The 123075-nt window shown below is 40.8% G+C and overlaps 10 protein-coding genes and 1 long non-coding RNA gene across 17 annotated transcripts; 7 read left to right on the top strand and 4 right to left on the bottom strand.

Annotated features, from left to right (window-relative positions):
* Positions 1-20457: 20457 nt before the first annotated feature.
* Positions 20458-31654, bottom strand: LOC147322291 (neutral cholesterol ester hydrolase 1-like). Its single transcript, XM_086306777.1, has 5 exons — positions 31455-31654; positions 28814-29036; positions 26491-26560; positions 25262-25433; positions 20458-24482 (listed from the first exon to the last, which is right to left on the bottom strand). The coding sequence occupies exons 1-5, from the start codon at positions 31587-31589 to the stop codon at positions 23862-23864; spliced, it is 1221 nt and encodes a 406-aa protein (XP_086162903.1). The 5' UTR covers positions 31590-31654; the 3' UTR covers positions 20458-23861.
* A 1043-nt stretch (positions 31655-32697) lies between these two features.
* Positions 32698-34278, top strand: LOC147322290 (uncharacterized). Its single transcript, XM_086305190.1, has 3 exons — positions 32698-32833; positions 32918-32964; positions 33036-34278. Exons 1-3 carry the CDS (start codon positions 32817-32819, stop codon positions 33932-33934), a joined length of 963 nt encoding a protein of 320 aa, XP_086161316.1. The 5' UTR covers positions 32698-32816; the 3' UTR covers positions 33935-34278.
* A 1075-nt stretch (positions 34279-35353) lies between these two features.
* Positions 35354-36701, top strand: LOC147322289 (uncharacterized). Its single transcript, XM_086305189.1, has 5 exons — positions 35354-35451; positions 35523-35572; positions 35662-35744; positions 35830-36328; positions 36454-36701. The coding sequence occupies exons 1-5, from the start codon at positions 35435-35437 to the stop codon at positions 36564-36566; spliced, it is 762 nt and encodes a 253-aa protein (XP_086161315.1). The 5' UTR covers positions 35354-35434; the 3' UTR covers positions 36567-36701.
* Positions 36702-38774: 2073 nt separating this feature from the next.
* Positions 38775-40807, top strand: LOC147322288 (uncharacterized). Of its 2 annotated transcripts, XR_015130912.1 has the most exons (4): positions 38796-38915; positions 39611-39744; positions 39852-39898; positions 39982-40807. It is a non-coding gene; the product is annotated as an uncharacterized LOC147322288 (long non-coding RNA). The 2 variants fall into 2 exon arrangements; XR_015130911.1 differs by lacking the exon at positions 39611-39744 and having other exon boundaries at positions 38775-38915.
* A 162-nt stretch (positions 40808-40969) lies between these two features.
* LOC147322287 (uncharacterized) lies at positions 40970-43474 on the top strand. The gene is made up of 3 exons (XM_086305188.1): positions 40970-41465; positions 41634-42514; positions 42659-43474. The coding sequence occupies exons 1-3, from the start codon at positions 41430-41432 to the stop codon at positions 42693-42695; spliced, it is 954 nt and encodes a 317-aa protein (XP_086161314.1). The 5' UTR covers positions 40970-41429; the 3' UTR covers positions 42696-43474.
* A 2594-nt stretch (positions 43475-46068) lies between these two features.
* On the top strand, positions 46069-49829 carry emc9 (ER membrane protein complex subunit 9). Its single transcript, XM_086306776.1, has 6 exons — positions 46069-46246; positions 46488-46690; positions 46918-46994; positions 47433-47502; positions 47669-47763; positions 47915-49829. The coding sequence occupies exons 2-6, from the start codon at positions 46496-46498 to the stop codon at positions 48093-48095; spliced, it is 618 nt and encodes a 205-aa protein (XP_086162902.1). The 5' UTR covers positions 46069-46246; positions 46488-46495; the 3' UTR covers positions 48096-49829.
* irf9 (interferon regulatory factor 9) lies at positions 48160-64128 on the bottom strand. Of its 2 annotated transcripts, none has more exons than XM_086306774.1 (10): positions 64007-64128; positions 63481-63556; positions 62626-62748; positions 62356-62536; positions 54987-55117; positions 54614-54680; positions 53411-53470; positions 52886-53275; positions 51535-51650; positions 48160-50831 (listed from the first exon to the last, which is right to left on the bottom strand). In XM_086306774.1, the coding sequence occupies exons 2-10, from the start codon at positions 63535-63537 to the stop codon at positions 50688-50690; spliced, it is 1269 nt and encodes a 422-aa protein (XP_086162900.1). In that variant the 5' UTR covers positions 63538-63556; positions 64007-64128; the 3' UTR covers positions 48160-50687. The 2 variants fall into 2 exon arrangements, with proteins under 2 accessions (XP_086162900.1, XP_086162901.1); XM_086306775.1 differs by having other exon boundaries at positions 50816-50928.
* A 3319-nt stretch (positions 64129-67447) lies between these two features.
* Positions 67448-87054, bottom strand: LOC147322284 (E3 ubiquitin-protein ligase RNF31-like). 3 transcript variants are annotated; one of them, XM_086306771.1, is made up of 24 exons: positions 86856-87054; positions 84881-85086; positions 83934-84080; positions 83671-83826; positions 83527-83583; positions 83233-83368; positions 82415-82576; positions 82170-82320; positions 81718-81869; positions 80709-80845; positions 79373-79600; positions 78936-79277; positions 78245-78430; positions 77951-78157; positions 77682-77855; positions 76481-76579; positions 75958-76047; positions 75676-75790; positions 75387-75499; positions 74918-75028; positions 72941-72989; positions 71513-71609; positions 69331-69496; positions 67448-68175 (listed from the first exon to the last, which is right to left on the bottom strand). In XM_086306771.1, the coding sequence occupies exons 2-24, from the start codon at positions 85082-85084 to the stop codon at positions 68128-68130; spliced, it is 3327 nt and encodes a 1108-aa protein (XP_086162897.1). In that variant the 5' UTR covers positions 85085-85086; positions 86856-87054; the 3' UTR covers positions 67448-68127. The 3 variants fall into 3 exon arrangements, with proteins under 3 accessions (XP_086162897.1, XP_086162898.1, XP_086162899.1); XM_086306772.1 differs by having other exon boundaries at positions 79373-79597; XM_086306773.1 differs by lacking the exons at positions 67448-68175; positions 69331-69496; positions 71513-71609; positions 72941-72989 and adding an exon at positions 73000-74849.
* A 1723-nt stretch (positions 87055-88777) lies between these two features.
* On the top strand, positions 88778-93611 carry psme2 (proteasome activator subunit 2). Its single transcript, XM_086306767.1, has 11 exons — positions 88778-88960; positions 89247-89279; positions 89396-89458; positions 89558-89644; positions 90990-91038; positions 91140-91237; positions 91342-91410; positions 91544-91611; positions 91709-91763; positions 93008-93094; positions 93281-93611. Exons 1-11 carry the CDS (start codon positions 88913-88915, stop codon positions 93359-93361), a joined length of 738 nt encoding a protein of 245 aa, XP_086162893.1. The 5' UTR covers positions 88778-88912; the 3' UTR covers positions 93362-93611.
* A 1-nt stretch (position 93612) lies between these two features.
* On the bottom strand, positions 93613-95806 carry lsm5 (LSM5 homolog, U6 small nuclear RNA and mRNA degradation associated). 2 transcript variants are annotated; one of them, XM_086306768.1, is made up of 6 exons: positions 95727-95806; positions 95468-95605; positions 94860-94955; positions 94098-94125; positions 93940-94012; positions 93613-93844 (listed from the first exon to the last, which is right to left on the bottom strand). In XM_086306768.1, exons 2-6 carry the CDS (start codon positions 95502-95504, stop codon positions 93812-93814), a joined length of 267 nt encoding a protein of 88 aa, XP_086162894.1. In that variant the 5' UTR covers positions 95505-95605; positions 95727-95806; the 3' UTR covers positions 93613-93811. The 2 variants fall into 2 exon arrangements, with proteins under 2 accessions (XP_086162894.1, XP_086162895.1); XM_086306769.1 differs by lacking the exon at positions 95727-95806 and having other exon boundaries at positions 95468-95646.
* avl9 (AVL9 homolog (S. cerevisiase)) lies at positions 95792-122061 on the top strand. 2 transcript variants are annotated; one of them, XM_086306766.1, is made up of 17 exons: positions 95792-95908; positions 96776-96952; positions 101051-101171; positions 105296-105381; positions 106259-106330; positions 106987-107076; positions 107170-107236; positions 107332-107372; positions 107458-107496; positions 108477-108546; positions 108884-109359; positions 109675-109809; positions 109898-110117; positions 110509-110626; positions 110718-110771; positions 118153-118241; positions 119259-122061. In XM_086306766.1, the coding sequence occupies exons 2-17, from the start codon at positions 96869-96871 to the stop codon at positions 119384-119386; spliced, it is 1890 nt and encodes a 629-aa protein (XP_086162892.1). In that variant the 5' UTR covers positions 95792-95908; positions 96776-96868; the 3' UTR covers positions 119387-122061. The 2 variants fall into 2 exon arrangements, with proteins under 2 accessions (XP_086162892.1, XP_086162891.1); XM_086306765.1 differs by lacking the exon at positions 95792-95908 and having other exon boundaries at positions 96694-96952.
* The last annotated feature ends 1014 nt before the right edge of the window (positions 122062-123075 follow it).

The following is a 123075-nucleotide window of genomic DNA, read 5'->3' as shown; positions in this document are numbered from 1 at the left end:
ATGTTCATGCGTTGAACATGCCTCTGCGTTGAAGGATAAAGTCGGATGGAAGGAATTTGAGGTTAAATGATGAAGTCGGTATGAAAGAAAGACAGTTGCTGCCCAACTTTACAGAAAAAAAATAGCTGCACTGACATTTAACCTTTAAACAATGGTGGCTAAAAGCCAAGTTTTGGGCGTCTCAGTGATAGAGTTCATTTTTCTCTTCCTGGCTTGAGTTTAAATTGTAAATGCTGCGATGCAGAGACGAATTAAAGGAAAAGGTTTAATGTTCACCCTTGAAAATGCAGAGAGGGGATCTGGTGTTTTTGTAATGGTCATTTTGCTCACTCGGTCTAGTTGTCCCCTCAGAGGAAAGGTTTTTCTGCAATTACAAACTCGATCGGGATGATCATTTTTATCCTATGATGACACATTTCGATCCCGCTGGGAGTGGTCTCTTCCAGCATGACAGTGTTCGTTTTTATAGGGCACACGGGGTCAGTGGATGATTTGATTATTATGAAAAATGATGTGAATCATCTGCTACGGCTTTCACAGTTAATAGATCTCAACCAAATTTAACACTTATGGGAGATCTTGGATCAACACCAACATCAAAACACCAAGTGAGGGAATATCTTTTGGAGGAATGGCGTTCCAAACCCTTCAACGGAGTTTCAGAGTCTTGGAAAATCAATGTGAAGGTTGATTTTTAATGTGTTTCTCATCTGTGGGCAATACACCACACTTATAGCATGTGTTGGCTATGAATAAAAGACATTAAAACTTGTATAACCCAGTACATTATAATGTGTTGCGTATATAAGGCCGTTCACACGTATGTATCGAACCAAATCTGGAATAAATTTCCCCCTTCATAACTTCCTAACTACAGGAGATATCCACATGAATTTTTCAAGACTGCAAAAAACACTGAGGTCTGTTAAAAACTGAAACCAAATCGGTTGTACATCAACTCCAAGTGTCACAATCTAAGCCAAAATCTGTTTTTTGTCAGGGGATCTTTTTCCTATCACCAGCTTCAAGCACCAGAATCACAGCAGATATACTAGTTTCTATAGAAAGCAAGAAAAATGGTACAAAAGAAAGAAGCATTGGGACAAAATGTTGTTGACAAACTTCAACAACATTTTGGGTCCACTGTTAAGGGGAATATCACTACGCAGGATCAAAAGACGTTATGGCATATGAGAGGTTTTATTTTCAATGTTGATTCCACCTTCTATTCAATTTCTTCTGGGTCAAAATCACTTCCACACACAACAAAATAAACTTATAACTCATCAGCTTATCTTTGAGGTTATTACTTATAAAACTGAACTTTACCTCCATCTTATTGTTTTAGTGATTACATTTTATGTCACTTCTAAGTTTTTCAATAAGGTTTTGCAATCACATTGAACTTGACTCTGATTGTGACGTTACACTTCACGTCTACTCAGCCTAGTTTAATTGATTCAGAATTTTCTTTATAATTTCCTCTGAGTTTGTTCTTTTATTAATTATTTCTATGAAGCGCTTTGTGACACTGGTTTTTAAAAGTGTACACAAGCATACAAATAAACTTTATTATTATAATGCATATGATATTTTTGAATTAGTTTGATTCATGTTCATGAGTTGTCGGTTGTTTAATTTTCTGGTTGTGTAAGGAAATCATACTTTGATATCGCAGCATAACATGAAACAGTGTCTGACCCTTTGCCAGAGGTAAGTGAGAATCTAATATCAGTAAACGTCTTGGCGTTCTTGAATTGACAACAGTTTTAATGTAATAATGTGAAAACCTATTTTTAAGTTTTTTCTAAAATCACAAAACTTTGTTTTTAAAGAATGACTGTTATACTGTAGTGTGATGATTTGTGTCATCACGCGACAGCATAACAGTAACCCAGCAGCTCATAACCTTCACATCACTCCAGGCATCGCGAGGGTTTTACCCCACATCTGTGCATAGATGTCACATCGCTGTCAATTCTAATATGTCAAATGAAAAATAATCAGAATAGTAAAACAGTATAATAAAAGATTTTATCACCTATGAAGCCTTATTCCATTTTTTAAAATTTTGACATTTTCAGAAACCCCCTAGTTAGACCCCCGAGCATGACAGCTGCAGCAGAAATGCATCTCACACATTTGACCCATACAGGCCTTTGCCCAACATCAGTAGTCATGTTTCTCTCAAATGTGACACAAGTGGTAAAAATATTTTCTGAAAATATGACAAACTAAAACACTAATGTGGTTTCTTTTCATCAAATATTAGCCGTTGGTTCTTTGGGATAATGACTTTGGCTCTTAAATCACTGCAGAGGAAGAAGTTGAACAAGTTGAAACAAGGACTCAAAACTGAAACAATGCCAGTTAAACCTCAAACAATGGGAACCATTTGGAAAACATTATGTAAATATAACATTTATCCTCGCCCCAAGCTTCAGTTTGAGGAAGGTTACAGACTCCTTGTGGATATGTGGAAGAATGAGTTGGTCAAATGCTTTAAGTACATTATGATTAGATGTGTACAAAGCACTGTTTCCACTTTATCTGCTTCTATTAAAAAAAATCAACTCTTCCCTTTCTGCCAGCTTTAAAGGTGATATATTGACTACGGTTTTTAATGTTTTGCACTCAGTTTTTTATGGAAACATTTCATCATCTCTGCAACTAACTTAAAAAACAAACAAACAAGCAAAAAACACTTTTACACTAAATATTTGAAACCATCAGAGTTACAACTTCTAAAGTAGACCAAAAATATCTTCACCATTCAATAGACTTTAAACTTTAGGGAATAAAAATCCCCCAAAACTTACATCTCCAAGTATTTCCAGTATTTGGACATTTCAACATTTTCTGGAGCTATAAATGTTCACAATTTTTTGTTGCTTGTCCCTTGTGACTGAAAAAATGTCAACGTATTTTTAGACTGACCGTCCTGGCATTTTCGAGCTCAAGGAGAGGATTTGCTAAAGTATTTATAAAGATAGAGAATGAAAATACCTGCGTTAGAAAGCTTATACAGTGGAATCACTGGGGTTGTTCTCGCTCTAATGTCGCAGTCAGAGAGCAGCTCTGGTGATGTAATTGTCAATACATTGCTGTGCAATAAGGCGGGCTGAGCCTATAAATGGATCCTGGTCCTGCTGCCTCGTTTCTGCATCTGCAACATCTGGCCTCAATCTGACTTCACGCTCCACCGCCCCCTTGGGAGACGTGCTCCCCGGTTAGGTTTCACTCAGCTCCGTGGCTAAGTCTGCAGGGTCTGCTGGGGGTAACGGCGTCTGTAAGCCGTGTGGCGTGATAGAGAGTGCAGAGAAAAGGTCCATCAAGGCTGTAGGCGAGACAAAGACATGCATGTTGACACAGAGACACAACTTAGTCATTAAAGAGGAGGTTAGATTGACTCATATTCAGCCTCTAAAGATTTCATCAGAGGGACGGCATGTCTGACCCTGACCTTATTGCGAACCTTAAGCAAAAAAATACGTCTCAACCCTAAAATAAATCTTTACCTTTAAAGAACAACCTTCAAGGCCCCATAGCGTGATATAGAGGATTTAATCCCCACTTTATGATTAATACAGACCCAAGCTCACGGTCTGAGTGTAGTTCTGAATGGCAGCCAAGTTTTGATAGGGATACGAAGGGGAGAGCTGACCGACTCCCCCACAAAGTTACTCCCTCCTGCCTCAGTCGCCTTCCAAACTTCGTCTTTCACTCCCTTCTGGCCTCGTTTTCCTCACTCTCTTTGTCTCTTTGCCTCTGTTTCTTTCTCCCATTGTCCCTCAGTCCAAAGTTCTGATTTAGTTTAAAAATATATTCTTATTGTTATTACTATTACAGGAAGAGACTGTCCTCCTGTAAAAAAAATGGCCCATTGAAGCTTATTATAAACTACTGCTATATAGTTATTCTGTTGCTTTATTGTCTGAGATTTTAGAAATTACTTTGTTGGACATCCTGGACTTACCAATAAAACCAGCAGCCAGAACTGCAAACCTTTCACTTTAATCACTTGGCTGTACAAGGTTTACAATTTACATGTAATAAATCTGAATGTAAGGGCTAAACAAAAGGGGCTTTGCGTACAACTGGATATTTGGCACACCAAAACCAAAGGAAGAACAGAAAATGCCAACCAAGAGTGAGACACCTTGTAAAAAAGAAAAGAAAATAATGTTTTCTGTATTACTGCCAGCATGAAGTGGTTTCTAAAGTGGCTCTATTCAGCTCATTTACTGCTCCTTATTTCTATCCATGGACTTGAGTAGACTAGAGTAGCTTTGCATGATTCACAGTTTAAAATGATCCTTATCTATCTGTTGCTGGGCCTCAGTGCAGCCCTTCGGTTCATCTTCTCAAACAACATGTTTTAGCTCCCCTACTCTTAACTTTCTTCTGATTGGTTGCTCCTGCCCCCGCGCCTTCAACAGTTAGATCCAGAAGCAGTGAGAGATGAGAAAACTAAACCGCATTAGTCTGATGCATAACCAGCTAAATAATGACAATGGGCCTCACACAGCTCATGAGGCTTCTCTGTATTAGTCTAATTTTCTCCATGTTAGAGTAAGTACTTCTGATACTGCCCTGAAGCTCTTAAAAGAAGACCAGTCCAGTTTAAACTGGTTACTGTCTAGTAACTAGTGAGTTCTGAAATTGGGTTTGAGGTTTAAATAGGCCAGAACAAAATTATGTTTTTGATAATATTGGAGTTTGATCTGTTTTGCTCATTTACAGCTCTGAATGTATTTTTTATACTTGGACTCTACTGGAGAGCCTGTTTTATTATATATTATACAGTGTATTTCTTGTAGTTTTCCATTCATATTGTATTATGGTCTTGTGTGATTGAATGTTGTAAATTTTATTTGTGTATAGTGAATGTAAAAACCCCACAAGGGACAAGGGTTGGACATGAGCAACAGCTATAAACTCTATGTGCAGCACATCAGTGTCATTCTCAGCTCCGTATTGGAACTATGTTAAACGGCAAGTGAGATTTCAATATAACCACAGCAGTCTGTGAAGCTGGTTGAGCAACAGTCCTGCAGACATCCCAGATCTCCTCAGGCTGGTTGTGCTGAGAAATCCAACCAAACTGGCAAAGATTAAAAGCAAAGATGTTTTGTTTCCTTTTTCTAGTTCACTTAGTTCTGTAAGCACACATAGTTTTAGTTTTTAGTTTACTATAATGACCTTGGTTGTTGTGGCCCCTCAGTTCATTGTGTGTCAGAGATGATTGTTTTTATCTCCTCTGACTTTGAGCCAACTTTCTCCTGATTGATGACGATTCAGATTCTGATTGATTCTGATTGAATACCCCTCATAAATAGAAGATCTTCAGAGCCTGAAAAGGCTGTATTAAAGTTTTGTAGTCATGTAATTGCTAATCACATGATGTTAACTTGCCATGCCAGTATGAACACATGACACTGTAGTGTCAAAACGATAAGGCCCCAGTCACAATGGCCTAAAGACTGGTTGGCAATCATCTGACAGCCACTGGTCCAAATGGGAAAATGAGTATTCCCTGACCGATTAGTAAGCGGTTATTGGAGGGTGATGGCAGTCACTGTGAAACTGATTATAAAGCCCCAGTCAAACAGGCCTACAGGCAAGTAAGTAACCCACTGGAAACAGAGAAGTTTGCCTTCAAAATAAAAGCTGCACCTTGCACAACCTTTACTTTGAAGGTGAACATTCTCCCTTTCCACTTTGTTTTGCACTTTGTACTTTAATTTTACTCCAGCACAGATATTGGTCAGCAAGTTTTTGCAGACAAGTTAGCATCTTCACTGCAAACTACAGGTGACCGCTGCAGTGCAAGAGGGAACAAATCAGTCAAAAGGAGGTTTTGGTGCAGCGCCCTTTTTGCAGCCAATTTCACCTCCAGGAATCATCTGCAAACCAGTCAAAGAATACCAACTTCTCCCTCGCATTTCCTTCACATGCACTGACCTCATTGTTTCAAAATGGCCTTGTTTAAATGTCCAGGTGTGACTGTCTGCATGAAATAAACAAGACTATAAGCACAAAGCAAGAGCTTGTCTGGAACACAGTGTAAAGATAAAACCATCCAATCTTGGAGGCACAGAACAAGAAAACGGTGTTGTGTGGGCAGCTCACAGCGTGCATCAGGATGGACTTTGATTGTTTTGAACTGACTAAGTTTCCATGCCAGATGCTGGTGCTCTCTGCTGTTTGTAACTGTAATGTTTAATGACGTGCTGGCAGTATTTTCTCAATTCAGAATTCTTCCCGTGATTCAGATCAGCTGTGCTTACCCCAGGCAGTCAGTTCAGATCGATATATTTTCAAGAGTAGAAATCCAGTCAGATAATCACATTAGGGGAGCAAAGAGCTGTTCACACAACAACCATTTGCATTGACAAGTTTATGTCTGTGGGAAATTAGTGTAATTAGAGCAAGCGAGTGTGAACCTAATTCTAAAGCTTTTGGAAGCCTATTAAAGCCTAAAGCCTGTTATTATAAACATACACGTTATTAGAAAAGGAAAACAATCACTCCCTCTCTCCCCTTTTCTCTCTTTCTTGTATTGAGTTCTTGCCAAAGAAAACACCCTCCTACCACAAACACTCACACACTGTATTCGTTTTATCCATGGACCCATAGCTGAACAATATCACTGATATCTGCCACATGCACATGCACCCCTCGGAAAAAGAGAGGTGTGACAATCGAGGCTGCCAATAGGCACACCGGAAAGCTGAGATCTGACCAATGAGCAAACAGGAAACTTTTGGGGACTTTCCAAAGTTTCTGTCTCCACTTGTATTTGTCAGATATTTTTATGTTGCTGTGTGGACTGTTCTGCATGTAACAGGCCCTAACTCCTACTCCCTTACTTGTATGTACGTGTTTGTACGCGTGTGCGCATGTGTGTGTGTGTAGGCTCCACTTCGCCATGTGTGTAAAGGCTCTAACGTCACTGCTGCTGGCTCCGTGCTTCGTTTCATTTCAGGAATCAGGAGTTCAGAACGGGCAATCGAGGAGTCCACTACTCCCCAGAGAAAGAGAGAGAGACCCCACTCCTTACACACACACACACACACACACACACACACACACACACACACACACACAATTAACAACAATGTGTGTACTTACTGATGCTGTGGGGACATTTATAGTGCAATGTAAATGTTTACATTTTAGTTTGCAGTCTCAGTTCAAGGTAAGGTTTAGGGAAGTCATAGTTATAGTTAAAGCGAGTCTCTGAATGAATTTCAGTCAGTGTCCTGATGGAAACATGCCTGCGCCTGTAAGTAGTTTTTAAACCTGTGCCGTTTTTCTCGAGGTTTGAGTGTGTTTGTGTGCACTTGTACAACTATCAGTGTGAGGATCAGTCTGACTTCTTCACAATCAGATTTAGGACATTTTGGAAAAGTGGGCACATTATGGTACAATCGCAGAGTCACTGAGAATTAAGACTCTAAGTTCTAAGATTAAGGTTAGAATTAGATGCAGGTTAGAGTTGAGTTAAACGTGCGTGTGATGAAACTCATTGTGGAGACCTAAAGGTTGTTATTTGTAGCCTAGTTGAGTGGCCAACACTGTTATACAGTAATGCAAGCACAGGGCGGCTGTGGCTCGGGACGTACTGAGCCACACCATTCAGCACGCGCATCTGCAAATGTTAGACAAGGTGCTTAGGTATAGAAAAAAGTACTGGGGAAACGCTAGTTGATGGTGGAGTTGATCTCTCTTTCTATGTTATTCTCCTCCAGAGAAATAAAGAAGAAGAAGTAGGACGAATCAACAATACCAAATGGGGCAGTCACCATCCTTACTAGATGCTCTGGTGTGACATGCGGTTACTACACAGGTTACAGAGCATGGTTTCATGCGTGTCATAAGACACATTATAGTAATATGATTTCATGGCAGGTGCAAAAAGCAGGTTCCATAAATGCTAATTATTAGATTTTAAATATTTTAACAGTAAAGCAAATTGTGCATTTAGACACAGGGCTAAGCAGGAGCAGGTTATGGTTAAGGTTACTGTAAAGACATCCTTGTCTCTCTCAGTGTATGTGTGTTTTGGCTTTATCAGTTGTAGATGTCAGTATGTTGTCCTTCCATAATGTCTGCATACTTTTGGCACAGAGTGTGGATAGCAAGTACTGTGATTATAGTCGGATAGAGGGAATAACCTGGTTCCCAGTAGTCCAACTCCTTGAAATTATTATTCTGCCTATCAATCCCATAACGACTCTGACACTGATCACAACAAAGAGGGGAAATACCTCAACAAACATGCACGAACATTTAATCCACAGCATGCAACTAATTTGCATGAATGGAATTTCTTTATTGCTCCTTAGCTGTGGTGACTCTCAAAACGGAGCCAATGAGAACCCAATGACAATCCAGAAGTTAGTTGCATTTTGCTCTGTTGCTTGTGAAGCTTGCACACAAGAATTTCACTCGCATGTGCTGCACCAGTGTACCAGCACATGTGATGTGACAATAAAAGTGATTTATTTTATTTTAAGAGGATCAATAAGGAATTGAATTAATAAGTGATATCAGTAATGGAATCGGAATTGCTAAATTCTTATCCGTTCACATCACTAGTCCCGCATGGAAAGCACATGATTACCACTTCTCGGATGAACTCCTTACCAGACAGTTCAGGATTTCCAGCATGTCTTGACTGCACAGCTGTGTTATGTTCATGCCACTGCATCTCACTGTGCTTAATGTCAGGATTTCAGGGTGACTTTTACAAAACGTGAATATTCGTCTCCTCCTGTGTTAGCGTTCTTTTTGCTTTGCATTATTGTTTGTTTGATTAGCTAAACCTGTCGGGTTTCAAGTTTCAGGTCATGCAGAGCCACCCTGCAACATTTCTTTAAAGGAACTTTGAATAGATTGTTACTTCAGTGGTTGCAAACCCTTCTGTCACTGGGATAGCGTAGCAGCCAGTCATGATACCGCCACCATGCTTTACAGCAGAAATGAGGTATTTCTTTTAAACACGTCTTTAATTAAGGAGTAAAACTCTTCAGATTTTAAATCTCTTTTGCAAGATTTTTCCTTGGCCTTGATAAACAGAATTATTTGCATGTTTTTGAAGAGGGAAACAATAGTTACAAAAGAAAACCCACACAAACATCAGAGAAAATTCCAACTCCACAGAAAAGGATCCTGTCAGTGTCAAACCACAGTGCTGACAGTGCTAAGCCATCCAGGATTTGATGCTGGTTTGCAGTATTATTCTTTCCACTAAATGTAGCATTGTGTGTTTTACCAGAAAGGCAGATCTTTTTTGTCTCGTGTGTACACACAACATTGCTCTAGAACACAGGTGTCGAACTCCAGGCCTCAAGGGCCGGTGTCCCTGCAGGTTTTAGATGTTTCCTTGATCCAACACAGCTGATTTAAATGGCTAAATTACCTCCTCAACATGTCCTGAAGTTCTCCAGAGGCCTAGTAATGAACTGATCACTTGATTCAGGTGTGTTGACCCAGGGTGACATCTAAAACCTGCAGGACACCGGCCCTCGAGGCCTGGAGTTCGACACCCCTGCTCTAGAAGTACTGTGGAAAAGCCATGTGCTTCCATATAAACTGTTCTTATCCATTAAACTGTATTTACAATCACCAAGGGAGCTCATCTGTTTGTAAGTAGGATTATCGAAAAAGTTAAGGGGGATTCGCATTTTATGTGGGTCAACTTAGAAATCATTCCATTTATGACATCCAGAGCTGGATCCAGAATTTGTTTCTTTACCAGTTTTGAGAACGTTTAAAACTGGATATTTCAGATTAAAATGGGAGACATTGTCTTGATCATACCCTGGGCCTCGATGCATGCATGGTGCAGAGGAAATGTTCAGGCTAACTGGAGGTCTGCTGTCTCTGTTTGCTCGTGTTTTTATAGCGGACAGATGGAAACAGATTACAGCACATTGTAGACATGTTTGGGTCTGCAGGTGTTTTGTTGTTCCCCCTTTTGTTTGTTCTTTACCTCTTTCAGGAATGGTTGGTACTAAATTTCCTCCATTTGAAAATAGTTTGCCCCGTTGTGGATTAATGGACTCCCAAGACATTTGATAAGCTTTTATGGCCTTTCCAGGGTTTGGTGATGTTTTATGCTTCTTATAAATGTCATGACATTAAACCAGCCAATCTTTCTTCAGATAGCCTTCATACGTCTTTATTTGCAGGGATGGGCACCTATGCAACCCAAGTTTTGAATCTCACCCCTTGTAATTAAATACTTGACTCTGTGTAGTTTTTGGAAAAGTCATGAGCACAGAGGTCCACTTAGTTTTTCCAGTCTTAACTGTAAGTTATTACTCAGCTTGTTTTCAGGCATGAAAACTGCATTTATTTGTGTGTGTGTGTGATTAGTTTGGTCAAATTGTTTTTGTCTGTAACTAAGATTTATGTATTCATGAGTAATCAGTGCAGAAATAATTCCGCAAACCTTTTCTCCAGCTCAGGCTCAAGGTTGAGATTTTATGGTGTCCGCATACTTTTGGCTAGATTTGTATGCGTGTTTGCATGTCTAACGTGTCCTTGTGCAGTCTGAGGCCCACATTGTGGTTTTCTGTTCCTCCCTACCAATCTTTCTCTGTCCTCCCTCTGCCTTTCTCTCCCTCTGTTTCTGCAGTTTCACCCTCCCTCCACCTCTTTTCAAATTGCCTTACACTCCCTTTTCTCTCTTTGCCGGTCAGGAAGAAGTGAACAATATGACCTTTAGTCGCAGCGATAACATTCTCCCTCATGAATTCCCAACTGCTCCGGCTTTCATTTCACATTCTCACCAGTTTGTTTTCGCTCCTGGCAGCTCTGTTTTCCCAAGAAATGATCATCCAGGCACCCGGTGATTAACGAGCAGCACGAGGGGGCAGGGAGCAAGTCGGGCCTCTGCAGGGTCACACATAGGCAAACCGCACAGGCGCTAACTATACTTCCATGCTATAGAATGTCTCATCTGTATTCTTATCTTCTCTCATATGTCCCACTCATAAATGCAGTGGGAGGTTTTCAAAGTGGTGTGAACGGTGAGAGCTGCATGTTTTTAAATCTCCATGTGGGGCGAATGGAAATGTTTGCAAATGAGACCCAGAGGCAGGGATGACTTAAGCCAAACTGCGTCCCTGGAGCACAATTTGAGCTGCTGGGAACCCCCCATTAAAACCCCAGTTCAACCTATCCTGTCACTTTTAAGTAAAAGCTAACTACAGTAGATACAGCTGACTACACACGGCTACATTATTATGTTTTGTCTGGAGCGTCTCTTACGTCAGTCAGGACACCTGTACGGAGTAATGTTTATGATTTCGACTTGGAGCTTCTTTGGAAAATGTGGTAATAACACAGGACGTTCCTAAAGATATAACCCTGCTTAAGATAAACAAGTTTATTTTGAACATTTACAAGAATTAAGTAATTGACACATATGGACATTCAAAGAAATAACATCACAACATATTAATTGTACAAATAATTCAAAATGTATGTTTGAAAGGAATTAAGAAGTGTAAACTTATATGATTCTACACCTTCTTCCTGTAAATGATCACAATATTCTTAATTTTTAAAGTCTTAAGGTTAAAGTGAAAAATCAATCAGGATTGGATTCTTTCTAATGAACAGCGAGGGCGGCTCTAAAAGAAAACATTTAAAAATCTTGGGGAGACACTGCTGCCTTTATCTGTGACCTCTGTAAACACTCATTTGATGAGTTTATGTTATTAAACGATAGTTTCAAGTCTGGTTTAATGTAACGCAATGTCCATTTTGTATGTTCTGAGTAACTTTAGCGTAAAAAGACATTAAATAGAATTACATTTGCCCTGTATTCAAATTATTAACTGAAAATTTACACTTACCACTTCATCAGGTACACCTTGCAGGTACTGGACCCCTTTTCTTTCTAGAGCTGCCTTAATTCTTCATAGAATAGCTTCAACAAGATGCTGGAAACTTGGAGACTTGGTCCACATTGCCACATTGCATCGATGATGCAGTCCTCCTGCACTGAGATAGTGACATGATCCTCAGACGATGGATACACTGTGGTCATAAAGGGACGGACAAAGGCTGTGGTGTTTAAACGATGCTCAGCTGGCACTACACTGAATCGTCAGTGCAGGATGGATCTGTGTTTTCATGCTGTTTGCTCCAGTTTCCGACCAACTGAATGTTGCAGCAGAAATCATGAATCATCAGACTAAAGTCCTGTTGTTAAATTTGTTGAGCCCATGGAATCTGCAGCCTTATGTCTGTCGAGTCAGCATTCTGCAACAGCTGCAACCATAAGCTAGATGAGAAAATAGATGAATGGTGTGTTTCTTAAAATTAAGGCAGATATATTGATTTTTCACTCCCTAATTTTTATAACCCAGTACGTGACAATAACAAAACTATCAGAATATCTGTAGAAATATAATAATTTTACTCTGAATCTCATCTTATCTTAGTTTACTGTGTCGCTTGTGCATAATTATACAAGAAGAACAACTGCACAGTTATTTTGGGATTACCACTTGGGTATTATAAACATAATATAGATATGTAATTTTTAAATAGCAAGGGTTGTGGCAATATAAATAGATCACAACACCACATAAAGTTAGGAGGCCAGTTTACAAAAGCCAAAGAATTCACATATCTGATAGTGCACAGCTAAAGGTTAAAGGTTAATGTACTTGTCATCATCGCTGATTACTTAGACTTCACAGGGTTACATTTGGGGATTAGTCTATAGATTTTTTCTACATTTCCCAGAGTCTTTGACATGTGGCAGTTCTCGTGAGCCTGTGATTTATTCCCTGTTGAATTGCAGACTTTGAAGGATCCAGCCTCTGATCTGCAGACAGAATGCATGCTGGGATAAGCTCTTGGCTCTGCAGTGGCTCTAAATGGGATTAAGTGGTTGTGGAAAAACAATAGCTGAGAGAATATTCATGCAGTACTTGCACTCACTCGTGTGGCTTGTTTAGCGTCAGGCTGCAGCTGTGTCACTGACCCACCACCCACTCGCTCAGAAAAAGAGTGTGTGGTAATGAAGTCCTTATGGGCAATTACACGCTAATCAAGTGTGCAATCAAACACTGAGCATGCCCCGTGGCCAAGAGAATAGGTTTCCTTTGAACATGTGGGGGAGTGTGCATTAAGAAGTAATCCCCTGGGAAATATTCAGGATCAGACTCTTCAGTTTGTGCATTCTGGTGATTTTTTTTTTTTTACTCTATCTTTACTTCTGCATCAACACAGCATGTGTCTTTATTTTATGTGAAGGAAAACATAAGAAAAACCAGGTGCTGCTAATTGCAAATATTATTCTCATATTTTCCCATTTAACATTTACTCTTCTGAGTCAGCACAGATGTAGGCGTAAGTTACTCTTCTCTTGCACGCCTGTGTTTTTGACGAGGAAGATTTTTAGTAATCACAGGTATGCTGAGACTGACTCAATGCAAAGAGGATAGGCAAGATCATCTGAGCACTCAAGTAACCATGCTATTTCATGCTACACTACAGGAAATAGTGGTTGGGGACCACAGCACAAGCAAAATTACTACAACTGAACTTGCCGTCTCATTGCCTTTGAAAACAGGCTGTGTAACACTGTAATGAAATGCCTGTTTTTACACAAGTTTACATAAATGGCAAATGGTGAAATTCAATGTGTGATAAAAAAAAAAATGCTGGAAAAAACACACTCAGAAAAATATAATATGGGAAAGCGTCATTTTGTTGGCCTTTTTTGTTTTGCTTATAGTATATGAAGTCAGTTTGGGGTACTACAGCAATTAACAGTGATACATCAGCAAATACTGCAATGCTGTTGCTGTCTACATACACAGGAATTCACATTAATGACCACATTCAGAGTCCAGCCTGAGGCACAGCGAGTGATGCTGCAGGACAGCAGTTTAAACTGTGTATAAGTGACATAGTTTCTCCATGACATTGCTTTTATATACAAACATGGCCAAAATACTGTGAACAACTGTGAGTTGTCTGCCTACAATAATGAATAATAGCTTGCAAATCTTCTGGAAGCTAAGTGACTGCAGTCAGTCCAAGTCAGACTGACTGTTTGGGGACAGGTCGCCCTCACTAGATGATCTGTGCAACAGGGGCGGATCTACTGTGGTGGCATCGGGTGGCGTGTGCCACCCTAAAAATCGTTCAGCCAATAGCATCGAAACAGCTTTATTTCTTGTTGCCAGTAGCAACCAAAGCCTATGATTTCACCAGAGCACATTTTGAATCAACACCATGGGCATTTCGAATTTCAACAAAGGTGTTTGATTCCTAAACTTTGGAAATGGAAAGACGGTGAGAGTTATTAAACCAATAAATCATGAACAAAAATTCTCCAGATTTTTTAAATGTTTTGTAAATTTAAGCACAGTTTGATTATTACTAATAAAAAGAGTGTGAAACAAAATTAGAGTTGTATTTCTAACTGATCCACCTCATGTTCTGTAGCCTTCTGGGTTTTATATTTTTGGGCTACATGCTGGTTTATTATATAGGCTATACAGTACATAAAATCAAAAATGTAACTAGTTATTTGGGCTAAAGCCAATAAGAAAGTTACAGACTATGTTTATATGAAAGGTGTATACTTACTGCATTTGATGTATTTTAACCATATATAATACATATGACAGAATGTAAAACCTGTACAAATGTAAAGAAATGGCTTTGATTTTGCCACCCTGTTTGATTCCAGTGCCACCCTAAAAAGATTTCTCTAGCTCCACCCCTGCTGTGCAGTCACCTTTAAGTTGAAAGTGCTCACCCAGAGGTTGAGGCTGTTATGTGCTAAACCTCTGAACACGTAGTTGGTCACTGCTACTATTTCCAGTGAATCACTAAAGGTGAAAAAAACAAACAAGCAGGTTGCAAAAACCAATTTTTCTTAGTCTTAAAGAGGCTTCAGTCCTGTTTTTATTCTAGCGTGAGTGAACCAAATCAAGTTTGAGTTGGGTGCCTGTTACAATTACTGTTTTCTTAGATCTTTTATTTTAACAGCTTTATTTCCTGTGACATCTTTGAATATTTGATTCATGTTGGTCATTGATGAGTTTCAGTGTCGCATCAATAGTTTTTGGTTTGTGTCGTGGAAGTTTAAGTTCATTCCTCCTTCTCCACTTTTCCCTCTTCTTCGTCTTCAGGTTTAGTTTGAGTCCTCGTGTCTCCATGTTCAGTATGTTTCCTATTAAAATGTAGTTATTAGAAGTGAAAGATTGCAATCAAAGCATATAATCTTAACCTTGTGAGAGCTAAGTCATCATATGATGACATTAACTCTACACTATCAGAACATGTATTACTGTTTTTACATTTTTTGGCAACTCGGAGACAAAAAGAAATAACTACCCTGACATGTATCAAATATATTTACATTTTTCCAAGGCATGTGGTTAGAGTTGAGGTTCTCATCAAGTTATTATTCTCACACCAATGTGCCAATTCCTGTGAACCCTGAAACGCAGTAGAGGCAAATTAATGATGGGAAATGTATTTATTATTGAAATAAAATACCCATCCTAGTCAGATGGCAAAATGTGAAATGAAACGTAATTTATCCATTTGTATTCATGAGCACAAACTGTCATGAACTGTTGTGTGACAATCAGCAAGATTTTGAATCTCACGTATTTTCAAAAGGAAGTATATTTCATGTCTGCAGCACATATGTGGTCCAGACAAAGCGGGGACGCGCCACCAAGAAAACCGAAGTTTAGAAGAAGCGGCAAGCATTGCATTTTAACACAAGCAAAGATCTTTTTTAAGCCTAATCGAGGCACTTTTGATATCCAAACCAAACCAAGTAATGGATTCATTAAAATAATAAAAAATGATGTGTGGCTCAATCTCGGGTCCCTGGTGTGAGCAATGAAATTATTTCTTTTATGTTAATGTCTAATGTCAGTTGGCAGAACAAAAATCATATTCAGTGACAGGCAAAACTGTAAAATTCAAATCTATAAATTAAAGGTCGTAACTACCTGCTGTGAGACTGTGTGGGAATATCACAATGATACATATAAAAATATAGCTGGTATCATAAATTACACCACTGGGTCACTTGAAGGAAACCCACCACATCTAAACTTAAGAAAGAGCAGCTTTTTAAACTTTTCTCCTTTCTAGCTCTCCGTAGTTGTGAACATACACGTGTTCATTGTTTTACACAAGATCCTGTGCAGCAGGAGGGTCTGTACTTTACAATGTAAAGCACCTTTGGGATGATAGTTGTTCTGATTTGGCGCTAGATAAATAAAACTGAATTGAATTGAATAGCAGCTAACTGAAATTAAAACATGTGTTTAGAAAAGACAACAGGAAAGAGTCATAATTCACATTTTGGCAGTGAAATATGATAAATCTTCAAAGAAAAAAGACCCACCCGTGTTAGAGACATTGCTGCCTTGCAGTGTAATGTTATACAATCTTTTCCCCTCTGATTCCTTCATGCTTTTCATCAGCAGGGATCTCCTGAATACCTCCTCAGCTGTGCTCATTGCAGGCTTGATGATGCAGGTTTGGTTGTTCATAGCATGCAACGACAGAAAGACCTGTTTGTCAGGGAGAAGCATATTTTTGCCATTTCTTGATCACATGACCAGGCAGGCATGTTGTTTACTGTCACACAAGCACCTGATGAATTTCCGGTTCCTTGCAAGCTTTGACTTGAAGAAGAAAAAACAAACGAACAAGGAAACCTTGGGATGGGAAGCCAACCTATTTCTTTGATATCCAGTGTGAGATCGGCTCAGACTGAAGCCAGTTTTTCACCCGGATGACAGATGGAGAAAGTCTGGCACAAGTTTCTCGCTCTGCACATGTTTTTACTCTCCAAAATGTCAAATAAGAGACACTGATTAAAATCGGTCTTAAAAACTCGAGGAATTAAAAAATATTGAAGTGCAAATCTATCACATTCACTACAGAACAATTTGGTTTTACATCGTTTATAGAAATATGGTAGTGATAAATAACATCAACCCATATGCGTAACGGTGGATTTACTGGCTGAAGGTTTGCGTGCATTGGAGGATTTGGCGCCATCTCCTGTGGTAGACTTTTATTGTGAAATTCAATACCAGTTCATTAAATGCTGCTAAAAAATAAGTGCTAGCACGTGCGTGCTGTATATTTGAAAGACTTAGAATACGTGTAGTAGACATACATGCTTACTTACTTAGAAATGACAGCAGTGGGATGAAGAATAAAATAAGTACATTATAGGCAATTATAATAAATGCTAATTTAGTGACTATAATTTATGAATGTGTGATCCATAGCGAATTAACTGAATAAATAATTATGTAAAGTCTAATTTAATCACTCCGGAATATTTGTTTTGTTATTTCAAATATTCCAATCATAATAAATAAACCCCTATTTCATTTTTAATATCACTAATGAGTGTAATCTACGCTCCTAATAACAATAATTAAATGTGAATATCAGACTTACTGTTGGCTCATGATGGACATTTAAGGGTAAAAGCAACACACATACAGATGTGAAAAATGAAGTACACCCTCACTGTTTGCATAAAAAGTAGTAAGGTAAGTAGAAGCTGGGTCCTGCTAATTAATTCCACCTGATTATCTGATCACCAGCAAATGTGAAAACATCTATAAAAGCAGCAGTTTGGGCAGTTTTGCTGGTGAGGACCATTCAGGTATGACACAGAGAAAATACATCAGCAATGATCTTAGAAAAGCTGCCCATCAAACTGGGAAGGGCTATGAGGTCATTTCCACACTGTCTGAAGTCTACCCCATCAATGCAACTTGAACCTTGTCTTTAGAATCACATAACAGAGCTTATTTAATGAGGATAACATATGCAATGAGGGGCAGTTCTCTGTTGATGCCAGAGGTTGGAGGAGAATACCCAGACAGCTTTGAGCTGACGGGAACACAACAGCAACTCAAGTAACCCTTTGTTACATGAAGTTACGCAAAAGAGCATCTCTAAACAGACAACGCATTGAACTGTGAGGCAGATGAGCATTAGCACAGACCTTCCCAAAGTGTGGGGCCCGCCCCCTAGGGGGGGCGCAGAGCCATTACAGCCATTACAAGCAACTTCATTCTAAGCCAAAGAGTAGAAAATATGGTGAAGCATATCTTCCCTTTGGTTTCACCTGCACAAGTGCCGAGGTAGGTCTCCCCTGCAGAATTGGGTTTCCCTGTGTCGGGAGCACACATTTAAAAATATATTTTTTGTTGTTGTTTATTAAAAAACAGTTGGGTAGTTGTTTTTTTAATCATAATTCATCATCATTTCACACCTTGGGAGCAGTTCGTTGCCCACCCCCCTCTCTTACTGCATGCGTTTGTGTTGTGTCTGTGTATCTGTACCCCATAGTTAAAGCTGCAGGTCCAAAGCCTTCCTCAGTGTCATTCCCAACACTGGTGACTACTCAGTAACAGGCTCCCTTCATGAAGCGGTGTGGGCTCTGTTTTTGTTTTTGGTGTATGTGGGCGCTGTGCTGGCCCCTCCGATCAGGTCTAGAGGTGACTCAGAGCTGTGCAACTGTGAGATGAGTAACAGCAAAGTAATAGTGACTTTAAAACTGAGGAAATCTGACCTTTGACTGGACTATTTGTTCTTTTTTCCTTATTATTATTATCCCTCTAAACTGTAGTTTACGATTATATATATTATATACTATAACCGCATATATTATGACTTCGTTATATAATTACCTGTGTGTATAATAATAAAGACAATGTGATGATGACTTGCTGTTGAAATGATGATGATGAGAATTAGAATAGGATAATGATGATGGTCTCAAATTGTTTTAGTTTTCCATTTTTCTGCTTGTCTTGTCTTATTTTGTCTGACTCAGTTGTAAGTGTAGTAATGAAAATAAAGCAGTTTGAAAAAGAAAATTAACATCACTTCATTCTTCTGTTTTCTTAGCGTAGTCGAAGAGTCTGTCAATCTTCACTTGGAGACGAGTATATTGTTATTGAAATTACTGCCAGATCATCTGTGCCGTTAAAATCTTCTATTTGTGCAAACATCCTCCGTTGGACGCATCGTGGACGGTCACATGTTGTTTGACACCTCAACCAGTCGATGGTAATGAAAAGCAGGAGCGGCGAAAGGTAGGAGCGGCACCAGCACCGAGGAATTGAAGTGTTGCGTTTGTGTTTTTGCCAACACCGTCTACAGAACTTTTAACTGTAACTGTGACCACCAGGTGGCAGTATTTAACCAGCAGGTGCGTGACATGTTTTCTGAAGTGTAAAGGTCTTGATGTTTCTTCTTTTCCTGCCATGGTAAATAAGAACATGTTTTTAATTACTTGGTTAAAAAAAGGTTACACTGCCTCACTGCTCCATCTTGTGGTAAAAACTGGTATTACACAAAAGTAAACTGGAGCCCAAGTTCAGCGTGACTTGACATTTCTCCAGATCGATAGATTTTTTGACAAAGTCACAGCAGTTATCGTTTCACATTCTGATAATAGTTTAGGTGAATGTTGCAGGAGATTTAAAACAAAAGAATTCTATGACTGAAGTGCTGTGCAAATGTGTCAAGCTACCCCTTGTTTCTTTATATTTCCTTCCAAGGTGTCAGACATTCTTGAAATTTTTAAAGTGGTCTTGGGTTGTAGTTCTCCACACTTTCTGGTAGTCTTTCAAATTTTTTCTCTGGACACTGACTGTTTTTTCCCACACCTTCAGTCCAGTGCCTGTACTTGTTTGTTCCGCTCCTTATCACTTAAGCAAAACAAAGATACCCAACTCAAGGGATGAATCAGTGGTGTCTGCACACAGCAGATAACTTGGCAAAGAATCAATTTTGAACTGTATCTTTAGGGTCACAAATTTCCAAATTTTTCAGCTGAGTCTACAAAAATGTCACAGATAAAACAGTTTGGCAGGCAAAAGAAATGCAATTTTACATTAACATGGTGATGCAGAGATCCCAAAGAGCTATTAGCTGAAAACTTAGTGACAGAACAAAAGAAGCACTTGCAGGCTTAATAAATTATCTACAGCAGATGAACAGTGTGTGGAAGTCGTGTCCTTAAGGAGAAGGAAAAACCACTCCTGCAGAGACCTGACACAGGACCTGAGATCGGCATCTGGCCCTTCAATCACACAAGCTTCATCAGAAATGGTCTCAGTGGAAGGGTGGCTGTCAAGAAGCCATTCTTAAGGAGGGGAAACAGGAGAAAAGGCTGTGGTAAGTCAAATTACACAAGAACTGGACTGAAAATCAGGGCAACAGGTCAAATGGAAGGAATCCAAATTTTACATTTTGATTGAAATCATCGTCAGCGTGTGCGGAGGCGGTCAGGCTGCTCAGAAAGTTCAGGCTGTGTTGAAGAATAAAGGTGGTCACACCAAGATATCGAATTGTATAAACTCGGTTTTTGCCTGATATACTGTAACGTCACATTTTTCAATAAATCACTGCACATTTTTCCACTTTTTACAAAGAAATGGCTTGAGACTTTTGCCCAGTACAGTACCTTTAATGGTCAAAAACATATGGGTTGTGACTTGAAGAGGGATATGCCAGAAAAAACAGTTTAAAAAGCACTCTGACAGTAGTACTTCACTGTGTCTGATATCATTTCTATGCTGCTTTTACATGCTCAGCAGGACGGTTAATTAAAGCACAGTGTTACCAAAACCTGAACCTCATTTCAGCTACAGTCATATCAACATCAGTAAAGTTATAAATGATTTATGGGTTTGGATCTTGGCTTTTTTGAATAACAGCAGATGTAGATAACAAACCATTATGTTGCTCTTCTACCCGGTGCTGCTGAGCACCGCCTGCAGTTCCTTTGTCCTTTTAATCACAGCTTAAAAACTTATCCAGGAGTGTCACGGGTCTCCCGCACTGACACGTGCACGGACAGAAAATTAAAACCCAGATTACAACAAACATACAGCGCAGAGTGGAAATAAAAACATAGATAACATAAAAGGAAACCTCTTCATCCTCCCTGCACAGTTGTGACAGGAGCCAATAAAACAGCTCCTTTACGAGATTTACCAGCACTGCAGGAGCACATCTGGGCCCGGTTTTCCATATCGGCTCGCCTGAAACAACCTGTTGCATAACCCGACTCGCATTAAAACCTTATTTATACAATGTGAACCCATTAAACGCATAATTTCACATACAGAATTAAAATGACAGCACTCAGACTTACTTTACCGCAAGCCCGCGTGTCTAATTTATAGATGAGTTTGTACGTGAATAAAAGCCACATGTTAGAAATAAGACGTCTGGAATCATTTCCTTTAAAGGAGAGAAAGAAAATTACATTTTTGTGGAATAATTCGAGGGGTGTAATGACCACCCTCAGCTCGGCGTTCCTGCTCCAGTCGGGCTGAACGCCAACAGCGAGTCATTCACCGCCGTCAGTTCATTATATTTGTTTTGAGCCAGCAGCACCGGGCGAGCGGGAAACGTGATATTCCGCTTGGGACCGATTCTCTCGTGGCGATAGAGCAATTTTACTCTTGTTTAAAAAGTAATAATTCACAGCGTTCATCATTGCATTGGCCCCGTGGTCCAGTGGTCATCTGAGAGTGAAGTTACAGAGATTGAGAGACAGTTTGAGACATACATTATTGCACAACCCAGTGAGTATACACAGCTGTGAACTCTGACATACTTTTACAACACACACACACACTAAGCCCGACTGTCTGGCTTTGTGTGTGTGTGTCTTCAGTGTCTCGTTACATCATAAAACATCATATCTGAGGAATTTTGAGCCGTACTACAGGCCAGCTGGGCCTGTTGTCGTTTCTCTTCATAATTATGCTGAAAATGAAATCGAATGTTTTCAGTCATTTCAGTCCTGAATGTCACCCAAAAGTCAAACTTCCTGCTGCAAAAAACCCCCAATTTGCAGCAAATGACGTCACGTTGTTATCAAACTTGCGAGGTTTAAGTTATCAGCCATCAGAATGTGTGATTTTCTGCTTTTAAAAAAGCCTAACTCACAGCAATCAAGTAAAAAAAACGCACTAAACGGTCTAACGTTAAAGAAGAACTGTTTCATTTCTTGTCATAGAAGTCTGTTTGTTTATCCTGTAAATTACAGGCTTTAGATTGGGAGCAGGGCAGCTGGAATATTTAGGCCTCTGAGGGTTAAAACGACCCAGAGAAAATGCAACTGATGGCAGGAAATGTTGGAAATAAGCCACAGATTATCCTTCAGCACGGTTAAGCTGTGGCTGTGTCGTTTCTTCTTGCACTTCTTCTTAAACTAAATAAAACGTTTTTTCACCACCTCGGCTGTGTTTAAAAAAACAAAATAATAATAATTCAATATTTAGTATCCAGTGTTTTCTCAAGTCTGAGTGTTAATATGTATATTTTATATCGTTTTCAGAGGAACTTTGCTAATAAAAATCAAAAAGCATACCTGACTATGATAAATATCAAACCTTTGATTCACATTTAACTGATTTGTACTTCTTAGCATCACTGAGATCAGATATTAAGATGAGAACTAGCAGGGATGCAGTGACCAGACATGAGAAAATGTCAGTGAAATTCACAAGTTTGCACATTAGCAGGTCCAGATTTAAATGTATCTTTAGTTTGAGTGACTAAAGTGGCTACTAATGATACAGCTGACTGCGGCTGACATTAGAGGGATAAATTAAGCCTGAAATATCCCCTAATCACTGACCATCAGCTACAAAGTGGCGTACGACAAGGTTTTAAGTTACGACTCAGAAATTAAACGGTTTTAGTGGAAGTTGAAACCACACACAGGAGCAAGCTTGTCATTTTTTACGACACTCACGGGGTTATACACCATGAATCTCTCCCCCGTGGCAGACTGTAATCATGCAAACTCTACGATAATCTCCTGAGGGTTACAACTGTGCTGACTCAAAGCATTTAAAAGCGTTTTTTTTAGTAGCCACATGGTTTGGTGGTTTTTAATCATCAGCCACTCTACTCACCACCATTCAAGTTCTAAGGTCCCCATTTTCACACAGTGGAGTAGATCCAGAGAGCATTGCAGAAAAGTCCAAATGGTCAGAATTGGACTCCTGGGGAGCAATCTAACTGATCGCTGCCTGAGGAGGCAACCTTGAAGGGTTAGATCGGCCCAATTTAAACCAGGTTTGACTTTTGACTTTTATGGGCGGAGCTGTGGAGCAAAAATACCGCCGTGTAGCTGTGCATCTGGCAGTGATGATGCCGAATTATGATAATTTGCTTTACTGCTGAGTAAAACAAGAGCCGCTCTTAGTTTTCCTGTTGCTGCACTGACCCACTAACTGACAGCAGTAATTATACTGTGGGCCAAAACTGCTGCAGCGTTAGCCGTTTGTTTTAATGAATCACCTGCCAGCGAATCACAGTTGTATGCTGCTATGGCACAATGTTTTAAGCTTTAGGGGTTTTCGGCGAGTATTATTGTATAAAGAAGTTTCTTATATGTTTATATTTGTAGTTTTCTACTCGTTTCCATTTTAAAACTAATAAATAAAAGGTAATAAGTATAAAACCTGTCTTTATAAGTTTGCCATTAATTATATAGATGTTTCTATATAAAAACTTTCTTTGGTCACAGTTGCTTGAAGACGTTTTGGTGTCAGGACACACTGAGGATGTGCGGTGGCGTGTTTGATTGTAGATTTATAGGTCCAGTGGTTTTAAACTTTAATGTGCTAAACAGACGCCTCCGCATCGACACAGTGGATCCAACCTTTGACCTTCTTGGCTCAAGCTGGGATGTTTTAACAGCTATGATCATGTTTTTTTCCGAGTCATCCCAGATTTCTGCCCCAGTTCATCTTTCATACCACAAAGTGGAAACTACGATTTTTTTCCTACAGATTTTGGTCCAGCCAGCGGATGTAGTTGTTCATGCTCCTCCGTCCCACGCTCGACATCATCGGCAGATACGCAAACACCATGCAGCCGTGAAAGCCGTCCTCATAGTGGTCACTGGTCACCGTGACGCCAGCGTCCTGCAAACGTCTGGCGTACATTAAGCCGTCATCCCTGAGCACGTCAAACTCACAAGTCATCACGTACGCCTTAGGCGTCCTACCCAGAACGCCCTGCTCCGCCAGCAGCGGCGACGCCCTCACGTCCGTGAGCCCCGGCACCTCGCCCACCACGCCAGGTGACCCGGTTTCTTTAAGCACCGGCCGGAAGTGCTTCCTGCGCTCAGTCGGCAGCAAAGCGGTCCAGTTCAGCTTCGAGCGAGTCTCGGCGCTGATGCTCGACTCGTCCAGAGAGCTGTGGTTGTTGGCGAGCAGGAGAGGCTCCAGGGAGGTGTTGCCGCCCAGGTACTGCAGCCAGAAGCGAGCCATGACGGGCCTGTAGAGGATGGGCACGGCCTGGTTCTGCTGGTAGGATGGGGTGTGGAAGTCGAGCGCCTGCAGCACGGGGTAGATCAGCGCCTGGACCTTGAACTTCACCTTCAGGGTGTCATCTGAGCTGAGCTGTGGACACACGCAAGCTTTAGATTTTAGTTCAGAGGAAAAACACTCAGAAACACCAGATTTCAGTCCTTACATAAAATATTCGGTGGCAGCTTTTTGCCTGATATTTAAAGCCCGACCAATTTTCTTTTTTTTGACTGACACCAATATCAATATAGGCCAATGTTTTTTCTCCTTTCAGAAATAGGAAACATTAACATTGATTTCTATGGATTCTAAGATAATGTGATAACGCATGTTTAAAATGAAGTTGTTCTACAGTCACAGTCGCAGCTTACTCGCTTGCGCTCTTCCCGACCCTGCACACTGTAAATGCTCTTCTTTTAGCAGGGGAAGGGCACTTTAGGACAAACCTGATTCACACTGTCCACATGCTGCCTTGTGTCACCTGTGTAATAACTCAAGCTGATGAGGTTAGTTTCTGAACACAGCTGGTGTCTTCTGACAGTTTCCACCGTCTCAGCTGTGATAGGCTGGTTAAACCAGGCTATAATGATGTCAAGGAGTGAAGGAGGACATGCAGAGGGTTGGTGGGACAGAACTGGATGTGATAGAGGCGGACGACCCACTGTGGCACCCACTCAAGGGAGCAGCCAAAAATAGAAGAACACTAAGATGTGCCCATTGCTGCCCTTTACATACAGGGTCGCTTACACCAGGTAATCATTTCAAGAGATAAACAAACAGAAACGTGTGTATTCTGCGTAAACAGAAAGTAGAAACAGTAGCAAACTACCCCAAAACTGCTTCTCCTTCTATGTATGCATTTGTTTTTCTACCTTTTGCGCCACAGCGGCAGCCAGGTTTCCTCCAGCGCTGTCTCCCGACACACACACCCTCTCGGGATCGATGCTGTAGTGCTCTAAAACCTCAGTGGACAGGAAGGCCCGCGACGCCGCTATTGCATCATGGTACTGATCTGGGAACACGGCCTCTGGAGCAAGACGGTAGCTACAGCAAACGGACAATTTAACATGACAGCAATATTATACTCAGGTGTTATAATGACGAGAATTAAAAAATAGACAGAAAAAGCTAAAACTGGAGGTAAAAATGAACATCTGTTATATTAAATGTTGACTTTCTTTGTATTTCACAGAATATTAAAGTTTTAAATCCTTCATCTGTGATGATACTCCTGAGCTAGCAGCTGGGGTGAACAGTGATTTCAGTAGGTGCTTACTGCAGAGTCAAACAGGCTGAGCTGGGCCTGGTTAAAGGCTGTGGCAGGGATGTAGATGGGTTTAAAGGCAGAGCTGGGCTAGACCAGGGGCTCTGCAGTAAGCAGCCTTTCTGGCAGTGCTGAAGAGGAGAGCATATGAAGATGGATTTGGATAAAGAAGAAAAACAAAAGGAAGAATCCAAGTCCAGAAACTCTCCATTAAGAGGAGAGAGTCACCAGCGGGGGCAAACTGATTTGAAAGAGTAATCTTTTCCTGTGTAATCTTTCTCATGTCAAGACAGGACAGAAACTTCAGGCGGATTTTTACCAAAAGGGTAAACTAAAATAACAGAAAAGTAAATTTACACACACCCCTTAAATATCTGTGAGTAAATGGGTCTTTCAAATACTGACATCAGCCTAGAATGGCACAATCTTTGACCATAATCTCATCACAAGTTTCACTGATGTTTTGAGCACATTCAGCCACATCACATGGCCTTCAGCTAAACCACATCCATGATAAATGAACAGACCCGAGTCTGTGCTGCAGACTGTTTCCAAGGTCACAAACGGGCCTTGATGCTAAACATGGAAAAAAAAAAAAAACTCTTGAAAACTTTCACCCAGTTTTCCTCCTTTGGGAAGAGTTTGAAACATGCTGTCTGAAATAATTGACTTTCAGATCAAAATGAAACAATCAGCTGTCATTGCTACGATTGGCTAAACAACAAGAGAAAAGCATAACTTGTTGTCTTCAAACCTTTTACATAAAAATCCACCACCTGCAGCTTCAATGTGAGGTTTGTTCCTTCTAGATTCACGTGATCGACGCCCAAAACTTACTCAACTGACATAATGACGGCATCCAGGTCCTCTGCCATCTTCCGGCAAAGATGGTCATAGGAGCGCATTCCTGTGAAGCACATAAACAGTGACCGATGCTGAAGTTACAGTAAGGCTACAGTAATATATTGCAAATTCATTTTAGGTTTAGTTGATAATACATTATACTCGATACCACGAGATTTAGAAGTCTCAGCATTCCTGGGCAGCAGAGGATGACTCATATGGCTGCTCATATAACTTCCTGTAGTAGTAAAGTCTTTGGGAATATGACTTTCAGATCATTTGACCTGTGACTTTATGACTTTATTGATTCAGTCGTTTGTTTTGACTCATAACGAATAAAAAGTTAAGTTATTTCTGTAAAATACTGGAGGTAGAAGCTACAATATGCTCACAAGCTAAATACAGCAAGTCTTTAGGCAATGAAAGCACCACACACCGAATAAATGAGGTTCAGTGATGATGACACGGGTATGAAGATGATAGCATCTTCATACAAAAATGAACTTTAGCCCAAAAAGAAAAGCAGTGTTTGCTCCTAATGTGAGAAAAAAGTTCACCCTTCATATACAGTGGGGCAAAAAAGTATTTAGTCAGCCACCGATTGTGCAAGTTCCCCCACCTAAAATGATGACACAGGTCAGTAATTTGCACCAGAGGTACACTTCAACTGTGAGAGACAGAATGTGAAAAAAAAAAAATCCATGAATTCACATGGTAGGATTTGTAAAGAATTTATTCGTAAATCAGGGTGGAAAATAAGTATTTGGTCAATAACAAAAATACAACTCAATACTTTGTAACATAACCTTTGTTGGCAATAACAGAGGTCAAACGTTTACTATAGGTCTTTACCAGGTTTGCACACACAGTAGCTGGTATTTTGGCCCATTCCTCCATGCAGATCTTCTCGAGAGCAGTGATGTTTTGGGGCTGTCGCCGAGCAACACGGACTTTCAACTCCCGCCACAGATTTTCTATGGGGTTGAGGTCTGGAGACTGGCTAGGCCACTCCAGGACTTTCAAATGCTTCTTACGGAGCCACTCCTTTGTTGCCCGGGTGGTGTGTTTTGGATCATTGTCATGTTGGAAGACCCAGCCTCGTTTCATCTTCAAAGTTCTCACTGATGGAAGGAGGTTTTGGCTCAAAATCTCACGATACATGGCCCCATTCATTCTGTCCTTAACACGGATCAGTCGTCCTGTCCCCTTGGCAGAAAAACAGCCCCATAGCATGATGTTTCCACCCCCATGCTTCACAGTAGGTATGGTGTTCTTGGGATGCAACTCAGTATTCTTCGTCCTCCAAACACGACGAGTTGAGTTTATACCGAAAAGTTCTACTTTGGTTTCATCTGACCACATGACATTCTCCCAATCCTCTGCTGTATCATCCATGTGCTCTCTGGCAAACTTCAGACGGGCCTGGACATGCACTGGCTTCAGCAGCAGAACACGTCTGGCACTGCGGGATTTGATTCCCTGCCGTTGTAGTGTGTTACTGATGGTGACCTTTGTTACTTTGGTCCCAGCTCTCTGCAGGTCATTCACCAGGTCCCCCCGTGTGGTTCTGGGATCTTTGCTCACCGTTCTCATGATCATTTGATGAGCTCTTGCGTGGAGCCCCAGATCGAGGGAGATTATCAGTGGTCTTGTATGTCTTCCATTTTCTGATGATTGCTCCCACAGTTGATTTTTTCACACCAAGCTGCTTGCCTATTGTAGATTCACTCTTCCCAGTCTGGTGCAGGTCTACAATACTTTTCCTGGTGTCCTTCGAAAGCTCTTTGGTCTTGGCCATGGCGGAGTTTGGAGTCTGACTGTTTGAGGCTGTGGACAGGTGTCTTTTATACAGATGATGAGTTCAAACAGGTGCCATTCATACAGGTAACGAGTGGGGGACAGAAAAGCTTCTTACAGAAGACGTTACAGGTCTGTGAGAGCCAGAGATTTTCCTTGTTTGAGGTGACCAAATACTTATTTTCCACCCTGATTTACGAATAAATTCTTTACAAATCCTACCATGTGAATTCATGGATTTTTTTTTCACATTCTGTCTCTCACAGTTGAAGTGTACCTCTGGTGCAAATTACTGACCTCTGTCATCATTTTAGGTGGGGGAACTTGCACAATCGGTGGCTGACTAAATACTTTTTTGCCCCACTGTAAGACTGTGTTTAACAAGCTCACATTGTCACAGTGAGATCTAAACACTGAAACCAGCAGAAAAATAGGCTTAAAAACAGACTTAAGTTGATTGGATTTGTTTAACCGTCAGCAGCTTTACGGTTGTCTAAAGCCTCTTATGCACCGCACTCACGTCCGCTGCCGAGGGCCCAGCCGCCACCGTGGAAATAAATAACTCCTCTTTTCAGCTTCTCCCCTCCGATGGGATGAAACACCCGGGTGGGCACGCCTCCCAGCGCGGAGTCCGTGACGTTCACGGCGGGGCTGGAGCGAGCCTCAATCACCTCCACCCAGGACACCACCCGGTTCAACACGTGGACGCGGTGGCACACGCCCATCGCATGAGCTACATCACTCTGGAAATTTTAAAAAAGAAATAACTTTTATATTTTGTGCTCAAGGAAATTTTTTCAAGTACTTTTTGCAGTTCTCTTCTGTGGATTCTGTTGGTCTCCATCACAAACATTGAAATATTGCAGGTTTGCAGTTGAAACTATGATAAATCCCATAATACTGATGCTCAAAGCTGGTTACAGAACCACGATTTTGGCTTTAGATCGTCACACTTGGACTGAGCATGCAGAGAGTTAGCACAGGGTTTGCCTACACGACCTCATCTGACACTTTCACCAGTCTTAAAAGATTTTTTAGGTTTAGCTAGAGCTCTGCTCTGAAGCAGAGCAGATCATTAGTTAAGCTTGTGTGGCACCATTCGCCTATTCCCTGAAATCAGTTTACAGTGTAACCCGATAATCATTCCCACCATCAGGCACAGCGATTGTCCTCAAATTACACATCCAGAAAATTTTAATCTGGACTTTTTGTGCGGTTGCAAAGAGATTTAATAACGCATTTTTGTAATAATATTCACAGTTTTCTAAGGGAACTGATTTAGTTTGAACTGGAACGCCACAGGTTTGGGGTTGCAGTCTCCAAAACACAAAGAGAACCATTTGTCTCTTTGTGCTCAAAGTGACGGGACCTGAAGGTAAGAAACCAGCAGGGCGTGAAAACCTGTTCAATGTGGGGAACACGCATGGAAACTCGTCACTCAAGCTGTGGGCGTGTAAACTGTGTGGTGTTTAATTAATTGTGAAGCATTGCAGGTGAGCTACAGCTCTGTGGCATGTGGCCTGCCTAGTTAAAGGTCCTTTTTATGTTATTCCCTGAATACAGATTGAAGGACTGTGGCTGATTTGTACTTTTCCATTGATGGAAAGCCAAAACCTGTTTGGTCAGTGCCAATATTTTCTGTATGGAGGAAAAACTCTAATATATATAATATAGTTTATAATTAATTTCCCTGGAAAAACTGTCAGGATCAGGTTAAAATCTGCCAAATCGAATATGCAGATTTATCAACAACCCTTTGTGAAAGAAGCTTCATGCAGTAGTTCTGATTCTCCTGTGAAAGTTCTGGTTTACTCAAGTGTAGGACAAAGTTTCCCAGATAAGGTGAGGTGAAAGTCTTCAGATTTAGTCTTTGCCAATGTGTTGAAATGGTGACGACAACCAGCCTGAGGAGGTGTTATTGCTCCGTGTCAGTGAGTCACCAGCCCTGAAAAAATGCTGTGGTTAGTTGGAATCTCAAATTCCAAAAACTTCCCCTTACAAACAACTTATAATTAAATAATAATAATAATAATAATAATAATAATAATAATAATAATAATAATAACAACAACAACAAATATGAATTTTCAAAATTTGCACACCGATTAATCAAAAATTAAACCAACAAACTCCTTGTTCTGTGTAAAGAACAAAAAAAAAAAAAAAAAAAAAAAAAAACCGAAGTTGTTGCTGTGCATTATTGCACTAATGCTCATTATAATCATTCTGGCCAATATAGTAAACAAATAGTAAACAAAATTAGTAATGCCTAAACAAATACATAAGGAGTGTATTTAAATATGAGTGAAAGGGATGCGCTGAAAGGCAAAACGAGGATAGTTTGAAAAAAAATGCAGCACAAAAATCAATGTTTTGTTTTAATAATGGCTGCAGTCAAGTCCAGCCACCTGGTGGGATTTTCTGGGAACATAAATTGCAAAATTTGCATTAAGAGTTTTTCTCTCTGGATCCCGTTCAGATTTAAAACTGCAATCAGGACAGAGAGAGCAAATCTATTTTAAGTGTCATATACAAGGATTCTGTAGGAGCCAGTAATGAAAGAACAATGAATGAATGCATAAACAAGAAGACAGAAAGGCCATCTTAGTGATGAAAGCAAGCTTTAAAATAACCCCAAGACTTCCTAAAACTTCTGGGTTTATCCTCTCAATTAACCTGTTGAACCTATGAACAGACTTAAGTTAGTTGTATATTTTCTAGTTACCTTTTATTTCTCGTCCTATTTCTGTATTTGTTTTGTTTCTTGTGGTTGTTGTGATTTTGTCTTGACGTTATCAATTTCAGTGTAGAGTTAGATCTTTTTAATCATTAGATTATAGTAGACATTCGTCAAAGGCGAGATTTTAGAAGGTGAGAATAGATACTGGCTGAGACTAAAACCATATTTTTATTCTTGTTTAGATTTGGCTTTTACAGACATTTTTATTTTGGCTCATTCGCCATACCAGGCTTTCATTTTAACCAGTAACTTCCTTCTCTCTGCACGACCTCGGATCTGCTATAAAATAAACCCTGATTCTCATATCACCCGTTCACCTGCACGGTTTCGTGCTTCAGGTGTTGTGATCCTAACAGCCCTGTCTTTCCTCACATCAACCTGCCCTTTTCTGCCCTCCTGTCAGTCATCAGTCAGCTCTCACCGCCTTCATGAAGCTCCGGAAAAGCGCGTCCAGCAACATCAGTTTCCACGGCTCGCTAACTCCGCTCGGTAGCGGCAGGTAGACGTAGTAGGCGGCCGCTGACAGCAGCACGGCTCCGGCCAAACGGAGCCTCATCGCGTCCACGGTTGAAACGAGATTAACCCTCCCACACGGTCCTGAGCGGTCGCTGCCTCCGCCAGAGATCGACGAGAATGGGAGGAATGACCCCGGCTTCAAAATTAAAGCTCTATGCAGAGAGCAGGGATCTTTTCACAAAGATAGGACGTTACGCTGGAAACATACATCTTATTTTGAAATGTTTCCTAAGGAAGTAGCTTAAGAATTTCGTAACATTGTTGCATTTGGGAAATGTAGTCCGTTTGAGCTCCGATGGTAAACCGAAATAAAATGCTGAAATAAAACTGCGACATTTTGACAAATTTTTTGAAGTTTTGATCAGATTTATAGCTATATTTGCAAACATTTTAATCTAAACGTTAAATAGAAATGTCAATTTATTAAGTATGAATATAAATTAAAATGGTAAATCCAAATATGACATTATAAATATTTATTTAAAATATGTAGGAAATTTAAAAAAGAAATAACAAAAATTGTGACGTGTAAATAAAAGTGATATACACTTAATATAAATAAACAATTTGAATTCTTAAATATAAAGTATACATTTTAAATCACAATTTGAAAGTATTCTATGCATTTTACAAATATAATTTTTTTATAGTTAAATGTAAATATTAAATGCATATTTTAAATTTAACATGTTTGTATTAAAAATAATGCAAATATAAAAATATTACTGTAAACATTAAAAGTTTGTTTTAATAATTAAGTGATGAATCTAAATACTGAAATTTAAATGTTGTTGATGATGTGTTTTTATTTGTTCACAATGGTAAATAAAATATTTAAAATATCAAATAAAAATTAAAAATAAATATGCATTAAAATTAAATTTTAATTTATTAAAATACTGATTTTAAAAACAAACAGATTTTAGATATAAAAATATATTAAATATAAATATTAAGAAATCTGAACACTACGCAGGTCTGCTTCATTTCAAACAACCCTGATAAAACATTTGAAGAAAGCTGAACTGAAGGTTGGCAGAGTGTTGCTTAAATCTGCCTGCAGTGCCTCATTGTGCTTCGCTGGTTTCTTAATTAGCTTCACCTGGCTTCAAGTAGTCACACAGCTGGCCAATTAAGCCAGAAGGTAAGAAAATAAAGTTCTGCAAAGAGTTTCGCTGCCTTACTGTCTGTTCATTAGTTTCTAGGTCCATAGTTTGGTAGCAGCTGACAGAAGTGTCTGTCTTTGCTGCTTCCTGTAGCTGAAGCTATGATGTTTATATTAAGGCAAGCCTTAAAGAAGTTTTTTTAAAAGTTAAATCAAACATATTTTTAATGTCACTATTAAAGCTTATAGTCTCTTTTGTCTAGATGGTTGCTGTTGTTCTTGCTAGCTGTCAAAAGTCATCAAGAAAATGGTAAGCAAATAAAATTTGATAATTTTATGCACCAACATTTTTGTCTAACATATTCCAATGTTCTCTCACAGATCAAGAATTAGCCCATACGGATGATCAACTGGATTTAAGCATTTACTTTAAAAATGAGACATTGGGGACCAGTGGGATACTTGATAACTATAATTCAACCTTGAATGAGAGTAACTACAGCACAACAGTAACAGTGGATTATCAGCCTGAAGCCGAAACACTGGCACAAAATGGGTCTTTGCCAGATCTCCAGTATTCATTAAGTAATACTGAACCTCCACTAAAAGAAGTGGAGTCTGGTTTTCAGGTACAGGTGCTCCAACAGCAGCGTACCTTCTCATCCAGGCAGTCACAGGAGCCCCAGGTGCCGCCACCTACCTCCCCACCCAGTGAGACTACATGCCCATCACAGGTGCTCTTGCAGGTGCCAATGCCGCGTAGTCCTCCACTTTGGCAGCTGGAGGTACCACAGCAGCCCCGTTCTCCACTCAACCGGCTGGGGGTGCCTAAGGTGTCCCAGGTATCCCCAGAGTTCTACTCTCCATCTCAGCAGCTGTGGGTGCCAGAGGAGCCTGGTTCATCACACCAGCGGCTGGATTTAATCCAAATGCATCAATCCCCTCTCCAACAGCTACAATTTGCAGAGGTGCACCAGCAGCCTAGAGCTGAACTCAAATGGGCACAGGTGGCTCAGGCACCCCAGCAGCCTGGTTCGGCCCTAAAGTGGCAGCAGGTACCCCGGCCAAGTATCCGGCTCCAGCAGCCGCAAATGGCCCAGTGGCCACAACGGCCACCCTACCAGCTCCTGATCCCTCGCTACCAGGCCAAGTACTCACATTACCGGCCCATGATATCCCGTTACCGGGAAAGGCTGCTAGGACACCGACCCAAGACTCCGCTCTTTCGAATCAAGCATCTTCGACACCCCCAGCAGATCAGATATGCACGTTGGAAATAAGTTTTTCAAGCAGACTCATTAAAATTATGATCCAAATCTTTTTCTTTTTTTTTCTCCCCTCAAATTTTGTAATCAAACTGTCTCCGCTAGGACGTTATAAAAGTAGGCAGGGCAACATCGGGGGACTTTTGTGTTTAACATGAATTTCTTTCCGGCGCAGCAGCTAATAAGCATGAGGCAGCAACACTAAGAGAAACAATGGGGAAGGTTATCTAATGAAACCTCTCAGATCATCCAAGAGTTCAGATGTTACTTTCCTGAACTCACGATTTCTGTTTTAGGCACTGCAACATTGAAACACTGTTCTGACCTTTCAAAGTAAAATACAGCTACTGCTATAATTATTTTTGCTATACGTGTCTATTTATTTGTTGAAAAGCTCAATATCTAGTTTAGCGTTAAGCTAAACTAAATCCCTATATTATCCCCTATATTGTTACACCATCTTTGACAAAGGCTGCCAGCATAATGTGTGCCCCAAAAGGGTTTTTGCAACATTTCCATTGAACGTATCCATATCCATTCCACAGCACATCTACTCCATTACACTCAAAGGCTAAGAACTGCTTCTAACTTGTTTTCTTTAAAACATTGGATCAAAGTAGATACTGTTCACCTGGCAGACCTTTATTGTGTTTCAATGTGTTTTCTAGGAGTGTGCAAAGTTCACAGGGTTTTTTTTTTTTTTCTTAGACGTTGGTGCTTTCTGCTTCAGTAAACTTTATTGTAACTCTAATAATGCAGCTTTTACAATCCCCTCCACTAGAGCACGACTCCGCATCTGTAACCTTCCGGTTACAGATGCGCTTCCCAACCCCCTGAGCCACGGTCGCCCCACGATCAGCTGTGGTAACCTGTAAAGTGAGCAGGCTGTCTTTTCTAAGCTATATGATATTCTTAAACTTTTGCAATAAATGAAATAAAGGAGATTTTTAGACTAGTACACTTATTTAATGTGTTGTTTATGTTTGTTAAGCCAAACCTACTTTTTAATGTTTGTAGCAAAGGAATTTCCAAACTTTGCAATGATTTTATTGATAGAAATCATGTTGATATAGACATAAAGCCAATGGCGGAATACTTCTGTCAGCTGCACATGTATTATTTTAGCAGAATTAACCTTCATAATTTAAAATCATACTATTTGGAAATCCAGTGAAAATATTTAGGCTTCTTTAAGAACAAACATCTAAACCAATCAGCAGCTCCAACAAATTCAGCTGCAGGTTTTTCACATTTAAGTCATCTGAACAGCATCTGCACAATGGAAGCTGCTGAAAATGATTTGCAAAGAGTTGCAAAATACCTCAAGGTCCTTTCCTGGTGTCATAGTGAGCTTAATCTGCTCTGAAGTAGAAACACCTGTGGTCACCTAATCAACAAGATAAAGGGAAAACCTTTTAAAGATTTTCGAGAGCTCAGGTTCTTTTGCTGGTCTCCTGGTTTGGTAGCAGCTGACAGCAGTAGCTGCTGGGTTTGTGGGTTCTTGCTGCTGAAGCAATGAGGTTTTCATTAAGGCAAGTACTAAATAGGTTTCCATGAAGCTAAAAGTTTTCAGTTAGAGCTTACAGACACTTGTTTTCTTTAGTTGGCTGTTGTTGTTGTTACTTCTCACTGTTGGAAGTCATCAAGCAAACGGTAAGCAAGTTAAATTGCATCACTGTTTAATTGCATAGATTAAATATTCTTAAAGGTTAACAAACTGCTTTTTGCTGGATACCAACCAGATTCAGGTAGTCGTTACCCCAGAGTGAATGCTTCATGGCGCAGCGAGTCAAATGCTGCTCATACTTTAACCCTGAATGCAAAGGCAAGTGATCCTGGCACAACAGTGAATCTAACCGTGCAAGTCTCTGCCTGATAACTAGTTTTATGCACATCATCAAATGTCACAGGTAGTGAAGTCTGGTTTGCAGTCACGGGTCCCCCGGCAGCAGCATAAACCTCAGGCACCCATTCAGCGTGTATGCTGGCACAGCTCAAAGGCTTTGTGCTTTCCCCAGAAGGCCCAGCAGTTCACCAGTGCACCACAGCTTCCCAGACAGCAGGTTGACTCCCTATCTTGGGCAACCCAGCCAAAGTGGAAGCCTTCCTGCCCGCCCAAGCACTTCTGCCAATCCAAGGAGCCTCGGGTGTCCCACCGGCCTGGTTCTCCACTCAGGCTGCCTGGTTTCCTGCCCCAGTGGCCTGACCGTCCACTTTACCAGCTTCAGAGACCTCACTATCAGGCCAAGTGGCCACTATACTCACTCCAGATGCCTCAGTACCATGCAAAATGGCCACACTACCAGCCTTACTACCAGTCCAAGCGTCCACACTACATGACTGTCTTGCCCATCTACAGGGGGAAAGTTATTGGTCTATCCAGGCAAGCAACTCCAGTATCCCCACCAGGTGAGTTACTTCTAGAAAGTTAAACTTTTTAAACAGTCCAATTTCTGCTCAACCTTCATCTGGGTGAGCTCTTCTTACTGGCTGAGTAACAGGAGTGAATTTTAAGTGGGATTTATTTCTTTCAGGCACAGAACGTGGTGCTAATGTAATAGCCACACAAAGGGACCAATGGTCATGGAAAACGATTAATGAGATAACTGGTTTTCAATGGCCTTTATTCATGAATGTTTTCTCTTAGGCACAGCAATGTTGAGCCTTCTGAATCGTTGTACGGACCTTCCCAATTAAAATAACTTTCATCTTGACTCTCTAAGCATTTACTGAATGATTTGGTAATAAAGTTTGACAAGATGTGTGTATGATGCCAACACAATGCTTTCCTTCTGTTAAGAGTTACAATTTGTAGAAACTTGTATACAAAGCAGATTGAAATTTTACACTGCAGATAAGAGATGCTGTGGAAGAGCTCTCCCCAAAGATAATTACTAAGGATTAAATACGGAGTGGTTTATAAACGCAGTGTGAAAGGTGACTAAAAATACTTGGTGCATCATGGGAATCCCCCAGAAACTATTACAGCGTAACAGAGGGAGGTTTTTGGTTCACCTGATCCAGCCCCAACTATATGCTTTAATAGACGTTTTAAGCCTATTTTTGAAAGTAGAGATTGTGTCTGTCTCCTAAATCCAAATTTGAAGGTGGTTCCACAGAAGATGCGCCTGACAGCTGAAGACTCTGCCTCCTGTCCTACTTTTGAATACTCCAGGAACCACAAGAGTCTTTGTCACATTTTCATACAAGTACAACACACAATGAAATGTTCTGAACTGCTCCTTTGATCGAGACTTAAACAATAAGTAAGGTTAAACTCTGGAAATGTACATTGTGCAAATGGAATGTTAAAGTGCTTTCTGCCTTATTAGCATGGCAATTTATTGACAGAGCAATGCAAGTAGAGTGACCAGTGTAATGTACAACAGCGAGCAGGGTAATATAAACAAACGGTGTAGCAGCGTTTGATATAACAAATCAGATATGACAGTGAAAGTTCTGGAATGGGACATAAGGTCGTAGGACTTGGCCTGAGGATAGAAGCTCACTGATAGTGGGAATCACACACGTGCTCTATTGGGGTGATGCAGTACTATAAGGTCTTTAAGATAAGATGGGGGGGCTGATTATTCAAGACCTTGTATGAGAGGAGCAGGATTTTAAATTCGATTAACAGCGAGGCAAGGAAGAGAAATTTGATCTTTCTAGACCGTATCAGTGCTCTTGCTGTGGGTTTTGGATAAACTGAAGGCTTTTAAGGGAGATTTTTGTTTTTTCTTACATCCTGATAATAATAAATTTCAGTAGTCCACCCCAGAAGTAATAAATGCACGAACTAGTTTTTCAGTGTCACTCTGAGATGGGACAGTTTTAACTTTAGAGATGTTGTGCAAATGGAAGAAAGCAGTCATAATTGTTTAATATGTGCATTGAAGGACATGTCCTGGTCAAACTTCACTCCAAGGTTCCTCACAGTGTTACTGGAGGCCAAGGTAATGCCATCCAGAGTAAGAATCTGGTTAGATACCATATTTCTAAGATTTTCAGGACAGAATACAATAACCTCAGTTTTATCTGAATTAAGAAGCAGAAAGTTAGACGTGATTGACGTCTTTGTCTTTAAGACATACCTACAGCTTATCTAAATGGTTTGCGTTATCTGGCTTCTAGATAAAATTGGGTGTCATCTGCAGAGCAGTGAAAATGTATACTATGCATCCTAATAATACTGCCTAAAGCAAGCACATATAACGTAAACAGAACTGTTCCTAAGACAGCTGATTCAGATAGGTCAAGAAATAATTCATTTTTAAGGGCCCCCAAACAACAAGAACTAGTTAAAACACAGTTTATAACAATAAATACCAGAATAATAGTGACCAAAAACTAGTAATTGACTATAAATAAACAGAATAAAGTATCAGTGATAGAACTGTTAAATACATAGGAACTGGCCCAGCCTGACCTATTATGCTTTACAAAAAAAACAAAAAATGTATTGCATACAGCACCATGTAAAACAGTAGAATATGGCTGTATCCCAATTCAGGGTCTGCAGCCTTAAAGGCCGCATTTTAAGGCCGATTACGTCACAGCGACAGCGAGGCTGTCCCAATTCAAAGGCTGCTCGAAATGCAGCCACAAATGCGTCCTTGATTTCCCTGAATTTTAAGGATGTGACGGCGTAGACTTCGTGGCCCAAAATATCCCAGACTTCATAGTGCAGCAGTGGGCGTGGATAATTTTGCCGAAAACTTTTAAAAGTACTGAATAATATGTCACTTATTTATGTGCAAATGTTGAATAATGAAGAAGATTAAAACATTACTGTTGGCCACAGTGTTTCCTAATTAGCTACACCTGCATACAAACAATCACACCTGAGTCCAATTAACCACCCATGACAGAGAGGAAAATTTTTTAAAAGGGCTGCACTGGCCTTGCTGTGTTTTTCAGCTTCTTGATTTGGTAGCAGCTGAGAGAAGTGGCAGAGTTTGCTGCTTCCTGCAGCTGAGACCATGAGTTTTTTATTAAGGTAAGCTTTTAAAACTGTTTTTACTAGTGATGGGTAGATGAGGCCTCGTGAAGCGTTTCAGCACATTCCCCAAACTGTATCGACACTGTGTCGACTGTTTTGCTCCATACTGACACCTGCTGGACCTTAAATATCATTGCAGGCAACTTACTTGAGACTCACAACAGACACTGATTCAATGACCTAGTCATACTTATATGCACTGTATACACTGTAAGGTATTGTACTTTCCATGGAATCATTTTATATCTTCTATATTGCAAATATTGTAGACATCTTTAAAATATATTATGAATGACATTAAGTGAAAATTAAAATGAAAGTATTGTGAATGTAATATTACCCATTTGACTCAGTTTATTATAAATTTCTATTCAGAAAAATAGGTTTATCCTCCGCAGAACAGATGCGACATTTAACCTGCATAAAATGAAATGAATAATTTACACTTCAAGTCACATGGCTGTTTTTTTTTTTTTCTCTATTCTGATAGATTACACTGAAACAAAGACAGACAAACTATTACCTTATTTGCAGTTAAAAGATCAAAATGATTCCACACAGCAGAAACATTTCTTTTTCTTTCGGGCTCCATTGTGTTATGGAGAGATGTGTATTATTATTTTTTTTAATCTTTGCGAGAGTAATTTTGTGTTTTGTTTTGTTTTTTTGGTGGGGACTCATTCCGTTGGCAGATGCGGATGCGGTACCTTTTAAACACAGTTTGGCGCGTTGGCAATGAGCGATACAGCAGCTGTATCGATCACGTGACTTTTTCTTAAAGCGACGCACGGCAAGGCATCGCTAGTGGAGCTTGATACATGCGTCGGTGCGTGAGTGTTTCTGGACCCATCACTAGTTTTTACTAATATCTGTATCAAACCATCTCTTAAGTTGTGTTATTAAAGCTTAGAGTCATTTTGGTATTTTGTCTAGATGGTGGATGCTGTTTTTGTTAGTTGTGGGAGGACCTCAAGCAAATGGTAAGCAAACACACCATTGCATTTTGTAGACTTAAATTTTTGCTTAAAAGCCTATAACACTGTCCCTTTTGAAAATCATGCAGATCAGAAGGTGCCTGTTGCAGATGATCGATTGGATTTAAGTAGTCTTAACTCTGGGAATGACACTTTGCATGGTAGTGAGACATTTGGAAATCATACCTCACCCTTGAATGCAAAAAGCCACAACACAACTATGTCCTCCACTAACCAGTATCACCCTGAATCTGAAACCCTAAAACAGAATGGCTCTGTGTCCAAAGAACCAAAGCCTGATGTTCAGCCCCTACCAAATCTACGGGCATCTCAACCACGTCAGCACAAACCCAAGCAGTCACAGGTGCCCCAACAACAACTAAAAACTTCCTGCCTACCCAATAAGCAGCCTTCATGCCGACCCTGTCCACCCCAGGGGCCTAGCTGCCGGCCCTGCCCGCACAAGGAGCAGTCTGCCTGCCGGCCTTGCCCAACCCTGAGCTGCCAGGTAAAGCAGCCCCAAAAGCCAGAGTTGTCAGAGCATGTTGGTAAGCCAGCACTGCATCAGCCTCAGGTGCATCCACCCAGTGTGCCTAAGGAGAGCAAGCAGACAGTTTTGCATCCACCCAGTGTGCCTCAGGAGAGCAAGCAGACAGTTTTGCATCCACCCAGTGTGCCTCAGGTGAGCCAGCAGACAGTTTTGCATCCACCCAGTGTGCCTCAGGAGAGCAAGCAGACAGTTTTGCATCCACCCAGTGTGCCTCAGGAGAGCAAGCAGACCGTTTTGCATCCACCCAGTGTGCCTCAGGTGAGCCAGCAGACAGTTTTGCATCCACCCAGTGTGCCTCAGGTGAGCCAGCAGACAGTTTTGCATCCACCCAGTGTGCCTCAGGTGAGCCAGCAGACAGTTTTGCATCCACCCAGTGTGCCTCAGGTGAGCCAGCAGGCTGTTTTGCATCCACCCAGTGTGCCTCAGGTGAGCCAGCAGGCTGTTTTGCATCCACCCAGTGTGCCTCAGGAGAGCCAGCAGACAGTTTTGCATCCACCCAGTGTGCCTCAGGTGAGCCAGCAGACAGTTTTGCATCCACCCAGTGTGCCTCAGGTGAGCCAGCAGGCTGTTTTGCATCCACCCAGTGTGCCTCAGGTGAGCCAGCAGGCTGTTTTGCATCCACCCAGTTTGCCTAAGGAGAGCAAGCAGACAGTTTTGCATCCACCCAGTGTGCCTCAGGTGAGCCAGCAGACAGTTTTGCATCCACCCAGTGTGCCTCAGGTGAGCAAGCAGACAGTTTTGCATCCACCCAGTGTGCCTAAGGAGAGCAAGCAGACAGTTTTGCATCCACCCAGTGTGCCTCAGGTGAGCCAGCAGGCTGTTTTGCATCCACCCAGTGTGCCTCAGGTGAGCCAGCAGGCTGTTTTGCATCCACCCAGTGTGCCTCAGGTGAGCCAGCAGGCTGTTTTGCATCCACCCAGTGTGCCTCAGCAGAGCCAGCAGACTGGTTTACATCCACACCATCTACCCACTCCATCTCAGGTGACAATGCACACTGGTTTGCATCCACCCAGTCTATCTCAGGTGACAATGCACACTGGTTTGCATCCACTCAGTCTATTTCAGGTGACAATGCACACTGGTTTGCATCCACCCAGTCTATCTCAGGTGACAATGCACACTGGTTTGCATCCACCCAGTCTATCTCAGGTGACAATGCACACTGGTTTGCATCCACCCAGTCTATCTCAGGTGACAATGCACACTGGTTTGCATCCACCCAGTCTCTCTCAGGTGACCCAGCAGTCTCATTTGCATCCACACCATCCACCAAGTCTCCCTAAGTTGAAGCAGCAGACTGGTTTACGTCCACATCATCCACATCAGGTTCCCCAGCAGACTGGTTTGCATTCACACTCTCTGCTTCTGGCAACGCAGCAGAAGGCTTTCCCACCCCTGCATCTTCAGCCACCACAGGGCCCTGCCTTTCTGCCCCAGCACCCCCATCCACAGGTTCCCCAGAAGACTGCCTTTCTGCACCAGCACCACCATCCACAGGTTCTCCAGCAGACTGGTTTGCATTCACACTCTCTGCCTCTGGCAACGCAGCAGAAGGCTTTCCCACCCCTGCATCTTCAGCCACCACAGGGCCCTGCCTTTCTGCCCCAGCACCCCCATCCACAGGTTCCCCAGAAGACTGCCTTTCTGTCCCAGCACCCCCATCCACAGGTTTCCCAGCAGACTGCCTTTCTGTCCCAGCACCCCCATCCACAGGTTCCCCAGCAAGCTGTCTTTCCATCCCTGCACCCCCATTCACAGGTGCACCAGCAGGTAGTCTTCCCACCCCTGTACCTCCATCTGCAGGTGCCCCAGCAGGCTGCCGTTCTGCCCCTGTACCCTCAGCCTCAGCCCATGCCTCAGCAGACATATTACCAATTCAAGCAGCTTCTGGAAGCCCAATGGCCCAAACGGCCACTCTACCAGCTCCAGGCCAAGCAGCCACGCTACCAGCCTTTCATGTCACACTACCAATCCCGATTGCCAAGCTACAGTCCCAAGGTGCCACTGTACCAGGCCAAGAAGCTTCAGCACCCCCTGCAGATCAGATACCAACATTTCATAGCTTCATGTCGGTAAGCCACCCACACTGGCACATCAGAAAACAAAATGCGCAAAATCAATGAATTTATTGTGGGTTTCTTTCAGGCACATCATCCTTGTTGAGGGGAGCAGGGCAAGTTTCAAACACTACATTAAATCTATGCCTTTTATTTTAGGAACTGCAGTGTGGAACCTGCTGGACTACTGGACTGACCTTTCAAATGAACATTTAGTTTGTGCTTTATACTCTTGACTACTAAATGTTTTGTATGTGCTGATCCGTTTGATGCCAAGTTTCTGAGCACCTTTGAATGTTTTAAACAGGAGTCTTGAGGTCTGATTTAGCTCATGCGTTTTGTTTTTGGTTTTTTGTTTGTTTTTTTGTTAAGCCTGTGCAAAAAATTATCCACATCAACCAACACACCAGTGCTTTTCCCAGACTTGTAGAAATTCTTTGGTAAATGGTGAAAAGCTGATACCAAACAAGTCTCTGCATTCTTTGAGAAATGAATGTTGCATCATAACTGTTGTGACACATGGGGATTCATGGTACGCACATCCAGTCTCTTTAAGATTTTCTCTATTTTATGATTGTGGTTAATGGTTCGTAGAACTTATTTAAATGTATAAAGGTCTTAAATTAGTGCACCTGTTTAGTATAAGCTTGGTGGGGTAAGTGGGACCAGGTGCCCAATTTCCCCATAAAGCAGCCAAACATTTAAAATGTAACTATAGGGAGGCAGCACGCGCCCAAGAAGCTACTGCAATCTCCCAATTTTTGCTCAAGCTGCAAAGCTGCTGGTGTCTGCTTTCCAGGTACAGCCTAAATACTAACCAAATCTGAAAGAGCACTGGACAAAGATGGGTGTGTGATTAAAATTTGCAGATTATTTTTAATCCCTGTATTCTCACTGCAACACCGAAGATGCTTAGTTTTTTGCATTTGAACCACTGTCATCTGAACTTGTCACATTAAATTAATATAAAAAGTACTTTCTGCCTTCCTGCCACTTAATCTGTTTTTAGAAATAACACACATGCTAGCTGCACTGCAGTGAACTTGCTGTGAGGTTTCTACCTAAATGTATTGACACACAGGCTGTTTAAACATAACTTGAATTCCTATTGAGTTAAGTACTTTAGAAAGGACAAACATAAGTTACATCTTGTACCGATACCTCTTTACTGATAAAGTTAGGGTTTCTTACAATAAACAGGTCAGGTCCCTGTTTATTGTAAGAATGCTGTTATTCACCCACTGTTAAAAAAACCTAAGCTTGATGCTTCTCTTCTCAGTAGCTACAGACCGATTTCAAAATTACCGTTCATTTCTAAGATTTTAGAAAAGGTTGTGGCTAAGCAGCTTATAGCTGTTCTAGATGAATACAGCATTCTGGATAAATTCCAATCTGGCTTTCGTAGAGCTCACTCTACTGAAACTACACTTCTTAGAGTCTCCAACGACATTTTGATGAGATGTGATGCAGGAGAATGCTCCGTTCTGTTGATGTTGGACCTGACCTCCGCCTTTGATACTGTGGACCATCATATTCTGCTAGATAGGCTGAGAGGTTTGGTGGGTATATCAGGGGCTGCTTTGGACTGGTTTGAATCCTATTTGCATGAACGATCCTTTTCTGTGGCTACCTCGAAGTACAGTTCCTCTTCTACTTTTCTTGCCTATGGTGTGCCACAAGGTTCAGTTTTGGGGCCTTTATTGTTCTTACTGTATTTACTTCCTCTTCAACACTTATTGAGCACTTTTAAGGACATTTCGTATCACTGCTATGCAGATGATATTCAGTTATATATCTCCTTTAAGCCCCATGATGTTTCCAAGCTACAGATTTTGCACAAGTGCATAGACTCCATTAGATGTTGGATGGCTGGAAACGTTCTTCAACTAAATGAGGAGAAGACTGAAGTTCTTGTTTGTGCTCCTAAAAATTTTGTACCTAGTGTTATGGAAAACTTGGGTCCACTTGCTACATTTGCAAAACAGTCTATCAGGAGCCTTGGTGTTAGTATTGACTCAGCTCTGACTTTGGATGCCCATGTAAAATCTTTGGTTCGCTCCTGTTTTTATCATTTGAGAAACATTGCTAAGCTGAGTCCCATTGTATCGCGCTCCGAATTAGAAATTGTCATTCATGCATTTGTTTCATCTCGTCTGGATTATTGTAATTCTTTGTTTACTTGTTTATGTAAAGCCTCTTTGGAGCGTCTACAAGTTGTTCAGAACGCCGCTGCAAAGCTTCTGACCAAGTCCTCCAAGTTTTCCCATGTCACACCCCTGCTGATTCAGCTGCACTGGCTCCCCGTTGAATTCAGAATCCAGTTTAAGGTTTTGACCTTGACTTTCAGGGCTCTGCATGGACAAGCACCAACATATATAAGTGAACTTTTACATCCATACATTCCCAGCAGGTCCCTGAGGTCATGTGACCAGGGCTTGCTTGCTGTCCAACACACGAGGCTGAAAACAAAAGGCGACAAAGCTTTTGGAACTGTGGCCCCCAGATTGTGGAACTCTCTCCCTTTGAGCCTGAGATCTGTGGACTCAGTGGTCGCTTTAAAAAAAAAAAAAAAAAAAAAACTGCTAAAAACCCATCTTTTTAAACTTGCTTTTGGTTGATTTTTATTTTTAGGTTTTAGCTTCTGTGAAGCACTTTGTGATTTTTATCTTGAAAGGTGCTATATAAATAAAGTTTTACTTACTTACTCTATTAGTTGGATAAGAGACTGAAGAAAATGGATTCTCACTCAAACATTTGTACACTCTGCACTTCTGGGAGATATGCTGAAATTTGTATCTAAGAACTTCTCTAGTTCTGTCTTGCATTTTATCTAGCCATACAATCATAAGAAAATCTGAAGCCACTTGAAAGTTACTTGAAAATATACAAATATACACACATACTGAGCAATGTTTTCTTTTTTTCTTTTTTGGACACTGGTAGTTTGGCAAAGAACCCATTTTACATTCATCTTTAGATACTTTACCAGCATAATTTGCAAAACACAACTTGTTCATATTTTTGTTCAAAACAGTTTGACAAGTGAAGGTGATTCCTAAAGAGCTACTAGCCAGCATCTGGCCTTTGACTTGATCCACTGTTCAATAAAACCTTATCACAAATAGTCTCAGTGGAAGAGCATCTGTCAAGAAGCCATCGTTGACAGGGAAAGGCTGGGTTATGAATGTAACATTTATTTAAAATATTTAATTCAAATTTGAGTTTTCAGAGTGGGTTTGTTTTATGTTTTGTTGTTTTCTCAGAACCAGAATCTTTGTCATTGTAGCAATGAAACTACAATAACAAAGTAGTTTTATTAGACTAAATAGAGGTGCAGTTCTGTCAGTGCAAAAGAAGTCATGTATATTTTATACTTGATATAGCTTTACTTTTCTTTACACACACACACACCTATTTTTTTTATCCCCTCGGTCATCCTCTTCAGTAGAGGGCGCACTACCGCAAAGCGTACACATAGTCGTGTTTACGTTGAACTCCTGACGAAATGATTGGCATCTTTTATCTCGAACCGCATTACAAAGCCTTTATCTCTTAGCCAATCAGGTAATTACATTTAAGACGTGTAGGCGGGACCAAAAGCTGCCGTTCAGACGCTCTTCATGTATCTGTCAAGTGAATTGGGTCTGTTTTTTTAAAAAGCTCGTGTCAACAGTTGCGTGCAAAGCTTAATTTGATATTTCCAGTTTGAAGCTGTAGATTTTGGTGTTTACTGATATTCCCATTCAGGTAAGGCGGAATTAAATTCTCTGCTTGGTTAGCTTGGATGCTAATGCTCATTCACAGTGTGGCCGGTTGGCAGCTCATTGAGCAACAAGCCACTTGCGGACGTTTTTCCTTCTGATTTTCGATAAATTCAGCGACATTATTAACGGCAGCCCTTTGTTATGTGTCTCATCAGTGCTTCTCCCGCTAGCCTCGGTCCTCTGAGGCAAGTTTTCAGTGCTTCTGTGCTCTTATCTCCCCGCAGCGGACACCATGGGTGAGGTGGAGCTGTCCTGTCGCGCTTACGTGAAGATGTACCTGCACACCTGCCTCTTTCCGCGCTGTAGCATCAATGGCCTGCTGTTGTCGTCCAGCCCGACAGGTGGCGCTGTTTGCGTGACTGACTGTGTCCCGCTGCTCCACTCCCACCTGCCCCTGGCTCCTATCACCCAGCTGGCCCTTACACAGGTGCTCACAGGTGTTTTTCTGCCCTCACAATTTTGTTTAATAGCACCACAGTCTGGAGCTCTGATCCCGGAGAAGACCTTAAAGACTCCTCGTGATTGTTTATTGTGAAGGCATAAAACCCTGCAGTCAGATATTCTGGACCAAGCTACCAAGTTATTAAGAATTTATAACTTGCATCAGCATTAAATGAAGTTTAAAAGTGGCGGTGGGTGTTCTCCTCCTTCCAGGTGGATGTTTGGTGTTCACAGACTCAGCAGAGGATAGTGGGATATTACCAAGCCAACGCCTGCGTGTCTGATAACAAGTGGGTTTCCAGAGCTTCGTGTCACTAAAGAGGTTTTCATTTGAACCCTGTTTTTTGTTTTGAGATGCGGCAAAGCTGCACATTTAGCCTTTCGTACCTCATGCAGTAACACTTTACAGCTCAGCACATCTGTCTAGATGGGAAAACCAGCATGAAAAGGTTATTAAATAAAAACTAAAACAAGATGTAAAAAGACATTTTAGTTAAAATTTAAAAAAATCTGAAACCTCTCTGTTCAGAAAAGAGATTAAAGGGTTACCTTTTGTCAGTTTTCAAGCAGTAAAGTTAGCTTTGGAATGAATAAACTGGATCTTCATACATATCAAAATGATATTCTCAAGAAAAATATGCCATCCTTCTGTAACTTTGCGGCTTTGGCGGAGGCGTGTGGTCTCAGGAGTTTCTGTTTAACTAGTTTTTATGTTTTCTGCTCGGCAGCCCGACACCGTGTGCGCTGAAGGTCGCCGATAAGATTGCAGAGCAGTTTGACAATCCAGTTTTATTAATGGTAAGAAAAACAGAAGTAAAATTGTTTTATCGGCTGTCTCTTACCTGCTGGTTTAACCTGGACATATTTCTATTGCTGGTAAGCAGGCTTTCAGAAATAAGTTAAGCTTAGCTGTGCTGTCTGTTTAATAAAGTAGTTCAGGATGATTTTTTTTTTTTTCTTACAGCTCGATGGCAGTAAGATGTCTCCAGACTATCGGGTTCCTCCCATCGTGTTGTACGAGCGCAAAGACTCAAGATGGATACTCAAAGACAAACACACGTAAGAGCATGAATGACCATATCCCAGCAAACTGCACGTTTATGTGGGACACGCTGTGAAAGCTGAGCAGCACGTCTGTTTTTTATTTTTGCGCCTGAATTCTGTCTGAAAACTACACTCACCTGTTCCTTTTTTCCTCTGTCCTGTTCAGGATAATGCTGAGACAGTGGGAGGAGACTCGGGCCATAGCGAGCCAGATGATGGAGTCAGGTGATCACACGCTATTGGTGGATTTTGACAGCCACCTGGACGACATCACAAAAGACTGGACCAATCAGAAACTTAACACCAAGATAGAGGAGCTCGCCTCGCCGGCCAACGGAAACATCTAGACTGAAGAGTAGCATCACTTTTTCTGCACAAATGTGATTTTTACAGAACAACGCACACTCGACACCGAGTTTAAGGAGACGTTTATTTTTTTCCGAGTGAACAAGAACATATATGCATAAATAACAATATTTACATCTCACTAGTTTCCCGCCCACCCCAGAGTGTGCCTTGTGGTCCATCCCCTGCTCATTTAAAGGACACTTCCACCTTGAAGTCCTCCTCTAACACTACTACAACATATAGATATGTTCCCCCTCTTTCTCTTAGTTTATGCATTAGTATGATTCCAGCAAACTATACATGAAACAGGATGGACAAAAGGACAAAAATGCCTTACAATACTAAAATCCTGCAGTAAATACCAAGCTAGATGAAGCTCAAAATATTTGTTTTTCATTAGGTTTGATTTAAAAGGAACTCTCAAGTTTGTGGTTTTGACTTTGGGAAGACTTAAAGTAATATATTAAAAATAAAATGGGGGGGGAGGGGGGTACATCCACCCTTGAACACCGTGCAGATGTGTTTGTTATGACTTCAATGCCTCGTGTGGGCACAAGAACTGGTTAAATAGAGTTGTGACATTACAAATATAACAGTTGACCATTCAAATAAACTCCCTGTCAAAGTTTATACTGTTTAGTGTCTTTATTCTGTGTTGTTACCTTAAATCCTCAATTAAAGCGTGTTTTTGCAGCTGTTCTTGTTATTTGCTGTTCAGCAAATACCTGCCAAGCTTCTGCAGCAGGTGCTACAAAAATAACATGAGTCTAGAGGAAATTTCTTCTAAATCATTTTAACTTCAGGAAAGAGGAACAATGTGTTGCAAGTTTGGGAAACCTGCCTTACAACGTGTCAAACTGAGGCTGCCTTACACTCTCAATAAGCCAAATATTCAGAGCTTCTCCTCCCTGTGTTCACTGCAGAACTTTTGTATTGAAATGTGTGTTTTGTTCGTCCTTCACAAACCCCCAAAGAAAAGCTGAAAGTTTAACTGTTAACAGACATTTAAAATGAATACAACGGTGCAGCTGTCTAACAGCGCACAGTCCTGTAAATCGGGAAAGTTTCTCACTGTAAATGGTTAAAAAATAAATGCGCTGAATGTGATATTCCTGACTGACCTGCTCCAGGGTGACACGCTCCTCCTTTCTCATCTCCAGTTTCAGTTTTTGTCTATTAAAAGATGACCATTTAAGACACATTTGTAAAAAATGTTTTTAACTACAAAACCCTAATGGTATAAAGGACACATCTGCACTGGATCTGAAAAGACTTGACGGCAATATAGTAAAGATAAAGGTGCTTTACAAAATAGTCTACTGAACTACTGCAGGCTATTATGATGCTTTTTTCCCCTTTGATTGTACAGTGAAACTTCTATCTAGTCCTGTGGTGTGAACAATTTTCATCAACACAACTTAAGCAGCGTCTACAGTACTAAATGGCTCCACCCCCAATCCCTAACCAAAACAATAGACTTATAATATCTAAAATGACCCAATAGTTAATGAGAGGAATTTACAGGAAGATGATTGCTCAGCTCTGATCGGCATGCTGCTTACATCACATTCTGAGATGCACGATGAATATAAAAAGCTTCCAAGTGTTGGCTTACATGTAGTGTTACCAGTACACTAACTAATATCTAAAATGAAAAAGAAGGTGCACCCCAAAACTGATATTAAAGGGGACCTATTAATGCTTATTTCCAACTCTGTTTTTACTCCGGGAGCTTTGCATGATTCACAGTTCAAAATAAGTCCTATTTGTTTTACAGGACGTCTTGCAGCAGCGTCAAAAGGTGCAGTTCCTTTAATGGCCACTTGAGGCTGCTGGTTACAAAAGGGAGTCAATCCCCGTGTTAAAATTCTCAGCTTTACGCCACCTGAAAGCATAAAAACAGCCTGAGACAAAAAGTATTTTAGTCTGAATGGAAAGTTTCTCCTGTAAACGCGATCTTTTGTTCTCTTAGCATTTTTAGCATTGTTGATGCTATTGTCTGATAAAGAATACAGCTTGTTGTGAGGCACAAGTCTGTGCTATGGTTTTAGTCACTCCACCCTCTTATCCAAATGCTCCTCCCTCTTCAAGCCAGCTTTTTTTCTGATTGGCTGCCCCTCTTAAACAGCCCTCACTGGAAACAGGAGCTGCAGGTTCCTGTTTGCAGTGAGGGCTGTTTCTGTGCTAACGGTCAAAACTATGTGTGTAATATGACAGTATTGGGTAAATCTACTCTTGTTTGAACCTGAGTTTGTCAAACTTTTTTCATATGGGTTTTGACCACTGTGGCAAAAAATAAGGAAAAGCAGAATAGGTCCCCTTTATATTAGTTCACCATTTGATTTCCTATTTCTCTTAAATGCTATGCATCCGTTTCTGTGCAACGTGTTTGGGCAATATGAAAAAAAACAAACAATTACCACAGAAAATAACTGCAGGTTCCTGTTTTGTTATCTTATTATAATCTGTCTTAATTAGAATAATAAAAGAAAAAAATCCTTCTAGCTGTCGGATTTATAATAAGGGGGAAATGTGTCTTATTTTTCAAATGCCACCCATCAAAGTGCTTAGAAAGTCCCGCAGCCGATGCTCTAGTTGGTTGGCGAAGGCACCGTGACGAGGTTCAGGGTTATTTCTCCCAGCGGGGACTGGCTGGCCAGAGACTGCAGGATGGTGATGGATTCAAAGATGGACTGAACGTTCTGTACCTGCTGTTCTTCCCACGGTAGAGTGATCTGCAGAGGAAAGAGCAGTAAAGGCAGTTTTTACCATTTACTGAAATCAGACGGACTGAGCGTTCTGGACCTGCCGTTGTTCCCATCGTAAAGTAATCTGTAGAGGAGAGAGTAGTGAAGGTAGTTTTTGTTAGTTACTCAGATCTCCTGTATTGGAGCTGCGGATTTCTCCACATTTAAAGGTCCCTAAAAATTAATTTTAAAACTGTTTTTAACGCTTCCATTTCAGCTGATTGGCTTCCCCTCACAAGCAGAAGGTTTGAACAGCATGTGGGGGGGGGGGGTTTCTATGCCTGATATAACCAGTTATGAGGGCTAGCCCCTGTCTGACATCACAAAGAGCCAAAAATGGGGCATTCAGAGCAGTGAGAACCCTGAGCTTTTGGATGAGGAGTGTGCAAGTCCACTTTAACGAATCACAAAAAGGAGAGCAGGGAAGAGGGCACCAGTTAAGCACAAGTTGTTACAGAAGAATAAATAAGTTAGGTGTCACTAAAATCACATGTGAGTAACAATCCCAGCACCTGAAGGGTGATTTAAAAGAATCTCATGTAGAAAAATGAATACTGGTGACAATTAAAGGACAAAGAAAGGAAACTTTTCTCTAGTTACAGTTTTCAATAATCCAGTGTGTGGTTTACCTGAAATTCCCTGGAAAATCCCCACCACAGAAAAAACATACTGCTGAGTGTGTGTGGTTTACCTGAACAATGATCAGCTTTTGGAAAGGGTCCTCTGAGTCACTCAGCTCTTCTCCAAAACACAGGGTGAAGCCACACTGGGGAGGCTCGCCGCCATTTGTACGGAAGTAGTCCAACTCTGATGATTGAGGAGGGAAGGGGCGGGCGTTTATTAGCGCTTCATGTAAGTTATCAGCTCAGGGCAAAAAACAGCCCTACACTGAATCTTTGCTCATGACATTTAAAATCAAAATTCCAGTTGGACAATTTCAACCAAAGACTAAAGTTTTTTGAAGATTGGACCTTATTATCATGAAAACTCTCTAAAATTAAAAAATAACATGCACTTAACATTGATTTTTCAGTCTTAAACAGCGCTGCCAGATGTATAATGAACATGCGTATTGTGTTTCCAAGTGTGGGAGGATTGATTGCCTGCTACGGTAAAGAAAGAGCTGAGAATGAAGGGAAAGCAGCTTATTTACTGCTCGACCTGCATTCCTACCCGCACCTATCGCTACGAGCTGGCTTCATCTGAGTTATTTGGGAGACGCGTATTCCCAGTGACGTACCAGCCTGTAACACCGTTCAGGAGCAGCTCTCCACTTCACGTTGCTGAAAACTGCACTATTTTTAAATGTTTTTATTTTTTTCCTGTAGTCAGGTCAAGCTGCACAGAGCAGGTAAGGAACGCGACAAGTCAAACACAGAACTGAATTAGCAGCTTTTCAAAATAAAAGATCCTGAACACCCTTAGTTTAAGAACAAAGTGTGTTGGAGACACGTAAACGGTGTTCTCCTGGAGTCAGACTAAAGCTGCTGCTGGGTATGGCATGTGTCCAATTGGGAGGATGACATGCTGCAGAGATTATGTGCATCTGCTGTGTTTGAAAGGCTTCTGCATTTCCTCAAAGGAGAGCTGGACGCGGGCATCTCTGGTTAGACTGCTGCCCAGACAAGCACCAGGCAACGGTTTTATCCAATAACACGAAATAAGGCAATTTGATAGCAGTGTTATTATCGATCGTGAGCTAACCATGTCAGCAGTGCATTAGAGCAAAATGATCCTGGATGTCCCGTCAATTATCCAATCACAGCTGCAGACTGGCGCCAAACCATGTTTTGGTGGGAAAAACACACTTAGTTCATAAAACAGTGATGGCAATGAGTCTGTGATACTTCAGTTAATAAACACTAATTCTAAAGACAGATTTTGATTAAAGTCCTGGTGAGTCCTTTTTTTCCTGCAGAGTACATATTAGCTTCACTGCGCAGACATTCAAGCTCTTGCTGTGATAACATCTGCGTGATAATTTGTTCTGCAGCATCTGGCAGGGCTGTTAACAAATATCAACACGCTCATTTCTGACTTACGTTGCTTGAAGATTTCTTTATTGAAAAGGAGCACCGGCTCTGTGTTCCTCTCCATCTTGTGCAGGTCCGGCATGGTCATGTGCGGCCCCGTCCAGAAGACCCGCCCCTGGCAGAACCTCTTGCCGTAAACTCCCTGCGGAGTGGAGGTCAGCACCACCCCTTTCTCCATGAAGGGGAGCAGGGTGAAGAGGGCCTGCAGCTCCGGACCGGCCGGCAACGTGGAGGGCGGCTCGGGTAGCGGGATGCGTGGGAACCTGGCTTTCAGGACGAGTGGCGTGGGGGGAATAGGCGAGGAGGGCAGGTACATTATCCGCACATCGGTGCCCTGAATCTGACGTTTGAGCACCTGCTGTCCTAAATAGTAAACTGCCACACTGAAGGAGTCCTGGGCTGTAGAGATGGAGACAGAGGAGTCGTTATCTTCTCGAGCCAACAACACTCAGTGCTTTCACAGCAGGTCGTGACTGGGTTCATGACTCTGAACCCAGCATATCACAGCCTGCTCAGCTGTAAATGCTTTATTACCTCCTACGGGAGCGGTCACACTCTCCTCAATCCGCACGTCCAACCTGATCTCATCGACCGCTGAAGGGACATAAAACAGTTACATCAGCGGCTTCTTTTGGTCGCCTGTGAGTTTGATTTGTTAGTTGAAATGTAAACACATGATGAAATAAGAACACAAGGTTACACTGCAGTAATCCATTTGCTTCACAATGTGCGTGTGTAGGCTTGTATGTTACTTCTTTGTAAAGTTTGTTTAGTTTTTACTGCCTTAACCCTCTCGAGGCAGGCGTTGCCGATTTGCAACAGTTACAAACTAACAACCTGATTACCCCACGCACATATTTTATGAGGTTTTTTTACTCAGAAGTACCACTGCAGGACTTAGCAACAAAAGAGTTCATCTGAGCCTGAGAGGGTTAAGGAACAGCAGACCTACACAGGATTTTATGTTTTTAGTTTTAAGCACACTGACACCTGTATACGTGCTACATGTGGCGTATAAATAAAATCGCCCGACCCAAGGTCAGCGATTAGATTTCTCCTCGGACATGACCTGATTTCAGAGGCAGCGACAGACCTGCTCGTCCTCGAAGTGCAAATATGATTTTTACAAAGCAAAGACTGTGACTGCAGCCTCACAGGATCACAGGAAAACACGGACTCAGACAGAAAGGAAATTTGTCCCTTTGGCTTAACTTTTAGATCCTCCGTCAAACTCAAAGCAAAGTTTTCTTAACGTGTGAAATATGGAAACTTATTTCCACCAGTGAAAAAAAACTTTAAACCAATTTCTGTCGTTCGTAAGTCAAAGTTTCACGTTGTTATGTCTCTCAAACTACTGATGAAATTACTTGAAACTGAGGAAAGAACTTGAAATTCGAAAATCTCAATAACCTAAAATTTTGATTTACGAATGACAAAAAAATACCTTTTTTCCAGTGGTGTAAACAAGTTTCTGAGATACTATTTGTGTGGGCTACAGGCGAAGCCTTCAACTGTGTGAAATGGAGAATTAACTCATTGTTTACATTTGAGGAAGCCAGAGATCACGATTCAAATGGATCTTTTAGATCTTTTTAGATGGAAAAGAGAACAAATGTGAGGGGAAATCATAGGATACTCCTCGCATCGCTAACTCTATACATATGAAAAAATCCCGATTACGAAGAAGTAATTAGAAGTAATCAGAAGTAATCAGATTACAAAGACAGTTAAACTCACAGTCCGTCTGAATGAAGGTGGGGCACTGAGTGGGCTCCTCCGTCTGGACCGGGCTTTCCTCGACATACTGAGAATCAGACAAAAAAAAATGTAATCAGTATTTATGAACTTCAGTTCGGTTCACTTCAATTATGTTGTTTATGCTGCGCAGCTTTTAAGTCACTGTTAATTTGCCTCTCAGATGCTCAGATTAGCTGAGCTCCAGCAGGCAAGAAGGAGTCATTACACCAACATCTATAATTCAAACTACACAGAAATGGCAAACAGCGTTTGATACTGCAGGGCTTCGAGATGCTATCAGATGCTCTCCTATCTCGGAGCAAACATTGAGGCTAAAATGACTCGGCATACGCCCCACATCCTATAAACCCACCAGCTGAGACGTGGCTTCTTCCCTCTTTATCTGTTTGTCATCACTGGCGGCGTCGCTGTCTGAATCGCTTCTCCTCCTTTTCGACCTCCTGGAGGCTTTTTCTCTGCTCTTCTTTTCAGGCACCACCACACCTAAACGCACACAGAGGAAACACTCGTGAAGCAGCTGAAAACAACCGGCTGTTTTTACTTTTGAGTCGTTTTAGTGCTCTTCGGCCCCATTGCTTCCACGAGAATTTGACTCATTTGGCAAAATAAAAAGTCTTTGATTAAATGTCCTCACTAGAACTAGCACACAAACAGCTCTGCAGATGTTTATTCTATTTTCCATGTAATTACCAAAATAATAGCCAAAGATAAACTCCGTCAGGCTCCGTCATGTTTGTACTTTGACCTCTGAATGGTGATGCACAGACAGTTTATTTTTATAGCAGCTTTAAAATACGACAATAATGCAAAGTGAGTCGCACTGGTCTTCTGCAGCCCTTTAAGCGCACCACGAAATTAGTTTTACAAAGTCTCATGCTGAGAAAATGAAGAAAAGATACAGAACAGATGGATTTACTGACATTTAAATCAGTTAAATGTGTTTTTGTCAGTACTTCCCCATGCTATCTCACCAGAGTGCCACCTTAATTGATGGGGAAGCGTTCGATGGTTTGAGCTTCCCAAATGTCGGGCTTTGTTTTTCCACTGGTCCTAGTGCCGTGAAGTGAATATTTAGAGATTTTATAAGCGAAAAAGTGTAATGATCAAATGATTACTCTTAAGTTATGAATCACTGGCTCTGGTCATTGCATGCATGAGCATAATGTACATAACTGTGGCTACAACAGGCTGCAGGAAGAGCCAATACAGGGAGAAGCCTTATTTTAGTAGCTCTGTAGATGAAAATGAAGAAAAAATGTACACCTCCTTAAATGCCAGGATGCACATTTAACATAAAATGTTATTTAGCCTAAATCCTGCAAGGCTGTGATTGACACTTTATATGAGAGCGCTGCCACATGTGGTTGGCACCCTACAGCAGGGGTCTCCAACTCCAGCCCTCGAGAGCTACTGTCCTGCAGCTTTCAGACACATCCTTGTTCCGACACACCAGAATCAAACGAATGGCTTGTTATCAGGCCTTTGCCAAACTTGTTGGCTGAAGAGGTAATCCAACCAATTGATTCAGCTGTGTTGCAGTAAGGATGCATCTAAAAGCTGCAGGACAGTAGCTCTCGAGGGCTGGAGTTTGACACCTCAGCCCTAAAGCATGATGATAAATCTCTATAAATAACTGGGGGCTTTTATTTTGGAAATCTCACATATTTCCTGAGGACTGTGCAGTATATTGATTGGTGCCGTTCTGCCTGAAGAACTTTCTACTACATCGTTTCACACAAGTGCTTTTTTTGATGCCTCAGACGCCTCTTAATCCTTCGCTGCATCGACCCGACACGTGGTTACATTCCTATCAAAGTGTGCATCAGGTTACGCGTAGATTGCCCACTGAAGCCTAATTCAGGAATCAAGTGTGAGTGTATCACCCCAGATGACTTTGACATGCAGCCTGGAGGACCCATAATTGCAGACCTCCCAAATAACAGAGATACCCACTGTGCCTGCTGAGCCCCAGCTGCTCATGTCTCTTTTTGTAAATCTCAGGGACCAACCAGTTTATCGACTGACAAACTGACCATTTATCGAAAACATCTGTGAGCAGCAGCCCTGATAGCAGTAACTGAATCAGTATTTAGCAGCGCGGTGGCCGGATACTGTGTGGAATTTGCATGTTTCTGACAGCGATGCTCTAGTTTCTCCTGCTATCAAAATGAAATACGCGAAGTTAACGCACCTTATCCTGACCCGGAGCAATCTTACAAAACAGATGTAAATTCAAAGTGCTTTAACTTGCTGATTAAATGAAGGTTAAAGAAAGTAAAAATAACTAATCTGAACCTGGTTAAGCAGCAGAGGACATGTTTAAACAGTTAAAATATATAACTAATAACTTTAAGGTCAAGTATGAATTGTATAAAAGAAGTCAGACATCTGGAAAGAAAGTTACTGATAATTTTTTTTGGCTTAAAATCAAAAGCAGATGTTTTAAACTATAGTTATCATTTTTTTAAAGAAACGATAAGACACAGCAGAACTACACGCAATGATTAAAAGAGGAACTTCTTTCTAAGTATTTTCCTTCTCCATCCATCTCTGTCATGTCTCTGATTTATAGGCTTTTATTAAAATGTGTTTAATAATGTCTGTTTCTCTGTTTTAACATGTGACTGATTGTGTTGCATGTCTTGTTTACTTTTTAAGACTTTCCAGTGATTAAAATAAAATCTAAAGTAAAGAAAAGTTGAAAAAAAGTAACTTAAAAACAGATAAAGTTCACGCAAAGACCAAAGTGCAGGAGATTATCAGAAGAAAAGATGGTCATAAATCCAGACTAGAATCCAGGTATTTCTCCCTGGAAACAGACAAACATCTGCAACACAACGAGAGCAGAGGGCACGGCAGAGCTTTAAATACCCTTCGGCCTACATTTAACATATTTGTTTGGCACTTTTATGACATTAGACAGGCAAAGCAGCAGAAAATAGGTCAAGAGTCAGCGGGTCCAAAAGCCACTTAAAAAAAAAGGTGTGAGAGAAATAAACAGCGAGAGGGCTTAACGCTGCAGAAAAGGTGGAAGTGGTGATCAGACTAACCGTGCGCTAATAGAGAAGAAAGTTCACCCGTTTCTGCAGGTACATTGTGCAACATTTACTCTGCAACACCTAACGCAGCTAAACCTCCATTTTCTCATCTACTGTTCATCTACTGTGGCCAGCACCCACAGCAGATAAACACTCCGATTAAAACCACGTTTATATGTCATATGTGTACAATCATTTCTCTGATGTAAATAAAGGTTATTCTAATTATTTTAGTGAATCAAACCTTTAAAAATGGAGAACAATGTCGACCACAACAACAAAGAAAACCTATATACATACATTTGATTACCCTTCCTTCAGTTCTTGCTTAGGTTTGCTTCGGTGTCACTCATTCTGACATTTAAAATTATATTATATTAATTTTTTTCTGCTAGTTTAAAAAAGTCTTGCAGGGACGAGCAACTAAAACCAGCTGAAAACGAAAGGCTGTTTTTGCAGCACATTTAACATTAAGTTCGCTGGCTGCCGCTGATAAACTTAGAGTATTTCTGATGGTCTGTGACGTCCTGCTGACAGATTAAATATTCAACTCTCTCAAACAGAGGAGCTATTAAGCTATAAACCCGGCATCAGCTTTCAGCAGCGGCGATGCCAGCCCTGCTAACAGTCGGGCAAAACTGTAAACACGTTACCATCAGCCGTGGGAAACTTTTAGATCCAATTTTTCAGTTCGTTCACGTTAATTATGGAGTTTGTAGTTAGTGATGGTGGGCTTCTGGGTGTTCCTAATATTCTGACCGGTTCATGTATAATAGTAATAGTTTAATCCAGTATTTATGAGGTGTTATGATGATAAAGAAAAGCTGAAAAGAATAAGTCTTTGTAAAAGCAGAATTGATGGCAGAGCTGTTAGTAACTGTAGCTTTCAGAATAAAAGCTACAAAGCTCCTCCACATTAAGAGCAGAAGAAACTGACTAACTGCATTTACAAAAAGTGAGAGGAAACTAGTTTTAGTTCATCTTTCCTTAATCTTCACACGATCTCTGAGATGTAACCAACCAATCAACGCGCTGGATCTGTGCGCCTGCAGCCTGAAGAGACAGACGCAGTCGTCATGTGCTTCCTGAGGTTTCTGTTTCTCAGAAAAAGAGCTGCTGCATTTTGAGACATCGCCGGCCTGCAGTTGCTCATCTCACCCTACACTTTAATGAGCATGCACAGGCGTGGCAAAGCACGTGAACTGTTTTTGCTTCTGAATCAATAACTGGAACAGTTTTAAGTGGCAGCCAGGCAAACATCCACTGTTGCGTTAAATGCAACAGACTGTTGTGAAAGTGTATTGCAAACAGAATGGGTTTGTAGGTTAACCCCCATCATGACTAAATACGAACCCCGAGGAGCTACAAGTATTCCCAAACTACCTGCTTTAAATGAGTTCACCAGTCTGACTCAGAGAGGTCAGGATTAAGTCAGTTTATTTTTTGGCTGTTAAAGTGACGCAAAGACTGTTGCTCATTATCTTGAGATAAAAATCCAACCTGGCAGATGGAAGCTGACCATGTGACTGTGTGAGTGAGTGCAGGTCTGCCCTACATTACAACTGAAATATCAGTTTACCTGCCACGATCATCACAGGCTGGTACTATGTAGCAGGAGTTGAGGCTCATCGTGCTAACTTTGTGTTTAACCCTGGATGTGCATTCTTATAAGGGTGGGTCACGTCTTTTTGGCTCAGTTACATTAAATGAAAATAGGACAGGAACATCGTGGCTGGGAAAAATCGGTGGTTGCCAGGCGATTGCACTGAATTTTTTTGCATCTGGCATCTGCTCACCAGAGGTTCCAATAACCTTAACCTCTGGGATTTTAATAACTGTGATAACAAGGCGATTACACAGATCACCTGGTGGGAGGCAACCTGTCTCCAAACAAACAGTCCAACTGACTGCAATCACTGTGGAACAGCTGGTTTTCCATGCGATCACCGTCTTAATGTATAAACACAGACAGACGTGCTGCAATCAGACCGAGTCAGTCTGGACCAATGAGGGCAAATTATTTGTTACATGACTCTTTGCAAGAGAGGAAATAATTGCACACAATAACACAGATATTGTGTGTAAATGCCAACTTGACCCCATTCAGTTGTAAACTGATTGCAGACTGACTTCATCACCCACTGACTCAAGTGGTTGCAGATACTTCAAAGCAGTGAGATTGCATATCTGCATATCTGCAATCTCACTGCAACCTTCTTATTTGTGGGACTCCAACATTACCGGGCCACAGTGCCATGCTAACATATGCTGCAAACCACACCTGCTCCAGATAAGAGAACAATGCATACCGGCGCCCACCACTTAGTGACCTAATAATTCTCCGAAAAAGGGTCACCACTTCCTGTGTGTAGGTAGAGAGTCTGTAGTCTTAAGACTCTTAAGACTCTGATGGCTCAGAGATTATATCAAATACACAAGGTTTATACTAAATCAAGGAGCCTAAGCTGCATGCTAGCTGATCTTGTATAAAATTTTCAACAATTCTGAAAAAACTATAAAACTATCTTACATGCTCTACAGAAATACCTTCACCAAACCTTCACATTGATTTAGGAGTAGTTTAGATCTATTCTTCATCATCGAGCAGGGATACCAAGAACTTTGACATTCAACATTTTTGCCAGCTTTTCCAGTCTTACTGACCTTTTAAAGCACATATACAAGACTTTTTAACACTACACTCTTTCTCTCACGCACACTCCCAGCCTGCTTCATTGCTTTCGGGCTGTATTGTCTTAAACCTACTGAGAGTTTTTAAATATTGTACTTTGTCCTTGGTTTCGTAAAACAAGGCAGGGGTATAATTTATGGTGCTGCTTTGAATTCCCGCCACAAAGGGTCCTTGTGCGCTGGTGTGCCTGCATTGTTCTGCCATCAGGAGTGAAACCGGGCTGCTCGTGTTAGACTGTGAGCTAATAAATCTTAAACAGCAGTTATTTTGAATGAAATACAGATGTCTTGAGATGGAAGACATCTGAGCCAGTGAAGTGGGAACACCAACTATCAGAGCTCTTACAGAAAAACGTCCCATTTCTACCCTGGCAGAAGATATCATGGTTACATTATTGAATTATTACATTATTAGGACTGAGCAGCTCCCTCTGCAGCTGGATCCTTAGCTTCCTGTCTGACAGACGCCAGGTGGTCAGACTGGGCAGCATCACCTCATCCCCCATCACACTGAACACTGGTGCTCCACAGGGGTGTGTACTGAGCCCTCTCCTGTACTCACTCTACACCTACGACTGCACAGCCACTAACAGCTCCAACATCATTGTGAAGTTTGCGGACGACACTACAGTGGTGGGTCTTATCACCAACGGTGATGAGACGGCTTACAGGGAGGAGGTCAGCGCCCTGACCCACTGGTGTCAAGACAACCATCTCACCCTCAACGTCGCAAAGACAAAGGAGTTGATAGTGGACTTCCGGAGGTGCCGAGAAGTACACACCCCCATCACCATCAACGGCGCTGCTGTGGAGAGAGTGAGCAGCTTCCGGTTCCTTGGTGTACATCTGGCTGAGGATCTTACGTGGTCAGTACACACAAACAAAACAGTGAAGAAGGCGCAGCAGCGCCTCTTCTTTCTCAGGAGACTGAAAAGATTCGGCATGAGCCCCCGCATCCTCAGGACCTTCTATCACTGTGCCATTGAGAGCATCCTCACTGGATGCATCACCACCTGGTATGGCAACAGCACCGCCTACAACTGCAAAGCTCTCCAGCGAGTAGTGCGGTGCTCTGAACGGATAATTGGAGGTGAGCTTCCCTCCCTCCAAGACATCTACAGGAAGCGGTGCCTGAGGAAAGCGGGGAGGATCATCAAGGACTCCAGTCACCCCAGCCATAAACTGTTCAGACTGCTTCCATCAGGAAGGAGGTTCTGCAGCATCCGGTCCCGTACCAGCAGACTGAGAGACAGCTTTTTCCATCAGGCCATCAGACTGCTGAACACGTCATAGACACCTCAGCTTCACTACTGGAACTTCAACATTATGCACTCCACACTGTATATAAATGCCACTTGTTTTGCACATATTCAACTCTGTATATTTTATTATTATTATTATTATTATTATTATTTTATTTTTTTACTATTTAATTTGTAAAAATGTGTATACACACACACACACACACACACACACACACACACACGTAGGAAAATATTTAGTATACACATCCAGAAATGCATACACTATTATATATTGTACATATATTTATTAGTTTCAGGTTGGCCATTCTTGTATTTTGCTCGTTTGTGTTGTTGTGTTTTGCACATCTCTGTTGCTTGTGGGGCTCGCACACAAGAATTTCACTCGCATGTGCTGTGCCAGTGTGCCTGCACATGTGATGTGACAATAAAAAGTGATTTGATTTGATTTGATTTGAATTCAGCATCTTTACACTGCACATTCGGGCCTCGCCTGGTCTTCACATGTATGTTTTTGTAATTGCTGTCACATGTCTGTCCTGCCTCCTGTGCCCTCATGTGACCCACTGGGAAGTTTTGGGTTGACTTAACCACCTTCGTGTGACCACGAGACTGATTTTGTCATCGAGGTTATCAGGTCTGAGGTAAGTCAAATGCTTTGCTGCTGAGGTATAACTAAGTCGTACTACGACCTAGCCAGAGCATGCTGAGTAGGTACATCAAGCCTCACCTTGCTCGCTGATGGGGACCAGGCGGTACACCTTGTACGGTTCTGAGATGTCCAGCTGGGCTCGGTCCATCACCTCCTTAAACTCAGGACTCTTGTTGAGGGCGCAGCGCAGACGGGTCTTCCAAGCGGCCGGGTTGTCCTGGCCCCCGTCTGTCAGCTTCCCCTTGAACTCTGCCCACGCCTGGGGAGGACAGCGATGGCGATCTCAGAGATTTAAAGCACACAAGATTTGTGGCATTTAAAGCAAATCTTGAGAATTTCAAGAGCTACCTTGAAGATCGCGGCGTCTTCGTCTTTGCGGAAGTCCTGTTTCCCCGCGTGCTTCCAGGGGATGCGGAACATGGTTTTGGCCTCGTCATCCCACACCAGCCCCGGATATTTCCCACTGCTGACCTGAAACAAACCAAAAAACACAGCGACGTTAGAGAAGCTTATAGTTTTCCTGAATTTCACCTAAAGCTGAATAACTGCAGACATAAATCAGGGCTGCTAACCAGCCACCTCTTCTGCATGTCTTTGTAGAAAAAACAGTGAAGTTTGCACTTGCACTGATTTCACTTATATATGTCAGAAAGCAAGAAAAAGCAGAACACATTCACATAATTGGAGCAATATCTGTTTATTTCTTAACCAACTAATCTAAAAAAATATAAACTTGATGAAAGTGCAGCTGAGCTCAACTTCAGCTGATATCACTTCTACACTATACACAGAATTTTGTGGCCTAAAGTCAAAATCAGCTATTTCCTGATATTCAGTTTATGACTTTAGTTCATTTTCAAGGGTTTAAACTGTTTTGTAAAAATAAAAAGTAGCAATAAGCACCTATAACACATTTATATGATAGTAGAAACAGAAAAGTGCATTTTTCCACAGCTGACCTACAATTTGCTTAAGCAGATTATGCAATTGCAGCTGATTTTCTAACAAGAGAAAAGTTAAACTTTTGCTGGTGTCATTTTCAGCCCCATAGTTATGAATATATGTTTGTTAGTGACCTCTCAATCACCCTTTTTCTCTTCCCGTTTCCCTTCCCCCCCACCCCACTCTTTCATTTGTCCTTACCCTCTCCCTGCCTCCCTCTCACACTCATGCACACACACACATACACAGCCACACACACACCTGCTCGACGATCCAGGAGCGCAGTCTGCGAGTGGAGCGCATTCTCCCAGCTGCCATCGCTGCTTCTTTAAAAATGCTGAAAACACCGCAAAGTTTCAGGGTCAGCGGCAAAACATCAACACAAACAACTACGATCAACTGCCCCGACGTGCCCTCTTACACCCACCCCGCCTCACATTTTTTAATAATAGCACAGCTTCACTCTGGGCACATCAAAAACATCCAATATTAGACATAAGAAATGTGTAAAAATATGAATAAACGTCGATTTGCTTTCGCGTAAAAAGCCAAGTTCAAGCCTCGTGTTCAAGCCGGGTCTTTAAACAGAGTCGACACACATTAAAAAAGAAAAGAAAAGAAAGACAGACAAAAACTTTCTAAATTTAGGTCTTTTTTAAATGGAGTCTGGTCTGGAAACAACAAAGCAGCTGCAAACATCCTCCCACCGCCGCATGTTATATTTATAAAAAATCAAATATAGACGCTAAGGTGTTAAATTAAGGAAGTTGATTTAAGTTTCGTTTACCTCGGTCGTGTTTCCTCCGCGGTGCCTGCGGACTGACTGTCTTCTCCTCTTTAGTTCTGCGGCTCAGTCTATGAAGGCGCTCCTTTTCCCCGAAGTCACGTGGTTTTAGAGAAAGGCTCTGCTAGCTTGACACCAGGGGGCGAAAGTGAGCACACACAGAGACAGTCAGGTCCCTGAGTATGTGCACAGTGGAGATGTGACTGAATGACTGAAGTGCAGACTTTCACCTTTCATTCAAGGGGATTGTAATAAATATTCCATTACCTGTTTAGGAATGACATTCAAAGGCTCTAAAATAATTGGACGATAAGTAAGAAGCAGATTCATGGCCAGGTAAGGCCTGGTTCCTCATTGCTGTATGACAAATAAAGCAGATATATGAGCTGGAAATGAACTAACCAACCAGGAACACGCAAATATCCAATCAGCCAATCACGTGGCAGCAGCTCGGTGCATTTGGGCATGTGGACACAGCCAAGACAACCTGCTGAAGTTCAAACCAAGCATCAGATCAATAAAGAAAGGTGATTTAAGTGACTTTGAATGTGGCATGATAGTTAGCGTGAGTATTTCAGAAACTGCTCATGTGATGGGATTTTATCACATAACCATCTCTAGTGCTTACAGAAAATGATCCAAAGAAGGGAAAATATCCAGTGGGCAGCAGTTATCTGGATGAAAATGTTATGTTTATGACAGACGTAACACACCATGTCACAAATGTCAGATCATCTCAAGCTGGTTTCTTGAACATGACAATGAGTTCACTCTACCCAGTGACCTCCACATGCACCAGACCTCAGTCCATTAGAGCAACTCTGGTATGTGGTGGAACAGGAGATTCACATCACAGCAGCCTAGAAAGCTGCAGCTGCTGTGATGCTATCTTGTCAATAAGGGCTAAAGTCTCTGAAGCATGTTTCCAGCAAGTTGTTGAATCTAAACCATGAAAAAGCAAGTATTAGCAAATTACTGGCAAGTTGTACTTAATAAAATGTCCAGTGAGTGTATATTTAGATTGATGTTTGTGTAACTTGTCCAGACAGTCAAACAGTTATACAAGAGTGTAGTTAAAGGTCCTTAGATCTTGTTTTAACTTGTCACCATAAGCGTAAGTTTCTACCTTGTAATAGGAATATTCTTTCTGACATGTTTTTGGCAGATTGCAGGCCAACGAGTCATTTTTTGGCAGAGGCAGTGCGATGCCTCAGGAAATGTTCTGCTGGGAATTTGAGTCCTGCCAACAAAGTGAATGTTATTTTGACACTTTCCACCTACCTAAGCAGTGTTTAGGGTCATGTTCATCCACAATCATCATGGAAACAGTATTCCCCGATGGCTGTGGTCCAGAGGTGTGGACTCGAGTCACATGACTTGGACTCGAGTCAGACTCGAGTCATTAATTTTACGACTTTAGACTTGACTTGAAAAAATGTTCTAAGACTTGTGACTTGACTCGGACTTTTACACCAGTGACTTGAGACTCGACTCTGACTTGCCTGACATTACTTGAGACTTGACTTGAGACTTGAGGATAAAGACTTGAGACTTACTTGAGACTTGCAAAACAATGACTTGATCCCACCTCTGCTGTGGTCTCTTTCAGCATTGTAACTGCTACAAAGCAAAAAATGGTTCAGGAATGGTTCGAGAAGCACAGCAACAAGTTTGAGGTGTTGACTCGACTTCCAAATTTCCCAGATCTCGATCCAATCAGGTACGTGTGGGACGTGCTGGACAAACAAGTCCGATCCATGGACTGAACAGTTGGTAGCAACATGGGGACCAACACAATATTAAGCAGGTGATCATAATGTTACACCGGATCAATATATATATATATATATATATATATATATATATATATATATATATATATATATATATATATATATATATATATATATACTAACAGCAGAGATTCTATAAATGTTCAATGATGTTTTTTTGACTGAATGATTAATTTATTCTTTATTCTTGTGCCTTTTTTCCTTACCTTCAGGTCCTTTTAATAAGAAAATACTAAATCTCCAAACCATCAATTCACTGTAGTGTGTTTAAATTCAAGTAAATGTTCTTTAAACCCTCTGAATGGTTTTCCTTATCCTTAAAGTAAAACAAATGAATCTCACTGAAATACAATCACAGAATAATAACTAACATAAGATGTACTTTACATTTTAAATTTAAAAAGTTCTTTTTTGTGTGAACTTAAAGTTTTAGCTTGGACTTTTTTCTTTGATACAGAATTAATTAAATGTTTTATTTGATAACAGTTTTGCTTTCGCCTACAGGGTTTCTAAGTAGCGGTGCTGATGCATTCAGGAAAAAGAGGAAATCTCCTCTCCTTACACAAGTTTGTATCATTTCTTTACACTAACCTGTAATCTTATTGTTCACAAATGTAACATTTAAATTATCATTAAAAACAACACTTTAAAAGTCACATTTGGCTAAATTAACTGTATTAATGAAAACACCACAAAATCTGTCAAAACAAAGGACATCAGTAACTCCACTTTTGTTAAAATAATCATTCTATTTATTGAGATGATTTTCAACCTCATCTCCACCCATCGGTTATAAAGCAGAAAAAACTAGAAACTCTCAGACAAAATGTTAAAGATTGAAAAAACAAAAAAAACCCCAAAAAACCATTTTGGTTAATAAACGTACATTTATTCTGAAACAGACGTTTCCATTTTTTTAACTGGATAAATCAAACTGAGAGTTTATTACATCAAGAGCCAGCTCCACACCACAAATTATTTCCTTTCAAATCTTAAAATTTGTGCATCACTGCTACCTAAAAGGCACCAGACGTGAGAGCAAAAGAAAATCACAAATGAATGATTTTTTTAAAAACCCATTCCAAAGGTTTATCTCCTTCAAAATAAAACAACAAATTTCCAATACATTTAAAATAAAATAAACATGCTAATTAAAAACAGTCTGAATATAGAGAGGTGTACTACAAAGAGATAAACTGGTTAGTTGGGCATGGCGAGCTTTAAGTCAGAGTTTTCACTGTGATGAAGGTGGATCTCTTAAATGAACATGAACCCTCAAAGTGCTTTTTACTACAAGCCTCATTCACTTCAAGCACACACATTCATACAGCGCGTTTATTCTAACACACACACACACACACACACACACCTGCTCTACCTCAGTGACCACAGGCTCAGTTTAACCTGCTAGATCACCATGGTAACTAATGCTTAAGGCAACCTGGTCCTGTTCTATGGAAAGCAGGACTCTGCTTATGGAGTTAACGTCAGCTTTAAACCTTGCTGTTCTTCTTACAGGGCTACATCGCCATGGTAATTTATGCTGCAGCTACACCAAAGCACATATGAAATCACCTGAAACAGTGCATCCATTCCCCGTGGAGCTCAGTGTTTTTAGTGACAGTATAAATAATAAGCATCAATCATTAAATGCAGATTTTTAGGAGAAACTTTATTTGTAGCTTTTTTTCTCCGTTTCCTGGAGTTTTACAGCAGTTTTATTATTCTGTATTCAGTCTGAATTAAACGACAAAGCCTGTTGAATTAATGGAATATTTATATTTCATTTATATTTATTGTATCCCGATGATGGAGCATTACTGAGTCTGTTTTCTGTGTTTAACCTGTTCATATTTCTCTAAGATTACAGCTTTAGTTTCCTTCATATGATCAGCTGCTGTGCTGCCAGTTTTCAGTCCGCGATCGGTCACATGCTACAAACTGTCTGGTTTGATCATTCGAGAAGAAGCTCTCATCTGCTACTGTCACGTTAAAATTGAGGTTTTCTAGGCAAGGCTAAAAGCTTTCTGTGGCACTCATCTTTGGCTTCATTTTCTTTTAAAATATATCATTCATCTCTCTCAGTGACCTCTGATTGACGTAAATGGCATTCAATCATCTTGTGAAATAATGCGTCAAACACCACCTTTAATGTGAGCCCAGACCAGAAAGCTTCCATTAACAGAGAAAGTTGAGAAGCAGCAGTTATCCTCTGACTGGGATTTTAGGTTTTGTCAAGCCAGCTAAAGCGGAGAAAGCCCAGCTTTGTTGAGCGTGCTTCATAGTACACTCCTCTGATGTGGATCTGGGTGGAAAAAAGTCTGGAAGTCTTCATTTGTTTCGAGGAACTTTTTCTCCAAGAGGAACCTCCATCAGTTTCTGTGGGGAGAACAGAAATCAGCTACATGATCTCAACCAATTAAGAAAGAGTAATTATTTGTAAAGGTTTCTGTGGAGAGTGGCCTTCGAACAGCAGAAGAAACATATGACTTGCTTTGACAGGCAGTTTCCTTAAATTCATTTCTGCTTTCTTTTTAAGGACAGATGCCGTGTGACTCCCCATGATCACATATTTTTAGTAACTTTGTGTCCATGTTGGAGTTTGTTTTGAATTTTTATGAGTCATATTTTTATTCCGGTGTTTTGTTTTTACTTGGTAAAGCGTATTGTACCTTTGAACTCTATTTTATCATGTTTTGGTTTTTTAAATATACTTTTTCCAAGATTTATTTTTTATATTTTTAGTGGCTCCTAATGTTTTTCACATTGTTAGTGTACTTAAAGATGATTGTAGTAATTTTTATTGGTTAATCAATGTTTTAAATACATAAAGTAATGCTGGATGTTTTATTATTGTAGCTGATTTTAATTTTTCTTGGTCATCTGTAATTTTATTTTACTGTGAACATTTTATAAATAAACTTGATTTTAGCCTCATTCACTCATATTCATTCATTTATTTATTTGATGTATTTTTTTTATATGAATTATAAGTTAAGTTTGATGGATTTTTTCTGGTTCTCTTATAAGCTATTTTCAAATCAGCTATGTTTATCTAGCATTGCATTACATATATACTTTATATTTAATTATATTTTCTCATACTGTATTTATACTATCTTTACTTTCCATCCAACCAGACTTGGCGGACACCGAGTCGTTCCCAAGCTAGCCAACAGAGATGATCTGTGCAGCTGGTCCTGGGTCTGGCCCTGGGGCGTCCTCCTGGTAGGGCATGCTCAAACCGAGCTCCTCATTCTGTCTCTATGGAGAGCCCTCATTCTTTCAGTCACTACCCAGAGATAATGACCGTAGGTTAGGGTAGAAATTTTTATTTTAATTATTTTTTTAAATCCCCTTTTTCTCTTTTCTTTTAGTTGTTATTGCTTTTATTGACATTCTCAGAGTAATTATAGGACATTTTTTGGTTTGGTTTGGTCATCGTTTCTTTATTTTCCCCTGAATTATCCAAAGTGCCCAGTCCTACTGAACTCTCTTTGTCTGTGTGCATGAATACATTCATCGGCGTCCCACCTTGAGCAGTCGAGCTTGGTAAGCGTTGTCCTCCTCGCCCTCTCCTCGCTGTACGTCCACCTGGTACCTCTCACAGGCCCGAATCACCTCGTTGAGGTCGTAGATCAGAGCCGGGTCCAGAGAGTGAGCGTTTATCAGGCTCACCAGGTACTCCCTGTAGTGCTTACTGTGGGAACACACATGAATCTTAGAAGTTATCTTCATCAAGGGAGGCACAGATTCACCTGCAATATTTGATTTTGATTTTTAGGCGGTGTGTTGGAAACGACTTCACTCAGCTACAACCTGAACAATCCCAGTATTGACTCTGTGTTGGGTCTCGACCAACATGTGAGGAAACTATCTGACCACCACTTTACTCACAAGCTGCCGTTCAGCTGAGTCTGCTTGAGCAGGCAGTGCAGAGTGGCCCTTTTCTTTGGAAACTGCTGCCACAAATGTTGCCGTGACAGTGAACCTAAACAGTTCAAACTGGTGTGTCTTCTTGCCTGACCTGATTTACTCTCTGAATCATACTTTGGGTTTTAAAAGGAAAAAGCTGATGTTAGCCAGTTCCTGGCATCTCTGAGCAGATACCTGGTGTGGTGATGAATTCTTTTACGGCGTCTTTGTTCCTGAACTCGTCTCAGTTTACCGTCTTCTAATGAGATTACAGTAAATCAGTATGGTATGTATTGGAATTTGTAAAATGTTTCAGTGTTGGGGAGGACCTGCGTACGTAGTGGTTCATCTGAAGAGGCTGAAGTGACTGAATAATGCAAGAAAAGAAATTCCAGCATCATCCTGTCTTTCCGGATCTGCTGGATTTCTTGAATGTGAACCCTGATAATCTCTCTGACAGAAGTTAAGACGTTTCTGCACCTGTGTGTATGATTTATCGCCGTCTCAAATGTCGCAGACTGTTTCCATAAAACAACATTAAAACTTCTTTTACGGTTGAACCTCAACTTGAACTAGAAGTTGAATTGGAAGCTTTTTAGGGACTTCATTGTTTAGCTCTATGTCATCACTCTTGGAGGGATGTTTCTGCTGCAGCAGGCAGCTGTTTTGAGCGGAAATTCTTTAAGATGTCACAACACACCACCAGACAAAGGCACAGCTGAACATAATGGAGCCACTGAAGAGTCACATATTTCTATCATGAGGTCAGACAGATCACAGTGGGAGCAAAAGCAAACATTACTAGCGTTTCTCCCACGTGCAAATTGCTGGTTTAAAAAGAAGATTCGACAGGAGTGGAAAAAAAAACCAGCAACCAGAAAAAAAACCCAATTTGGACAAACTGGGACTTGAAGAGTGTCAGAGGTTACACGATGAGGGAGTCTTCAAGTTTTATTAAACTCTCAATGTGTGTCCCTGCTGGCTACAAACAAAGAAACGACATCTTATTCAGCCTCGGTTCCATTCATGCTAACATACTGCAGTGCTAAATGAAAAACTATAAACCAACACAGAAGTGCAAATCACAGCATAAACATTCATCCTTACAAACAGCAAACTGGGCATGAAGGGAAATAAGAGCCGCTGCCTTTGTGCTGGAGTTAGAAAAAATACACCCGATTCAATGTGATGCTTATCTCTACACATGACAAAAAATATATATAAATCTTTAGTGCTGATTGAACCTTTATGTTTATGCTGGCCCTCAGTCATCAAAACTCCCATTTAAGTATCTCGATCACTTCCCCCTGTGTCACAAATCACCTGTGATGCTACAAGCTTCAGGGTACGGACAAAGAAAAAATACACACCAACAACTGCCTAGTAGAATAAAACCATACTCCATATATGTACAGTATACAATTATGTGTAATCAGCAGTGCTATAACATGCACATGTGACACAAGACTGAGAGCACATGCTTCTATTTGATGGGAAGCTTCACCGTCACCACTGACAGGCTTTGACTCTTTGAACACAACAGGTCAATGCAGGACAGTATACAGGTTTTGATGAGCTGTGGAAATCACATGAGAACCGCAACCACAACAATGACAAAACATCTTCATGTGTAGAAACAACAGCAGCGCGTACAAACATATTGAGAAAATCGAATATGTTGAAACAGGAATTAGCCTAAGAGCGCTGTGAGTGGCGTTCTAATTTGAAACTTCCATCGAAGCAATTAAGATGCATGAAAAACTGTAAAAGGAAGCGCACGTGGAAACACAGATTCACTCACTCGCAGAGTCCAGCTTGTCCCGGCTGTGTTTTGATGCCACACGGTGAATCCACCTGCTGACCGCCTTCATCCTTCTGCTCCATCACACCACATTCATCTGCACCAAAAACACAAAGTCAATTAAAATGTATATAAAAACCACAAAACAACAACAACAACAAACAGTCAGTGAATTCATGCTAGAGCTCATTTATTAAATACCACCTGCATTCCTACGCATGGACACTAGAACTAACAGCCCCTTAACAACATCACTGTCATATTACATCATTCCTAAACATCAGCTGTAATCTTGTATCCATTTAAATATTTCTTATGTCTAAACTCCTTATTTACTGAATATGAGCAACATTATCATCATTACTATGAGGGTGATGAAACACCATATGGACCAAAGTATTGAGCCACAGGTGTGTAAAATCGAACACTTCACCATGTAGTCTGCCTTTACAAACGCTTAGGAAGGAATGGCTCGCTCTGAGGAGCTTGAGTGTGGTAATGCAACAGGATGCCACCACAGCAGCAAGTCTGTTTGTGAAATGTCTTCCCTCTGAAATATTACACAATCCGATTGAAGAGGAAGCATTTAGGCACCTCAGCGACTCGGCCTGGTGTCGGGCCTGACCGTTAAAGAGCGGATTACACCATGTGCTGAGGCATAGCTGCCGAGCTGCAAACCTCCCCCGCCATTAACAGCAGCACAAACGCTGTGCACCAGCAGCTTCATAACAGCTCCTGTTTGGTGTATAGCAGGCCCAGTACTTTTATCCATGTAGCGCAGTATTTATTTACAGAGCTCAATTTTCAGATATTATCATAAACAAATACACTGCTATCGATTTTCAAAGATCTAAGAAACAGACACCCTCTCTACTTTTAAGACTAGACTCTTTTCTTTATGATAAAGCTTATAATAAGGGCTGAATCAGGTGACCCTGAACCGTCCCTTAGTGCATTGTGGGAAGTCCCTCGCACCCTGAGCCTATAAACAGCCTGATGCTATTGCAGCATGTCACTCAGTTTCTTTTCTCCGTTGTTTCTCTATGGTTGCAGCAGATGGCTGCCCTGCACTGTGTCTTCCTGTTTAAAGAATATTCTTCCTCCCCGCTGTCACTAAATGCTGCTCAAAGAGGATCTTCCGATTGTTCTGATTGACTCTCTAATATCGTAAAGTCTATGGTAAAATATAAAACACTCCCTCACAACTATTGTTGTGAACTGGATATGCATGAATAAAGGTGAATGCATTTATTTTTCTTTTAATGCTTTTATTGCCAAAGTTTGTTTTTGTTTTGCACAAATGAGAAATGAAATGCTCAGCATCCGACTTCGCTTCTCTAAACATCCTGAAAAGCAAATCCGACCACTTAATTTTCAGAAATTGTTCAGTCATGCCAGGATTCCCATTAACACAAAAAACTGTTTTACCGGTCTGAGCTCCATTAGAGGGATCCGTGTTGAACTCCACACCGCTCCTCTAAGGGCAGAAAAACAGATCAATAAACACGCTCTTTACATTTAGATCGGGGACGAGCTCATCAGGTTTAAACAAACCCTCACATACCATCCACCTCTTACTTATAAATATAATAGAGCCGCAAAGAGACGAGTTATTAGTGAGGATAAATCACAAAATAAAACTTGTGTTGTTATTTGTCAAAAGGCCAAATTCCTGGTGACTCAAAGGGGAGGGGACACACCAAGCACAAACAAAGTTCTATTTACAACAGGACATAGGCTCTATTTACTATATCTGGCACAGTGGACTGTATGAACACAAGGACATTTTGTTTTATCCTTTACAATCAAATCATTTTCCCTGCCAGTCAGTTTATCCTCCAGATGACCTTAAATATCTTCATTCCAACACAGCTGATATTACATTATTTTGTCAAAGTGCATTATATTAGAAATACATTTAGAAAATTGGATAATGTGGTTTACATTGACAGAGTACACAGAGCTGCTCAAACAATTAATAATAATTAAGCTGTAAAGGTGTAAGCTGGTTTGCGGGGAGAGCACACTAAAAAGAAAATGGACCTCTTTGAAGCCAGAAAACTATCTGTGGTTCTGTGGGACAAAGTCACAATAACACAAACTTAACTATTCCAAAACCTCTTTCTCCTGATCATCGCGAGAGCCCAAGACGAAGCATTTCCTCACCGGTCCTTTTGTTTATTCACTTCTTCTCCTCATGATTTCTTTGATAACATTTATCATCTATTAACAGCTTTACTTTCAGCATCTGTATGAAAGACGCTGCTCGACTTTACTTAAATCCCACTGGTAGTGAGATATGAGCTGGAGTCAGGGTAAAAAAAAAAAAACGAGAAATGTTTAAATATTGTTGTGGGAGACATTTTTTGTGTTGTTGCCTTATGTGTGCTACTAAGGGTCACTTTATAGTATGGTGTGTTTATGGGACTGTATTTAAGGTAGACACATGTAATTAGCGCCCGGTGTTATTGGTCGGAAGAAGCAAACAGATTGTGACCGCTGCGCTGTTGTGATGAATGACGTTGATAAAGAGACTGTGGAACAACAAATACAAGTGATGGCAGTGCAATAATATGTTAAACAGACAGGATGAGTACGGCTGGAGTTATTAGACTGTGACAAGTTTCATTCATAACAGTGGCGTCGTGTCACCCCTGCCAACGAACACCTCAGTGGCTTTTATATTCCATTTCGAATATCAACGTTTTTTCTGGTTAATCTGCCCTGGATCACCTGCAGGTCATTTAATATGCTGCTGCTAGGCTCACTACTGGGTCTCACACCAGATCCACCACTCGCCGGCTTCCTGTTCCAGTGCAGCTTTAAGAAAGTGAAATTGAGCTCTTTTAAAATATTCACCTGAGGTCAGCTGACCCAGAGGCCTCCTAAAGGTCAGCTAAGTCACATGTTTTGTGGCAGTTTCTGCTTTTCTGCAGTTCATACTCTGCATTTTGATTCTGTTTCCCTTACTATAAGTTTCTGCAATGCATTTCAATTCTTTAAACTCTGCATTGTCTCAGATTATTTCCTGTAAAGCGCTCTGTGATTCCTGTCAGTATGAACAAACATTTCTCGCCCGCTGTCTGCTTCAGCTCATGGCCGACTGCCATCTGCTTCAGGTAACACAGGAACTGAACCATCTCTCATGGAAAGCAACAGTTTAAAATAAAAACAATTTACTGGGTGAACAGCAGAAGAAAATACATGTGTGGTTTGTGGTTTTTAGCTCAGCTGTGAGAGGACAGGTGGAGCAGGATATTTTAGAGAGTGGAGCCAGGTGGATTCAGCGGCACAGCTGTCAGCTGATATGTAATCCACGTAGGTCGGCTGCAGCTTCCTGTACAACAATCAGCAATGCAAATAATGCAAACAATGCAAAGAAACATACATACGTGAGCGTCTCACCTGTAGAAACGCCTGTAGTCTGGGAGGCTCCCAGTCTCTAAGATAGAAGAGGCAGTCTCGAGGGTGATGAGCGTGCAAGCAATTGAGAGAGCAGTCAGGCTTACATTTAGTCTGCAAAAAAAGGAGCAGCAGGTTTTAGTCAGGTTAAAGAAAATGTTACACTTTTAACTAAAAATTGCAACACTTTAAGATGTGTAATATTTGTCTAAATATATCAGTCTTAAACCAAATTGTATGAATTTTCCAGACATTAGAAGATGAAGAATGAACCAGAGGATGTGTCCTGAAACAAATGAGACTGCAACCTGCAGCTTGTCTCATACAAAGCACATCCTCCCAACAGGCTCAGCCCTCTTTCTAGAGCTGTGATATTATGGAGAATTGGAGCTCAAGCCTACATGCCACTGATATGACAAAGAAAAAGGGGGCTGTCTACCATACAAACATTCATCCTATAATTCACCCTCACCTTGTGGTAGGGGTTGTTGCAGCCACTGCAGAACTGGTACCTGCACTGCGAGCAGCTGAAGTGCATGCAGCCGCCCTTCGTCAGAGCGTACTGGAACCTGCAGTGAGGACATGCTGCAGGAAGATGAGATAAGAGCGAAAACAGGAACAATTGGCACAGATGAAAGCACACATTCAAACTGTGTGTCTGTGTGTGGTGAGGGAAGCTGACTGATGTACAAACAGAGGAGCCAAACATGGAAATGAAACTTGTGGTTGTGGTTTTAGGTCGAGTCTCTGGCAAGCCTTACTAATTCCGTTGTCTCTCAGATAGCCAGCCAGTCCCTGTCTCTGGTATTCCGGGTCATTCTCCCTCTTCCACAGTTGGAACTGCTCGCAGGACACATCCTGGTGCTGAGGTTCCCACTGTGACCAGAGAAGGGGTTAATGATTTGAGTGCTTCCTGTACTGAAGTGGCAAAGTTTCAAGGTTGCATGTGGAAACTTCTGAGACCTCTTCCTTATTTTTAATCAAATGTAAGATAAGATAGACAGCTCCCATGCACAACGGAAAATATTTCAGATTATACTCACAGGTTTCTTGCACTGAGCACAAAAACTCTTGTGGCAAGACAGGCATGTGACCTTCAGTTGGTCTCCCTCGTTGATAAACCCAGACGTGCACTGAGAAAGACAGGAAAGAGAAAAGGCTAAAAGATCTCTGCTTGGTTTTAAATAATTTTCTAAAACAACAACAAAAAAAACAACTGTAATCTACAGCACTAACATCCAAAGTTCCTAATTCCTTATTCTTTTAATGTTTTCAAGAAAATTAGTTTGTTTCTTTACTTAATCTAACTCCATATATAAATTTCAAACAACTGCTACAACTACAGGATAAAACTAGATTATTTTGACTCTGAGGTGCGTTCAAGGATTGTCTGTCCTTGTCTGGTTACACTGTCAATAAAATCCAGGCTTCAAAGACGGAGCTTAAAATAACCCAAATTATGTGTTGTATGAAAACTATGGAATGCAAATTACAGGGTGGAAATCTGATTGTTAAGAAGATTAAACGACAGGGGCGAACAAGCAGACTGCGTTACGGTGAACTCACATGACAGCACCACATGAACTTGGGGTCTTTCATGAGAGCGTGCTCGGTCAGCTTTTTGTGGAACAAGTCGTACACCTCAGGCTCCAGGCAGTCCCTCAGCTGGAAAACAAAACACGACACGAGGCGTCGCCGCGTCGTTATTATAAGACGAAAAACAGCTGCAGGTTTTGATACTAGTTTAATGTCATTTTGTGCACTTTAAACAAAACATCTTCCCCCTCTGAGCACTTCACCCTGTTTAAAAATGACTATGTTGAGATAAATGCAATTATCATGCATGATTACAATCCACAGCATCTTCTAAGAATATCTTAAAGAGCTAAAAATCTGTTTACAGATCAAATTCTGTCTTAATAGCTGAAACAAAGCTCCATTCTCCCATCAACCCACAAATAACCCCAGTTTCATAATTTCTTCATAAGTACTTATGATCACATGGAGAATCAGATGCAAACTGAAATCTTGGCCCTTGTATCTGCAGACGACACTAAAAGCCCCTGAAGTGTTCCCCACAGCCTTGCATACAGTCAGGAAAAGATGTTCAAGCTGCAGTTCGTGAGTAAATAATTATAGTACGCGTAATCTGTTTATACAGCTGTTTATATTGCACATCTGTTTAGGCTTTGGGAAATATGATTGAGACTTTGTCTGTAGTTATTTCTCACATGTAGCAGGAGACAATTCACATCAGGCATGTTGTCGTCTGTGGAAATACTCTGAGGTTTAGGCAAAGGCAGCTGGAGCTGAGAGAGGCAGGACACCCACTTTACTACTAATTCAAGCGGCCATTATCCCCTGTGCTTCTCTCACATCAACACAAAAGGACACGGCACAGACTTTGTAGCAGAGAGAGTGCAGGTCAAAGTGTTTATTATGTGATATGATGCACATGCGCCTCCAACAGGAAATATCTAGAAGAGTTCAGGGCTCAGTGAACGTGTGAAAACAGCTTTTCACAGGCGTGGGGAGGGAATTTGAATCCGGACTGCTGCACTAGTGCCATGTGGCACGTGGTCTCTTGCTCATCCACTGAGCTAAAGTGTTGTTCAGAAATGCCTTTTATTACTTTAAATATGCTCTGTGTCATGTATTTGTAACAAAAATAAATGACCTGTTTAAAGATGCATCTGGTGTCTCTTGTTAAAAATCCTATTTAGGACTTTTCACGTTAACGTTTCCGGCACATTTCCTCTGAGTTCACCTGTATATCCAGCGTGGAGAAGTAGCTGTCCAGCTTCTCTGGGTCGTTGATGTCGGGTTCGCAGCAGCTGGGACACACCATGTCTCGGATGTGTTTGTCTCTCACGGCGATGGTAAAGTGGGCCTTGAAGCATTCGAGGCACACCGAGCACTGACAGGACGTTAGAGACTGCATCTGGAGTACCAAGGGGAAAAGAAAGAGACTTTAAGAGCTGTGCATTAAACATAACTGGTTGCTGCGGAAACAGATCGCTCTCCCCGATGACCCACCTTGCTGCGGGGGAAGATGCTCAGACAGATGGGGCACTCGTTGTTGAGGAGACGCCTGATAAAATCTCTGTCATGTGACTCCTTCACGGCTTGCACCACATCCTCCAGGGAGTAGCTGACACCCGGCTCTTGGAGCAGCGACAGGACGAGCTCGCAGCGCCCCCAGCTGGGCAGGTCATACAATGCCAGCAGCCGCCTGCACGTCCTCTGAAGGGAGCAAGCCAGGTCAGCACAGAGGTTTATGTTAAAATGAAAAAGATACACGTCAAAACAAAAATCTCTTTCTAGTCAAACCTGTTTGTCTGGGTGTGCGGGATCAATCGGCGGCTCGGGCTGGGCTGTCCAGATTCGCTGGTGGAAAGCTTCCAGCAGGGGGCGCTGAAGCAGAGACAAAGCCCCCTGCATCTCACCTCCACTCTGCCGCAGGGCCTCCTCGCATTGGGCCACATCTTGGAAGCCCAGAGAGTGAAGCTCCTTCATCTTCACCCAGCAGGAACAACAAAAACAAAACAATGAAACAAAGGAATCACTTTAAATGGCTGCAGTGAACATAAAAGACTCACATCAAGAGTCTTTACACTGCTGATAAACAATATTAAAAACAGGCATTTGCTCTTTCACCAGTAAAGAGGTTTGAATCTCACCAAACAACAGGTGAGAGGTCCCAGCAGTGTAGTGAAAACTGGGAAGTTCCCAGCAACAACTTGGATTTTTTACATTTTCATTTTAATCCCTGTGAAGTTTAAGTTATAACCAACCACATGTTGTGGAGAAAAGCAAACAGACGTTTTTGGATTTTGAGGTGTGTCAAATGATTTTCTTAAATCAAAAGAAACAATTTTCTGTCGTAATTCACAAAATATTTGCAGTATGAAGGTTAAAAATAAAAAGAGTCCTTTTTGAGATAGAAGGAAGAAAAGTTCATACTTTCTTTTAACAATAAATATGTATTTAAAAAACTTTAATGTGCTTTTAATTGTCCCACCTTTTCTTTGCGGTCTCTCAGCAGCTCTCTCACGGCTTTGTCGGTTTCTCCTCCTGTTTTCAGCCACGCCAGCTTGGCCTCAGCTCTGGACAGCTTCATGCTGTCACCTATGGAGGTCGGACCGCTCTTCTCGGACTCGCCTCCGTCTCTCTCCAGCACGGGCTGCGTCCCGACACGCCCCATTTTGTAGTTCAGTTGGACTGAGGCGGCCATGGCGCAGATTTCATCCAGCAGGTGAGGCAGCTCTGAGGTCAGCCAGTCACAGGGATTAACGTTGCTGCCACCGCACGCGCCCAGAGCGGCGTACACCTCCTCTGGGCTAATGCCTCGCTTTTCTGCTTCCTGTGAATGAGAAACGTAATGCATCTTCTCTTTTCCAGCATTTCAATTCTATAATATTGTGATTTATTTTGAAAAATGTCAAACGTTTGCCATACTCTGATGTGACGGACAAGAGCGAGCCCGTCTTCTTTCATCGTCTTCTGCCTCTTCAGCTCCAGGTTGACTCGGGGCTTCGGCTGTGGCCGGTCCTTAGGTCCGCACGGCGTCTGCTGGAGAGACTGGGGCAGAGAAAGTCCACCAGAATCTTTAGGGGACATGTTGCACATCTCACACACTGTGGAGGCCTTGGTGTTAGCGAAGGTGCAGAATTGGCAGGTCCACTGCTAGAAGAAGAAAGAAAAGCATGTAAAGCAAACACTAACAAAAACTGATGACTTCAAAGGCTTTGCTGGGACACCTCCATCCTCACTTAAACTAACCTGAGTGTAATCCAAGTGAGAATGGCATTCGTGCTTTAAGTTATGTCTGACATTATGGTAATATTTTCATGTGTAGCTTAAACTTGACTTTAATGCTATAAAAAAAGGATTAAGTCCTCCTACTATCTGTGGACAAGGTCTAGATATCTGATTGGTAGGTGGTGATTCAGGACGTCATAATGATCCTGACCATGATGATGATGACAATATGGATCCTGGTCTATTGACTAATACAAGAAAAACTGACTATATCTAGAGATAGGTACAGCTGTTAAGCTTAAAGAACAGCAGGTGTAAGACAGAGGCTACCATGTAAAACAGCGGTCCCCAACGTTTTCTGCGCCACAGACCGGTTTAATGTCAGACAATATTTACGCCCAAGACAAAAACTGTGGTATTTTGTAAATATAATAATAAATGAGAATTCACTGTGTAATTGTGTAACTTTATTAGCAGCGTCCTCCTAAAATGCGCCAACTACATCCTCCTCTCTGGTCGCTATGGTAATATGTAAATATTTCTTTCAAAACAAGACGCACAACTACAACACGGGAAAAGACCCAGGGAAACTGAGTTAACGATAAAAACCCTGAAACACAAATTTCACACCCGGGCCCAAACAACTCATGTAACTGGTACCGGTCTGTGGGCCGGGGTTGGGGATCGCTGATGTAGAATGTCTTACAAACAAGGTCAAACCTAAATATATTGTACATACGATGAAACAACAACATGAGTTAGCCAAAAACATCTCAGAAACATCTAATCAGCAGAATAATTTAACAGCAAATTAATGTTTTTCATTAATCGGTCTTCTTATGAATTCTCTACTTCACTGAAAACCCAACAACAAGTGACTGTAGATAAATGTGTTCCCCGCAGAGCTAAGACTAACAGAAAAGGTTTTCATTCAGCAGGAATCTGTAGTCTCAGTCTGTGCCAACGCTCAGCACAGTAAAGACTGAGAAAATAAGAAACAGGTTAGTAGCGTTATCAGCAGCAGGAGACAAACCTTTGCGTCAGACAGAGATCTGAGGATGGACATGTCAGAGGAGACCGGAGGGCGAGTGGCCAGACGGGGGCGCTCACACACCTCGCAGAGGATGCTGCTGCCCTGATTCATCACAGTGCAGCTCTTACACTGCCACTCTGAGAGAACGAGCACCAACACAGTTCAGTTCAAATCAAATAGTTTTCAAACTTTAACATATTATGCAGAATATTTATGTAAAAACAAATGTTTCCTCCATAATAAGTTAAAGTTCGGTGCTTTTAATAAATTAAAAGCATTTCTACTTTAACTCGAGGGCACAGGGCGTCTGAAAATTAAACTTAAGCCTTTAAGTCAACCTTAATGGCACCTTAAATAAAATTTAAGACAAAACTTCCTGAGGCTTGAACTATTCCTTTCACCACCAGGGGGCACCAGTTACCAGCGTGTATCTCTTTTCAGCTGCCCACTCATATTTAAGAGATTTCCTCTGATGTGACCTTGATGACCTCCCTAGTTTAAAAGAAAGGTGACCTTGACCCTCGGCACCCCCCTAGTGATACAACCTGGTATTACATGCAGTGCAGTGCATGAATTCTTTAACCACAAACGCATAGTGTTTGATGTTATTCTCTTGAAAGCTTTAGTTGATTTTGAAAGGTTTCAGCTCTTTTAAAATACAGAAATTTACTATAAATACCTTTAAAAAATATTGCCTGAGTGTGTGGGCAAATAAGTCAAAAAATACTATGTTTATCTTAAGCTATATCTTAAGTTTCATTCATCCTCAAAACAGGGATTCCTGTCCTTAGTGGGAACTTCTAGGAATTGGTTTTAACCACAGAGAACAATAATAATAAATAACAATTTCCAACCATTTTTTCTTACACTTGGATCTTCCCCTTTTTCTAAAATAACAAAGAGGGTGGATAAGCAAGTGAACTTTAAACTCTATAGGGCCTTTTATAAGCAAATGTGTTAATTCACAGACACCCTGTAACCTGCTGCGTGTGTAAACCTTTGCTCTTACCTGCATTCGGCGATGCAGGAAGTGACATGGTGCTTTCCAGAACAGTGGACACAGCTGTGGCGAGTCGAGGCCGTTCGCAGGTCGTGCAGAGAACGGCTCGCATCTCGTTCACTGTAGTGCAGTGAGAGCACTCCCACGGGGACAGAGACGGGCTGAAAAGCAGCGGAGAAGGACAACATTTTTTTTCAGCTCCTAACAAGAACACGTCTTCAGCTAATCTTCATTTCCTCCACAGCTGCAGATCCCCAGATGTGATAAAATACATTGTTAAGACATTTCAGGGATCTCTAGAGACCCTGGTGTTTGATTCTCAGCAAAAACCTTTGGAGTTTTGATCAAACAAAGTTGATCCTTTATTGTAACAAAGGAAATGGTGAACAAATCCAGCCTGTGTCCTTCCTGGCTTTGATCTGCTGCCAAATAAAGAGCTGAATGTGGGTTTCTCTTCTCACCTGGATGTTTTAGCAGGTGTAGTAATGGTCCTGTTGTGCCCTTTACGATCAGGGTGGGAGTGGTACAGCTTGTCGCACTTCAGACACAACCTCTGGAGGCATGTGGCGCAACGAGCATGGACAGCAGAAATTCCACAGATGGTGCAGGTGTCTGCAAGAAAAAGACGAAGAGTTAAAACAGTAAGCAGCAAAAAACAAGCAGAGCCGAGGTTTGGCTTTTGTTTTGCAGATGTAACTCGGCCTACTTTGTTTGGTTTGCTGTAATTTGTCCCTCTTGTGACTGGCTCTGTTGGGGTGTCGGTGGAAGAGGTCATCGCATGCGTCGCAGAAATGTGGATTGTCACATGACGAGCAAAACAGAGACGCGTCTCCGCCGCACAAACTGCACCCGCTCACTGCAGCAGAGCCTGGAGACAAACACGAAACAGACCACATTTTTAAAACATATCAGGTCGTTGCCATTTTTCACAAAATTTAAATACATCCTCAGATAAACAACACCACAAGATATTCCTTACATTTGACTCTTAAATACATTGGTATACTGAAGAGTTCATGGTTTACTCAGTGTCTGCAAGATCCCAAAATCATCTCCTCTCCACCACTGTGCCCGGTAGGTGTCATGAGGTGTTTGTGCTGATATGCTGAGTTTGGCCCACTCTGTCCAAAGGACATTGTTCCAGGAGTCCTGTGGTTTGTTTAGACGTGTTCAACTTTGCCATGTTCTTCTTAAAGAGAAGAGGCGTTCTCCTGGCAACCCTTCTAAATAAGCCATACTTGTTTTTGTTCTTAACGTAATGACGCAGAGTAATACGTGATATGGAAACTTTAGACCTGAAAGAGGGTGTACTTTTATTTTACCATAACTGTGCGTCTTCAAAAATGCTATACAAAGTTTATAAATTGCTTCGGAGCACAGCAAAGTTTCTAAAAAAGCTTCTTAACTTTGTGGCATCAAATGAAGAAGAAACTAATTTGGTTAAGAGTTAAGAAGAAAAACTGCTGGAATGAAAAAATAAATAAAATAAAAACTCCCAGGCCATCAGGTGTGGCAGTAGCTGACCTGTTGAAGGTTTTGGCACCAGAGCAGGTTTAGGAGGAAGAGGCAGGATCAGAGGTTTGTCCCCCTGCTGCTGCTGCTGCTGCTGCTTCTTTTCCTCTACGGGAAGCTTAGCCACAGAGTCAGTCACCATCTGAGCCTTAACAAAAAGAAATAAATATCAGCATGACAAACAAAACGAATGAAGTCTGAAAAGGACAAACATTAAAAAACAGATTATCTTAATTCAGCCTGTTTTTATCTTTAATGAACTTAAATGAACTTTTCGGCCGACAGCCTTTTGAAACGTGTACACACCTTTGGGATGACGAATGGGATGATTTCTTTGAAGTGTTCTAGGTGAGGATGAGTGCCCTGAACAAACAAACATAAGAAAATGGAACATCAAAACTGCACGCACATGTTACCGATGATCAGATCTGCTTAGGAGTCGATACAAACCTTTACTATCATATCCACTTCCGTGCGTAGCGTCATGACCTCCAGCGTCACCGCTGCGACTTTTTCAGTATCCGGATCCTCGACTTCGTCGGGAAAGCTGAGGCCGTCGACCTGCTGGTTAGTGTAACCGTAGAGATAGAGGACTCTGCGGCCTCCCTGTGGACCAAAACCCACATTTCAATCCTAATCTTTTAAACAAAACTTAAAGGTTCTCAGTCAAAGTTTCTGCACAATCTTTGGACACGATGGAGTTTTTTCCTCACTTTGATGGCATCCACTGTAGTCCTGAAAACAGGATTGTTGTGCTTGACACTCCTCCAGTATCTGGGTCTGGTGGGAGAGGTCAGGTTACAGCCATACTTCTCCAGGATGCTCAAGGCTTTGATGAATCGATTCAAAGACTCCAGGACCTGGTGAGAAGAAAAATTAGTATTGATGTTAATCAGTTTGCCTCCATTATTCCATCCAAATGAATTATTTGTGATGATTTAGTTAACAACAATGTTACAATGAATCACAGCTAGCAGATGAGGCTGGTATCAAATGCAGGTTAAAAAAAGAGCTTTCATATCCTATCCTATTCATATCTCCTGTGAATTACTATGCAATACAATACAAGCATCCAGGATACTAATACTTGTTTCTGTTTCTCTATGTCATAGACATTGAAGTGTTGCAGTTTTGCTGCTGAAGCTATGCTATATCCCATGATATCGATACTCAAACTTGATTACAGAAAAGAAAAATGCTCCAAACACTGACTTTATTTTAAGCTCCTGGTTCTGTGTGACATAATAGAGAGGGAAATCCCTATTCGGCCTTCTCAAAATCTTTTACAGAGGGGTAACCAAACAGAAACAAGCTGACATAAATGGGGAGGGGCTAACAGCTCGTTTCAGACAGAGGATGAACTGTCAAGTCCCAGTGTAAAATGCATAAGGATTATTTTGAATAATGAATGATGCAAAGCTACTGTAGCAGTTTAAGATTGGAACAAATTTACTAACAGAAGCCACAGTGCTGAAGATAATTTTTCACTCCCCTGTGGATATCTTCATCTTTGTTTTCATCCAAAAAAATCAAAGATAAGTGTCACAAAATCTTTTTTCCTTAATAAAAAAAAAAAACTGAGTAGACCTTTGGGGATCAAACAGACACAGAAATGTTACATCAAACTGCACTAAAGCGATCGTTTAAGAGAAAAGATTACCTCCTGTTTGTTACGACCTGCCGAGTTCTCCTTCAGCATAACCTCAGCTGAGACGTGGCGGTACTTCTCCGACAGAGGCAGCTCGATAGTGGCCATCGTCTGAACGTCGGCCTTCACTTCCTGAGCTGAACCCGAGGACGAAAGGAGAGACTGGGCTCTTCTCCTGGCCTCGTCCATCTGGACGGACGCAGGACTGCTGCTCATTGCTGTTAGAAAGAGAAGAGAACTTTTTAGAGATCGTTCCAGGGCTTCAAAATCGAGGATCAGCTGATTTATTTGGTTTGGAAAATCACTGCAAATTCGCTGTTATTTTCGGTCTGTGAGACGGTTTTTGTAAAAGAAATAACTGATTAGAGGAAAACATAAAAGTCACATTAATGTGCGGCGAGACTCAGCAAAGACTGCCAGAGGAGATCAAAAAGCTAAACTCACAGTGTAACCTCCAAATTTCAAAATACATTAAACCTCAAAATTCCGATAGCGTTTTGTTAAGATGACCAAGACACTCAGTTTATTATTAAATATGATCTGTAAACTACTGTAATAAAGCTTTGCAGGTGTGGCTGTCTGCAGGTGGAGAGCAGGTCCCCTGCTGGTTCCAGCCACGCCTCATTCCACGTTGTTATGCAGGGACCGTTTGAGGCCTCGGGCTGTTTTCTGTCTATCTTACCCTGCTTTCCTGCAGGGTTAAAGATGTCCAGCTTATTGGTGTGTCTACTATGTCAAAGTTCAGTCATGCAGTTTTTATAGATGATTTGTATTTACCAATAACAATCAGGATAAATAAAGATAATATATAAATCATTACCACAGCATCAATATAAGGACCCAAAAATGTCAGCAGATTACTGAAATTATACAAAAGCTCTACAAAGGTTCCCCACAGAAAACTAAATCAGGAATAAGAGTGGAAAGTTGTTTCTGCCAGTGAAAAAAAACAAAAACAAAAAAAACCACTTGTAAGTCAAAAATTTGGGTTAGATATTGAAATTTTGAGATAGTAAGTATTAATCTTTATTATGGTGGCAAAACAAGACTCCATACCTGAGAGCCACAAAAACAGGTATTTACTCTAAAACATCTGTAGGAACGAGGTCAAGTAGTTTTCTACATAACAAATTTTAAATTGACTCTCAAAAAATGATGCTATAAAAACACCTAAAAAGTTGAGCCCTCGTCTTCACTTGAAAAATGACTTTTGAGAAGTCTAATAACAGCAGGGACCTGAACTTTCTGACCTTTCCCATAACTCCTATTATGAAGGGCATCACTCCATAGTTTCTTTTTTATTTTATTTTTTTATGTGAGCTGGTCAAATAAAAGGAATTTGATGAAATGATCCAATACACGGAAGTCAAACACAATGGTTTCATAACAGTGATTACCTGAGTTACCACCTGATTTTTAGACGTTCTTCAACTACATAGTATTAACGCCTGATCACAACTTTTCCACGTGTTCACAGATTAAATACTTAATATACTTTAACAAATACTTATCCTTAAATAAAAAAAATAAAAAAATAGCTAGGTGCAAAACTTGCAACCTTGTTTATTATTTTAAAAATCAATCCAAAAATGGCCAATCCACACTGAAAAAGGACACGAGTGGCAGAGGAAGGATAACAACAGGAAGGATCAACATTCAGGTAAATCAAACAGTCATCGGTGACCTTTATAATTGATAATTTCACTTTTAATAAACCATGTGATCTGATGGGAAAGTCCAGGCTAATCATAGTTTCAGAGGTAAACAGTTCAGTATCACATCACAGTCGCCACTTTAAATCCGCTCCCTGCTACTTTCTGTACAGTAAAACATCAAATTAACTGGACCCGACGGTGGATTTTTTTGTCACTTTGACCGTCTTGAAGTCCCAACAATAACAATTCACAGCAGCTGAAAACGAAACTCTAAAAACAGAAACTTTAACACAGCTCCATAACTTAGCTTCATATCTGATCAGTTAACTTACCGCCTCAGCTGTTCTGGCCTTCTTTTAACGGTTATTTCTGTCGCCTCTTCTCCGAATAAAGTCTTTACATTTCCGCCAGTAAAGTCAGCACGTTTTAGATTTCAAGCCAGCGGTTAGACCCTCTTCTACAGTGAGCTCCTTCAGTCTGTCTGAAGCTAGCTTTATGCTTTAAACGCGGAACTCCTCCATACTTCCGGTCTGATTGTGATCTTTTCAAAATAAAAGCGGTATTCCAGTAACAGTAGTCATGAAAATGATTAACTTTACTATGTATGTATTTATTTATTAAGCTCCCAGTTGTATCATGCCTAAAAAAAATTTAAATATTTAATTAATTATGACCAGCGACCAAATTATTAAATAATTATTTAATTAATTTTGTAAATATTTCATATTATATTTACATTTTTGTTAGTTGTGACACATTTTACCAGCTTTTTGGACAAAAAAATGTGCCTGAGTCTGGTATTTTATTATCTGTACTATCTTTGAAAAATAATCATCAGTGATGCAAATTTGTATTTTTCATTAGTTATTGCATTAATTTTCGTTGTTTAAAACTACTAAATTATTTAAAACTACTAAATTAAGAAAACCTAACAAAAAAAACATCCCCTCCACTCTCGCTGGCCACTTAATTAGTGACACCAGCTCAGCTGCTTGTTAATACTAATATCAAATGAGCCAATCATAAGGCAGTAACTCGAACTGAGCATGAGAATAGTGTAAAAGGTGATTTCAGTGACTATGTCATGGTTGATGTTGCCAGATAAGCTGGTTTAAGAAACTGCTGATCAACTGGGATTCCCCTACAAAATCCTCTCTAAGGTTTACAGAGAATGGTCTGGAAAACAGAAAACATCCCGTCAAAGGCAGTTCTCTGGGTGAAAATGTTGATGCCAGAGGTCAGTGAAGAATGGCCAGACTGCTTAAAGTTGCTAACAAGGCAACAGTAAATCAAATAACTTCTCATTAAAATCAAGGCATGCAGACGATCATCTCTGAACGCACAGCACATCGAACCTTGAAGCAGATATGCCACAGATCTGAAGGCAAAAGAAGGTCTAACTTGGTACTACCAGTGAGTGCCACTTTATTAGGTACAGCCACATTTTTATTTAGGTTCATTTTAAGTGAGTAAGTAATTTCCCATTTATTTTTCTTTTTTCTAAAGTATAGTTTTATTTTATTTGACTTAAAAGAAATGTGTCAGCTCATAAAAACCTTTGTTTTATATATTTAATGTTTCTCAAGTTTCTTGACCAATCGAAAAAGAAGCTACTGTGCAAAGTCACGTTCATTTTAGCACAATCTTCTAGAAGTATATATATTACATCCAACGTCATTCATTAATTTTGCTCTTACTCTGATGACTTGTTGACTCCTTGAACTCCATCAGCAGATTAAGCTCCTTCATACAAATACAAGACAAAAGACGCGTTCAGGATGAGGCAATGAAGATCATAATAAGTAATCACATTTTGTTTAAACCACATGACTTTTTTTCATTGGCTCAGTTTCATTTTCTTTTTCAGTTTCTTTTGTCAAAGGTCCTTTAGGGGTGTGAAAGAAATCAGCTTTATACTGTAACTGACGTGAGGCTGTATCAGTGAACCTGATCCAATTTATTGTTCATTCTACAGACTTACACTGTACAGGAGATTAAAAGAGGCCATTTTTAAATTGACGGTATATATTTAAATTCTTAAACTCTTTAGAAATTGATTTGAAAATGTATTTATTCTAAAATCACTATTCTGCTCTGCAGACAACCGCCTTCATCTTAAATAATCCTGTAAACGCCTCTCGGTGTCTGTACCGTGTACTGGGTTGCCATGTACAGGATATTCAAGTTTGAAAGCTGAGCCTGTGCCAGGAGAGGAGGAGGGAGTCAGTAGGAGGCGCATCCGATATCAAATCGAAAGCAAAGTGAATGAGGAAATAAAAAAATCCACAAGACAGACATATTGTCCTGTGCTGCAGCCGTCGGACTTCATTTAAACCGCTCCAGCGGATATATTTATGATAATATATTCCTGAAAAAAGTTTCTTTAGTCATGTCAAAGGCAGCGACTCTGAAAATAAGCAGCACGACTGCGGGGAAGGTAAGTCGGTGAGCTTTTGCTTTTTGGGAGTAAGCGCTCTCTGAGGAGGGCAGGTTGCAAGGTAAAGGAGCTAAACGGCTTCCCGGCGGCCTGCAGTGACTTTAAAGCGGACTTGGTGTGAGTGTTGAGCCCCGGTGTGTTTGAAAGCAGTCGGTTATAGTTGAAAAGCAGCGGAAAGTCCCCCGCAGCGGGCAGGAAAACGAAAGTAAAGCTTTTCACAAACGTGAGTCAGCACTTGAACCGTGTTTTATTTGGTTTATTTAGTCTGCTCACCTTTTCTCCACAGGTGGACAACTTCCGCCAGGCTCTGTATCGGGAGGTCAGTTGACACATTGATTGCGTTAAATTAGTAAAATATTGAAATAAACCAACTTTTGTGACTTAATAATGACTTGAGGCCCCTCTTTGTGTGTGTGTGTGTGTGTGTGTTTCCAGGCAGAAACTCTCTTCTCTGACTTCATCCCTCTGAAGATCATAAAGCTGGACTCTCTGCTCAAGGTGAAGCATTTTAACTGACAGCCTCTGTGACCTTTGATCTGGGAAAACTGCTCTTCACTCTTGTCCTTGTGTTTGTCTTTTATTTGATTATTTTGTCAGGATGAGGGCTTCAGCATCACAGAAACAGCTTCCCTTAGGGCTCCTCTGGACATCCCCATACCAGACCCTCCTTCCCCCGAGGACGAGGTGAGAGCGCCGCAGCCTGTCACGCTTTAAGCTTCATCTTTCACTAAACATGGCCAACATGAATGTGTTTGAGATCACTCATTCCATATGAATGTGCTTCAGTCCACTAAAACGGTGAGAAGGCTTTTACTTTGAAAAACTGGGTCATTCGGCAACATTAATTGACCCATACACTGACACAAGAACTTGTTCCCTGCCTCTCACGCAAGGACGCTTCAACACGTAGACTTGAGGAGGCGGGGATCGAACCACCGACCTTTTGATTAGTAGACTGCTATCAGCCCAGCTATGAAAAGTGCCATGGAGTTTTCTAATATCCTCACTTTACTACACAGGCGTGGAAGTTAATATTTCTGGAGCTTTACACAATCACTGTGATTTGAAATGCACATGTAATAAGACATATTATTTAACTTGGGCTGTACCAACGCATGTTAAAATAAATCTGGGTTGGTTTGGACAACTTTAATTGAGGCTCATGAATTATAATGAGCCGGACATCCAGATAAGATTCAGGACGACGCTACTAATTACATTATTATAACAACTTATCTTTATAATATCATACAGAAGGAATAAGAAAAGGTCAGTTATGGTCAGAAGTTGGGATAAGTGAAGGTCGGTAACTTTTGGTTCATTTCATCTGTTTATTGAATTAAAATAAAACACCCTGAGACTCTCAGGGTGAAGCTCGGGATAACATAGTGACAGAAGCTTAGATCTCTGACAGCAGATTTGGAGGCCTGTAAAGACCCCGCTTTGCAGGTAGAGGACTGATATTTGGTTGCAGCTTGTCATATACAAGGCACATAATATTCCTTAAAGCTTTTGAAATCAAGGGAACAGTTTCACAAAAATTAAGCTCAAATTTTCTGAGAAAACTATTGACATTAGAGACCAGAAGCTTTGCCCTTCCAGAAATCTCAGTTATATTTTTTAATATACTGAAAGTTACTTTTCTGACGTGCTCTTCACTAGTGCATTAATTGACACAGTCGACCGACACACTCACATCTCACTGTGACAGCTTTGACCTTTGAATGTGTCTTTATTGGCTCTGAATGAATTTTAACTGGATTAATGTGAGTGCAAATATTCAGCTTCCTCACTTGCAGAAGGAAAAAGGGGTATAGCACCTATGGAGACATCAAAACATGTGCTATGATTATCAAAAAATGACCCCACCCTGCCATGTTGCTGTGGGGTCACAGATAGGATTATAAAAGAAGGAGGAAGGCTGTGCACAAACTGCTACTGTGACATCTGATTTCTCACATTTTTAATTGATTTAAGACGCCCGGTAAAGCCAATCTTTTCTCACTCTGTAAAAAAATGTCTCTCTCAGGAGATGGAGACCGACAAGAATGAAGACGACGAGAAGAAGAAGAAGAAGCGTAAGGCATTTTTGTAGTCACACATGTGAAAACTGAAAGGTAGCATGTGATGTCTGTGGGGACGGGGAACAAAAGCTTCATCTGTTCTCTCTGCTCTTCAGCGCCGAAGTGTGGCTTCATCAAGGGGAACGAGAAGATCACGATGGTGCTAGAGAGAGTGAAACCAGAGATAGTCGCTTTTAGAGAGACCATCATCACTGTGAGTGAATCACTGCCGCTCTGAGGGCTGATTGATGCTCTAAGACAGGAACAATATGAGAATGATTTTAAAATGAGGATTAATGCTCTGGGTTCAAACTGCAGGTCACCTGCTGGATTCAGCACCTCATCCCAAAGATAGAGGATGGAAATGACTTCGGAGTTGCCATCCAGGTATACGTCGTCTGTTTAATTGGCTGCTCTTTCATTTTAATTGAATATAAAGCCACTGATTTTAACTTTTGGATTAATGTGATAAAGAAATACGTTGACCTTTAAGGTTTTTTGGGGTTTTTTTAAACCACAGGAGAAAATCTTGGAGAGAATCGCTGCAGTGAGAACCAAAGTCGACGGTTTTCAGACCAACATCAACAAGTAGGTTGGACGTAAATCCTTCTTTAAAGCGCGGCAGCTGCCTTTGTGTCATTTTACTGAGAGTGGAGCCTTTCATCACTACTGTTTAAATCCTCAGGTACTTCACAGAGAGGGGGGATGCTGTGGCCAAAGCTTCTAAGGAAACTCATGTGGTGAGTGATGATCTCTGCCTTTCTGCATTTGAACGCAGACTGCAAACATCGCGCCACAGAGTTCAAACACACTTAGGGTGCTTTCACACCTGCTGTGTTTAGTTCATTCAAATTGAACTCTGGTTTAATTTGCACCCCGTTGCGTTTCTTTTGTGCACATGTGAGCACAGTAATAAAGACCCTTTGGAGGAGGTAGTGTTCCTCCCGTACGGTTCATTTATGTTGTGAATGCACTCTGACCTTAATCTAAACTGCCAGGTGTACGTTGCTAGATAAGCTAAACATCTCCCTGTACCTACATGTGGTTTGCATTCTGGGATGTGGACAAGGTAGACAAAGGTCTGTACAGGTTAGCAACTAGCTATGAAATGGACCTAATCCTCCAGAACACAGCACCTTGTTCCTGTTTGTACTTTTGTCGCTCCCACCCCAGGCACATCTGGCCAATACGGGGACTGAATGTGCTCACGTTTTTGTAATCATGCACTTTGGTTTGTTTGGAGTTCACTTGGATTCTTTTCTGGGTGAAAAGAAGCCAAATCACAGGAAAAAAGCTACAAGTTTGCAAACTCATCAAATGATTCGGACCAAAGTTATAACAAACTATAGGTGTAAAAAAACGCCCTTAAAAATCTTTCTCATATAATAGTTGGAGCAGTGGTTCCCATAGTTTTCTAATATTGTGCATCCTGACCACCACATGGAGCAGAGGAAGTGATGCTGGATGAGTTTTGGGAAATTTTCTTTCAAGTGGAAAGAACAGCTGGATTTAATGCCAGTATCAGATTTGAACAGTATAAAAGGTGGATGATAGCGGCACTTTGAAGTCTCACTTTTAGCATTTTGGCCACCACTGTTAGTTTTTGGCCACCCTTTTGTCCAGACATGCCTGCTAATTACTGTGACATAACAAACTAATTAGATGCCAGAATTTCACGCACCAAAACCCGATCACAGACTTCTTGTCTGTTACACACAGCAAGTCACATTAGTCAGATAACTCTATTCAAAATGGATTAAAGTCAGTAGAAGGAAGACTGAATACATGTGTGGATGAGAGCTGCAAAGGTAAATACACTGAATATGAGCTTAAAGCCTGAGAGAAGACACAAAGATCTCAGAGATGGATGAACACTAGCTGGTTTTAGTCTTTTTCGTCACTGAACATCCCAACAAGCCTCGAAGTTTATGACACAAAAAGGAAATATGAAAAATGCCTTTAACTCTTTTTGTTCTGCCCTCAGATGGACTACCGCTCACTCGTACACGAGAAGGACCAGGCCATCTACTCGGATATCAGAGTGATCGTCCTCGACATCCGCGGCTTCTACGTAAGAAGCCTACATTTATATTTCTCCCCAAATACTTTAAACCATGGAAAAAAAATGGATCTTAAATAAAATATTTGAGTTTTTCTAAGATTAAAAAACTGATTTTCAAACAGTTTAATCACTAACAATGTATTTTTAGCTGCTGTAAGTCAATTATTAATCTGCATCTCTGCTCGTTTCCCTCAGGCCGAGCTTTATGACATCATTAGCAAAAACCTGGAGAAGGTGACCAACCCAAAAGGAGAGGAGAAGCCCTCGATGTACTGAGGCTCCCGGGGAACGGGAAAAGCCACTGGGATGAATTTAAACAACCTTCAGCTGCATTGATCACCTGCTAAACTCAATATCAATCAAGTATCCGGCTCTTTGTTTGATAAACATTTAAAATAAACACATAAACAACTGGATGGTTTTTTTAGTTCTGCTGTTTCATGGTAACACTTTGGTTTTATACCAAGATTTGCACTAAATTTTAAGTTGTGTGGTAAAGAATGAATAAAGAAAAGTGTTTTTCAGACTGTGTGACATCCTCAGATTTATTTTTAACAAAGAAAAACTTTTCGACATGTGCACCTCTCATCAGTGAGGAATCTTATTACAAAAATATCTTTCTCATTCAGGAGGAAAAACCCAAAGAAAAAACAAGACATCAACAATAATAATTACATAATAAAGTCAAGAACAGCAACACAGGAAGGTTAACCGGCCTCCGGGCATTTATACTTCTGGTCCTTCTCCACCGGGGATGAGCTGCAGAAGAGAAAATATGCAGCCATAAATCATCCTGTGAAGGTTTAAAACACCGGGGGAGATTATGGGACACAATCAGGCGTTTGTTTGTTTACCATGGTGATGTTATTGCCATTGAGGAGGATCTGGTCGAGCTTGGTTATCCTCCTCCCCTCTGGTGTTATTTCACTGCAACACATTTGTTTATAAATATAGTCAGCGGTGAACCCGAGAAAAGGTGTAGTTAGAGTAAAAATGCAACAGGAGTACTTACAATTCTGTCACATCCTCCAGGACCATGTCTGACACACACAGTTAAAGACAAACTGTGCAACAATAAACAGTAAAGAGACATCAAAGTGCAGCTAAAAGCTTTACACAAACGAGCAGGAGGATGTGGAGACGTGCACGAGAGCAGCACCAGCGCCCTTTTAGAAGATGCACCAATGTTATCAATTTGAAAAATCCTAGCTGACTTCCCTCTTAAGTTATCGGATTCACAAACTTGGGTTTCCGAGGTGCCCACTCAGGTGATGATAATACCCCATCAGACTTTTAAGAGTAAAAATGAAAGAAGCCCAACAGCAGGAGGAACCCAGGCCCCACTGCACCAGAATAAGATCTGACAGCAGAGGGAAATGGTCTGTGGCCACCATTTATTACCATGGTTTATTACTCCTATCTGGATAGATTGACACGCCTGACATGCCTGAAGTTGAACTGTTGTAGTGTGATCACTGACTGTTTCCTTAAATTTTTTGATCAGTCTATTTGTCCCTTGTTTGTACAGATCTACACACTTTTTGTGCCAATGGTATTCTGCAACTGTCCTCTCTCACATTTCTAAATAAAACAGAAACAAAAAGTAACACAATAGTTCTCGTACTGCTTCTCATCGCATGGGCTCCACCTGTGAGCATGGATGACTTCAAACAGTCGATGGTGTGTGCAGCACAATACAGTAAGACTTTGTACATTGTTGGTGTTGAGGCGTGCACTAACTCGCTCATCTGGACACGTTTTAATTAAAAGATACTGACGAAGTCATCGAAGCCCAGCAAGGTGCCGACAATTTCTTTGTCAGTTTTCATGACGATGTGAATTCGGGAGCCGATACATTTGTCCACAAGCTCTGCAAAAGGAAACATACAGAGAAATTACACATCCTGTAATTCAGGTGAGTGTTTCTACTTTTTACACTTCACTTACCTACCTACTTTATTAACTGGTGTCTATCTTTGTTAAGGACTCAACAGTTAACCCTTTGAAATACTATAAATTTTTAATAACTAAATAGAATAAAAAAGACGACAATGTAATTTTTAAATTTATTTTGAACATGCCAATAGGGCAATAGACGATAATCCAGTAATCTGTAAATTTTCAGCTAGAAACCTGCCCTCTCTGCCACTTTAATAAACTAAACCAAATAAGAAGCATTTTGTTTGTGCTTGTAGAGAGTAAAGCCGCAACGTTAGCTCCCTACCGGCGTGATGCTAATGCTAACTAGCAAACATCTGCCTACAAAATGATTTTCAGTGAGCCGCGGCTCAAACTGCGGCCGTCGCACGCAGACTCGGAACAGCCCAATTTAAACCCACAGACGTCAGGAACAAAAAACAGCATCATAGAGATTTTACAAACCGAGCGGGAGCAGCTGCGACGGGTTTGTAGCCGACATGTTCAATCAAGAGACTTCCCTCCACAAAGCCAGAAGTAATCGACAGACGAACAGTAGTGGGCCAGCCAGACAAGATCAATCAATCCAGAAGAATTTCGTCTCTGGGGAAACAAAAGAGTCTCCTTTTTAAGAAATTCAAACATTCATGGTTGCAACCAAATATAATACACTTTTTAAAAATTCAAACAAAACACACACACACACACACACACACACACACACCTGAGGGTGATATTAAATTATTCTGTATGTCTCCACACGATGGCGCAAGTTGTGTCGAGGAACACATGACATCATTTTTGTGTTTAAAAAAGAGAACAGAACAGAGATCAAGATAATTCACCCCTGTAAAATCTGACCGCGGATATTTATGCTTCATCTCTCCTTGACAGGTGGAATTTAAGGTGACATGCACGTTGTCTATTGAGCGGGAAACACAAGAGCTAAGCTAACTATCTATTTTTTAGATGCAGATTATCCGGACTTTATTCTAGGGCAAGCTGTCTGATAATATCAATGAAATTCCAGATCGAAATGAAGGAAAATATGAAGGAAATGTTAGTCAACTCATTACTTTTTCCACAAGAACTTCAGCCTGATTGCATTTAAAGCCTTTAAACTCATTCTGTCCTGCTTAAGAAAAAAAAAATACACTCAATATAATTGTTAACTGTTATCTAATTATATTATGTTATATTGGTCAACAGCGAATTAAAACTTTAATCTGTCATTTTAATGTTTTTATTACGTTATATTAATAACATTATACAATTGGAAACCTTAGCTAAAAAGTAATTTAATAAGATAGGCAACAAAACAGTTAATCAGTTAAAAGCTAGTAAGCACAACTTAGCTAAATAATTATACTTTACAAGTCTCGATTTTAGTAAAATTAATGTATTTTTGGTTAAGCTAGCTTTAAAGTCTAGATTGACATTTATCTCATTAAACCTGAATTTATTAAGGTAAATTAAATTCAACTGACATTTTATTTTAAGTTGAATTTAATATCAATGCAGAAATTTTAAAAACTGTAATAAAACCTTGGCGTTTGTCTGCACACTTAAGAACGTTTTGTCCAAGTAAATGTGCTCCATTGACTCTACTTAACTGAAGACTGTCCTTGGGGAGCAATTAACTGTAAACTTAAATTTCGCTAAGCGAAAACGGAAGTGCGCTGCGGGGAATGCTCTTGCCCATTTGGCCAGTGGGGACTAAGCGGAAGAGAAAATCATCTCTGCTGTGCTGCTGTCTGTCTGTCACATATTCAGGGAGATATAGACAGAAAAGTCGGCCTCGGTTAGCTGTGTTTACATCCAATTCCGGAGCTAAAACAACGCTAGACTGCGGGTACAGGAGCGGGGATGGAGCCTCAGGGCAGAGACGAAGGGAAGGGGCCGGTGCTGCACATCGTGGTGGTTGGATTTCACCACAAAAAAGGCTGCCAGGTACGTGAACCCCTGCTTCCAGCTAACATCGGCTAACTGCTAACCGAGTCCTCACATCGAGTTGACATAAAGGTGCATTTTCACTAAACTTCTGTACAGTACGAGTGTCAGCTTACGTGTCTATTATGCTCTTGTTTTTTTAAACAGCGCATGCACAGTCCTGCAGTAATGCGGACATTTCTAAACATAAAAACAGTAAAAACTACAGACTTCTCACTGCCTGGCTTCCCTGTCAGGTAAGAGGGGTTAAGATCAGCTGTTTGCTGTGGGCTCACATGGTTATATAACACCAGCCCTGCTGCCAACAGTTCAGTGTTTTCATCACAGGCTGCAGCATACTCATCATCACTGCTCCTGGACCCTGCTTGTATCTGGGTATGCACAAAAATGGAGCAACAAGCCGATTAATCAATCAGTTCAGGTTTTCTTTGAGCTGTTTAGAAACATTTTCTTGGTCTCATGTCATTGTTTACTTAATATTTAGGGTCTTTTGGTCAAAAGAAGACACTTGAAACTGTCACTATTATAGGAGTTGTTGTTTAAAAGTGAAAAATATGTTTTGTGCCCAGCTGACAAGACAGACAGAAGGCATTACTGACTCATTATTCTAGGACAGCACTTGAGCAGATTTGCATGCTAAAAAGTTTTAAAAACTCCTGCTCGATCTTGCACTGGCCCTTTACAGGACTGGTTAGTTTATCCTCTGCCTGAAACAAAGTCTCTCTTTAAAGAGCCCCTTCCGTTTAAGTCTGCTGTTTCTTGATTGGCTAACTTCTAGAAGCTTGCTGAGGGGCAGTAGCACTCAGTGTTTACCTTTTTATTTTATTTTTTTATCTTTTTAAGGATTTTTACTACATATGAAACTTTGGCCCTCCAACGGGGAGGTTTACAAGATTTCACATTTGTAGCAGTTGTTTAATTGTGAAAATAATTTGTCTGACAAATCATCACCTAAGACCAAACTCTGTGTGGCCGTTAATGTAAAGTGAGCTTAACACCCTGCTTTACTCATTCTAATTTTCTCTCACATTGTTGTTTTGTTCTTCTTCTTCTGCTGCTGATTCAAATTTCATTAAATGTGCAGTTACACACTGAACTTCCTCCTCCTCCTCCTCCTCCTCAGTGGTGGTGTTGTTGTCTCCGCTCTCCATCTGTTTTTCTTTCTGCGGTTTTGCAAACAGCTGCTGCTCAAGCACAAAGATAAAACAGCAGTTCTCCTGATGTAAAGATGAGACCAGAGCCCCGATAAAGCACCCAGTGTGCAGTCTTTGTTGCCTTTAATGGGCCTGCACTCGGGGATGGAGGTGGTGGAGGTTATCGGATAAGGGTCAGCGATCTCCTGCTGGGCGGCACAAGATTGGGTTCCTGGCTCTTTAATCCGTTTCTCTGCCTCTCTTTCACAACCGCCCTCCTCCTCTTATTCACCTGCTGTCCATCTGCTTGCCTGGCAGGATTTCGAGGCCTTTTACATGTATTTTTTATTGGAAACCTTAATCAGTGATGCAGCAGGAACATCCATCACACAGAAATATGTTTACTTATGTTTTCCCACTTACTTTTAAGCATGTAAACACAAATAAAAATGCACAAATGAGCCTGATAAAGGCATTGAAAGTTTTTTAATTCCTTGCATCTGCAAAGTTTATTTTTAACAGTACATTAAGAAACATTGGCACATACATTAAAAATCTGCACCCTAACATGTTTTGCAGTTGGCTTAGTTTGTTTGTTTGGAGGATTACATAGTAATTCATGGACAGATTTGCATGAAAATGCCACAAAATGTGGAGCTCGGTCCAAATTAGACATTTCATCCATAGACACAAACTATTATTTTGATAGTCGACTAGTCACTGATTATTTTTGCGATTAGTCGACTAATCAGATCATCATCCATTGGACGTAAAACATGCATCTTATTGCACCAGCGTCTGCTCTTATATAACTATCATTAGCTTACAGCTTGAAGTGTTTAAGGTCTGTGCTAACTAAAAATAAAGACAAGATGATAGTTTATTAAACTGTTAATGAAATTTGCAGATTGTCTCAGTGAAGTTTAATAATAAACTCAGCCGTCTGCTCCTTGCTATCTAAGATATAACAGGACATTGGAGTAAATTCTCGACCATCTCACACTTCTGTTCAATCAGTTTTCTGTGTGTCGTTTATTCAGCTGTGTGAAAACTGTAATCTAACTTTAATCTTTAAGCAGTTGTCTCTTCCACTTGTGCGGGTCCGCTGTTTTTGTTTTTCAATTGCATTTGAATTAACTCATTCTTTGTAGTTAAATTACTTTACTTCTCTCTCATTACTTCATGAGTAAGGAAATGTGATGTGTATATGAAACTTTCTAAGGTACACTTAAGTCACTGTTGCTGAGCGTTAGTAATTATTTCAAGTGCTTTCACATATGGGAACCTCAATTAGGACCCGACTCAGTAGAGAAAGGATCAATGGCAGTAGAGAAAGGAGCAAAGCTGATTAAACGAGCTGCAGACATGCCGTTCTCTTTCTCTTGTCATTAGAATTAAGTTTGATTACCTGATAGTACTGCTGTTTCTGTGTGCGGCAGTGCGAAGTGATGCTAGGAGCTGGTTTTGAGCTCCTCCCCCGAGGTCTCCTCACATACCTGAAACAGCTCACCTTGGAGGCATCTGGGTCAAATGCCTGAATGTCATATATCCTCCTGATGTGGAGGAACAGCTCTACACTCTTTCGGTCTCTACCCACAGCTTGTGGCTGCTGGTGAGGGTGTGAATGTTGGCCGACCAGTAAATCGCCTGGAAAGTGTTGTTGGGATAAACTCAATTATCCTGAATAACACATTTGGCCAGGTTTTGGAATAATTGGACAAAAAGTTTGGACAAAAATATTTGAAAAGGTGTGGGAAACATCTGTTTCGAACTTTTTTTTACATTTATTGGGTCTTCAGTGTTCTTCACATTGAGATATTGTTGTTGTTTTGTTATTGACTGCCCCCATGAGTCTACTCTTAATCCAAAGCCTTCTCTGATTTAGTTGGATCTCTTTTTGCCACTCCAGTGACACCAAGTTGGCTTGAGGAGAGTGATTGCTCATAAATCCTCTGCTTCCAGGATGTGCATGGTATTTGCTTTGCAGGCCTGTTTCTAGGCTATTCCTCTGCACCATCAGTTTCATTGGGATGATGTTCTAGGCGGCCTTTGACACTACAGTTGTGGTTGAGTTTTGCTTCGGACGGTTTCCTGTCTGAGTGAAATGATCGAGCCATTATAGGAGCTGGCTGAATTCTCACATTACTAATAACTCCTATGGCAGAAGGGACACTGAAGTGTCTTTTATTAACGGAAAGACGGTAATAGCATGCACCGTCCAACTAAACAGGAAAATTAATGATCAACATGATGTAAATTGCTGCTGCTGTGTCTTCCACTGCATACCATAACTTTCTAATAGGCAGATGCATTTGTAACTTTAGATTTTCATTTTAAGCCCACATACAAACTACAGATGTTACACTATGACAATAAAATCTGGTTTCTATAAATTACTTTCATTTTGTGAAGCACTTTGCAAGCCACGTCTTTCTTTTTAACTCCAACTGCTGTAGTAAAGTGATGTTTTTTACCACATCGTCTACCTTTACCCTTCCAAACAGATGTCGCGTAGGAAGATTTATTACTTTAGAGGCCTTAAAGCGGGTACTTAATACACAAACGGCTCATAATTAGTGATATTAGATTTTAGAATATGTGTCCCAGATACAGGAAACAGTATAACTATGATAAACACAATTAGAGCCGTTAGAGAAGCATCCCTGTATAAATTTATTATGATTACATCCACTAAAATACCTCAGTGAAGCTAAACGTCCGGCACAAAACATCACAGTAAGAAGACGTGGCAAACTGCACCTCCTGCACCTCATTAAGTTTTCATTTGAGGTGAGGGTAAAATGATTAGGAAAACACATGTGAGGTCATTCAGTGCAAGTGATGGAAATTTTCCATGACTTCAAACTGACAAACGTCCTCATTTGTATTCAGTCTGTTCGCAGATGACCCGTGTGAGCTAAAACAGCCTAAATGAGGTGTTATTCTTTCTCCGTTCTTTCCTCAGGTCGAATTTTCTTACCCGCCGCTGATGCCAGACGAGGGTCATGACAGCAACCTGCTCCCAGAAGAGTGGAAGTACCTCCCGTTCCTGGCTCTTCCTGACGGAGCTCACAACTACCAGGAGGGTACGGCACAAACTCACTTTGTAATTAAGTCTTATGAAGTCTTACAAAGATCCCAGTGTTACTTCATTTGCAGAGTGCTGACAGATTGTTTACAAATGGAGCATTTTTCTGCTGAGACTTCAAATGTGCTTTTGAAGCTTGAAGTTTTGCTTATGGGCCCGTGTAGAGTTTTCATGTTCTCCACTTGTCTCCAGGTACTCGAGCTTCCTAGCACAGCCCAAAGACGTGTGTTACAGTCACTGGTTATGTGAATGTGAACACGAATAGTTGTTTATCTCTTTGTGTCAGTCCTCTGTTTGTTGGACGGGCTGTACCACGAAGCAGGCCGTAATATTCATCAAAAGGCATCAAATTACTGACAAGATAATTGGAGGCCTCAGATACCTGGCTGGTTATTATGCCGATAAAACAGGGTTTAAATCACTGTTATTGAAGTTTTTTTATTGAGTTTTCAAAGTGTGGGAATGAGTCAGCAGGTGCTTCTCACACAGGTGATAAAATCATGATTGTCCTCCGGTGATTTTAAAAGGCTGGTGTCACTTCTGTAAACAGAGAGGTGGGTGTGAGCGATAGTGAGTGACTCGCCTGTTGTGGCTGCGGTCATGTGACGGGCCCGTGCTTCACGCTGACCTGTGAAGGCAAATAGCAGGAACCGAGCCAAGGTTCATATCTGTAGTTTCAACTTCAAAAACTACACTCATCAGCATGGAGAGGACAGTTCTCACTTCCTGCTCAGAGCTGTCAGCTGTTTGTTGGTCAGCTCGGTGATTCAGCAGTGAAAAAACGAGGGCTTCATGTAACAGAGACTGCTGTTACACCAAGAGACTGATTAGTAAAAGTATCCAGGATATTAAGGAACAGCTTGCAATAATACACCATTTAATTTAGTGAGTCATGTTTCTGGACTTCAGTTTTCATCACTTTTTAAGGGCTGAAAAACCCAGATTTGGATTCTGGGGTCACTTGCTTTACTTTAATATTAAATATCATTAGAAACTGCTTTGTTAGGTTTATTGAAATATGGTCTGGATAAAAATAGAATTGTTATTTTTTCCCAAGTCGAGGGCTGTGTCCAGAAGAGCAGGGCCTGGGGAGGTGCATCCTCTTTGAAATATATTTAATAAAATAAAATTTTAAGTAGTATGCAGATATCTGCAGAGTGCCACCGGCCTATCCCCAGCAAATGTCACTGGGCTAGGACCATTGCTGCAACATAACTGGGTGTATTTACTCAGATTTGTCATGCAGCGGATTACACACGTGACTCACATGTGAAAAATCCCCAGTTTGCGACTGGGAGGAGACATAAACACAACCTCAGGGCTCAAAAGTCGGTGCCAGGCCCAAGCCCAAATAAATGGGTGAGTTGTATCAGAAAGGCATTTGTACTTCATCAAACATGCGGGTGTTGCTTTCTGCTTTACTGAAGTACAGCTTTAATATACTTTTGATGTTTTTCTTTCTTATTATACTTTCATCTTCTACTTTTTTCTACTACATTTTTGGAAGCAAATACTGTAATTTGGCACAGTGGTGTAGTGGTCAGTAGTCAGCACTGATGCATCACAGCCAGGAGGCTGGAACCCTGAATGTTTTCTCCAGATACTCTGACGTCCTCCTGCAGTCCAAAGGCGTGTAATAAATAATGGATGAATGTATGATTAAATTTGGCTTTCCTAAACTGGCCAGCAGTATCTAAAGTAATTACAATCATCTCCAGCTGCAGCTTTAATGAATCAATAAGTATTATCCAGTAATAATGTACATGGAGCTGCAAAATGAGTAAATAATGCAGGAGGGCTCATTGCTGCATGAGCCTTGAGAGTTTACACTGGTGCTATGTCTGATCAATTATGCTGTCCCCCCGAGTCTAAAAAGTCTCCCTTGAATACATATCAGCCTGAGCTCCACTCGCACAGTTTTCACTGTAGAGAAATCTCTGTGGATCGGTTCCTTTGTTGCCTCCAGCGTGTTGCGAACTGATTAAGAAACAACAGCGGCTGCTTCTGTGAAACACTAAAAGCAAACAGGGAGTCTCCTGCACATGTTTGGCACTGGAAAATCACCAGTCTCATTAAACTATTTCAAAGCAGTTTTCTTAAGCTATCGCATCCTCGCACAGGTGATCCAGTCAGTAAAAAAGAAAGATGGTGATCTAGTGGAGCAGAATCTGTGTGCTGTGTTGAGCAGAGACATGAGAGCTGGATCCTGGCATATCAGGGCTGCTTGGTTGGGTTTGACGTACGGAGAGTGTGGCCTCTGCCCAGATGCCCCCGTCGTTGCCTCTTCTTTAATCTGTGACGTCCACAGTCTAACCTTTGTGACCCCACTGTCGTCTTGTTCAGAGGAAATACTAGTCACGTTGTGAAATCCTCCTCAGCCCCCCTCCTCAGACTGAATGAACGGTTGAGCCGTGAAGTTTTATTCGAGTCTCTTCCTTTCCCCCCCATCTTCTTAATGACAGAGGACAGCTGTCGTGTCGCTGCAGTTTCTAATCTTTGTGCTTTTGATTGATGACTGACGTTGTTTCTATATTGGTAAATATCTCCCAGTGAGTGTAGAAGAGGAATCAGGTTGTAAAGCACATGATTTTTGGACTCCCAGTCCAAACCTCTCAGTAATGAGAATTTCTCCTTTTGAATTCCTTATTCTTCACTGTACATAAACCATAATCATAATGATTTATCTTGGGGGTTTTTTGTTGGGTGAATTTATGTGTTTTTGAAGTTCTCTTCTGCTAATTTTGAAAAGCATTTTTTAAAATGTGTTTTTTGGGAAGCAAAACGCTTGAGATGCCTCCGTAAACAAGTTTTAAAATGCTTAAAAGGATGATGGGAATTTGGACGTCTAGTGCAGCAAAGATTTTATTTGTTCAAATGTCCAGAGTGTCCCTGAATGCACCGAAATAGTTCAACATGACTCTCAAATGCAGTCATCCTTCATTTATTGTTTCTGGCCATTAAAAAAATTGCTGATTCCAAAACTGTTGATACTCAGCTCTCTCAGTAGCCCTAAAATGTTTATTGATTGTTGTTTAATAAAACAATTATCAAAGAACTCTCAATGTAAAATAGATGTAATATTCAGTGTTAGAGCCGTGCCTCTCTATCAGCTGGAACACTTAATCTGTTTCATTCTGTGGTGTCCAATTAGATGGCAGGAAATCCATCCAATGTACAATGTACTCTGCAAAATACTGCAACAAAAATTGTGTTAGAAGAAAACAACACAAAACGCAGCACAATGAATAAGCATTTCTGTCTAATATGCTTTTTTTTCTGGCGTTAACTGATTATTGAAATATTAAAATGACTGTTGTACCCTCTGATACGACTCTCTGAATCTTGGAGCAGAAATTGAGACTCATCAGATGCAGCCATGTTTTTCCAGTCTCTTAGGGTCGAGTTTTTGTGAGCTTTCGTAGCTTCAGTTTCCTGTTGTTAGCTGACAGGAGTCACACCCACTGTGGGCTTCTGCTGCTGTTTTTTTGTGTGTACATCATCAGAGATGCTCTTTTGCATACAATACCACATTCATTGCCACTCGAATCGCCTTTCTTTCTTCCTCTTTCCGATGTTCAGTTTGAACTTCTGCTGGTTGTCTCAACTGTGTCCTCATGCTTCCATGTGATTGGCTGATGGGATATGTGCAGGTGTCTGTCTTGTAAAGCCGGTTCTGAATTTCTTAAACGTTGCTTCTGATGAACTAAAAGTAAAACTTAAAGCAAACATTTTTAAACAGAGTGTAAACTGCACAAACTCTTACTCGTGACTTGTGAGCTGTAGTTAATCTGAACATGAAGAACGGCTTTTTTTTCTTTTCTTTTTTCCAGCTATCATCAAGCAACTTGTAAATGTTTGCTTCTGCCTTCAAGTTTATCCAGTTTGGCAACTGGTCTGAAAACCTGCCGTCAGTCACTGCAGTTCCACAAACACTCTTTATCTAAACTTACTGGTTTTTATTGTATTGATGGTCTTTGCTGAATCTGCTGTTTTACCACAGAAAATGCATATCAGTCTCATCTAACTGCACACAAGTGATTTTTCTCATGCTGTTTATTCTTTTCTTTCTGCCCTTTAGCACGTAGTATAATAATGTGATTGTGTCTTTTTGTTGGTTTGCAGACACGGTGTATTTTCACCTGCCGCCTCTCAGTGGAGACACAAAGTGTGTCTATGGAGTGTCCTGTTATCGTCAAATAGAAGCAAAGGTCAGTTTATGAACGGCAATAGGCACACTTTAATGAGCAGGCACCTATGTGCAGCAGCTCTATGACAGAAAGCTACGCCCATGACATGGGTGGGGAACCAGGCAGTTTATGTAAATATATTTTTTAATTTTACTGATTTTGTAAGAGCCTGGTAGGATGTCATTTGCAGCTACTGCTAAAAGGTTTGAAATGTGCCTTAAACTTCCTCATTTCTTTAATAGCCACCGAGGTTGATTATTTCTGTTTTCTTTGTATTATTGAAGGGTTTTACCTTACAGTATAAAGCACCTTGAGGCCACTGTTGTTGTGATTTGGCACAATACAAATACAATTGAATTGCCTCGTCCCAAAAGCAAGAGTAGTTCCTGAAAGAAAGAGGTGTTTTAGTTCCAGGAGAAAAAGATGCCATTGTGATCAAGTGGCTAAAACTAGAGACAGAGCTGCTACGTTTGCAGGAAAAGGGTGACGTGAAGTGTGATGATCACCACTGTAAGTGAGGTCTGTAGTTTCACATTTAATAACTTCAAACATTTGGGACCCTTGCATCTCACATGGTAGAGCTGTGGACCATCCCAGATCATGTCACACTCTCTTCTCAATTTCCCTTTCTGCTCTAAGCCGTACTTCCTAAAAATGGTAGCCATGGTACCTTAACCCTAGCCGCCTGTTGGCTATTATTGTCATTATAGGATGTAAATGTGCATTATTAGGTTTCTGCATTTGCTTCACTTTTCAGACCCAAAGCTGTGTCTGTTGTTTGCATTGAGTCTAGTGAAACTGACCCAAACCTTTTGCGCTGTAACTGCAGCATCAATTTAAAGCAGAGCTTGCAGAGGGAAGTTTATTTCACGATTGTTTTTTCTTGCTCGTCTTTCAGGCCCTAAAGGTCCGGCAGGCTGATGTCACCAGGGAGACTGTTCAGAAGAGCGTCTGTGTCCTCAGTCGAGTGGTGAGTCAGTCACTGGATGACTTAATTTAATAAGCTTTAATTTCAGTCTAAAAATTAAATTAAGTCAGTGGGCCGTAAAATGTTGCAGTGAGCTCACATGGAGAAGTGGAAGGAAATCGTGTAGAGAGGATGTTTTTATTTCCTGGCACTGTGGCCTCCTCACTGTCTGCTGATCTATATGTGTCACCATTGAGAATTAATTCATAATGTTTTATGTTTTACCCTTAAATCTTTTGGCTTTATAAGAAACTTCAGTTTCTTATGAGGTAATATTCAGAGGCAAACCAGGGTATTCCTTTTTTCCCCCCATACATAGGAATAAATAATTGAACATCATTTACAGGGATTCATTGAGGGGGCAAAACACTGTTTTTCCCAGAAAAATCATATCAGCATTCCCTTGTCCCTGTTGGGATTTCCACACATGGTTATGTTGCTATGACAATACAATTTTAGGGAGGGGACCACAGGCCCTGTTTTAGCAGTGCCAACTGTAGAGTGGGGGAGAAAAACAGAGGCAGGAGGAAAAGCATCAAGACAAAGGATGTCGCCACCCATGCTAAATAAATATAAAGCAGAAATTAGCCTGACAGGATTTTTATGGGTCACACTGTAAATGACTCACTCACGTACGGTGTGTTTGAATTTCCTCGCAGCCTCTCTACGGTCTGCTCCAAGCCAAACTTCAGCTCATCACACACGCCTACTTCGAGGAGAAAGACTTCTCACAGATCTCAATCTTGAAGGTGAGAAAACAGTCAGACTAAACCTGTTTGAGTGAGGTAGTAGTATTTGTACCTTCCGGTCAGCTGCTTGCTCACCTCCTGTTTTCGCTGCAGGAACTGTACGACCACATGAACAGCTCTCTGAGGGGCTCAGCTCTGGACGGATCACAGGTTTATCTAGGTACGTGCCAGATCTGTCGGATAACAGGAGGGTTTAACAACAAATCTCAGCTTTTATTTATCCTTTTCATAAACATTTTGTTTTTCTCCCATCAGGGATGTCGCCGAGAGATCTAATCCTGCACTTCAGACACAAGGTGGGGAAAATCTGATTACTTTAAGCACTAAAATCCACCCAAAATATCCTGTTTATTTACATTTTTTATTTTTAAATCTTTGCAGGCTCTCATCATCTTTAAGCTCATTTTGCTGGAAAAGAAGGTGAGAATTCAAACTTTGATGCATCCTTCCCCTTTTCTTCATATAATCTGGTAATTTTGAGGTTCTGTCAGTCCTGGCTCTAAGAGAAGACGAGGCCTCTATGATGTGGCTCTTTTAGCTCATCTTCCCGATGACTCCTTTCAGTCCCTTTCAGGTATAAGAGAGTCCTGACCCAGTTTTTCTAGACAAACATTTCCACCATATTTGCTCTAAATATAACCATATAATGTTAATGTATACTTGGGATTCAGATATTGATCAGTATGCTTTTTAAGTTGAGTGGTGCTCAGTATTGGCAGATAACCACAGAGACCGATTCACATTGGATAAAGCTTGCTGCATCTCTGATGTCTCTGATTTGTAGTTATTTCTATTTTTAGACTTTTGAAAAAAGTTCCTGTGCCTTTTTATACACTGAAAAATGTTTCCAAAAAAATTTGTATATTTTAAACTTAGTCTTACCCACGCCTTCCCTCTTCCTTGCAGGCAAATCTGCCCAAGTTACTTTAAACCTGCAACATTTTTCTTTCTAAAAGTCTCCAAACCTGATGTCAGAGATCAGACATACAAATCTTTTTAGGCATCCATATTCATAGACCCATCACACCGGATATTTATCCTAAAACATTTAAAGGATCGAGCTCAGGTAGTTTTCCAGTTTGCCTTGACAGCAGGGACCTGAAGTTTTGCACAGTTTCTATTAAGAAATGTCTACTGGAAGCTTTTAGCCACTGTGAATTGGCATGGGATGACCCTTTGGCTCCTTTATTAATTGTATTAGTCTTTTATACTCTTATAGATCCTGTTAAATTCTGTGTGTCTCGTCCATTTTTAAATATTTAATGATCTTAGTTGCTGTGAAGTCCACCCTCCATTATTTGACTTAATACATTTTTAAGGCTGATTCCACTCACTTCTTATTCTGTCTGCTCATCCATTTTGTTCCTCTTTTCTTTCTTTCTTCTTGCTCATGTTTGCAGGTCCTGTTCTATGTGTCTCCTGTCAACAGACTAGTAGGAGCTCTGATGACAGTGTTATCGCTGTTTCCAGGTCAGTAACTCCAAGAGGAAGACAGATCTGGCACTGATCTTTTGAATCAGGGCTTTGTGACACCCGGCACAGGAGTTCTCTAATAAAACTGTTTGTGTTGTTTTTGTGTTTTGGATTCTTGTTTCATTTTATTGATTATTTTGTTCCAGTTTTGACTTTATGCTCATTCTAGTGATTATTTTCGTTTTTGGCTAACTGTTAGGCATATGACACATTCATGTTATGCAAACCTGTCCTGCAAATATCTTTGTGCTCTTCCAGTGTGAAAGGCTTTGCAGCCTGTGGTGCAATTGTAGTAGTAGACTGATAGAACGTGTTTGCTGTGACATTCGTGCAGGCATGATCGAACACGGCCTGGTGGACTCGTCCCACTACAGACCTAAGAGCAGCGTGTCAGAGGACCAGAGTTTAGTGGAGAGTGTCTCGGGTGCCGAAGAGTTCGTCTCTGTGTCTGTCACCGACATCGATAGCTCCGCCCTTGACCTCGGGGTGGAGACGGCCCAGCCTGCCACAGAATCCTCTGGGAATAGCTCAGAGGGCGACAATCACCACCTCAAGCCGCCCTCACGCATCTCTCCTGAGTCCTCCGAGAGCGAGTGGGAGACTCTGGACCCCAGCGTGCTGGACGAAGGTGGACCGCAAGAGGCACCTTCTGAGACTGAGCCAGAGCTCCCGGAAACATTTGACTCCAAACCCGGAACGCCGATCACAGTGCAGCCGCAGGCAGTCACCGGTCAGGGAGGGGTCACCCAGGGCCTGGTGTCAGGTCTGGAGGAGGATCAGTACGGCCTGCCACTCGCCATCTTCACTAAGGTAACAGCAGCGATTAATACTTCTGTTAAAAATTCTGTTTCCTTTGAATTGGTGCAACCCTCAGACCTAAATCTGAGAGGACTTTTGCCGATTGCCGTCTTCTTGTGAGTCTTTTCTGAAGTTTTCTGCGTGACCCTGATTGCACCTGTTCCTGTTTCACCTTTTTGATTAGAAATGTCTTCTTGACACAACTTTATAATTTATCAATATTGTTTAATAATTAACCATTAAAATCTCAGCTCAGACAGCTGGGTGGAGATAAGCAGGTGTACGGCTGTCATAAACACAGCGGCCTTTGTCTTTTCTTGTTTCCAGGGTTACCTGTGCCTGCCCTACATGGCGCTGCAGCAGCATCACCTCCTGTCAGACGTGACGGTGCGAGGCTTTGTCGCCGGAGCAACCAACATCCTCTTCCGTCAGCAGAGGCACCTCAGTGACGCCATCGTCGAAGTAAGTCCCGTGTGTGTGAAACTGTTGTGTTAACTTTTTAAAATGTAAGTATTTAATTTTTTTTTTTTTTAATACTTCACTGCTTCAGGTGGAAGAAGCTCGTATCCAGATCCAAGACCCCGAGCTCAGAAAGATGTTGAGTCTGACCACTGCAGACCTGCGCTTCGCCGACTACTTGGTCAAACACGTGACGGAGAACCGCGACGATGTCTTCCTGGACGGGACGGGCTGGGAGGGTGGAGACGAGTGGATCAGAGCCCAGTTCACCCTCTACCTTCACTCCTTACTGTCTTCTGCATTACAGCAAGGTAAGACAATCAAAACTGTTCACAATAAATGTGTAAAATAAACACATAGAAAGGCTCTTACAAGCAATCACATGCTTCCATAAAACACATGTGGGAGCTTGTACGCATTTAGAAATGGACGGGGCGTTTATATTAGGTTTAATGTCTTCAACTAAATCACAACAGACAGAATAATGTGTGAAAAACAGACAAGACGAGCGGGATAAATAAATCTATCCTGCATTTCTAGCTGTTTCCACATCTGATAGTTGGTTTTAACTTTATTTCCAACTAGTACAACTTAAAAAAAACCTCATAAAGCTCTCATCCTGTTTAGATGCCTTACTAGTCAGGATTGGCGCTGCCATATTGCATGTAACTGATGTCTTTGTTTCCCATCTCTTCCTTTCAGATAGCGAGCGGCTGCTGGCAGATTACGGGGCACCTTTCGTCACAGCGTGGAAGATCACCCACAACTACCGGGTGTGGTACAGCAACAAGCACCCCGGCATGACCGCCGTCACCCCAGGGTAGGTGGACAGGAGAGCGACTGACTTCTGTTACCTGCAGCTTTTGAATGTTTCTTATTTGTTTTTCATGATCCCATCTTCTCCGTTGTAGACATCCGTTCCAGGGTCAGTACAGCGTAGCCGACGTAAAGCTACGACTCTCACAGTGAGTGCAATTTCATGTTATCTTATTATTATTTTCTTTTTCTTCTAAAAATCAGGGATTTGTATCTAGTTTTAATAGCAGATAAGATGCAGGGTGAAGCTTCACCCCATCGCTTGTTTTCTGCAGCTCAGAGCGTGTATGTTGCTGCCCTCTAGTGGTGGTTAGAAGAAGTCAAAGCTGCAGCAGCAGAGGGAGCAAGAGAGTATGGGGCTCCTGTCTTTAAAGCCTTGCTTAAAGACTATCTGCAGAACTTTCCCTCTTTATTAAACCAAACACAGAGTTTGTAAAGTGACACCTGCAGGATGCAGGAGTACTCATCGTGAGACCTTGCCCCGCCTTGACCTTAGTTGTCAAGTGGTCCCACGAAACCTTGGCTGATTGTGACGCACTCCCATTTTCACACCTTGGCTTGTGTTATTAGGTACAAGATCAATAGGGGGTCCATAGCTGGACTCCCTTAAGGTGTAATAGACCTCCCACCCACTCCATGACATGCTGGTCAGTCACAGGAGCACGTTCAGTGAGAGACTGAGTACCAAAAAGCACCACTGAACGCACTGTAACCAAAATAATTTCCCCTAAGGATCAATAAAATATTCTGATTCTGATGACCCTCTGAGGGACACTCCCAATAGGGCTTACAAATCTGGGACTCTCCACCAGTTCCTCTCTGAACTGAAGAAGCTTCTTGGATGAGAGGTGAAAAGAAACTTGAACAAGTCCAGACGCTTTTCTTTCCAAGCTACTAAGACTACGATGACCTTAATGACTGAGAACCTTCAGACATGTTTTGTTAGTACTAAACTCTGCATTCAATACTGTTGACCGTTACATTATGCATACGTGCTGAGATACTGGGCGGGTGTATCAGGGTCTGCCTAGGAGTGGTTCTCTTCTGTGCCTGCTTCAGGTCTTCTTCCACTTGTCTTCTCAACGATGTGATACAAGATCACCCCCCCAGGCACATTCTGAGCATTTTTAAGATAAGTTCTCCTTGTTTGTTCCCCCTGCCAGACGTTTTTTTTTTTTTCTTAAAGTAACACTTTAGGTATCCTTCCCACTTTTGCTGAATCCTCTAGCTTTTACTTTGAAGGAGCTGTCTAATTTTTAACACATGCAAAAGTTGATATATTTGTACCGTAAAGATCTTGACAGTTTATTTTTAAAAAGGGCCAAAGTTACAAATAATGATGCCAGCGTTTGTGTAGGTAAACCCTATGAGCCAAAGGTTCAGGCTTCAGATTCCTCTAAACGCAGTTTCAGTGTTTTCTACTGTTGGCTCTGTAATGTCACAATGAGGGGTTATCAGTTTTTTTTTCAGACGGGCAATAATATGAGAGTCTGCACCAAGGCCCAGTAAAATATAAATAAAGTTTATTTTGAACTTTGAATCATGCAATTGTTACTCTAAAAAAAGTCCAAGGATGAAAATATGGAGCTGGAAATGGTAAAACAGTGTTTGCTTAAAATGCCAAATGAAGTAAAAATAAGTCAAAATATGGGAGATTGAGAGTCCCAGCTCTGAAGAATGTGTTTTTAAAATTTTAGCGTCTGTTTTTAGACCCACTGATGATTAAATTTCCAATGGCTGTCAGGCTCAGTGCACCCAAACACCCCAGCTGTGAATACTTTATGAATACAGTATATGACAAGGAGCAGCAGGCAGCGCGTCGCTTGGATGGATATAGCAGCTCAGCGGTCAGAGTCGTCTCGGGTCGGGGGTTGCAGTGGCAGCGAGGGTCTCATATCAGCCGGAGTCATTAATTATGAGTGAGTTTCATTCTCAAAAACGGAGCCAGAGACTTCTTCAGCCTCAGCTCCAGTTTCATTCCAGGAAGTGTGGATGAAAGGCGACTCCGTCCACAGCTGGAGTACCGCATCTAGTGTTACGCTTCAGATAAATGCCTTCCCACCACAAACACACACACACAGTGGAGAGTGTCTAGGTCCCTAACTTAGCTTCATGGTAGGATCTGCTTGGCTGTCATACCCAAAGTTCTCGCTTTACCCTCTGGTGTTCGGTGACATGGCCCCTGAGAAATTTGTCGTAATGCTTCAGTAAACAAACACACAGACAAACAGCACAGGGTTAGATTAGTGTAACTGCACAGCGTCCAATCAGGAGACTTCTACTAGATCAACAGACACCCCTGCGCACTTTTAGCACATTTACTTTGAAAAATTATAAAACGTATAAATTGAAAATAATGTAAAATTAGCAAAATTTCAAATTAAAATTCATTAAATATAATAAAACATATTTTGCAGTTTAAAAAAATCATAAATTATTGAATAATTTTTAAAATACTTTTTGAGAATCGGAGCAGTGACTCTGCAGACTGCGCAGGAAGATTTTCTGGTAATCGGCCCATAGAAATGACTTGATTTAAATTTGGCAGGTGTCCCGATTAGGATCACGTTCCCGTTAACCTCTGGAGCGCTTCCAGTACGACTGCTATATTTAGATTTGTGAACATCTCCGTTTACTATGAACAAAATCTTTGCAACTGTTTATTTCCGTAAAGACATCAGAATCAAATATCAAGTGGCACTAAATAGGATGAGAAAGGTCACCGATGTATTACAGTTATTGAATCAAGAACGCGCGAGAGTTGTCTTTTAGTAGAAAATAAATAAATAGAAACAAATACAATAGAAACACTGAACGAGTATTTTTACACATGCAATATAAAATATTAAGTATAAAGAAGCCAAAGCAAAAAATTAAAATAGTCACAAAAAAACAGGATGATTATTTGTGTTTGTGAGAACATATTGTGTCATTTTATTTATTCAGTTATTTATTTATTTATTGTGAAATAAAAACTTCCAATAGGAAGTATATTTAGTGTCTGCAGGACACATGTTGTCCAGATGCTTTAGTATCACCATGGCAACCAAGAAAACAGAGCTTTAAAATGAGTAGTATGCGCTGTACTTTTTCCTAAACATAACCAAGTCTTCAAAATCTTCTTTTTTCCACAGAAAACGTAGCATTATGACGATGTTTAATAAGTTTTAGTATTTTAACTTGGAAACTTCAAGTAGAAATGCAAAAACCTCTGACATAAATGACGCAAACTCTGGTCTTTGGTGTGAACCGTGTGAACACTTCACCACCCAATCCCCCCAACTTCCTGTTTCTCCTTTTAATTGTAGAAAATATTCATTTTGTGTAGATATATCAGTACATATGAGACTGTGCAGCTGAAAAATTGTGCTCAGTCAGAAAAATAAGGAGTGGAAATTCATGTGCAGGCATAAAAGATTTTAAAAAAAAAACAAAAAAACAGGAGGACAATTTGTATTGAGAAACATGAATCAGTAGATTAGAAGTCACAAGTGTTTTGCAACCTGCTGCGTTGTATCGGCCAAGACAGCTATGAGTCACACCAGCCAATAAAACAGCATATTAAAATGTTCTATCATACCAAGAAAGCTTGTTGTGTTTTCTTTAGTAACATGTGTCATCGGTGACCTTTTATTTATTTATTTGGTGTCCGTCAGTCTCGGGACATTCTCCTGACCCCAAAGAGCTGCCTTGGTGCTTCTCATCAGCTGGAGAATCAGCAGAAAGCTCTCCCCCTGTGTTTCCCTGCATCGGTAAACACAGAGCTGTTTTACTGCAACTTGAGACATCACGGCTGGGGAAGAGGGGGGGACTGGGGTTAGTGGGGCAGACGGTGACGAGCCTGATGTATCCCACTGCTTGGGAAAGTTTAAAAGTCTGTGCACTCCACTCAGCTCATCACTGGATTAAAGAAAGAGAAAGACTCAGTGCCACGCTTGACTTCCTTGTGAATGTGCTGTGTTGCATGTGTATTATTGAAGCGCCAGGAGGGGGCTACTAAAGGCCAACTCTTTTCATGTCCCCTTGTCATCAGCATTGGACAAAAAGCAGCCGGTGGCAGAGATGCTCTCAGAAAACAGAGTCATGTGATGAGCTGCACGGCTGCAGAGACGCGCACACACACACTGATTCTTTACTGTTGGCGTACCGCGCTCTGCTATATAAGGAGCTGTTTTTTTGGGTCACTCAGCTCGATGGAGAGTGCACACAGACGCTCTGGGCTTTCTGGAAACCAGTGTGAAACTGGGTGGCAGGTTTACATGTGAGCCACAAAGTTTCCATTATTTCACCCAGATTTCCCCTGAACACATTCAAAGTTAAGATTTTTTCCAGTGCTGCAGTTCATCTTGAGCAAAACATTTAAAACCGTGATTCTGGATCTCGTTCATTAGTATTCATTAGTATTAAACTAATACTCTAATTTTGATGTATTTCTGATCATATGTGAGCTTTAAGATCTTAAGTAGGTTTCCTTAATCATGTGTAATGAATAAACATAAACCACTAAACCAGTGTCAAGAGCCATCCTTAACCCTCAAGCGACCAGGCTAAGAATATCCAGATGGGATCACTTGTGACTTATCAGGAATTCAGTTGTTCATGTACCAAACAAGGAACAAATTAACAAAAAAAGACGAATTTGCAAGGAAAAAGTAACAAATTCTCAAATTAAAAAAGAAAAAAGAAAGTGTTTTGTTTGTTTTGTTTTTTTTAACTGAAAAATTGCAACATTTTCCTGGAAGGGGGGGGGGAAAAAAAAAGAAAATGCCAGAAATTCTCAAGGTGAAAGCCACAGACTTACGAGGAAAGAAATCACAGGTTTCTTCTTTTGTTTTAAAATTTGTGAGAAAGAAGTAACGAATTTTATAAGGAAAAAGTGACAAATTCAAAACGAGCCCTTTAAAGCAAATCGTGTTCTGGCTTTTCTTTTTCCCCACTGAAAAACCAAAATAAATTCCACAATATATTTTGTAATTATTAACTTACAAAAAATGCCCACTGTAGCAAATATGATACAAATGAACACTCATATATGCAAATTAATATTTCATTTATTTTAAAGACCAATCGGAAGGTTCAATAAACACTCAGTTCTCAAAAAATGTTTCTTTTGGTAATTATTTCATGGTTAAGGCTTTAAAAAGTTTTTTAAATTTTACATCATATTTTCTACAGGAATACTTTCTTGTTAATATGAAAGCCGATAATATCAAAACAAAGGAACCGCATATTTCCACAATTTCTCTACATGAAACGAATGTAAAAGTTGTGAAATTATTGTTCGGACACATTTTGACCATAAGAAATTGTCATAACAGCACATGTCAACAGACGACTGTGATGGTAAATTAACCCACATTCATATAAAGGAGATTATATGGATTAAGTTTAAAAAAAGCTTTGTTTAGTGTCAGAATGTTTAAAATAGTCTCAAATCCAACATGACAGGAATTGTTAGCAGTGCTAATGGACGTTAGACACTTGCATCAGGATAAGCTTTGTTAACAGGGACGTTTGCAAGACCAAAATAAATAAATTAATGGTGCTTTTGTCCCTTACTCATATATTTTACTCTTACTGATATATTTTATTTTTCTAGATTTATACTAAATATGGTCTCCAAGAAACCCTGGGAACAATGTGCTGCAATACAGTCATATACAAAAGATGATTAAACAACAACAATCATCCAAACATTAAATCATCCAAACATTTTAATTTGACTACTGGTGGCACTGTTGAGTCGGTGATGGTAACAAATGGGGTGCTGAAAATATAAAACAAACAGATTTTATTTTATTTTGTTCATTTAGGAAACTTCTACTCTCACTTATATTCCGTTGCTTTAACTTGCGTGACCCAACTGCCCTGCTGGGATTGTCCGTCAGCAGATCCTCTACTTTAGCCAAAAAGAAGCACAGCGAGGAGAGGTTCCTGCCGAGGAAATGAGCAGCCACAAAGCTGGATTATTGATCCTAGCAACATGGGCTTAGCAACCGCAGCTTGTTTGGCAGATCCACTTGCAGGCGACAGCGCTGCAGGGCGCTGCCGTCTGACTCCAAGATGCCGCAAAGTTGACGCTCTGCTCTGCTTCTGCGGAGAGCGGTGTCACGTCGATGCTACTCTGGCTCTGTGTGGTTTGAAGGAATGATGGCACTACGCACACGTCTCATTTTCTGTTTGGTTTTAGGTTTCATATGTAGACTTTACATCCTGCAGGCCTCTCAGAGCCACTCTGAATCTTGGCAGCAGTTTTTCTTAGTGGAAATCTTGAATGTTTGCTTTAATATTCACAGTTATTGCATTGATTTAGTTTATTTTCTCTGCCTTTTGATGTGTATTACACTTGACATAATAGGGCCAAAAAGGGAGGAAGCTCCCAGGAGAGGATGGGTTATATTACAGAAATGTCACAAATTTATGAGGAAAAGAAACTCACATATTTGAACTTTTTTAAAAATGAGTTAATAAATAAACCAAAGATGGACAAGAAAAATTCCCAGACTGCAAATTTATCATTATTAAGACATAAATTGAGGGTTTTTTTTAAGTTTTTTTAAATTGTCAAACTTTAGAAGAGAAAGAAGTCAAGTGAAGCATAAAAAAGTAACAAGTTATTGAGGAAGAAAGTCACGATTTTGTGACGGGAAAGAAGTCACACATTTAGGGGGGAAAAAATCAGTTATATGAGGATGAAAAGTTTTATAAAAACCTTTTTTAATAAGTCCCTGCAGACTTGTAGTCTGAATCGCAGTCTTTTAGGTTAAATATGGCCATAAATATGGAGAATAAAAGCAAGAGCCTGCCTTCATATTCATTAAATTCTGTCTTAAAGATTTTCTTGTTTTCCTCAAGCATTTTATTTAACATAACATAAACATAAATAAGACAAATTGAGACTTGTTGGCTCACAGAACATATGTGAGTGTGTTGAAATCCAGTGACGTAATCACATCACCTGTAAGTGCATCCCAAACCTCGGCGTTGCGGGCCTCTGGTTTGATTTTCACGTGTAGTAAACTTGACAGTGAGTTTATGTTCAGATGAAACGGCTGATTAGAGGCTTGAGTGACAGACGTCTGCTCTCTGCAGCTGCTGACATATATCCCCATCGTCTTTTTTAACTACGCCGCTGTTTGCCCAGATGATGCAGGAGTGAGATTCCTGCTGAATGTCAGGTCAGCGGGGATCCGCGTGAAAGGTTGTGTGCTGGATTCGCGCCAAGCTGCTGTTCAGATAAAGCTAGGCGCGGCCGCATTTAGCCCTACATTTGTTGTGAAACTTAGTCGTCTTGTTTCCGCTGTTGGGTCAGCTCCGATCATCACATTCACCACCTGTGACTGATGCTCAGCCTCTTTGCTGTTACATAATCCTCTATAACAGGTTTGTGCAACATTGAGCAACAGCACGTTTATGTGGTTTCTTTCCTGGAAAGGAGGAAGAATTCCTTTAGTGTCAGATTGTAGACAGGGAGATGAAAAGAGACTGCTTGTTCTGGGCGTTTGTGAACCTTTTGTTTTCTCTTTGCAGCTCGGTGCAGAACAGCGAGCGAGGGAAGAAGATCGGAAACGCCATGATGACAACCAGTCGCAGTGTAGTCCAGACTGGGAAGGCAGTCGGTAAGGCAGCTGCTCAGTTAAACCCTTTCAGTTTGAGCCCCAAAGAGATGACAGTACAAGTGAAGTAGGCCATCATTAGGCTGAAAAATAAATCTATTAGAGAGATCCAACAATGTGGCACATTCCTAAAAAGCAGACGGGCTGGCTCAGCATCACCAAAAGGCCTGGAAAACCACTGAAGTGGATGATCACAGAATTCCATGGTTCAGAAAAACCTTTTACAAAATACAACCAAATGAAGCATTTTTGAGGAGGTATGCATATCATTGTCAAAGGCAAATATAAATACAGAAAGTTGACAACAAGGGGCAAAAAACACCAGTTACACTCAAAAACAGGAACGCCACATAAGACTTGAAAGACTTATGGCAGGAATGGGGAGCTCCAGGCTTTCAAGGGCCAGTGTCCTTTAGATATCACCCTGGGTCAACACACCTGAATCAAATGATTAGTTCATCAACAGGCCTCTGGAGAACTTCACGACATGTTAAGGAGGTAGTTTAGCCATTTAAATCAGCTGTGTTGGATCAAACACACATCTAAAACCTGCGGCCCTTGAGGCCTGGAGTTCCCCCACCCCTGACTTATGGCATGGAACCAGGAAATGGAACCTTCACTTCAATTTCAGCTTGCTTTTATTTATGTATTGCCAAATTACCACAAGAGTAGCTCTCAAGGGAATTTATATTGTAAGGTAAACACCAAGCAGTAAAGTACAAAGTGATAATGAAACAAAGCAAACCGCAAAAGCAACCCAAGAGTTTCTAAAGGGTAAAGAAATTGAGTATTCTTCAGAGACTTAGTTACCTGATCTCTGTCAAACACAGCATGCTTTTAAGTGTTTAAATACCAAACTGAATGAAGTTTTATAAAAGACTGTAGAAACACTTACAGACCTAGCTGTAACCATGACTTTGCCCTTATTAAGTAATCAAATGTCTACTGTAAGAAATCGTTCTGGTGTCACTGTAGGAAAAACAAAAAAGTAAAGTGAAATTCTCTATTTTCCACTCTCAGGTCAGTCAGTGGGAGGAGCATTGACCAGCGCCAAGACGGCCATGTCCACCTGGTTCTCCACATTGGCTCAGCCGGCACCAGCATCCACCCCAGCCTGTCCTGAACCTGCCACTGCAGTCAAACCGTGACAACTGACACCCCCAGAAATCCTCATTGACTCTGTTTCTGTGTCATCCTCTGATTGTGAAGCTTGGGGGCCGACAGAGTGAGCGCTAGTTTCATGAAGGATAGTAAATCTCTATTCAAAATCAAATGAGAGCCATCTGAAATATACAGCCATAAGTTGGTGTTTCTGGCACTTTTTTCCAGCATCATATTTGCGGGGCGCATCCCAAACAAGGAGGCAGACACTGCCTTTGTGTTAACTGTACAGTCCATAACCACTGTGAGGCAGAGACTGCCACTGCTTTTGATCAAAGCCAGAAAATTCAGCAGGTTGCATTATTATGTCTGACCGCCTCTTTCTCACTGCTGCCGTTTGTATTGCTGGATGCTTTCCTGTGAGACACTAGAGATGCTGTTCTGGAGTTTGCAGTGTTCACTCTGTGCTGCATATTTATACAGTTTGTCTAAAAAGGTGACTATTTTGCTGAGAAATGACATTAAGTAAAATATATATAGAAAACATAAGTCACAGCATTGAATGGAAAAGCATGATCTGTGGTCCCTTGAAAGTTTTAATGGTACACATTTTAAATGCAGTCTGGATCCCGTTTACCAGTCCCCTATGGTAACATTGTGGTTAATGCAGTAACAGCGTGAAATATAACGTATCACTTACAACAGCAAATCAAGTGGTAATGAATCAGAATTATCGTTTTTAATTTAACAGGACTGATTTTAAATGAAAAAATCAAAACAAAAACTTCTTTATAATAGTCGCTAACATCATCAAATTTAGCAAGCTAATGCTACTTTTTAGCTAGCTTGAGAAAAAGAATATTATAAGGAACATTATTGATTGCTTGATTTTTTTTTTTTAAACAAATAACAAACAAACAAACACCAAACAAACATAGCCAATGAAAAGTAAGTTAAAATTTCTGTATTATTTAAAAATTTTGATTTACTTTTAAGTTAAAATTATTAGATACCCAACTTCAAATGTTGACTCCTCTCTAGAAGCTAACCTGAAATTTTAATTTATGGATAGTAAAAAAGTCAGAAACAAGCTTTCCTAGAAAACATGCAGTTATAATGATTGACATTTTTTTTGAATATTGTTTTTAAAAAGAGAAGAATTTAATAAGATGAGTCTAACATTTTTTTTAAGCAAAAGTCCCCCCTCCCCCCCAAAACTAAAACACACAAGAAAATTGGCTAATGTTACTTTACTTTTCAACTAGCTTACAAGTTAAAAAATGTAATTGTAAATGTAAAATTAAATTTCAGATTTCTTTCCTTTCAGATGGAACTTCAGACTTCTAAGTCGTTGTGATAACAACATTGTGTTTATGACTTAAAGTTTATGGACCTTTAAATCTTTAAAATCCTTGCAAATGTAGGAACTAATACGTGAACACTATTAACATGACCATAAGACACTAATGTTACAAAGAGAAATGTTGGTTTGATGTGACCATTCAAACAAAGTTAACCAGTTAACTTTGTTTGAATTTTTTTTGCTGCTGTTACCAGAAAAACAGACTTTTTTTTTTTTTAATGGCAAATGTTAGCTTTAGCTAGGTAACAGCTAAAGAAAAAGCTGGCGTAAAAAACCCACCAATGTTACTTAAACTGGCTTAATTTGGCTGTTCCAGGATATTTTGGTGAGGAGAAATAAAATAATTTTATTTTAGACAATAACGGGAAGGAGTCAAAAAGGAGAAAATGGGAAGCATTTTTTTAAACTAACTTGTAGCTTAAGTTACTGAGTCCACTGTATTGTTTAGTATCAATTATTTTTACATGTAAATGTTTTTATTTGATTTACATTTTGTCTGTTTTGTGGAAATATGTAATTAAAAACGGTATCAAATTGAATAATTCTTTTCAGTTGACATTACTTGATTAGTCATAGCTCTAGATTTGATTCACTCCTACATAAACATTACAATTCCAAATTTCAAATCGCGAACACGCTGTTATGATAACACCACAATGTTATTACAGAAATCCTTGTGAACCTAATGTCTGATTGTGATGAAACCCAGCTGTGTTTGACAGGGTATTGTAATCCCTTACCTAAGCCTTTTTGTACTTTACTGTCAGTATACATGCATAAATATCTTTTAAAAAGTATATTTGAAGATGGTAAAGCAGACAACTTATTTATTTCTTGTGTAACTTGTTGTCCCACGACTATCCATGTTTTGTTGTAACAACACTGGAAAAAGTCCCAGTCTGTGGACCACTGTGTATTTGCACAAAGCAGCTGTTATATCTTCTTTTTATGGATCTTTACCTTGTATAACTGTAATTTTGAGGTGCTTGAAGGATCTTTTCCCTCCATGCTACAAATACTCAACAACTGTTGGATTAAAAGTGGTCCAGTGAGCATGCTCTGTCCAGTCCAGTTTTACAGTTTTTGTTTTCTTCTTCACGCTTCTTTGGACATTGACTCATTTTCTGGTGTTTTGATTTAGAATTAAGTATGTTAAATTGCTAACTGTAAAGAAAAGCTGCTTTTTTAAATCCTCTAATGATATATTTTCATTTTGTATTTAAGTATATATATATATATATATGAATGTATTATGAATTCAGATTCAGATTATTTTCTTGACAGATGCTTTTAATGTATTGGAGAAGGACATCGGGTTAACTATATTGCTGTATTAAACAATCAAAACAAAAACCCACCAGACTTATTTTTAGCATACACGGGAGCATTTATTTTCCTTTATCCCTCTGGGTTTTTGTCTGGGAACAAATGTAGGTTAGTCCACCACCCCCCACCCCACCTACACAAAAAAAAAGCGCTGGTGTGTGAGTGAGAGAGGGGGGGCTGTTGTTGTGGTGGCAGCACCACATGGCTCGACAAAAACACAGCACAGTGTTGTCCGACAACTGCACGCTGGCATAACGGGAACTCATGAATCCGACGACCTTGCATGTGGCTTCACCCAGAGAATCAGAAATTCACACCCACCGAATCCCTCCTTCAGGGGAACTCATTTATGTTTTTAAATGATGCCTAATGATTAGCAGAAATCTAAAGAGAAAACCCTTAGTTCCGTTTCTGGTACATAAACATCGATGTTTGTGTTTTAAGTTCAGTTATTACCCAACTATTTCACAAATGACAGCATGTTTCCACTTTCAAAACCTTTCTCCAGACTCATTTCTCACCATCCTCAGTGGTGCTTGTCTATTAGAATTTTTCTAATGCGACATATTGGGTTCAGATAATTTCAAAAAGTAAACTAAATGACAAATTTGTCCAAACTTAGTGCTGTTGGGTAAGTCCTAAACTCCTGAATGTAAGCCTCAACATTACTGTTTTGACCATTTTTGGAGCGTTAAGGCATCAAAAGGACAAACGAGAAGAATTCCAGCTTATTCACTCAAGTTCGCTGAGGTGAAGCCTAGCAGACATCACTTGACCAGCTTCACTTTTCAAATTGGCCACACCCGACCCCAGCATCCACATGGATTAGATTTACAGTTGTAATGAAGCTGAAAAGGTTTCCCATATCCTATATCTAGAATCATGTTTATTCTGCTGCAAAGTTGGGCAGTTTCACATGAAACAGACTCTAATTACTGTCTGCAACACATCTCTGTGGAACAGGGGACTTGACTCAGCTAGTTGTACTCCTATATAAAAGCAAGGTTGCTGATGAGCTGTGTGATTTTGCAGGTAAATCGCTGTTGT

The sequence above is a fragment of the Aulonocara sp. 'chitande type north' Nkhata Bay genome, linkage group LG9 (assembly GCF_057382095.1).
Source record: "Aulonocara sp. 'chitande type north' Nkhata Bay isolate Kocher_YH1m ecotype deep benthic linkage group LG9, A_spYH_male_GT1.1, whole genome shotgun sequence".
NCBI lineage: Eukaryota > Metazoa > Chordata > Actinopteri > Cichliformes > Cichlidae > Aulonocara > Aulonocara sp. 'chitande type north' Nkhata Bay.
The sequence above is the reverse complement of the archived record's forward strand: the minus strand, read 5'-3'. Positions and strand labels throughout refer to the sequence as shown.

Excerpts from the sequence above, each read along its gene's own strand:
- LOC147322291 (XM_086306777.1), bottom strand. The coding sequence starts at position 31,589 with ATGAGGCTCCGTTTGGCCGGAGCCGTGCTGCTGTCAGCGGCCGCCTAC. Across the intron at positions 29,037-31,454 it reads TCCGGAGCTTCATGAAGGCG|AGTGATGTAGCTCATGCGAT; the intron begins GTGAGAGCTGAC and ends TAAAATTTCCAG. Across the intron at positions 26,561-28,813 it reads CTGGGCCCTCGGCAGCGGAC|GAATGCGCTCCTATGACCAT; the intron begins GTGAGTGCGGTG and ends TGTGCTTCACAG.
- LOC147322290 (XM_086305190.1), top strand. Across the intron at positions 32,965-33,035 it reads CAAAAGTCATCAAGAAAATG|ATCAAGAATTAGCCCATACG; the intron begins GTAAGCAAATAA and ends GTTCTCTCACAG.
- LOC147322289 (XM_086305189.1), top strand. Across the intron at positions 35,745-35,829 it reads CTTTAACCCTGAATGCAAAG|GTAGTGAAGTCTGGTTTGCA; the intron begins GCAAGTGATCCT and ends CAAATGTCACAG. Across the intron at positions 36,329-36,453 it reads AACTCCAGTATCCCCACCAG|GCACAGAACGTGGTGCTAAT; the intron begins GTGAGTTACTTC and ends TATTTCTTTCAG.
- LOC147322287 (XM_086305188.1), top strand. The coding sequence starts at position 41,430 with ATGCACACTGGTTTGCATCCACCCAGTCTATCTCAG. Across the intron at positions 41,466-41,633 it reads ATCCACCCAGTCTATCTCAG|GTGACAATGCACACTGGTTT; the intron begins GTGACAATGCAC and ends AGTCTATCTCAG. Across the intron at positions 42,515-42,658 it reads CATTTCATAGCTTCATGTCG|GAACTGCAGTGTGGAACCTG; the intron begins GTAAGCCACCCA and ends CTTTTATTTTAG.
- emc9 (XM_086306776.1), top strand. The coding sequence starts at position 46,496 with ATGGGTGAGGTGGAGCTGTCCTGTCGCGCTTACGTGAAGATGTACCTG. Across the intron at positions 46,691-46,917 it reads CCCAGCTGGCCCTTACACAG|GTGGATGTTTGGTGTTCACA; the intron begins GTGCTCACAGGT and ends TCCTCCTTCCAG. Across the intron at positions 46,995-47,432 it reads GCCTGCGTGTCTGATAACAA|CCCGACACCGTGTGCGCTGA; the intron begins GTGGGTTTCCAG and ends TCTGCTCGGCAG.
- irf9 (XM_086306774.1), bottom strand. The coding sequence starts at position 63,537 with ATGGCAGCTGGGAGAATGCGCTCCACTCGCAGACTGCGCTCCTGGATC. Across the intron at positions 62,537-62,625 it reads AAGACGCCGCGATCTTCAAG|GCGTGGGCAGAGTTCAAGGG; the intron begins GTAGCTCTTGAA and ends TGTCCTCCCCAG. Across the intron at positions 51,651-52,885 it reads TAAAGAAATCTTCAAGCAAC|AGTTGGACTACTTCCGTACA; the intron begins GTAAGTCAGAAA and ends CTCAATCATCAG.
- LOC147322284 (XM_086306771.1), bottom strand. The coding sequence starts at position 85,084 with ATGAGCAGCAGTCCTGCGTCCGTCCAGATGGACGAGGCCAGGAGAAGA. Across the intron at positions 83,584-83,670 it reads AAGTGGATATGATAGTAAAG|GGCACTCATCCTCACCTAGA; the intron begins GTTTGTATCGAC and ends TTGTTTGTTCAG. Across the intron at positions 77,856-77,950 it reads GCATCTTCCCCCGCAGCAAG|ATGCAGTCTCTAACGTCCTG; the intron begins GTGGGTCATCGG and ends TTGGTACTCCAG.
- psme2 (XM_086306767.1), top strand. The coding sequence starts at position 88,913 with ATGTCAAAGGCAGCGACTCTGAAAATAAGCAGCACGACTGCGGGGAAG. Across the intron at positions 91,411-91,543 it reads ACTTCGGAGTTGCCATCCAG|GAGAAAATCTTGGAGAGAAT; the intron begins GTATACGTCGTC and ends TTTAAACCACAG. Across the intron at positions 93,095-93,280 it reads TCGACATCCGCGGCTTCTAC|GCCGAGCTTTATGACATCAT; the intron begins GTAAGAAGCCTA and ends CGTTTCCCTCAG.
- lsm5 (XM_086306768.1), bottom strand. The coding sequence starts at position 95,504 with ATGTCGGCTACAAACCCGTCGCAGCTGCTCCCGCTCG. Across the intron at positions 94,956-95,467 it reads GTCGCAGCTGCTCCCGCTCG|AGCTTGTGGACAAATGTATC; the intron begins GTTTGTAAAATC and ends TTCCTTTTGCAG. Across the intron at positions 94,013-94,097 it reads CTGGAGGATGTGACAGAATT|TGAAATAACACCAGAGGGGA; the intron begins GTAAGTACTCCT and ends AATGTGTTGCAG.
- avl9 (XM_086306766.1), top strand. The coding sequence starts at position 96,869 with ATGGAGCCTCAGGGCAGAGACGAAGGGAAGGGGCCGGTGCTGCACATC. Across the intron at positions 109,360-109,674 it reads CACTCGCCATCTTCACTAAG|GGTTACCTGTGCCTGCCCTA; the intron begins GTAACAGCAGCG and ends TCTTGTTTCCAG. Across the intron at positions 109,810-109,897 it reads TCAGTGACGCCATCGTCGAA|GTGGAAGAAGCTCGTATCCA; the intron begins GTAAGTCCCGTG and ends TCACTGCTTCAG.